A 144,179-nucleotide genomic window follows, 5' to 3' on the forward strand; every position below is an offset into this window, starting at 1 on the left:
TCCGCCGGTGAAATATAGATGTTATACCCCAACGTTAAATCCGATTGTAAACTCCGAATGTAAATTCCACCTGAAATCTCCGACTTAAAGCCCGTCTGCAAATTACAAAGTTGAAAGTAAGATCTGTAAAAAGGTTTATGTTTTATATTTCCACCTGACAAAAATACACTTTCATTCCATTTGTCCAAACGCTGAATGTATAATGTTTCATACAGCGACGGAAATATATATGTAATTTGGTAATTGTCACCAGGTTCGTAAGACAAGTAATTATGTGCTCATATTGCAGCTGGCTACAAACTTGCTGTATGAAACATCACGCAAAGAGGCCTGAGTATCGAACAGACCTTCTCAAACTGTGGGCGATTTCCTGTATCCAACCTTTCATCTATTTGGAGATTCTCTTTCATTCAGAGATCGCGTGCTGGCGCAATAGTCACGACAGCACTTGGCGTTACAAGCATAGAGAATATACTTATCATTATAATCTCGTCAGCGAATGAAACTTACCTCGTCTTATTTATGACACCCCGTCACCCCTCACCGATAACGAGATACTGTTATCAAGCCTCCCACTTTCAAAGACACCCGTTCTCGGATATCAAATGCACCATAGAAAAGCTCGGGGATATCCAGGTACATGCCGTTATGATCGCTCAGTGACGATCGTCCTTTGCTCTTACATTCATTAATCACACCCCCTGCGAATTTATATTTGTGACTCTGTTTACAGAGGGAAGCCATTCGACGGGTGTAATGTGATTATTGAACAATTGACAAATGAATGAAGCTATAAAAAGGTCCGTAAGCTACAATCAATAATACAGCACCCAAAAGTCGGAGGTTTATTGTGTTAATCCTCTATTATAGTAGCACATTTGTGTTCATTTAAAGTTCGTTGGTTTGTTGTCATACGTCCGTGAAGGTTCGGAATAAAATAGGCCTTCAGCAACCCATGCGTGCCAAAACCCATGTGCTTGTCGTAAGATGCTACAAACGGGATCGGGTGGTCAGGCTCGCCGTCCTGGTTGACCATGTCATCAGTTCCAAATTGCGCATATGGATGCTCATGCTGTTGATCACTGAATATAGCTGAAATATTGCTGAATGCGGCGTAAAACTCAACTCAACTCACTCACTCACTCAGAGACTAAGCGTCGGCTCGTCACGCTGAAGTTTTATTCCCAATATGGGCACTATATGCTTGTACCCACTGCTAATGTGATATTGCTGAAATATTGTTACAAGACGCGTAAACACCACTCACTCAGCTTACCTACAGTTACCTATATGATGGCAATACCCTTAATCACACACCATTTACACACACAACACTTCCAAAATCCGTGCAACCTGTTGCTTAGTATGGTACAACATACCCCGCCGAAACTGCTAACATCTCAAATTTTATGTAATCGGCATTATTTTAGCCTGCTGTAACGCTTCCATCAGTTTTCCAGCTTTACGACGAAAAATGAAACGAAAATGAATGAACTCCAATAAGCTTACCAAAGACTACATTTGCTATATTTATAGAGCTAAATGATCAAACAACGTCTAAAAGCAAAGTAAATTTCATGTTGATTTTATGTCCGGTCGAATTTACATAGATAAACATTGCAGAAGTTCTTATCTTCCTAGTGAAATAACTATGACCCGGGTGCACTGAAAAACGCCGACAAAGTACAAAACCATGTTTTCAACCGGAAATATATTTGAAGCAGTAACTGCCTTTTCCGACGATTCAGGGATAGCATTGTGCCTGATATGGTTTTATGCCGCAATATTCCAGGAACGCGGTAGGGGACAAGAGAGTATGAAGTGTGCTCTGTGTTCGTTTTTCTTTTATTGGTGTTTTGTGTCCATTAGTATGTGTCTTCAAACTGGTTAAATAGGTGAAATACTGCTCAAGGCTGTGCATAAATTTCACTCACTCACTCACTCATTCACTCACCGACCCACACTAGTAAATACTGTTCATAGCTATATAAATTATCACTCACTCACTCACTCTAAAACTGATAACCAAAATATAAATAAAAGTGCACTCAGTCACACACACATTCTCAAACTGGTTGAAATACTGCTTAAAGCAGTGTACAATTTCACTCATCCACCTCTCAAACTGGGTGAAACACTGCACAAAGCTGTGTACAAATTCACTTTCACTCTCACTCACTCACTCACTCACTCAAACTGGGTGAAATACTGCTTAAAGCAGTGTAGAATTTCACTCTCTCACTCACTCACTCAAACTGGGTGAAATACTGCTTAAAGCTGTGTAGAATTTCACTCATCCACCCATCCACTGCCTCTCAAACTGGGTGAAATACAACACAAAGCTGTGTAAGATTTCACACACGCAGGCTCGCACTCACTCACTCACGCAGCCACATGCTGACAACACCCTTTACAAGATAACAACTTGTATGCATGTTTACTAAGGCATTGTTACCTTGTTCCAAGAACCGTCCTTTGTCTAAATGCAAAACCCAGGAAGCATCGGTTCCCAAAACAAAAGCCTGTATTGCAGAATAAAGTGTGATCAATATGTCTGAACCAAAGCAGTCGGCAGTGTTTAAATATACATATAACCTCAAACGTCGAAGTTTAAAACCAACTTCCTTGTCAACACTCCTGTTTGTACACATCATAAACTGCTCTATAAAAACAACTCTAGCTGTATGTGTCAGTTATTGATTGTTTAAACCAATGCTTAGTCTCTGAATATATATAATTTTGAGAGTAAAATAAAATAAAATAAATCCATTTATATTGAGAAAGAGCCCTAGTAAGCTGAAAAAGTGAACTTGAGGAAATCTAGACTTGCTTCATTTTGGGCCTTAGCACTGCAGGGAGGGCAAGGCAGCTGGGGAATACTCCTAATGTGGTTCCGGACTGTGTGACGGTCTATTCATTGTGTGACTATGTTCAAAGTGTATAATACTTTACAGAAGAAAGGCAGTGGTATGCTACATTTTAACAGAGTTCTAGAAGGTACTACAGGATACCTCCCTATGCGTTTCTCCTCTACAGTCTTACCCAGACAATGGAAAATTGAGTAATTGTTTATACAAGGGGAACAAACTCATCATTCACTTACACTCCTAAAGTATGCTTCCAATAAGGGCTGTTTGTTTTTCAACATCACACTCAGCAATATTCCAGCCATATGGTGGCAGTCTGTACATAATCAAGTCTTGACCAGACAATCCAGATATCAACAGCATGAGTATTGATCTTCACAACTGGGATGCGATGTCATGAGTTATCCAAGTCTGAGAGTCTGATTGTCTCAACCGTTTGTAACTTCTAACAAGCAGGGATAGCAAGAATGGCCGTACGCCACTCTGCCAATGGCTGAACATTACGGGAACTTCTGATACCAAGCAGTAACTTTGCAAGCATACTCAGCTCTGACAGTTCTGGATCTAGCTTTTCAGCAGACGCTCCGCCCACAATGCCCTGGTATCGGTTGCTAGTGTGAATGTGAAAAGGTGTCTGTGGCCATGTTTGAATAGCTTCTCAGACAGATCTTGGAATGTCTGCTTCAGGAACAAGAAATTCCCAAATGACAACAATCTCATTAAATTCAGATCATAGTGCTTTTTCACAACAGTAGCAAAAACCAAATTCTGATTTTAGATAGAAAGTGATGCTAATAATTAATTCTAATATAAAATCAGCACATTTTGTGAGTATCAGCCACAAAACTGGGTTGTGTAGAAAACTGGTGTTACGATCATCTTAGCTCTGTGATCATCTTATGAAACTGGATCCTTCACGGCTAATTTCGGCACCACGGACGACAAAGCCAACCAGTGTTTGCAATAGTTTCATTTGCCAGCCAGCCATCAGGCCCTGCTGCTAAATGCAGGCTTCAGAATCTGCAGGCCCTGAATGAAATCTGCAGGCCCTGAATGACATCTACAGGCCCTGAATGAAATCTGCAGGCCCATTAGGTTAAAGTCAAACCCCACCAAAAAACAACCAAAGAACAAAACAGACTACAATCTACAAAGTTTCATGATGTTTCGACAAAATCAAGTGAAGCCTATGGCACACAGAGGAGTTAATATAAGTTAGAAAGGTCTTGACATTCCAACGCCAAAGCTGAAATACCAAGAAGTGAAACTGTAAATTATCGTAACAAGATGGATCATGGATGATTCTCGAACGTTAGTAAAGGCCAATTTTGGAAACATTCCAGTTAAAAAATAATTGACAGATAATTTACATGTATTTGAAACTGCCTGCCCCAGAGGCCCAACACCGGTTATTTCCGATGCTGATGCCAACTGTTTCCCAGGTAATGAAAAGAATACAAACAACACAATTCAGGTAAGTAGTTTATTGTCTATTGCATATGACAATATATCAGATCCCACACCTTGCCTGTTCATATAGAACAATATTGCACATAACATGATTACACAGTGATAATAGTCAATAACACGTATCAGTCAATTCTGGCTGTACCATGTCATGATTATTCATCCTATCATTCGTTCTACACTGCCCTAAAGATTAAATCTAATCTATGAGGAATGACACAAGCATTATCATTTCATTTGCTATCCAGTCTGAAAAGCAGTAATTTATATTACGAGAAAATCCTATCTGTACAATATATCAATAAAAAGGTTATCATGACCTAAAAAATGGTAAGCCAATCCAGAAAATTGGAAAGCCAACCTGGAAAAATCATGAAACATCACTAGAAAGCTGGCAAGCCAAATCTAGAAAACATTTAAACCCCATCCAGAATACCTACAAGCTAAGTCATTCTGAACAACGGCAAAACCACACTCAGGAAGCTAGTAACCCGTACCTAGGAAACTGGTAAACAAAATTATAGAAAACCATGGAAACGTGGTAAGTCAAATGCACTGTACTGGAAATCCAGGTCCAGTATGGTAAGCCTTGACTTGAATGATAAACCAGTCTAATAACCTGTCTAGAAATTGTGATAAACATTCCATAAAGTTCCATGAACTGATGTGGAGAATAAAGCTGAAGTTGGGAAAAATAATTTCTATTTGGTTTGGTGAAGTAACATGGCATCATTCTAGGCTCTGGATCAAGCTGAAACATTCTGTAAGATGACATGCAGGAAAATCTCTTTTGATGAGTAAAATCTTACACGAAAGAAGCCACATAATCATCACGACCTGGGAAAAGCAGATGGAGGTGCCTCTATGACAACTATCGCCCCTTGCTACAACCATACAGTAATCCTACGTAATCCGTAATCCTGGTTGCCAAGCAACAGCATCAGCAGATGGGTTAGCTCAACCAATGGAAACAGTTTCTCAAAAACATCAGCCCTTTCATCTGAAGGATAGTGAATAACCAATATGAGTCAAATTGCATTAATATCAGATACTTTACTGATACAATACCTCTCACTTTGAAAACCTCTACTTGATGCTCATGATGTTAATCACTGGATTGCCTGGTCAAAACTCAGTTCCAACACCTGTTTCAAACTCACTTTGCATGAGAAGAAATTCTGGAGTGATTGCATCATTTATTTAATTTCACCTACGAACCTTTTCGAAAACATGCCAGACAAGACTCTCAGATGAAATTTGGACATCGACCTTAACATTCTGATCTTTGACTGACACGTACATAAATGATATCATGTGTACATTCTGATCCTTGACTGACACGTACATAAATGATCTCATGTGTACATTCTGATCATGATTATGCTAGTTCGAGATGGACAAACTGTATCGGAATTGGACATATTTACAGTTAAAACTGGTAGTCATACAGATGCAAAATTAACCCAGAAGTAATTACATACTTGAATATGGTCAATGATAATTTTGAATGGCTTTTTTAAGTACTTCATAAAAAGGGAGTGAGGAGGGGGTAATGTGTGTCATCTTCTTCATTATAGGGAACACAACATTCTTATCCTAAGTGTATTCATGAGATTAGACTCTTGAACGTCCAGGTTAGAACTGATGCTTACTAACCCATGCATGTTGGAAGAGGCAACTAACAAGATAGGGTTGTCAGACTCGCTGGCTTGGTTGAGGTTAACATGTCATTGACTCCCAGATGTGCAAATCGAAGCTCATGCTGTTGATCACTGGATTGTCTGGCCCAGTCATGATTATTTATTTTATTATTATTTACAGATTGCCTCCATATAGCTGGAATATCGCTGAGTGCGACATACAACTAAACTCACTCATTCACTCATGTGATGAAGGATAAATACTCAAAAATGTTGTGTTCCCATAATAAAGAAGCTGATATCCACAAACTCCCCACTTAATGTGGCGAAAAGGAAGAAATCTCAGTTGAATCATACAAACCTCAAATGACACAACAATAAAAAGAATAATTCCTCTTTCTTAACAAATAGCACAGGATATAACGTGACAGGTTACCAAGAATGTAACTCTGAACATTCCTTGATGATGTAATCTTGAAATCTTCATCCCAACACTTAGGAAAGACTTAAAATGTACAATACATGGGTATGGAATGAAAAAAAGATAACAAAGCAAAATACTAGCTTTGACTAACTATTTCATATTCTGGGGTTAGAAGACACATGATCGTTCCCTTAAAGCAATCTATTACACAGCAAGGAATGTTGGAAACAAGCAATCTGATGCATCAAGCATTTGATGATACCTACCACAAGCATAAACTATGATGAAAAATAATTACAGCATTAAAAAATAAAACTTGTTTTTATTTTTTCTCAGCAGGAATGATCAGGTTTAAAGAAGCACTTACCATCACATGTTGAATAAATTAACTTTTTAGATGAGTTCGGTATCAAAAACCTCTGTCATTGGTACAGACCCTTAATATATAATGTATACTGACAGAAACAAATAAGGGAACACATCTTCATCGTAGTGTATCTTTACATTTTCCCAAACCCACAATGCAATGAAAGACTTGCTGAGAAACATGGAAAAGAATATGTTTCCTTTTTTATTTCCCTCAGTATATACATCGAAGTCAAACCCATTCCCTGTCAAAGTGACCAACACAATACCTAGGTCATTGTTCACTGATGACTTTCTTAAATCTATAAATATATACTTAATTCATTTAGAAGTCTTGATAAATGAATATCCAAACATTACCACATAAAGTAGCCAAATTTAAAGTTCAAACATAACAGATACGTTCTGTCAATAGTAATTGAAAATAAATCTAAAAGTTAGAATTTGGTAAAATCTTTAATGAGCACTGAGAATTTAGTTCTTATCATGATAGCAACTTCCAAGCATGCATGGATCCTTCATAAAGCACAAATGTATTACTAAAATCTACGTTGTCTTGTATATATGCTTCACAGATACATCTGGCTGCATAAAAAAAATCAAATGTTTCTCGGCACATTTTCTTCAATAGTGACGAGGACAGTAGAACTTTCCTTAAAAATATTTGATACCAAAAATAGTGATGAGGGATGAAAACATTTTTATTTTCTTCTTTAAGAAATACAGTCTAGGAAGTTGAACATGTGTTAATGAGTTGTAGAATCAGTCACACTCATTCTTACTGACAAATGGATGATTGGGACGCGGCCAAGTCAAATGTTTTTATTTTAAATGGCAATAAAATAAATAAAAATAAATAAAAATGGAACGCCGATGTCCGAGAAACATTTCACTTTTTAAATTTAGCCTAAGTGTCACATACACTAGTCAAACAATGGCTACAATATCTACAAGTCTACAGCTGATATGATAACTGACCTGGAGAGTCTCATGACTTTAATACTGAAGTTACAAGGGAGGTAATGCGTAGACCATACACTGAGTTACATCATTGAATATTGTACATACAATGCCCAAATAAAACAAATCGGGTCAATCAAAGTATCTGTTCCAGTAATCATCACACTACTTTTGTTAGATCAACCTTTGTCTTGTTTCCATCATATATCTATATATATATTTTTAAAGGTTGATGAAATCAAGAATAAATTTTGAACATTTTTTCCACAGCCATTTATATATACTCATGGAGACAAGTAAGGGAACACATGAAAGTACAAGTGTTTCTTATTTATTTCCAAAGTTTCATGCAGGTGCAATACATACCTTGTGAAGAAATCTGGAAAGAATAAAGTAACACTTGTACTTCATGTGTGTCCTTATTTGTTTCCATGAGTATATTTTTAACCCAATTGTTCTTTGCAACCTCGGAACACAGGGTTGATTTCTTTTTGTAATCCTTTTCCAATAATTTCCAATTTCAATTTTCTGCTACAGGGTCCCAGCTAAATAAATATAAGATTAAAACAAAAAGTTGTGTAAATATTTTCAACTGATATAATTTTTATGCTAACAGCAGTAAATAAATACAGAACTTGAGTATATTTATTTACATACATTCAACTCAATATACAGATGTAGTAAATGTGTATTTTTTAACAAAAAGGATGAAAATCAAAGCTTTTCAAAATTTAAAATGTTCATAATATACAGTTGTCACATAGGACATCACTTACCCTCAAATCTAATACATCTTTGGAATACTTTTAAGAAAACTCCAGAATTCAACAGAAATTTACAACTTCCAGTAAACTACTATTGTAATGATTAACAATATATACATAATGGTGGATATGAATAAAAACAAACAGACATTACAAATCTCAGCAAATTTAAACTGTTAGCCAAATGTTTATATAACGAGAGGAAAATAATTCTGAAAATGTATTGACAGCTTTGTCTTATATTTTATTTTTAAACCCATAAAAGTATTTATTTATAATTCAAGATTCTTTCATGTTAATACTCTAAACATATTTTCCAACTCAAGCGTATTCAGATATACAAAATTCATTTGAAACTGTGAACTTTAGCAGTTGTAAACAATCAATATGCAGAGAAGACATTAAAAAAACGCACGGATTAGCAGTATCTAGAAAGGGAAGCTGATGTACTGTCTTAAGTGTACATGCAACAGTGCCGACAGCTATGTAAAGCTTGTGAACTCCTCAACAGAATTTAACAGGAATGTAAATGGTAGGTACAATGGTGTCTTGTAAAATGTATGTTACTATGCTGATAAATGACAAATATTTTCAGTGATCAACGTGGAGAATGTTCTGTTGACAGTCTAACACCACAAAGAATATCTGTGAAGTCAGGAACCTGGAATAATGTGGCAAAGGAACTTTGATGGAAGCCTCATCACACAAAGAATTCACTATCAACTATGGAAGCATGTACTTTCAAATGATCTACTAGCCAGCATAACATTACAAAACCATGAAACCCCTACAGTAGCAATGCCATGATACATCAATATTTTTTTTAAGATTAAAAATTGTATCGGCATTTTGTTTTGAAAGTAATCACTTCAAATGTGTTTATGCATCCTTTACATTTTGCAAATGTTTTTTGACACTATGTGACTCATAAATGACTAGTTTTCATGCACAAAGATGGGAAATTAGACTTTTTTAATCTCTAAGAATAAAAAACGTTGATCTTTTCATAGGTAATTATAAACTATGAACTATTAATGTTTATAAAGTTACACAATAATGCAACAAAAGTAAGTGAACCATATCAAATTGTGACACAATATCATGAAACATATCAATTCCAGAAATTTATGTATATCGTGACATCCCTACCTTAAGGATGTAGTGCTGATATTTGCCAACCCGTTACCATCGAATTTCAACCTGATACAGAATAAATATTATTTTGGGTAGATTCACAATATTGAAAAATACATTAATGCTTGTTTTAATCTCTTTCATGGAAGGAACTCTTATCTTACATGATATTAAGTACATGCATATTATGCAACTTTTGTACGAGAGTGTATTAGACTTCACGCCATTTTGAACAGGATATGTAAAATAAAATGGCTTCACTGTTGTCGAGTTGCTGAAGGAAAGTCCAAACAAAAGCATGCATACAGAGATGCCAACCCCAAAGTGTTGCAAATAGTAGTTGAAAGGATCAAAATTAGTTTTGATAATAAAATTAGTCAACTAAATTCTTAAAATCATGATTGACTCTGAGAAAGATAACGTGACACTGATCAACACTGAAGCTTTAATTTCACATACCTCCTACAGCAGACTTCCAAATTATCAGCATTACATTTCTTCATGTCTCTTTTTTACGAAAACGTATTTAATCAATAAAAACTGAAAATTAAAAATGTTTTTGTCTATATATCTGAATTTTAATGAATTTTCTCAAAATTTTGTAGAATTTCTAGTGTAATTGTACTGGACTGGTTTGAGGATAAAATTTTTGATGACTATGATAAAATCATAGAGGTTGACATCTCTGGGAATACACATCTTTGATAAAACCAAGCAGCATGGATATGATACTAACAAGTGATGTGACATATTATCTTTATCAGGTATCACTACATAGCAATAATTGAGCCACAAGATGATATCTATGGCAATAATAAATTGGCACTAATTTTTGTAGTCCACCTATCAAACTATTTGAGTATCTACCTGGTTCATAAACAGCTCCTTCTAATTTTATTATGCAGGTTTAACATGTTTGTGGTAGTGGATAAAGACATGAAATGCTAGGTAGGTACTGCAAAATATAGGAAATTCTACCTCTGGAAAATTGACACTTCATGTTTATACACTGGTGCAGACATTGACATGTGTATTGTTCTTAATCATATCATCAATAGGGAGGCAATGATTTCACACAGATCTTGATACAGTTTCTGAAATTAGATCCTTGATCATTTTTGTTTCAATTCTTCACACAAGTAAAAACATCAGTCTCAGAGTTGGTTTTTGTATCATGAATCAACTTGGTGATGTCTGCAAACAATTGTCATTACATACTTAGCCCGGCGCCATCCAATCACGTTTCGCCATATTTCAAAAATGGTAAGTTGGAGTCAACATCATGTTCAGGCTGTGGGGAAATAATGTAAATAGGTATTCAATTATTGAATCGAAATAGTGATAATGGTTATCCAAAATTGAACGTGTTACTCTCCTAGGTCAATGACTGGTCGGTCAACAAGTCAATGAACTGTTACCTGATAAAGTCACGAAAAACAACTGTCAAAGTCGAGCACCTTTGTTTCCAGCAGATTTTATCAAAACAAATGATGCTAACTTCAATAAAGAGATATAAGATACAAACTGAGATGAAATAATATGCAAAAAATAAAAAATGAATGATTTCCTTATTATCCGATCCATATTTACAAGGAGAAAATATTTTTACAAATGAAAAAATGAAATGGGTTAGTTTGCACTTCATACAACACTGATATGTCAACTGTTTACATTAACTAATACAAAAAATGATCTATGATAGTTTATGTCTAAGCCTTCAAACCTAAAACCTACTCAAGTCATCATCCATTTTCTGTCAAATTTCAATGCCGTAAATCTCTCATTAGAGAAACCTTGGATAAAACATCATAACAGAACTCTCTTGGTGCCGTCAGAATCTAAGATTTTGGAATTGCAGACAAAAGTCAGAAAAAAAGTGAAGAATATTATTTGGCAGTGTTTTGACTCAGAATGACATAAGTGTACATAGCAACAACCAGAACTTGTTACTCATAAAGTTGTACATTTGCTTGTCAAGCCCTTAAGACACTTTCACAGGTAATGCTTGCTGAATGCTTTGAAAACACACTTAAAAATACATGAAAACTGAGGAATGGAATGTAAAGTTTCAAAATGTTAGGGACAGCTCTGAGCAAGAAACACAATCAGTTTCTGTACAGTGGGTTCCACAAAACAAATCAACAAAATGTAGGAAATTCTATCAAGCCTACCTAAAAGCATGGGTTTGTATTATACATAGCAATGTAACAGTCAAGGTAACTAACTTGAGCCTCTCATAAAAAGATGTACCGTTTTCAAAACGGCTGATACCTGTGTTATTTTCCTCAAACGGTAACTCCTTCTGACACAGGTTCTGTACCTTCGAACATTATTCATCTCAGCGCAGTCACCCTGTTTCAACTCTGAACAATTCCTGTACTTCGACATAATTCTTTAGATTCTGATTATGATCAGAATAAATACCAGATTTACTAATCCTGTCTGAGAACTTCTTCAGCCATCCTGTCCTAGACGCCGAGTGAAGTTTTCCGGAAACACTCCCTTTGTGCGATCACACTGTTTGATGCCCATCAGCCAGCCGTCATCCTAGAGATAAAAAACAAAATGTAGACAACCAGCATTCCAATTAAACACCAGCATTCAAATTATGCAAAAAGCATATTATTCTCAAAACCCTTCTAGTGGTTTTTGTAAAGGTGAGTATATGTGAGTGAGTTTAGTTTATGGTGTTCTCAGCAATATCCCAGGTATATCCCAGCTATATAGTGGCATACTGTAAATAATCGAGCTTGGAAAAGACAATCCAGTGATCAACAGCATGAACATTCATCTGAGCAGTTGGGAACTGATGACGTGTCAACGAAGTTAGCGAGCCCAACAACCTGATCTTTATGACAAGCATGGGTTAATATTCTAACCCAAATCTTCACGGTTCTTTTATAAACAGAAATGTGAGTGAGTGAGTGAGTGAGTGGGCTAGCAACTCCTATTCGAGCACTATTTCCGATTTATTGTGACATTTCATAAAACATGCCCAGTGAGTGAGTGAGTGAGTGGGGCTCAACTCCTATTCGAGCACTATTTCTGGTTTATAGAGACATTTCATAAAAAATGCCCACAGTGATGTCATCGCCACTTGAAAACCATTCCTACTTCAAAACCATGTGAAGATTTCTCGCTCACAAACCTAGAAACAATTGGGGTGAATCAAGGATTCACAGCCAAGATTGTTAGTATTTCACATGCTCAAAAGGACACACAACCACACACACATTGCCTTATCAATGCCACACCTTGTATGCTGACACCAAAAAAATTCCTACAAAACAAAGCTGGTTGTAGACAATGAAATCCACTTTGACCCTATACTTTACTTGTATATGAGGAATAAAATTGGAACAAAAATCAAAATATAATGATTGCCTAAAATTACACACAACATACATTAAGATAGTATGCAGACTGTAATTAATGCCTCCTTCAACAAAGTTATCAACACATTAAATATACTTCACAAAATGTCAAGGCCAAAAATACATGTCAAGAGCACTATGTCAGTTTGAACGTAGGAAGTCAAAGGAGTCTTTGACTGGCATTCAAGAGACAGTGAAGGATTAAGAATGCATTTATTTCAGGGATTAACCATAAAAAATAAAATTAAGAATGTTTCCAATCTGATAACAAAAAAAAACAACCAAAAGTAATCAAAGTTTCCCATGCTATTATATTCAGTGAACAGATTAAATATGTCCTGAATCTTTTAATTCAGTTGTTTATTAAGAGAACGAAGTCAAAATATTGCATATGTTACAAAACAACCAAATTCCACAACCACCCATCACACTATACTTTTATTTCCTTTGCCAAAGTCATTGAGGTAGGTGAGAGTAGGGGAACATAAATGAAAAGGGTTCCTCAACATATGCAATCACTGGATTGACAGGCTGTAAGAATATAAATTTTTCAAATTGTTATAATTACATCCAATTACAGACGCAATAATCTGTGAGTGCCATATTGGAAATGAAACTAAATATCAACTGAGACAAATTTAAATGCATTTGTAACAAGCACACAGAATACAAAATAACTAAATAATCAAATCAAATCCTCCAAGGAAGTATCTACACTACATTGGAATTACTGATAATGAAACAAGGTAGCCATACCTCCTTATGCTGAAGAAAAACAAAACATCTTATGTACACCTTTTTCACAAAGCACAACATTTTGGGATAATAGGTAATATGTACAAGTGGGTACCCGGTAAGCAAAATATGGCACAATGCTAAAAGTAATCACATGAACCCCTACCCCCACACAACCTCCTCCATTTTAAGTTACTAGTACATTGGTACATGAGTAATGTGAATTAATGAGAATATTTATCAATACATTACTTGTTTGTATCTGACTGTACAAATTCAGTTGAATATAACCCATCTGAGATCACATCCACAAAACATTCGATGTTAACCTACTTGCACCAGGCCCAACCGAAAAAATAATCTAGTTGTCCCAGACAAATTCCGTTTGCACTGTTTCTATTGTCATATGTAATGAAAGAAATATGTTATTGAATTATTAGAAAAATAACTAGGTTGCACTTTGGGTTGCACCAGTGCAAGTAACAAAGCACTAAATCAAGCCCTGCTATGCCATTCATAAGCCTTTGGTAAAGTGCAGAGTTATGATGGACGATAATATTATGAATGCTTTGTGGATCACAACCCAGACACACATTTCAGTCACTGTAGTGTTTAGAGTGAAAGTCCCAACACTTAATACTTACTGGACGACAAATCAATTAGTAAAAGGTTAAGCTCTTTCAGTGACATATTTACCTGTTCATCTGGGTTTTCATACTGAATCACATAGATCATTTCTCCAGATTCGAAACTGAGTTCATCCTGGTCTTCACTCTGATAGGGATGTGTGGACTGGACCTGCAGGAAGCAGAGGTATCTCTTGGACAAAGTGTGGTGTTGACATACATTGTGTTCATGCATCTCATGCCCAAATGTTCATATGTTTCTTTTCTGAATGCCTACAGCTCATTCCTTAAATTTAATAAGTTTCATAATTAAAGTCCATGTCACACATGTCCAGATGTCTCTTTTTCCAAAAGTCAGCATCTCATAACTTAATGGTGGTAAGTCTCATTCCTTAAAGCTTGTGTCTCCTACTTTAAAGTCCATATGTCTTCAACTAAAATGTCCATGTCTCATACTCAAATGTCCATTTTTCATACTTATATGTCCACATGTCTCATACTTAAAAGTCCATGTCTCATACTTAAATGTCCATGTCTCATACTTAAAAATCCATGTCTCATATTTAAATGCCCACACGTCTCTTACTTACATGTCCACATGTCTCATACTTTTTAAGTGTCCAAATGGATTACACTTACATGTCCACATGTCTCATACTTTTTAAGTGTCCAAATGGATTACACTTACAGGTCCACATCTCATACTTGCATTTCCATGTGTCTCATACTTAAAAGTACAAATGGATTATACTTAAATGTCCATGTCTTACACTTAAACGTCTGAATCTCATATCTAAATGATTATGTCTGACACCTAAACAGCAACATGTGTCACACCAAGTGTCCATAAATCTCGCATAAATGACTCGATCTATCACACTGATGAAGAACAAGCAAATGCTTTAATTATGAAGCTACGCCAGAGACCACGATGATGTCAAAAGTCAGACATACCACATAAAGGACATCAGGAGGAGGTTCCTTCAAAGGCTTGTTTGAGGGCGGCACTTGATATACTGCGTTTTTCTGCTCTTCCTCTTTCTCCTTCTCCTTGACTGGCTTTGGCTCATCGTACATGCTATCCTCTGTAATGTCCTTCACTTCGGAGCTGTCCACATTGTCCTTCTTGGCCTCTTCATCCTTGTTTTCCTTTGCAGTTTCCGCTGTTGGCGGTTGTGGAGGGGTGTAATCTGGAACGTCTACAGACTTGGGTTCGCCATGTCTATCTTCATCAGACTGCTCTGACTGAATGTCTCCATTGACCTTGACCTCACCATTGACTGTGACCTCATCACTGACCTTGACCTCTCCTTCAGCCTGGAAATCAAGCAATATAGAATCTGTCATATGATGTAAAGGTAATTTTCGCTGACGCGTAGGCCTGTGTGTGATTCATTTTGATCGTGCATAAATCTATCATATTTGTTATTGATCCCTGACGTTTAAATAAAACCAAAACCTGTCAGCAGAGAGTGTGGTATTTTATTTTAAAAAAAAAATCAAATATGCATTTAATCTAGAGAATTCAAAAAGTTTTTAACAAAAAATCTCCACAATGCATTATGTATGAGACTGTCTACCTACATATGCCACAGATAGACAAATGGTACACTGATATTGGCTGCAACGATTCGGTTCGATTCATCTAAAATCGAATCTGACACACTTGGTTGACACTTGTCATTGTATCCTGATTGTGCAGATCGGTGATCATGCTTCAGATCACTGGACTGTCTGGTTCAGCCTCGGTATTTACAGGTGTCCATCAAATAGCTGGAATATTGCTGTGTGTTGAATAAAACTAAACTCACTAACTCACTCACTCGTGGTAGTGCTAGCTCACCAACACACTACGCCACAGATTGACATAGATGTCCAACTCAACAACACAAGCTGACCACTCTGACACAAGCTGACCACTCTGACACAAGCTGACCACTCTGACACAAGCTGACCACTCTGACACAAGCTGACCACTCTGACACAAGCTGACCACTCTGTCAGGTATATTCCATGGATGCTGAATGTGAGTGTGAGGAAGGGCAACAAGAAGTGCCATGTCTGAACTTCTTTTCGCATGATGTGGCCCAGCAGACTAAAGACTAAGAACAAATTCGGCCAACTTGTACCTGAGAAACCCCTGTCTTCTCTTCCTTCTTCTCCTCTTCTTTCTTCTCCTCCTGTTTCATCTCCTGCTGTTTCTCCTCCTGTAGCTGCTCGATGGCCTCCTGATTGCTGTAAATGTTGCCTGCAGAAAGAGAGTAAGTGGATCTTGTTTTATGCCTTTTTAGCAACATTCAAGTAATGTCAGTACGACATGCTAACAGTAATCACTTTCATTCTCACAAAATCCCTTTTGTGTTTCATTAGACTCCAATCAGGGTTCATACAGATTATCAGCAATTCAATTAAAGGCCACTTTTGGACTTCTCAAGATTCACTCAACAATCTTAAGGAACTATAGAAACACACATAACACATGAATAGTTAAATACACACAAGGTTTGTCAAAAGTAAGTTCTACTGGGCAAAAGAATTGTCCACACAAATGTATTGTTCATCACTGTTTATTCATTGTACTAATTGTACTGTTTACCAGACAGGACCAAGATTTTCAAAGCTTTCTTAGCGCTAAGATAGTCGTAAATGGCATACATTAGCATTAACTTACGACCATAAGAGTGCACTAAGAGAGCTTCGAAAATTTAGGCCCAGGTTATTAGGTTTCAGTTTGTGTATTTGTGAATGGTTCGCAAAAACACATCTGACAACACCTTACTTCATGTAATGCTTGAGTACGTAAAAAGTATGTGTTTGCGCCATATGCACGGAACGAAGTAATTTTAGCTAGTTTGTTTCGATATGTTGATTAGGCAGCATGCCTAGAGATTGTCAGATAGTGTTAGTATCATTTGGGTGTTAGATTGTTTGACAGAGGATTAGTGTAACAGAAAGTTAGGAAGTGAGAATATTGTAAATGTAATAGAAACCAATATTAGATTCTGATTTAGTGGTTTTGTTAGATCACAACTAGGACAGTTCCTTCTGACCACCTACCGTCAGAGGGATATAACCTTTAGCTACAATGCTGCACTAGGAAAGTGTGTTTTTGCCATGGAGATTATTTAACACCCTCTGTTTTGGCAATGTATTTTCAATATGTATTAGTTTCGTGTAAAATTATAACTTGACCAGTTTTGCTAAATATTGGGCCTTCTTAGGGCAAGTCACAGGCTATTAGGGGCTTTTCAATGCTAAAATGAATTTACGTCTTTTATGGTAAAATGTAACATTTTTCAAACATATTTAGCTTGTGCAAACTCTGCAAATTGTCCACCAATTTGACTACTTTTGCAACATGAAGAAGCAGAGCAGTCAAGGGGAGATAATTCCCAAGTTGTCTCCCTTTACCCACATTTCATGCATACCACATCACAAAATTCCTTCAGAGTGATAAACTTTCTCCAACCATTATCACATCAACATGGAAATATCATTTCTTTGTAATTTACAAGTAGCTTACCCTGATTAGTTTCATCATCATCCTCAGCATGATCTCCATTCTGCTTGGCAGGTGTGTTGGTTGCACTGAGGGGGAAACCCTGCGACAGATTCATTCCTGTCAGCTCGTCTGGGTGGTGCTGTCCGTTCTCCACTGGGGCATCCTCAAAACTGGACAAACAACAAAAATACTGATTCCTTGGCCGGCAGATTTAATGTAATAGGCAAGGGCTTTGTTCCATAAAGTGATCTTGGCACAAAGATTTAGTTAGCTTATGTTGCGCTATGGGGAGGCTTGGCAGTAAGTTAACTCTATGCAACAATTGCCATGCTTCACAAAGTGGCCAACTCTCTACAACCATCATAATTCCTAACCTATGATAACCCCTTGGCCTCATATTTTTGTGAGTGAGTTTAGTTTTACACCGCAATCAGCCACTTTCCAGAGATATGGTGGCAGTCTGTAAATAATCGAGTCTGGGCCAGTGATCAACAACATGAGCATCACTCTGCGCAGCTGGGAACTAGTGAGATGTGTCAACCAAGTCAGTGAGCCTGACCACCAAATCCCGTTAGTCATCTCTTACGACAAGCACAGTCACCTTTTATGGCAAGTCTGGGTTTCTGAGGGCCTATTCTAACCTGGGACCTTCACAGGTCCCTTATATTTATGGAAATCGACAGAATCGTACTACATCGGAGTGAGTGAGTGAATGAGTTTAGTGTTATGCTGCTTTGGCAAAATTCCAGCAATAGTACAGTGCTGTGACACCAGAAATGGACTTCACACATTGTGCCCATGTAGGGAATTGAATCCAGGTCTTCGAACTCTTTCACCGCTAGACTACCCCACTGCCACTTCTACACAGGAAGGAGGCTTTCTACAGAAGAAAACCACTTTGGTCCTCTGTTACAATTCATATAAGATAATTGTGTTCACATAAATATATACAACAATATCAACATTTTAGATGCTAAGATCTGAGAATGTATTTCAGATCTGGTTGTATTAATTATGCCTCAGTTTGTGTTTATAAGAGTAAATAATAAATGTATAATAATAAACTATGAACAACTCAGGCCAACTCAGAACCACAACTGATTCAAAAATTCAACTTGCAGGTCAAATCTATCAGTAACATACCTCTACTCTGAAAACATAAAGTGTTTATCACCTAAACGATAATACTCAACCTTGACTAGACAGATCTTAAGGCAATAATGTAATCAAACATTTACCTCACTGACGACAAACCAAGAAGAGGTTCAATTCTAATTCTATGTTTTCCTTGAATGAAATATTAAAATATAAGAAAAAGGACTTTAAAGACAATCCAAATTCAGATAAAAGTTAAATCCTCCAAAGTTAAATGCAATTTTCGAAAAAATGAAATCTCATAAAAGGAAGCATTCATGCTTATGTCTTCTATTTAAATTTTTATTTTAATTATTTAATTTTAATTTAATTCTATTTTAATTTTTAAATTAATTTTTCTTTTGCTGTTCAGTATATGTTTCACCTCATGCAGTGCACATTATCAAAGAGAAGCCTCGTGGTTAAAGCATACACTGTCATGCCAAACACATGGATTTGATTCCCCCTCATGGGTACAATGTGTGAAGTCCATTTCTGGTGTCCCCTTCTGTGACATTGCTGAAATATTGCTAAAAATGGCAAAACTCCATTCTCACTCATATCAACAAACTGTCCCAAATGTGAAAGTTTGTGTGTTAATTGTTTGTCCCCAAATATTACAGGTATGTGATGATTGTCAGGACCAGACAATCCAGTGACTGATTCATAGAGTATAAATAACGGCTGCTGTTGTACACTGACATGCCATGAAACAAGTCTATAAGGATCACCAATTTAGTCAGTTCCCGTTTCTAGATATCACCATGGGTTTGCCGCAAAGTTAAGAAACAGTGAACATGTCTCACCCATCTGACAGGGACTTGCTGAGTGGCCTTTTCGGTTTATATACAAACTGTGCAAAATCTTTGGACAACTGTGCGTTTATGTCACAAGCGTCTTCAGAAACCTGAAACAAATAAAAGACATAAGTAAACTTCAAATTTGAAGTTGATATATAAAAAAAAAATCAGACTTTGTTTCATGTTTTGTGACATTTTCATCATTACCAATGAAACCACACTAACATTACCATCAAGCACACATTTTTTCGAATAGACCTTAAAAACTAATCCTTAAAACATTACTAGAATTATCACAATCACAGTACTCTGGCAATACTACTCATAACAAGTTAAGAAATATCCCCAGTTGAAAGGCTAGGTGATGTTATACCCTATAGGCAGTAGGTATGATGGAGAAACCTTTAGATCATTGAGTCCCTACATTACAAATAAGTTGTCAGTAAAGTTGGGCATAACAACATGATGTCAAGTCGCCATGTGTCATCCCACAATCCAACTTGTCGCCTTTAACAACAAACAATGGAGCGGATAGGACCTCTTATAACAGAAGATCTCAATATGAGTCACTTAATATAAATATATGAATTACGTATATAATAAATTTATGGAATATGAGTTAACAAGTTCTAAGAACAACGAAAGAAACAATCACACTCATAATCAATTGAAAAAAAATTCATGGCAAAATACAGAAAAACTTATCAAATAAATATGTTTAAAAAAGAAAAATACATGACCAAAGAGTCATGACATGACAAATAAGTAAAGTATAGTGAGTGCGATTTTTTGCTTCAGCCATTTATGACAAGGGTAATGTATATCAGAACCATGGTGACTGAAATGTGTACCAATCAGAAGACAAAATGCAAATGAAGTCATGTAACCATGGCTACTGATACAAACACAAAATTAATGGCAAAAGCATACAATTTGTGTTTGACATTTTAGAAGTGCACACTACATCTTGGACAGACATATTATTAACTGTGCATAGAACTATATGGTTAACCAGCATCTACAATTTAATTCATCATTGTATATATCCATGAAAAATCTCAATAATACAATAATACAAGAGAAAAACTCAATTTAAGAATGAATTTCGAAATTCATGAATAAAGAGGAATTCAGAAAAATAAGTACAATTATGATATACAGTAAACTTATTCAATAACAGCTTATGTCTCTGAATATTAAAAACATTATAAAAAGACAGAAAGAGTAGACTAGTGTAAAATAAAGAAAGAGAAAGAGAAGTAGCAAAAACTTCTTTGATTTACTGTTTTACAGCAAACATAAGACCTTTACTAAAACAACACCATATTTGTTCAACCTTCCGTTACAACATTAATTACATATTCTTACATGTGTCTGCTCTTCTGACAGAAAAGTGGTAGATAGCTTGTTTTCCTTAACATCCCTTTGTATGAAGTTCCTATAATTCATTTTCTAATCTTAACCAGAATCTTAAGCATGCAAAGAAATACTGTTGGTATTACATTAGGTAAAAGATAAAGCCTATATTTCCCTTCTAGTGACCAATATTTTTTTTATTAATCTTGTTCCAATTGTCAATTATTATTTCTATTCTCTTGCTCAATTAAAAAAAAAAAAAAAAAAAATAATCAATAAAAGCGTCCATAAAATTCAAATCAGATACCTCTCTGCATGAAGATGCAATAACTAATCACTACCCTGAGAAAACTTCATTCAATCTTCCTCAAGAACGATGTATGGGTGCTTTTGCCAGTGTTATGTAACAGTCTGGTCCCCATTTGAAAAATCCTCATTTCAAGAAAAGAAAGCCCAAAAGGTACACAAATATCCTTTGCATAGTTTTCTCTTTTGACTGTACATGCCATGGCGCTAAGCGGCAAGAGAGTATGAACAATACCTGCAATATAATGATGCAGCCGTTTTTCATTTACATTCAGAACTTGCTGTTTGAGTTTGTTTTCCAATACATGCTTCCATAAATATTTAACTGATAACAATAATTAGAGAATTTGATGCCATTTTGCTAATTAGAAATTCACATATGGAGTGAAGGTCAGATCTTCATGCAACGGAGATATCAACTGAAGCAAAAGATTTACGTTCAAGAAATTGTAAAAATCCAAGTAAAAAATGATTTCACTTTCGTATTATCAGTCAGTGGCTTGATTTTCAAAGCTCTCTTGGCACTAAGATAGTCAAAAGTGCGATACACTAACATTAACTTACGACTTCTCATTGCTAAGAGAGTTTCGAAAATCTAAGCCCAGTTCAGCAAAATGAGCAGTACGTCAAATACAAAAGCAGAGAAAATAGATGATCAAAAGGAAAGTGAAGTCATATGAATAAAAAAATGACTAAATGAAACTGAAAATGTCAAAAATACATACAAAATATTGCTTCAAAAACAACACAAAGCACAGTATCTAATTTACTACAAGATGCACACCACAAAGAAATATTTCAACTTACAATTAATTCTACTAGAAAAAGGAAAAACTGTAGATGCGTCCGATCCAAGAGTGATGAAAAGAAAAATGGAGTGTTCACGTGATAATGTCTCAAATATTGGCACAATGTAGTATTTGGTATTCATCATCCAAGTATTATAGAATGTAGCCCACAAGATGACACACAAACCAGTCAAAATTCATCCAACATCCATCAGTTAACAGACGAATGTGCTCATCTTTCCATCAACACCGAAAAGATCCATCTTCGTTTTGTGTTAAGGCTTAATACAAATCCATGCAGGTGGAAGTCCAGAAATAGAATTGTGACAAGTCTTTGTGAAAAAGGAATAGGTGCATAAAATATCAGCAATATGTCATCGATGTGTATCGATATCAGTTATGTCATATGTGCAACTGATAAATATGTAGTGAATTGTATGTGATCGATCATAAATTTTGCAACACCTGAACACACTTATTTCCAAAAGCATTACAACATGGATTCTTTAAGGTACTTTAAATTAAACGTAAATTATGACTAATGAAAAGAGAAAAGTACTTTCAAAAATATCTACAGGCATTATCATCCATCCATTGTCTCAGTAATCCACATACTGTGATATCATTTTATTACCTATTAATTTAAATGTAGAATGGGTCAAATATGTCTAAATGCCAATCATTACGCTCCTTACTTGGAATATCTGACACTCATCAAATTAAAAAAAAAAGTTGAACTATCAATAAATGAAAAGTCAAAAACCAAAAAAGACAAACTCGACATGATTTTACTTTTAAATGATTATCAGAAGTACCTATAGAATGAATGACTACTACTCAACAAAATGTCAACAATTTTATTCCTCCAGGAAACCAGTCTGCATGGATGTGTCCCTTGTTAGATGAAAGGAAGGATCTGGTACTAGAGTAGTCCGGAGTTCGTAGATGGTTCCATCAGGAAGAATGGCTCGCTCTAGCTTCTGAACAGCAGCAACACCTTGTGGGACGTTTTGGACCTCACGGCTCGACCCCTTGGCCCTCTGACTGATCTGGTGCAGGGTTTTCAGATGTTCTGAAAGCAGGAACTCTGATGGTGCCCCGAGAAAACGGATGCGTGGATCACTGGAAAGCCTAGCGTCTCCCCCTTCAGCAAACAGTGGCTGATCTTCACCATCAATTTCATGGATGCTTGCATGTCTCGGTCCAAACATGCTTCCATATTCCTGTTCAGAACCAGCTTGCCGTCTGCTATAATGGGCATGCTGTATATCCTGGCACTGTGAGCATTCTATAATGGGGCTGTTTTCTATTGTAATAGAAGGTACCGTGATCTTCAGCTCTATAGTGTTGACTTCATTTCTTAGGATCTCTCTTCTCATTCGTTTGTCATATTCCGAACGTTCTTTCTTCTGTCCATATTCTGCTTTGTCTTCCACGATCCTTTCATCATTTGGTCTTCCTGTCTCCCACTCCTCTTCATCAAAATCTTCAGGACTTGTCTGCAGCTGTAAAGTTGATTCCGTATCATTCATTCTAGATCCATAGTAGTCTGACCCTGCATCCGACATGCCGGAATCAAGAGTCAAGTTCCGGGCTGAGCTGGCTTTCCTGTGCTCCATTATTTTCGATCTTGTATCCAAGGATCCTGTTCCACGTCTGTGACCAACTGGAGTGTTGGGAAGAGTTATGCGCCCTGGCAACTTCCTCCGAGCAGGTCGTACGGGATGTTGGGAAAACGAATCTTTGAATACATTGTATTTCAGTCTGATTCTATCATCTGCTTTAAGCATATTTCCAATCTGGCAAGCATTACATAACAATATTGGCATAACCTGCGGAGGAAAAATGTAATTACATAAAAAGAAGATCTAGATAAGAAACACTGTCAATATGTCATGGGTTTGTATACACCATGGTCTACCATCATTCATGAATATATACCGGTGGAAATAAATAAGGGAAGACACGAGTACAAGTGTTCCTTTATTCTTTTCCTGGTTTGTTCACAGGGCATGATTTGCGATGAGGGTGAAATTCTGTAAATAAATATAGGAATACTTGTAGTTTCATTTGTTTCCTTATTCGTTTCCATAAGTAAGTTTCCATAAAGTGGTTCAGGGATTGTGAAATAAAGTGAAACCAACTAGAGAGTTCCACTTAATTGTCAAACGATGAAGCAAGCTAGGAAATAATGTCTAATGTTTTAGAATACATTATGCTAAAAATATCACAAGTATGCTGTCAGACACTGCCAGTGTAAAATGCACAATCACTGGCTTCTTTGAAAATAACAATAACAACTAAATGTAATTCAAACACGAATGATGGACATGGTGTATAAAAATCTGTCAAGAATTGACGATGCAGAAGAAAAACATTATCTTGAGAATGCCAAGAACTTTATAACATGTATATCACTGGTATTAAGAGTATTTCTTCTATATGTGACCCATGAAGATCACGGGGTAGAATAGACCTTGATCAACCCATGCTTGCCATAAAAGGCGACTATGCTTGTCGTAAGAGGAGACTAACGGGATCAGGTGGTCAGACTCGCTGACTTGGTTGACACATGTCACTGGTTCCCAATTGCGCAGATCGATGCTGATGTTGTTGATGACTGGATTGTCTGGGCCAGACTCGATTATTTACAGACCGCTGCCATATTGGAATATTGCTGAGTGCGGCGTAAAACTAAACTCACTCACACTCACTCACTATCTGTTATTTACGATCTATTTCCAAATTCTGCAATGATTCTGAAATGTCATCAAAGTGATGGACTAGCAACAAACAGCATAACATCCCGCCCTTGTGACCCAAATAAATTAATGAACCTTGTCAAACTTTCTTTATCTGCTTCCGAGATGTGACACCGACAAGGTGTGAAGATGATTTTGTCCTTCTTTCAGCTATATTCCAACAACATCACTGTGGGATATTTCAGATACACAGTTCTAGTCACCCCAGCTAGAAATGATACAAATGCATACTCACTCACTCCAGAGATCTCTAAACAGCAGTATTTAGCAGGAAAATGAACTTCCCAAAGAATAGATGCCTGATACAAAGGGAAACAGTTCTACCATAGGCTCAATACGTTGCCTTGACAACAAAAAGAAGCCACTTGTAGCACTGGTTTTCCTCTGTCCCATTCTGGTCGTGAATGTCAGGTGTTTACTGGTATGTGATGGGTTTTTAAAATACTAGACGAATTTAGTCGCTGTATGTATCATGTTCATACACAAAGCTTTGTTAGTGAATCAACACCCTGAGCTCATGGTGGACAGACCTTAAGTGAACAGGTATGTCTGATCTGAGCTCAGGATGGACAGACCTTAAGTGAACAGATATGTCTGATCTGAACTTGATAGTGAACACACATTTTTAACAGAACACACATCCAACATCAACAATGGTGTAGAAAAAAATACCTTACCTTGGCGATTTCATGATGAAAAATATTTTCAGCTCCAAACAGATTTTGGTACATATCACCATAGAAAGTGACTCGGCTGAAGCAGAAAACGGGAAAATGATCATCCTTTGATTATGAATGTAATTATTTATTTATTAATTAATAATACATTATATAGAAACTGTATATCACTTACGAAAGTTAACAAATCTTTAAATAATCCTGAGAAATGGAGATTCAGTACAGATATGTTCCCTTCAGCCTGCCAGGACAGTTTAGATTCATTTCCAAGATTAGGAGGGATTCATCAAAACGGAAAGTTTGGGACAAATGTCTAGCTTCAGTTCCCAGTCATGTATATATGATCTACTGTGGCAATATTCTCTTGAAGAGCAGGAATGAGATTAGTCTTCAGTAATGTGTGTTTGTCACAAACTGGGGATCAGGCCACAAACAGGAGGATCATGTGGTCAGGCTTGATGGCTTGGTTGTACATGCAATCATATCCCATTTGTGTTGACAATAATAACATCAATCACCGGATTGTCTGGACATTACTTACAAAATTCCAATATTTCAGTTTACATATATATAACTCACCTTGTAATTACTACAAAAAACAGTTTACAAACATTATAATGATCTTTTTGTTTGTAGCTTAAAGTATTAATCTGAAATATTTCACCTATCCCAGCTAACATCCAGTAACCTTCGTCAATACTGGCCCAGTGAAGTCAGAGCATCAGGCCTGTACTATTTTGTACACTGGCGTTGAACTAGCCCAATATAGGCAGAGAACTCTGGCCAGTACACAGCCGTAACGGTTGCTGAATTGGCCCTTTACAGTTTGACCGGTACTGACCCGGATATAAGTTTAATACTGTTTCTACAGCTTAAAACAAGCTGACAACCAAACAAAAATAATCTGAAGAAGAAACACAAAACAAAACAAAACGAAACACAGGTTTATCCATATGGGTTTAATTCCTCCTGAACTGAACTTATGTTTTTGGATTAGATATGCAAACAGGTTTTGCGTCACCTAAAACGCATGGCATATACGATGAATGACTGAATGTTTAAAATTTTCCAAATGCTCGTCTTAGCAAAATTTACACAGCTTGTTATTATAAATTCAGATCAACACTCAACTTGAGTAGCAAAAGTAGTCTCTACAAATGATTCAAAACAAATATTGTTACTATTTAGAGTCACATTACGTCAGTTTACACTTAGAAATATGGAAAGTCTCAACCTCTGTCTTTTGGCCACCTCTATAGAGCAGACGACATGGTCCTGAGATAATCTCCCACAATTCCCCAGAAAGGAAATGCAATGTATGTACTCGGCCAGTACAGCATTGTGGTGTTGTGTTTTCGGTAACCATCCATATCTGGCCCGGTACAGTTTTGCCTGTAACGGGCCACTAAAAGAAAATAAGCAATGGTCCAATACGTTATGCCAGTACCAATGGTACAGGTAATATGATGCCAGCACTGGCCCCCTAATGTGATGTTAGTTGGGATATTATGGCTGACTGTAAATAATGATGTCTGGATCAGGCAATCCAGTGACTAATATCAAATGCTTCAATCTAGGCAAATGGGATACAAAGACAAATGCCAACTGAGTCAACCAGCCTGCCAATCAAGTCCCATTAATCGCCTCTCACGACAAGCAAGGTTGCAGATCTTCATGGGTACACTACAATTACCTGTTGTAGAAATCTGGCAGTTCTGAGTGTAGGTCATTGTTGAGATCTTCATAGATCTTCTTGGCTTCATTCAGCTCCTCTTGGGCCTGAAGATCATAAGAAAATAGATAGAACACACTTCCACAATTCCATATCTGCCTCAAATACCCATCTGATTAATAACAATACTGACGGGACCAGTACTGCAGTTACTGTCAGACGTGTCCTTACTCTAAAAAATATTGTTATGTAAAGTTTCTATGTTAAACAGGAGATTATAAGGATTACTTGCAGACTGGTGTAGAAGTGTGTACTCAGGTGTACAATACATGTCATTTTGTGCAATACATGTAATAAATTTACAGTTACTGTGAAAAGAACAGAGGGTAAACATACCTCAGACAGTAAAGAATTATATCTTTCCATTAGAACTGATAACAACATACAGATGTATTTCTAAGATTACAATCTGTTCTAAGATAAATCTGTCATCTCCAAAATGTAGAAAATCCTACCTATTCCCATTAAAAGCACATTAATATATTAGCAAAATAAAACCAAGGACATCTTCTTGACCAACTACTGTCTTGAGTTTAGGGGGAAAATCAAGTCTTCTTGTAGTATATTACAACTCTGCTTTGGGTGGAACTGATGTTTGAAGAGTTGTCTGACCTACCTTAAGTATCTTGGCATCATCTCTCTTCTTGGCATTCTGTAAGACCTCCAGGTTATGTCTGGCATTGTCGTAGTCAACCTGCTTCCTTCCACGCTTCGACACACGGGCCTGATGACAGAAGAGATGCAATCATTATGAGAATACAGTGGAAGCTGTGTAAACCAGCATTCACTGGGACTGAAGAAACTATCCGGTTTAGACAATGTGCTCGATTGTTGAGTTGATGCTTTATGCACAAGCCACGGTTGGGACTGATATTTTGTGCCGGTGTTGACAACTTGCCGGATTGGACAGATGCCGGTTTTGAGAGCATCCACTGTATATCTGCTGATGTGAGAGAGCGAGTTGCTTTGATAGTCTATTTCTCCTCTGAGCAGTTTTTCAGGTGTGGAATGTAAGATATGAGTGATGCATGACCTTTCAACCTTGTTGATATCTAAGAACATAGAGTGAGTGAGTTTAGTCTTACACAGCTTTCAAACAATCCAGTGATCAACAACATGAGCATCGACCTGTGCAATTCAGAACCAGTGACATATGTCAACAAGGTCAGCGAGTCTGACCACCCAATTCCGTTCGCAGCACCTTACAACAAACATAGTCACCTTTTATGGCAAGCATGGGTTGTTGAAGGCCTATTCTACCCCGGGATCTGTACGGGTCAGCATAGGAAAGATATTGACTGAACCAGATACATAAGTATTTTATTAGTGGTGCACCAGCTTATTATATCAATTTTGGCTAAATTCTACGTTGGACAATATATGTCAGCTTAATGTTGGAATAAAGTCATGCAGATCATGTATGTTTTCCACTTCAATGAAACCTAAAGATAATGTTAGTGCTAACAAAAATATTATCAGATCCCTGGCCAACCTGGATTTGACCAATTAACCAGAGGTTTCGGACCTGCCCTAGAGATACACATCTCTGCAGTGTATTTTGCTGCCTCAACAGAGCTAATGTCCATGAGATTTTTTCGAACTAGTTCCAGAACATGCAAGTGAGGATACAGTTAGAAAGAGGATTAGACCCACCTTGAGAGTTGGGAAGGAGAGGAGATATGTGTTCATCGGCTCTAGGGACCGCTCATGTAGCTTCTGTAGGTAGTCCGTCCATAGCAGATCTAAAGACTGGAATCACAGATGTTCAGTGATAGATACAAGGTTGAATGTTTAAGATTTATCAATAAAACATACCAGATGCCAGATAGCAAACACTTTCACCATCAGCGTATCAGGTGTTATAAGTATCAATACCACATGAATATGTCTGAGTTCACAGTAGGAAACAATTCTTTGCGTTATTAAAATGCCTAGCCCTCAAAATTTTGCCAGAGCCAGAATGCACTGACAGGGGTGACCCCTATAAAATTTTGAAATTTAGACATCATTTCTGAGCATGTTGTCATCATTCGCAAATCAAATTTATTTTTGTTGTTTTCATGAGGAAAATATGGTGTATCGTGGTGACGTTGGATGATTCAATTCAGATGACAGAGTATCAGATATAATTTTATATTATCTTCATTGTGTAAAGCTAATTGCTTCAGTCACTCAAAGCTGATACTACAGTCTGTAAATTTGGCATTTAAATTAAAGACTTTTACTATGAGAATTGTGATCATGTGCCGATTTATCATGATTCTTGCAACACTTCATGCCAACATTCTTTCAATTGTCCTTGAATATCAGAAGTGTGAACCAGTGTAACAGTTAGATTAACATGCTTTTGTAATTAAAAGAATTCATAGTTTCTGTCGCATTCTGGCAAGCTATTTTTGTGTAATATTTTATCGGAATTTCGAGGTTAGATGTAAATATGATAAGGCATATTACAGATGACTTCTTTACCCTCCCTAAAACAATGTTTATGTGTTACTTCTTGACTCTTCACTTGCTGAATTAACACGGCAAGCGGGAAAAAGTAATTGAGTGAGTTTAGTTTTATGCTGCGTTCAGCAATACTCTAGCAATATCATGGAGGAAGATACCCATGTAGGGAAGTGAATCTGTGTCTTCAGAGCAACAAGCAAAAGCTAATCCAGAAGGCAACTCCATCATCCCCAAGGGACAAGAAGTAGCTCTAAAAAAGAATAATTTCTAATAATTTTCTGTCCTTCCTATACATGGTATGCTCTTTCTACATGTAACGTCAGTTTGAAAAGGAAGGAAAATGTGACATGCAACTTTGTTGCCTCACAAGACAGATTACAACAGAGTGAAACCATTAAGTCTGTCGAAATGAGTGGTTTAGATGTTTCTAGGCTTCTAAATATAAACCTGAAGTGTGCTTCTCATTATATATTAGGCCGTCTCTTTGTTTTTTTTGTTTGAGGTTTTTGTTTTGTAATTAAGACCTCTTTTCCAGCTTTAACTTTTCATTAGCAAGACCTCTTCCCAGGTTTTACTTTTTCTAATTATCTTTTCCTAACTCTGTGTGAACATCAACATTCAAATGATATATGAGTGTTTGAAATCAATTGAAAAATATCATTCAAGATTAAGTTCAAAGTGCACATGCATTACCATAGCAGATCTAAAGACTGGAATCACAGATGTTCAGTGATAGATACAAGGTTGAATGTTTAAGATTTATCAATAAAACATACCAGATGCCAGATAGCAAACACTTTCACCATCAGCGTATCAGGTGTTATAAGTATCAATACCACATGAATATGTCTGAGTTCACAGTAGGAAACAATTCTTTGCGTTATTAAAATGCCTAGCCCTCAAAATTTTGCCAAAGCCAGAATGCACTGACAGGGGTGACCCCTATAAAATTTTGAAATTTAGACATCACTTCTGAGCATGTTGTCATCATTCGCAAATCAAATTTATTTTTGTTGTTTTCATGAGGAAAATATGGTGTATCGTGGTGACGTTGGATGATTCAACAAGATTGAAATTGCAACTCTCAGATATATAAGATTTGTAGGCATATGCTCTACCACATGGCCATCGGCCAAGGAAGGAAGCGGGGTTGAATTATCTATTTATAGTTTCATAGTTTTTATAATGTAATTATATTGATTTTATTTTGACTTCAGTTATTGTTATGTAGCTTCATTAAATGATTATCTACTTTGTAATTACCCATCATTGACAGCATATATGTTAGAGAAAACACTTCTCGGTTTTGGTAGACAATGTAAAACAATCAGGGTCAGGAAATCCCTCCCCCTCCAGTTTTACATTGTCTACCATAACCTTGGAGGCGTGTTTTCTCCTACACATACAGTGCCTCAAGCAAGCAATTATTTTGAATAATCACTATTTGGCTAAAAACTGGGATTCCTGAAAAGCAGTTATTTTCTGTAATTCAGGGCATCCTAAATCTGCAGAAAGATAAAACAAAGGATGTTTCAATGCTACTTCTACGAAGCAGTAACATTCGTTCGGCATTCGTATATTTACATGACTGGCTTGCCCATGGCACTATTATAACACATGCTTCGTGAGTCCTATATCACACAGTGAAATGAGGGCTATAACTGATTCCTGCAAAATCTGATCACATTCTGTCAAGGTCTGTCAAGATCTGTCGTATCACAAACAACCATAAGCTGTAGAGGCCTAAATTTATTATCTCCACACCAGTGAATTTCAGGGTTCAGACAAGGGAGTGAGTGAGTGAGTTTAGTTTTACGGTGCACTCAGCAATATTCCAGCTATATGGCTGCGGTCTGTAAATAATCGAGTCTGGACCAGACAATCCAGTCATAAACAACGTGAGCATCGATCTGCGCAATTGGGTACCAATATCATGTGTCAACCAAGTCAGCGAGCCTGACCACCCGATCCTGTTAGTCGCCTCTTACGACAAGCATAGTCGCCTTTTATGGCAAGCATGGGTTGCTGAAGGCCTATTCTACCCTGGGACCTTCACAGGATTCAGACAAGGGAGACAACTGAACTCAGGACTTAGTTACTACTCAGTTCGTTCAGGTAAACTCAACTACATCTACACATCTGAATACATATATATGTTTTTTAGTTTTTTAACACTTCACTCAAAAGTATTCCAGCCAAATGATGTTGTTTTGTAAATAATCAAGTCTGGCTGAGTCATTCTAGTGATTAATTTCATGAGCAACAATCTATGCAACTGGGATACTAAGAGATGCATCACATAGTGAACCAACCTACCCAATAACTAATAACTTAAGTTATTTCTTACAACATGAATGTGATGTTGCAGATCAGATCTTGCCCAGATCTTCATAAGACTCTTGAATATATACTAATCAAAATTTGATAGGGATACCCTCTGTGCCTAGGTAGGAACTGACAGTGACTGTATGACTGAAGGTATACAAGTAATATTGAATATTACCTCAGATCAGAATAATTTTCACCATCAGAAGTATGAAGCGACTACACTTTTCATGCGTCTGTCCTTAGTTTTGTAACAGTTTGAAATATCTCTCTATTCGTAAGAAAGTCAGAGTAGTATATCATCACCATTTCATTTTTCTGAGATATTCACAAGTAATCTTACCTGTACTTTCTGCTTAAACTCTGATTCTCTTGTCCAACCAGGTTCATAACTCTCAGACACTGAAGCGTAGAAGGATCTGCTTGCTAGAGATAACGCTGAAACAGATAATACATACTTGAAAACTGAAAAACGTGTATGAAAAGGAACATTCTATGTTCCTAAAATCCTTGATGAATCTAGGCTTTCTAGGCTTGGAAGCAGAAACATGGCACTCTAATTACAGATCCCAGAAAACACATGGAAGTACAAAGGTCCCTTTACCATCTATTTGACTGATTTAGTTTGTTGTTTAATACTGCATTCAGCAATATTCCAGCAGTCTGTAAATGGTCGAGTCTAGACAAAACATTCCAGTGATCAACAGCATGAGAAATGTTTGCACAAATGGGATACGATGATATGATGTGTTACTCATTAAGCCAGTCTGACCACATCATCCCGTCTTGTCTCTTATGACGTGCATGGGTTGCTAAAGACCAAATTCTAACCTGAATCTTCACATCTATCTCTAGATATACACCAACTGACTTTAAAAATCTTGTGTTGGACATTGGTCTATTACTGGCTGATTGTCATATTTTAGAGTCACACAATCAGCTACTGTTGGACTCTTCCAGATTATTGAGATTGGCATGTGCTAACTGTATCACTGTTGAAGGCACTGGAACTGTGAAGGTCCGGGGTAGAATAGGCCTTCAGCAACCTATGCTTGCCATAAAAGGCGATTATGCTTGTCGTAAGAAGCAACTAGCAGGATCAGGCTAGCTATTCTCGAAACGTTCGTAGTTTTACGAAGATCTTAAGGCTATTCTTAACACATTGGCCGCGACCAAATTTAAGAATTCTTAGGGCTATGAACGTTTCGAGAATAAGGGCCCAGGTGTTCAGGCTTGCTGACCTTGTTGACACGTCATCGGTTCCCAATTGCACAGATCGATGCTCATGTTGTTGATCACTGGACTGTCTGGAATACTGTGGAGTGCAGAGTAAATCTCAACTCACTCACTCACGCTGAAGGCATAAAACAACATTCACACAGTGAAGTTGTATGTCAACTCTCTTGACATCTTTCACAGAGCTGTGCTGCTGACAGATGAGAATGTGTTAACTGTCAGGTATTAAAGAGATGTACAGTAGTTCCCTAATTCAAATCCTGTTGGCCATGGAGATCTTGTTGACAAGGGACAGCAAAGGCCATCTGTTGTGAGCTTAACTGTCTCCATAGTTTCTGATTTAGTAAGTTGTTTATTTCACCCCAACATGATACACCAGGAAGTGTAGCTTGGTTCGTGCAAACAACAAAGGTTTCAGACCTTCATACATATATAACAACACCCAAACATTGTGTTTAGTGAGGAATCACACAACTGTTTGTGTCATGCTTAAACAAACTTCACTCATACCTGATGTTAAATTCAAAATGATGACATGATAATCAACAAAAACATTATCATGCACTTAGAACCTTTATCATATCCTTAGATCCTTTATAATATTGCCCCTAGACCATTCATTGTCATGCACTCTATATCATTATGCATTTAGACCCTACAACATCATGCACTGACAATTCCTTATCATGTCCATAAACCCTTTATTATCATATCCTTAGATCCTTTATAATATTGCCCCTAGACCATTCACTGTCCTGCACTCTATATCATTATGCATTTAGACCCTACAGCATCATGCACTGACAATTCCTTATCATGTCCATAAACCCTTTATTATCATATCCTTAGATCCTTTATAATATTGCCCCTAGACCATTCACTGTCCTGCACTCTATATCATTATGCATTTAGACCCTACAGCATCATGCACAGACAATTCCTTATCATGCCCTTAAACCCTTTATTATCATATCCCTTCATTATCATGCACTTCGATCCTTCATTATCAAGCCACTTATCAGTTCATTATCATGTCCTTAGAAACTTCATTATCAAGCCCTTAAAAACATCACCATCATGCCCTTAGACCCTTCATCATCATGCCCTTAGACCCTTCATCATCATGCCCTTAGACCCTTCATCATCATGCCCTTAGACCCTTCATCATCATGCCCTCAGAAGCTTTATTATCATGTCCTAAGTATAACCTTCATTATCATACAGTTAGATCCTTCATTATAATGCCTTTATTTCCTTCATTATCATGCTCTTATATCTGTCATTATCGTGTCCCTAGATCCTTCATAAAACTTTGAACCTTCATTATGCCCTTACACCCTTCATTATCACACCCTTAGATCAGTCATTATCATGCCTTTAGATCCTTCATTATCATACCCTTAGATCCTTTATCATATCCAGGCCCTGAGGGTCCCAAGTATCATGCCTGAGATAGACACACAGACACACAGACACACTTTCCCTACACCAAATCATTGTTTCTATGATCAAACACACCAGCCATCATTCTCATTTCCATTTATGTTCCCACATCTGACTAAAATCATCACAATGAGTCCACTAGACTTAAAAAGACCAAGGAAAATCTGTGTTAAACTGGCTTCCATACACAGTATTTACACTGACCAGGATAAAGTGAGCCATCCTTTTCACAAATTAAACTGAAACCAGAAAAATCCATTAAAGAGGAACAAATGTTATCTTCCACACCAAAGATGATAATGCTTTTCCAAAACAGGCCATTATAATCGTCAATCAATATTAATTTTGTGTCCATAATCACGGAGGTATTTCTGGTTCTTGACTGCTGCAAGTGATTACACATACCTTTGTTCAAGTACCATTAATTCACACATAATGATTTCTATAACCTAAATATTTATCTTCTAATAAATGAACCAAGAAGAAAGGGAAGTGAAGTCTTTCAGGACGAAATTAGTTGATCCATTTCGTGATGAATTTCACGTGACTGAATTGATTTATAGCCTGAATCAACAACTGACTTCTCTTCATAATCAAAAATCAATATAACGTACATGAGGCTTGGAGATAAAATGTTGGGTTTTGTACTCCCATTGTCTGTTTTGATAATTAGAGCAAACTTGAGTTTGCAGACAACTTGTATTCTACCTTGTGACTCACTAGTGTTGATTCTGTTTGACCTAATTTAGAGTCCATACAGCCAATGTAATGATATTCAAGTGAAGGATGTATATTTCACACTTCACCACACTTTGAAAAAGATGTGCAATTGTATATTGTTTTGTTCAGTGCTTTTCCTTGTTACTGAGAAAAAATTGATTTCAAACATGATGAAAATAGCAGTCAAGGAAGGAATATATATTTAACATAACAAAATTTTAGCCTTAAACTAAAACGCTAATTTTGATAAATGGATAATTAGAGCTAATATGACTAATAAATGAAACACAAACACATTCTACATGGATGTCACACTGTTATTGACTGTTTGTGAGTTAGGGTAAATATTTCGTAACACAGTATGACCTTTCTTATATGAAAAACAGTCTGACAAAGTTTAGTAAAAGACTATTGCTTTTAATTTTAGATCCAACAAAAACTAGTTATATGGCTTTACAGCGCCAGAGAATTGAGGACTGGTGACAAAATGCCATAATTCTTTATTTCATTCAATCAAATCGTAAAACAGCCTGACAAGTTTTATCAAAGGCTTTTCCTTTTAATTCAGCTCATATAATCCAACAAAAACAAGATATTAAGCTTTACTGCACCAAAGGAATAAGGGGAAAATCCACGCTTCAAAACACATTGTCTAAACTACAGTGTTCCAACTAAGTGGTCTATTGGTAGGTGGAATACCAGGTTCTCAAGTAAATCACATTCAACATGTGGCATACCTTTCTGGTTGAGTGACTGTGACACATAAACTAGACAAGCTCGCAAGAATAGCCTTAGGGACTCGTATAACTACAGGAGTCTACAAATCATTTTCGTTTTTAATGCAAGGACACGTCATATCTTTGTGTTGAAAATAGGCTGAGAGATTGAAAACATTTGTGACATATAATAGCTACTATTAAACTCATTTAATAATCTCTTTCGTTTGGATCAGCGTCAAAAGAAGACGTTCATAAAATCAACATTTCCTCAACTGCGAGTCTTCAGCTCATGCCTGGCTGAATCTGTGAGAAATTTCGAGCATCCTTGGGAAAAAATATATCTATATTTACACATCCTATATACCTATCCTCTTTGGGGTAGTTGGAGACATATTGACATATTGCTTTGTTGTTTTGACTACCCAGCTTTTATATGTACATAAAATACTGTTAGACTGTGTTGGACAAAATAAATTAATCCTTAGACTATCAGTCCCATCTGATTCTATCTGAGTCCTCTGGTATTGATCCATGAGTCTATACTAAAAACCTTGGGCAAGTAAACTGGCAAAACAATCATTTTCATTCAAGTTCTAATTTTTCTAAATTCTGAGATATCTTAAAGCATTACATCCTCTAACTCCTCTCATCAGTGACAACCAAGCTCTTTGTACAAGGTTTATTATTTTGCACAGTTTTAATTAAATTAAGTGGGAAATTGTTAATTCAAATTTGGGAATTTGCACTGAGATTTGCAGCAGAGTTGAACATCAGCTTCAGACCAGGTTGACATTTCATCATGCTGATGTCATTACATCAATAGGGTGGTGGGGTAGCCAAGTGGTTAAAGCACTCGCTTGTCACGCCGAAGACCCGGGTTCATTCCCCACATGGGTACAATGTGTGATGCCCATTTTCTGGTGTGCCCTGCTGTGATATTGCTGGAATATTGCTAAAAGCAGCGTAAAACTAAACTCACTCACTTTTCCATTACATCAATACATGTGATTTGGATTGAAATAATTCTGCAAATGTCTGTTATATGGAAAGCTGGTATGTTTTAGGTCCTCCATCTAATTTATTACAGTTGAATATTTAGAGATGCCTGTCATTGTTACCATCTATAAATAGACAGGCTTGGTTAACTTCCAAAAGTTCTGACAATTCAGATTATTCAAGGATATATTTATTTTCTGAAACATTAACTTCAGATTGGCATTTTTAAGAAACATGATGGCCTTTACATGGCAGGATATAAAAAGGAGGATTTTCAGTATGTCTCCAAGGAGCTATAAATTTCTGGCCTTTTCATTCCTTCCTCATGCAGGGCAATGGGGTAGCTTAGTGGTTGCAGCGTTAGCACATCACACCACAGTCCTATGTTCTATTCCCCACATGGGCGTAATGTGTAAGGCCCAATTCTGGAGTTCCCCATTGTGATGTTGCTGGAATATTGCTAAAAAAATACCACAAAATCACATTCATAATCTAAAGCATAGGCTGAACTTACTTGTATAGTTCCAAGTAAAATGCAAGAATTAAATATAGCCACTTTATACACTTTTTATAAAATAAATGTTCACTTCAAACATCCATTTTACATGAGATGAATTTAGTTGAGGAAATAAAAATTACCTTGAGTCAAAAGGAAGCTGGATGTATGTTAAGTGAATGTAAACAGCATGAAATTAGATTAATTAGATTTCACACCGCGCATATGAACATTTATGCTCTGGAACTGACATATATATGACTTAACAAGGACCTAGGCACGTCTTCCTGTTTATGTCAGTAATGAGACAACAACATTGGTTGTCAAGGTGTGAAAGGAAAATACAACCATGACATGTTGGCAAGTGGATTCAAATATTAGGCAACTTAAATGTTTATTTATATGTGTCCACGAAACATTTCGAAAAACTTTAGACCCCTGTTCAACATGTTCAACAAATATGTACAAAGATGGAATAAATTGTTAAACTCGTCTCCCCATTCTGTGAAATATTTATTAAAACAAAATTTTTGGTATACGTTTTTTCACTTTTGTGGACTGATTTTGTTTTATAATCAAGACTTGGGAATTGGTACCTGCAGATTTTGTAGGGATAATTAATGAGTCACTCACTTACAGGAAAACATACCTGTGCCCTCTTAAAATGCTTATAAAACAGAATTTTAAATATGTTATGATGCTTATGCTATTTCCTGTGCAACTGGTTATGGATAGTTGACAGTGAAGAAGACGTCTGTTGAAAATCTGTTTCCAAATGAGATGACTTCTAAAAATCAACTGCCTAGATTTTCGAAGCTCTCTTACCGCTAAGATAGTCGTAAGTGCCACACGTTAACATTAACATACAACTATCTTAGTGCTAAGAGAGCTTCCAAAATGTAGGCTCAGTACTTATGGCAGAGATGTAATAGGAACAGAGATATAGGATTTCACAGGAATCACTGAGATTCTAAACAGATCTATTGATAGATAGAAAAATATCTCAACCAAGATAATGTTTTCATCAAACTGACACATTTCATATGTGTCAATCATGTGTCATGGAGATGTTGAACAGCTTGACAATGACAAATGATTGAATGTCTATTTGTTTTGATAGACAAACATGGGTGATGATGTGTAAAAAGCGAAGATCAACTTTAAGAACTTCCTTGAATATACTGATAGGTGTTAAATGTGTGCTAGAAATGTTTCTTCATTATGTTTTCAGTTGTATTTGCAGTTTTCATGACACTTATGTTGGACTGTGGACGCTAAACACAGTAATATTGCTGCTAAGGATATCATGTAAGTTTCATGAATCTATACACATCGGGGTAACCAAGTCAGGATTTGATATGTAACACGATAGCAATTATCACAACATTATTGCATAAATTTAGTTACATTTTAGATATTAATAGTTCATATTTTATGATTGAACATTTTTTTTATTCTAAGAGATTAAAAGTTCTAATTTCTCATCTTTCAGCATGAAAAATATCATTTATAACTTTCCTAACATCAACATGATACAATAGCAAAATGTAAACATGTTTATACTGATAATATCAAAACTAAATACTGATACAGTTTTTGAATGTATTGATAATTGTTTCATCTTAGAAAAAGTATCAATGCATTGATAATATCAGAACTAAATATTGATTCAGTTTCTAATGTACTGATAATTGTATCATGTATCAATGTGTCAATGCATCGACGTATCATGGTATCCCAATTTACAGCAGAATGAATTTATCTACAGCAACAGATAATCACATTCAGACCAAAAGCTGATACTGCACACAGTGATCGACACCATCAGATTATTGGCAGATTGAAATGGACCTCAACTCTGCTTTCAATACAGACAGAGTCACAGCGATGCCTGCATGTGCTTGAAACCGCTTCTAATCACCAAGACCTCTACTTGTTTTATGGACGAGACCGCTTCCAATCACCGAGACCTCTACTTGTTTTATGGACGTAGCCTACTGGGATACCCTGCTGCAATCTAACATGTATACCCTACTCAAACTCAGTACACTGGTCTGGCAAATACTTATATTTTAAGGGGCGAGTGGGTAGCCTCATGGATAATGCGTTTGCTCATAACTCTGAAGACATGGGTTTGATTCCCACCATGGGTACAGTGCGTGAAGACCATTTTTGGTGTTCCCCACCATGATATTACTGGAATACTGCTAAAAGTCACATAAATCCATACTCACTCACTCACTAGATTTAACTCAAATTGACAGCACCATACGTTAAAAATAACAATTACTGATTTCATTATCTTTGCAGATAACGAGTACTGGTGTACTTAAATAGTGAGGCCATGATATGATGTTTAGCCTCATTCAGTAGCTTTATGTCATAAATTCATATTCTCTACTTCATGTGAGAACAAAAACAGTGAACCATTTGTTTTCAAATATCAGACAGTGGATACTATAAGGGAGAAAGGGAGAAGTATGTAACAGGGGTTAAAAAAACAGTGGCATTCAGTGTCATGTAAAGTTACTTAGCTTTTCAAAATATTTTTGAACCCTTGTATGAGATTCAGCCAACTAGTAAATACAAGCATGTCCAGTGAGCAACAGCATGAGCATCAACCTACATAATAAGGATACAATGACATGTTAGTACCTGTTTACATGAAGACTACATTTAATGCTGCACTCAGCAATACTCCACTTCCATTACAGCAGTCTGTAAACGATCAAGTCTGGACCAGACAATCCAGTGATCAACATCATGAGCATCAATCTACCAAATGTGTCAATCAAGTCAGCAAGCCTGACCACTTGATCCTGTTAGTCGCTTTTCATAAGAAGCATGAGTTGCTGAAAATCAATTCTAACCTGGATCTTCAAGGTGTTTACAATAACTTAGTGATTGAGTGAGTGAGTGAGTGGGTGAGTGAGTGAAAGAGTATGGTTTAACACCACTTTCAGCAATATTCCTGCAATATCACAATAGGGGGCACCAGAAATAGGCTTTACACATTGTAGCCATGTGGGGATTCGTAACTGTGTGTTCGTCAGGACGAGCTAAAGCTTTAATTACTAGGCTATCCCACCACTCAATTTTTGCTACAAATGAAGACTGCCAAGACTGACACTGATTTACAAGCAAAAATATTTTTTGTCTCATGTTTTGATAGAATAATGCATCACTTCATCTTTTCTCTGTTAATTCTGTCTCTGTTGTATGAAAACATGAGGCCAGACCAGTTCTATTTGTTGTTTTATGGATTTTCGAGCTCAGACACTTAAAGGCAGGAGGGAAAAAAAAATAATAAAATCACCAAAGTAATATTCCTTCTATATAATAAAAGTAATTTAGCTTTGGCAACTTAAAAAGTGTGGATGGGGCAAATACAACCTAAAAGAAATTTACATTTTTGGCCAATAAAACATTAGAACATTATTTTTATTGCACAGAAAATAAGTTTTTATATTTTGTCTTACTCTTGAAAATATACGACCAGCAGATACATAAAACAAGAAATAAAACTAGTCTGGCCAGATAAAATATTTTTCAACTCACCTCTCACACAATGTAAATAATTTTTTAGTTCCTTTTGTATCCTATGGGCAACTTCCTGAAACAAATATATTATTAACTCAGTAACCATATCCTCAAGTTTAAATAACGTAGACATGAAAATGGCCAAACATGAAAAAGGCTGAAAACGAAGCCAGGGGTTTGTGGAGTCTTTTACAGCTAATTCACATTGCTCTAAAAACATTCAAAACGTAACCCAGACATCAATGGAAAATTCTCATGTTCCCTGAACTCTGCCTTACACATTTACAAGAATATTACTTTCATGATTTGTTTGATATTTGCCAACTCACTGAATATTATTAGAAATAGAAGTTTTAAGTGTGAGGGGACAAGCAGTAAACATTGTCACAATTCCTACAGAACTTAACCAATAATCTTGAATGATTCAAATTCATTTTCAGACACATACAGCAGAAAATCTCTGCCACACAGAATACAGGAAATGAAAAGACAGTAGATAGTCCTTGCTGTCAACAGTACAAGGATCTATAATGAAATGTAATATATGAATAATAAGGAAATTGTGTAGACTGTGTCTACTTTGTCACGACATAATGATAAAAATGATAATATTTCTGCATAAGTTTGTAAAGATTACTGTGTTGAGATATACAAGGAAAACGTTGTTAGTTAACTGATTGGCTAATAAAAATTTGACTTCGATGAATACATACAAAAAGTATTAATTCCTTGCAGATCAAACAACTAAACTTTCAAAATTGCCAGTGGAAGAGATCTTACCTGTTGCCTCTCGACTTTGGTGACATACTCATCAAAAGTCTCATCGTGTGTTCGTTCAGCACGACCCAAATTCTGTAATACCTGAAAATAAAATGAAATGTTGGTAATCGATGTTTCTAATATGTTGCAAAGCAAATATTACCATAGATCAGTCTGTTTAATAAATGGAGATTCTGATCATCTTGTAACATCGGTAATTGAAGATGGAATTGATCTTGATCTGCTGACACAGATAAAATTGACTTGAAGAAAGTGGACAGTGCAAAATTTTTTATTTCAAATTCATGTAAAAATGGAGACTGTCAAACTTCATAATTACACGTGCAGATATGGCCAAGTTTTTAGTAAAACGACATTTTCAGCATTGTTGCCAGGCTTGAAATCAGATTTTCAATCTGTGATCACATTTTAGAGACACAGTGACTCATTCATACAAATTCTCAGCTCAAAGTATTGCAAGTTCAACAGATGTTGCAAAAAATAAAGTTCATAACAATCACACTATATCATGATATATGGTTCAATGGCATTCATAGTCAGGTGAGCTAAAATATCACAGTATGTTGCTATGCAAAAAATCACTGAATAAATATGATAAGAGGATTTCAAAAGAAGTCACAACAACTTCACTTTGATGCTAAATGTGTTTTAACACATAAATCACTTATTGAAGTTGTGACGGTAAATACATCATGAACATGATCACTGAAACACTGGGTCAGGTGAAGTGAGTGGGTCTGACACCACAAGAACACATAAGCAGATGATCTTTAATATCAAGTTTCAAAAGAGTTCTTGGCATTGTTTTGTGCCTGCTTGACCAGTGCCTGGCTTGAAAAAGACAACTTAATTGAATAAAATGGTTTGCAATGGCTGTCAAAGAGGTTCACAACACATAAGCCGACGATCTTTAACATGAAGTTTCAAAAGAGTTACTGACATAGTTCAGTGCCTGCTTGACCATGAAAAGGGCTATTTAACCGGTCTTCAGCACTCCATGCTTGTCAACTGGAACCAACAGTACAACACTCCACTCAGCAATATTCCGGCTTAAACTCAGCCTGGACTAGACAATCTAGTGATTGATCTTATGAGCATCAATCTACAAAACTGGAATACAATGAAATGCATCAACTGAGTCACAGCATTTGGCCATCCAATCCCATTAATCACATCTGGAAAATGCAACAAGCATGGCTTTGGTTGCTGAGGACCAAATTGAATTTTTTTATAAAAAATTAAACCTCCTTTGTCACATTATTGGAACATAATGACAACAATATGTATTATAATACAGTGATGTCATACCATACTGACTACTATTAAACCAAATTCTTTTGAGATCTCCATGTATTATCTGGAAAAGTGAGACTTTTAGAAAAAGAGAAAATGGGCACTGGGGTAGCCTAGTGGTTAAAGCATTCACTCATAATGCCAAGACCTGGGTTCGATTCCCCACATGTGCACATTGTGTGAAGCCAATTTCTGGTTTCCCCCACCATGATATTGCTGGAATATTGCTAATGGCAGCATAAAGCTTAACTCACTTATTAAAAAATGAAGCAATAATTTTGAAACAGACTGAAAATTTGGACTGGGTATTATAGACTATTATAGACAAAGCTATTTCCACACTATACAGAGTTCAAATCTACAGGAGAAAATGAAAATAACTTAACAAGTTTAAATAACATAGGTTTCAGTAGAGAAAATTTAAGCCATCATGTACTACATCAGACTTAACACTTTATGAATATGGGGTATGGTTTTAGGCTGCTTTTAGCAATATTCCGACAATAATGCAACAGGTGTCACCAGAAATGGGCTTCACATGTTGTACCTATGTAAGAATCGAACATGGGTCTTTGGTGTGAAGAGCCAATGCTTTAACCACTAGACGACCCCACTGTCCGTTATTATTTCATGAACAAATGACAACATGATTTGACCTTGAGGAACAACAACAGTTGAGATGACTTTCCATTCACTGAGTGCCAGCCATGGAACATTTCACGTATTAGACATGAAAGTTTGAAATGGACATTAACCAGCCAGTTTCCCAATAAACTTGACAATAACCAGTAATCCAGCTACTAACGTGGCTGCCTTTAATGCCATTTTCTGCCTATAGGAACTGTCCGAGGTACCAGATGTTACTGGATAAACCATTCACATCAAATCTTGTTCTATCGATCAGCTTCAAAACAGCTTCCTATTTTCAGATGCAGTTTCAGATAGTCTGTGGCATACATAAAACTGTGTCGGAAGTCAAAGTGTTTTAGGCCTTATTGTAATAGAAGAATTTTGACATGTAGCCACTAAATAGGATTCAATGATCTGACAATATTAGACCAATGTTAATTCAATTAGATATCCTGCTTCAGATGGATGATGATGATGATGATGATGATGATGATGATGATGGCGATGATGATGATGATGATGATGATGATGATGATGATGGCGACGACGGCAATGATGATGATAATGATGTTGGGCAGTGTTTTACATGACATCCAAGCATGCTTCCAGTAGGCATAAATGTAGAGAATGGATGCACAATAACAATTCACTGCGTTCAGACAAATGCAAGATATTATTCATGGTACCTATATGAAATTTATGACTTAGCTAAGTGTTTGGGCTGTTTCTTTAAGCACAGTTCAGTGCATCATTTCATCAATCAGAAATCAAAACATACAGTTCTCAATACTTTACTTCACAGAACACTCATATGAACCTTTATGACTATTAACTGGAGGCAAGGGTCCATGTTTTTGAGCTGAAGTAAAACTGTGTAAGGTGTAGTGACACAGGGTTTAATGTTGACATAACTGCACTACTATGTTGACAAGTAAACATGTGAGTTTATGATTGCTGGCAAATGTTTACTTCGGTCTTATGGTGCTAGCCCAATGAGATACCTCTCATAGTTTATGGTGAGTGAGCTTAATTTCACGCTGCACTCAGCACTAATGATGCATGCTCTACTCAGACTAGAATAATGATGCCACACAGACTAGAGGTCTGGTTAAAATAACTGATCATCAGAAATAAGGTCAATAGCGAAAATCATAAATGATTATCGATATGAAAATTGCATCATCAATAACATCGTAATTCAACTTTTCTGACAGAAGAAAGTTTTAATTTCTCAAACAATATACAAATTTAGGATTCTATTCATGGCCTGATTGTAAGGTATGTTCAGGATGGTGTTTTGTTAATAGTCCATGCAAAACATGTCACCATTCACCTGTGCTGTGAAATATATTCATTTCTTTCAGACATTTTTTGCATTTCTGCTCGACATTACATCTCTGATATATGTTGATAATCAATCAATATTGATATTATATATATCGCTACCTATAGCCTGTTTGCAGTGAAAACAAACTGATGAATTTCACTTTTTAGAAAAAGTGAAATTAAGAATTTTACCTTGCCCACTGAAACTTCTTCTTCTTTTTTCTCTTTACTTGATTTACCTTTTGGTTTAAAGTGAAATTCATTGGTACGTTTTCGCTGCAAACAGACTATAGCCCTACTGACCAGTCCATGTTTTATTCCTTCAAAGGCATGGTAGAGTACCATTTTAATATTTTTACTGGCAAACAAGGATAAGCTGAGCAAAGACCTGACAAGTGACCTGTAATAGCATGTATAAGTGCCGCCCTTGGCACTTGCCATCAACAGTGATCACGTGAGAGTCCCATGAGCAAGACGTGTGCAGCTACACGTGAAGTCAATTTCACCATCTTGCACTGCACATGCACTCGATTACATCTGTTCTACCATTCACAAAAACCATTGAGATGGTCAATAATGAAAGAAAAAGTTGATTTACTTCAAACTTTCCATCATGAATTGTAAATTTTACCATTGTACGAAATTGTCACATAAATATATAGTACATATGTTAATCATTTACTAATACCAAACAGCTGTCTTATATTTGAACACTTTTTTGACTCCACCAAAAAAGTTGTTTAAGAAACTATCATCATTGAAAATGCAAAAGTTGTTATCTGTTGAGGTGGGGTCAAACTGCAGAAACGGAACAAACACTACCTCGTTGTGCACGGGATACACATGCTTGATAAAAAATGAAGTTGAATGCTGATGTGAACCAGTTGATGATTCAAGTGTATGATTTTCATCATTCATTTCTGACTCAAACGGAGTGTAGACACAATACACCATGTTTGAAGGGACCACAGTTCTGGGGTATACTGACAGATCATGTTATCCATGCTTTGTGACAGTTTATTGCTGGATGTCACTGACTAAGCAGGATGAGACCTCATTATTGCATACAACTGACTGCTTGAGAAATATTGACTTGTTTACGTGACTGCCATCTTCGATATCTCCTGGGTATACATTCTGATAAATCTCCACTATATCCTGGATGCATCTATAATATATGTCTTGATGTGTGTCTAAACATGTCTTACTTCTTAAACATGTCTTACAAAATAAAATTTTTCAGTAAATGATACCATAATAGATAATGTTTTGTTGTTATCTAATCTTGAAACATTGATTTATAGTCAATACGTGTAGTTAATACCTTTGTTAAATTTCAGTCTGAATTAATCTCTATTGAGTTGCAATGTGCCAAATAAAACTGATCTGATTCTAGGGAATATGAAAGGATTTCCCAGAAATTAGGTCACTTGTGTTTGCAGTCACTTGTGTTTGTATTCTCCAGTGGAAACTCCAGTTGGTTTAACATCTCACACCAAGTTTAAAAAGGACACTTTTCCAAAAATCATTTATACTACCATAAGTGTAATAGAAATTTGAATATTAGGGTCCAGATGTCAGACATATTTGACATCTATAAAACAACTCAAGGATATATTCTGTCCTTCACAATGAGCTTCTAAAAAAAAAAACAAGCCTGACAAAGTAAAAGATATATTGCCTACAAAGTAAAATTATTCTTTAAAAACATGATTGTTTTGACATCATGATGATAATGATGAGAACTGATAAAGTTGATTGAAAAATTCCACATCCTCCAGGAGTGTCAAACAATGCATACTGAAGTTTGTTTATAATGTCAAACTTTATGTATATATTACCTTTGTGCCTCTAGTACCCATCCCTTGGAGTAGACTTTAGCAAAAACTATCTATTAACCAGCCCACAAAATCACAGAAAGGCCACATATGTGTCAGCATGACCATGAAACACATAGTTCACAAAATGTAACAAGAGCAGCACTCATCTATTCACCTGGAAATAAGATAAACAAGTTGCTTACATTTCTTCTGGCACACGTGAACCATTAGCATGTGGATTTTGAAATTTGGCACTTTCTGATGGTCAGTTCATGTTAGTTTGTCTTATGTTTTGGCATTCTGAGAGGAAGCAGTAGTTGCAAAACGTCTGGTTAGTGAAAGGTTGACCGTTATAAGTGAAGTGAAGAGTTGTGTTTTTCATCACTTTTAGCAAGATTCTAGCAATATCACGACAGGGAACAACTCATGTGGGAATCAAACCCTGCACAGCCATGATCAGCGATCATATCAGCCTCTATGCTGTCACCTCAGTCTGGTTTAGAATTCTTGCTTGGGTCTGTTATTGAATCTCAATAGTGGAGACTGAACTCAGGTCTTTGGTGAATATGTTTTTAAGGCTAGGTTACCACCCGTCTGGATTAGAAATTTCACTAGAGGCTATTAATGAGACCTTGTGGTCCAGCTTGCATAATTGATGCAAGTCGTCACATCCTTGGTAAAATAGGCCTTCAGCATCCCATGCTTGCCAAAAAAGGTAACTCTGCTTGTCGTACGAGGCAACTAACAGCATCAGGTGGTCAGGCTCACTGACTTGGTTGACACATGTCATCGGTTCTTCATTGCGCAGATCGATACTCATGCTGTTGATCACTGGATTGTCTGGTCCAGACTCGACAATTTACAGACCGCTGCTATATAGCTGGAATATTGATGATTACGATGTAAAACTATATCATTACTGTAATGTTTGGTCCAGACTGGATTTATCACAGACCTCTGTCACATATAAACACACTGCAGCATTAAACAACAGCACCAAACAAAATATATGTCCCTTTATGTTATCTGTATTCAGGCTACAAAATGTCCCAAATTTATTTCAATCTTGAACTGGACTGAATCATGAAATTTCTACTTCTAAAAGGGCCATCATGGAGGAAGTAGATGCACCTCCGTCATTCACATGACAATCAGGAAACAGAAAACAAAGCTGGAACTCTGTTACAGAAGATATCCGGAAATGGACACATTTTTCTCAGAAGTTGTTGAAATTTATATCACAGACTAGTTTCATAAGCTTCTAAGGTTTCAACAGCTACTAAGTGCAAAGAAATATGACACTTGACATATCTCCAATTCAAATCAGGCAACTCCAACTGCAAACACCCAAATCACTTCAGTAAATGCAATATAAATATTATCACAATCATGTTTATGTGAGTAAACAGATAAACAGGAGTAGCACAAGGAGCTGCCGATAATACCGAATGTCAATACCTGGTAACAATTTCTAGTCGGGTCATCCAAAGAGTATCGTCACACCTGATGCAGAGCCAGATTGGAGTGTTTGGACACAGAAGTGTAATGTCAAAGTTTACACACTGACTTGAAATTCTTTACATTTTGACAATGTGCCTTCAGACTGAATGATCACAAATCTTGATTCTCAGGAATCTGAGTCCCAGCCCTCTCCAATGCCTGTAGTTTTATTGCCTGTCTGTGGTTTGTCAACCATGTTGAGGTCATATATACGTGACCTGAACACAATAGAACCGACCAGTCTCTGGCCATTCAGTTCTACCACTTGAGTTGCTCATTCTACCGACTGAGTTACGTGGAAATAAAGCTGGTTTTAAAAATAATAATAATAATATGTGCATTTATATTGCCCCAAACTCCACTCATGCTCTTGGTCAAAGCAGGCATATCATTACCCTGGATAACCTAAGCTCTTAGGTGCTACAATGTCATAGTCACATGACTTTATCTCACCGGGTACCCATTATCTGCTGGGTGAACAGATAGAGTCAATTTTGAACAAACTCACTTGCCTAAGGTGAGACCACACTCTCAGGAGTCAAGCTGCAGGTCACCCATCCAAGCACTGTCCGACCCAATTGTTGCTTAACCTAGTTCCATGTGTAGAATATACTGCAAATGTTGTTATCCATGAAATGAGTTTACTTAATCATCGATCAATTTCTTAAAAAATGACCATTGAAAACTGACCATGAAACACTGTAAGAAATCTTATTGTCAGTGGCTCTCAAAAATTACACATACAATGACTGTGTCACCATCACCATGTCCTGTAATCTGATTGGTTGAAAAATATGATCAAATGGGATTTGATTCCTGGAAATTGCAAGACTATTCGCTGCCCATTGACATGTAGAAACATCGCAAACAATTGTGTCATATCCAGTGGTGACGTAACTCAAATCATATTGTGATGTAATGTCAGAATGAGGTCACAAACAAGCAGCTCCAGATGCTATCATGGGAACCAGCTGAAACAGCCAGCTGATGACACTTCACTGCTGTACCCATACTCGATGTAAATGAGTGCAGTCATTTTTTGGTTTCCTTCTTTGTTTACAATGTTGATAAACATCACATACTGGCCAATTTCCGGGCATTATTGAGTATCTGAAGCATGGGAATATTTCATTTGAAACCTCCAGCTGACATTAAAGGTTCCAAATGTATTCCTGTGCTTCAAATACTCAATAACACCCGGAAATTGACCAGCATATGATGTTTATCTCCATTTATCACCTAAATGTAAACAACCATTCTGATAGGGGAACTTTGATTATGTTTTTACCAATTTCTTACTAAAAAAATCATTTGCCTTCTAGATTTCACAAGTTACTGTTTTCCTTACCTTTCAGTCATATAGTTGATGAATTGAACCATATCCACTGATGAATTCAGTTTATTATTTGCTGTCAGTTGTTAATATATTCCTTTTTTTTTCTAAATGAATGAATGTAGTCGTATCTGTTTCACAGAATGCAACATACCATTATGTATAAAAGTCTGAATTATGCTGAAGGAGCTTTGGAGGAGTCAGTCAAGACAAGAGACACATGAAGACACTTTTTTCTGTCGAAGTCCTTCTTTCATTGATAATATTTCAACTACATATGGATTTTCCATATTCATTATGGCCAAGAAAGTGGAAAGTTTAGACCTTCACAAAGTTCCAGCTGTAAAAAAACAAAGAAGAGTTCAGTCCGTACTTCCTTTATCCAAAGTACCATGTCTCTCTCAAAGAAATGTCAGGAAGGCAATTAAGTAATATACTATTTTAAGTATGACTTTTGTTTTGAAGAAAATATATATATTACAAGTAGTATTACCTTAGATCACATTGAAAAATCAAGATGCACAACACTTTGTCAAGAACTGTCAACATTATACATTACATAAAAACAAAAGGGATCTGTCAGTTCTTGGTAGAGGAGAAACAGCCTAGGGCATGGATGTACTCAAGAGCTAACACTGCAGGAGGGTTTGAGCTCATTCCCAACGCCCATAAATATAAGAAACACATGAATACATCAGCTGAAACCTACACATCATCTTTAACCTAGACAAACAAACTGTTTTCTTGCACATATTCATTTAGGTGTCCTAGTTAGGTATTAGAGGACAGAGAAACTAGCCAACGACACAGAGACAAGAAATATGAAACGGAAAGTGGACAGGAATGTGGAGGAGGTCGGATGCTCTCCTTCCGCGCACACTGTTCTCACACTCTTACCCCAAACAGATGATAACAATAATACATACACTACTGACATGTACCACAATATATAACATCTCTATTGTATGCATTCCAAACCATCACATGAGCACACACTAATTAATTCTTTTTTTTCCGATAATATAAAGATATTCCAATAACATTACCTTAGGTTGTCATAAAATGTTAAAATAATTTTTATAATTCATAAAACCATTAGTTGCTGACTGGATGCTGTTATCAAAATCTAGTTATCATTACCCCTGATAACCCAAGCTGCCTTTTAGGCACCAGAAGATTATTATCACCTGACGTTATCTCACCAGGTACCCATTTTCTGCTAAGTGAACAGAAGCAATTTTTAACACTCACCTGCTTAATTTATAAGGTGAGACCACATGTACCACATGTGCTTTGTTGAGGGGCTTGACTGAAGTCCTACAAACTCTCAGGAGTCCAGTTGCCAAGCACAGTCCCCAATCAAAGGATTGTCTGAGCTGGATGTTACTTAAATTCAACCGATTCATGATATGCGCTCTACGCAAAGGACCAAACACCACCACAATCAAGAGAAACCTACATGAATATCACACTTAACTTTTCAATTTTAGTATGAAACTCATGTCAAACATATGTTACACAAATAGTTTCAAATATATTTCGTCTCTCCTGGAAGAAACATCAACAAAACGTCTGAAATAACATTGCTTTGCCAGCAAGTCAAGTTTTCCAATTCGTAGACAATAACCCAGGAATAGCCAAGCCTGTGACATAATCTGACCTAGGAAGTGAAAATTATCACTAACATTTCACTCAATCCTACTTCCTGTTATTATTACTCAGAAGCAGGATATAAACATTTTAACTTCTGACAAACACATCTCTCACTTCTAACAGCTTTCTATCTGAGCACACTTGCTCAGAGCTGATTATGGCAAGCTTGGCAGAAAGCTATGAGCTGCCATTTTGCTAGTAATGTCAGACTTTTAGGTCATAACATATTAATTATTAGATTTTCATACATGACTGCCTTAATTTCCCTCATGTCATTCCGTTCCGTAAACAGCAGAGAACAAAACAAATCACTGACTGGAGAACAAAACAAATCACTGAGCAGAGAAATTTGTACACCTTTGCTTGTCCAAAGTTATCTACCCCTTATTGAAGGTAACCTTAATGTGAGCAGGTATGTCCAGTTTGTGCCAGTGTACTCACAGATAATTACTATTTGAGCCAGTGAGAACAAAATATTACTTTGATCCAAATTGTTACGAAAGCAGATTGTGCTTAGATCTTCAACTTTGGAGATGATTTAACTAGACAATTCAGTCTTGTTGCAGGAAGAACCTTTGTGGTGTTTTACATTAAGCTAGGACTTGTGAAACTACCCCCTACTGTACTTAGATTGGATTTGAGATTGACACCACAAGGACTGTCCCCCAGTCAAATGACATATGGTGACCATTCTACCTTGAAATGCATTGTCAAGACGCTGATGGAATGAGGCCATGTAATGAAGCCCTGGTCAACAGGTTTCAATAGACTCTATTCTTCTTCCAACAAAGACTAAACTGGTCAGGCCTCAAGTCTGGTGTTAGAGAAACTACAATGGTATCCTTTTGTACCAATCATACAACTCTTAATGGAGTTCATCTGGCTGAATGCTCCTGTCCAGCGTACATAAGTCCATTACTCTTTGTATTTAACAACAATGTGTTTTATGCCAATAGCAAAACTGACGAGCAGTGTCATTGTTGCTAGAAAGTTTGAAGCTACTGCTTCTTAAATTCCGATTTACATTTCTGTCTGTATTTATGTTTTGATGATAATCAGTTACTCTTAAAACAGATGGATTGGTTCTCATCAATGTTTATCCTTTTACAAGGCCATGTTCAATTCACTTTAGACCTCTCATGAAAAACTTCCGAGGGCAAGCAAAACTTATTTTCATTCTTGGAGGCCTGCTATCACATATCAGACTGTTCAGTGTCTGCTTAAAGTTAACAAAACCTATTTACTGTGAAAGACTTGTGAGTAGCATATTGAAGGCAAATCCAGATCAGCAGATCCTGGCAGCTATGGGGCATAACTCCACACATGGGACAAATGAACCACTTATCCCTCCGATATCAAAGTCATGAAAAGGGCCGTGGATTATTTCGAAACTCTCTCACCGCTAGGATCATGATAAGTGCAATATTTTAACATTGACATGACTTTCTCCAGTGCTAAGAGGGCTTTGGAACTTTAGGTCCAGGAATTATAAGCATTATCTTAATCAATGAGACTCATCCTCCTGACATTCTCTCTCGAACTGCAACTCCATCGATGAATAGGAGGCCTGAATCTTTAGGCCAACTTTGAATATTTGTGTACCTAAGGATTTTCTGCCTCACTTGTTAAGGTATCCCAAGGGTCCTCATCATATTTCACACTGGCTAAATATAAGGGGCCACCAAACCTTGACATTCCTGGGCTGCAACAATAGCATGCAACACATTGGAGTCCTATCACAAGCCGGTAGGATCATGTTTCTTGACACGCATCAGCTTTCCTGTCAGGTCGCCACCTATTGTAATATTAGGTTCATGAAGTTTAAGAATGAATGACCAATAAAACAAGAATTTATTTTTCGTGTTTTTCAAATTATCAGTTAACTTATGCACTGGATCACTAGTTTTTCTATGGCAAGTGTCTGTAGACACACCCTCTGTTGGCTAGATGGTTTGGTTTGTTGTTTACAGCTGCATTCAGCAATATTCCAGCTACATGGCGCTAGTCTAATCATATTGCATCCATTAGTTGAATGACAGAATAATCATGTTGTGTTGTATCTGCATAGGGCATTAGGAACTACAAACGTCTTTTTATTCTTGTAGACAGGATACAGAATCTTCTTTAGATCGTACATAGCTGTATGTCTTACATTACATGAAAACAGAAAAAAGTAAGATGTCAATCGTTAAAAACACAACAAAAAACAATGAATAAATGAATAAATAAATTTAAACAGTGTGTTATTCCAATGTCTTATTTTATCTATCAAATGATAATTTTTCAGTTCCTTTTTAAAGTGACATTAAGTGGGTGACAATTTCTTCAGCATACATAAATATATAATATTAAGTAGCAGAATTAGGTCCAGAGTATTGTCAGTTCAACATGTGGAAGAACAACCAAAAGGGATCAAATCAGGCAGAAGGTTTATAATACACGAACTACAAACATCAGATGCTTAGCCGGCATTTTAGAAGATGTTATTTAATGGACATAAAGAACTATGTGGATTTCATCTTGTTTTTATTGTACTTTGTTTATTGTACTAGTTTTACCTGATACTGAAGAAGCCATGAAACAGAGTATCAAAGAATACAAAGGAGATGAATTCCAGAAATGTTCAACTATAAACCTGTCAAGAGAAAATGTCCTGTTTTGTTTTGAAACATCCTCAACATGTGCTAAAACCATAAATTTGTTACCTTTCTGTGTAACATTAGGGCTATGAAAAAAAAAACATTTGAAAAAAAAATCAAGCTCCTGTAAATGTCCATAATCCAGTATAATAACCTTAATTCGAAGCAAACATGCCATTTTTGCAACATGTTCACAAAAATGACACAAATGTAAAGTTTGCTGTGGTTATCTCCAACAGTTTAACCTCCTCTGTTAAATACCTATCACGAGTACCTCTGTTCTTCTTGATCATGAAATACACTTCTGTATATTTGTTAATATCTGTTGGATATGATCCTCTCATGCTCTGTATTTTTAATTTCACACAGGGTGCATTTGAAAGCAAAGTCACCGTTGCTTGCACTGTAACGATGTGGGTGCATGATGCTGCACTTCTAACTGTAATGTAACGCTGATATAAGCATCTATATAATCAGTTATCCTAGTGTGATAAACTATTACACAAGCGTTGTATAACAGCAGGAAATATAACCAGCTGAGGGTGTTGATATAGACATGATATTAACATCTCATTCACATGATACATAGGTATACTACAGTGAGATGTACATCTTAATTGACACAATATTAACATGAAACAAACATAAAACTGACAGTTAAACACCTTAATTAACAAGATATTAGCATGATACTTACATGAAACAGACATGATGCTGACAGTTATAAACCTCAATTGACATATTAACATAGACTAACAACTTGTCTCTGAAATGAACATATTTTACTGAAAAAAAAACGTTCATAGTAAAAAAATGAAATGGAGCCCTGAGACTGTCTTCATTTTCCTGAAGCTAAGGAAATCTAGACATGCCACATTTTCTAGACTTGCCACATTTTCTAGACTTGTGTGGTCTTTCTTGGATATATATACTTCAGGGTCTGTACGATCTAACTAATATTAACACGACACATATATATAACACTGAGAGTTCAACACCTTAAATGACATGGCATTAGCATGATATTATCATGATATATCTGGTTATACACCTAAACTGACATGATACGAACTTATTTGCATGATACATTAACATAATACTGACAGTTATAAACCTCATGAAATTAACGTGATATTAACATGTAACATAGACATAATACTGACAGTTAAACACATTTATTGACATGATATTGACGTGTTATCAACACGATAATAAACATATTACTGACTGTTCTAAACCCCTACTGGCATGCTATTGGCATGATATTAACATGACACATGACATATTACAGACGACTATACATCCCAGTGGACATGATATTGACATGACATAGATGTAATGTCTACAGCAATACACACCAAATGAGTAACTGAGTGAGATGGCAAAGTTTCTTTGAGCAATGTGTCAGTTATATCACACTGTCAGTTTGATATGACAGGAATGCCAGCAGTAATGCAGATCTGAGTCATACATCACTTAAATAGACCTCTGAGCAGAGCTACGGTACCAACAAATCTGGAAACATGATTGGGTTGGGGGGGGGGGGGGGGGGGGGGGGAGAGACCTGGAACTGCAACCTAGGATCATCAGTTTCAGTTACTAAGGAACCAAGGATGCAAATTGCAGAGCCTTGGACAACAGGATGGTCACTGTCCCAATGCATCAATGGACATGATAGTAACATGTAATATATGCAAAGCCTGCTGTGACACCTACAGGTATGTGGAGCTATAATGACTCCAGACGAGAAAGTCATCAATGTTCTTGATACAGACCGACACTGAGAAATACTCACTGATGGACATGGCATGACACGGCACGGCATCCATGCACAGTTAAGGGAACAATATGCACCGATGGGCATGACATCCATCAATCCATTCTACAGGCAACAATATGCACCATTATCCATCCATCCATCCATCCATTCACTAATGATCAAGACATCAATCAAACCATCCATCCATCCATACATACATACTACTGGCAACAGTATACACCAATTAATATGACATATATACAATACCTACTGACACAGATAGCAATACACATCAGTCATGACTCATTAGAAGGCTAACTTGTGTATCATGACTATATACATTACATGTTATCAACAGATCTGATGATTCAGGTACTTCATAAACATGCATCTTCAAATAGCATTAAATTTGAATTCTGGGGTGGTGGGGTAGCCTAGTGGTTAAAGTGTTCGCTTGTCACGCCGAAGGCCCGGGGTCGATTCGCCACACGGGTACAACGTGTGAAGCCCATTTTCTGGTCTCCCCTGCCGTGATATTGCTGGAATATTGCTAAAAGCGTGTAAAACTAAACTCACTCACCAGTATATTCTTATCCTGACATGTTACTTTTGTGTTATAAACCGGTTATAAAGGATAAAGAAATGTTGAGTAAGCACAACAAACATTCATAATATGCCGTTCCTTGAAACACTTCATTATCAGATTATCCTCACTCCACGCTAACACAGTCCTACATGACAATGACCTCTGAAAGTCAAATGGTTAATTGATAATTTGAACCCAAGCAAGTTCATTATGACTGCTATGTTAATGTCCCATGACTCACATTTTCTATGTAGGTCAGCCTCACATTAGATATACAGACATATGTATGTCAATACACAGTCATAGAATTCAGATCAGTATTTACATATGTACAGTCTTTAATGGTGCTGGGGGAGAGGGGACAGAAAAAGGGGTGAGGGGAGAGACAGTGAAACAGATAGGTGGGTTGGGAGTGGGTAGGGTAGGGTAGGGTATGAGGATACTGGACTCTTCATGGAGTGACTTGTACTTTTCTAAATCATATATTTTAATGTTACAAGATGTATATAAGGAATAACAAACCCTTCAAAGCAAAGATGGGTGAGTGAGTGAGTGAGTGAGTGAGTGAATGAGTGAAGTTTTATGCCACTTTTAGCAATACCCTAGCAATATCATAGCAGGGGACACTTGACACTTCACTCATTGTACCCATAAGCAGAATAGAACCCGGGTCTTCAGTAAACTTGTCTAGGCTACCCATTCACCCTAAGTAGTGAGTGAGTGAGGTTTTTTTTATGTCGCACCCAGCAATATTCCAGCTATATGGCGGCGGTCTTTAAATAATCGAGTCTGGACCAGACAATCCAGTGACCAACAACATGAGCCAATCCCATTAGTCACCTCCTACGACAAGCATAGCCGCCTTATATGGCAAGCATGGGAAGAGATGCATTTGAAGAGAAAGATGGTAAAAAAGATAAGACAGGGGGGAAAGGTTGGGATAGGGTGTCAGGAGACTGGAATTGATAGAGTGACTTGATATTTTAAAATCAGGCATTAATATTATGTACAAACTGTATGAATATCAACAAAAAGTAAAGGTAAGACCTGCATTAGCCTCCATGGAACTGTTTTCAGTGGCTGACATGCCTACATACACAGAATGTGTAAACATTATTACCAAATTCAAAATTAAGCATGACAGAGTTAAAATGACCACGTCATAACCATAAATGTTTGGTCAAAAGTTTAAAATGCCACAAAAGTTTAAGCTTCCAGGCTTTTTTAAACGAAAAAATGAAATCTGTATACTCACAAAACAAGGATAATATTTTGCAACTACATATATTTCCTACTTCTTGTTTTCTACCAATTTATTCAGGACAAATCAGTATATTTACTGTTTCTCTGACCTGAATAACTGAAACAACAAAAAATATCTGAATGCAAAAATATTTCATATTTTATTTTCATTAGTTAAGTTTCATTTTCAGCACAACCATGTATGTGAAACATGTTTTACAATTGACCACTTTTAAAATGGCACAGTGTATTTCAATTATTTTCATTAGAATAAAATATATGCAAAAGATGTTTCAACATAGGAAATCAATCTGTCAATGTCATAAAACATCAATATTACATTGAAATCTGTCACATCCAAAACCTCACAAGTACAACAAAAGTTCCACACTTACAATATTGCAATCACATAATGCAACTCTGTCATAAAAAGTCTTGAAATTCTAGAAGAACCTGCAGATAATGACCCCAACAGAGCCACAAGAGAGGCGGCAGTCAAGGGCAGCGTAAACTGACCCCCTATGTAAGAGTCTGCACGCTAATTACATGGTATTGCTGAGAGAATTGTTTGAGATACACACGCGTCCATTTCCTAATTGAAATGAGTAACAGCTGAGATATTCGCCAGATTATCGCCCATGCAGAGACAACCAAAATAAACCATGCTACATGATGCACCGAATCCATTGATCCTCTGTCCTCCGTAGGGATTCTCCAAAGCAAGAATACATCAAAATTTCTATGATACTTCAAAACTGTTTTAAAACAGATTGTATTGAAGTGGATCAACAAGTAATGTGAAAACAAAAATTATGTCTATGTTTGAAGCGACATTACGAAGCGTAAGTGTGTCAATACCGAACTGTTCATAATCTCTTAAGAAAGTACTTAAAGGGCAGAATAGCATGAAATAGCAATTTAGATGGAAATTTCATGAGCGATTCTGCCCATTATAAATGAAATTGTAAGTGCACCTATTCTGATGACATGATGGGAAGGGGTTGTTCAACCTGCGTAACAGCGGACAGTTGTTGACTCTGATGATTGACAACAGCTGTTTGAACCGTTTGAAAAATACACACCATCGAGGATTTTCATAAGGTGACAGCATTATGCTGGAATGTTAAGTTGTTTACAGAGTATTTCTCAACCACATCACAGACAGACCTTTAAATTCTGTTAAAGAAATTAAAAAAACCACTAAACATGGCTTTGAAAATAGCAACAGTGATGAATGTTTACAGAACAGGAAACTTCAAGAATGTAAACTAGAGCCTTGCTTTAATCTAACGTTCAGGTGCTTGTTGATTACGTCCTTAAGTCAAAGAAACAAATGTAAACAAAGAGTCCAAATGTAAACAAAGAGTCCAAATGTAAACAAAGAGTCCAAATGTAAACAAAGAGTCCAAATGTAAACTTTACTCATTAGCCTCATGTGCCTATCTATTCTGACACGACTAGAACTTTATGTATATTTTCATTTCTGAAAGTATATTTATTGTACAGTTTTCAGCTTATTAAGGATGCAGTAGGGTAGTCTAGTGGTTAAAGCGTTGGCTTGTCACGCCACAGACCCGAGTTCGATTCTCATTAAGGTACTATGTATGATGCACATTACTGATGTCCTTCTTTCTGATATTGCTTAATTCAGACACTAGAAGGGGTATAAAACTCAACTCACTCAAACAAGAACATTCTGTTCCTCTTAATAGTTTCCATTCTTTGTGTATTCATCTAAACTGGCATTCAAAAACTATTCACTCACATTTTGTATGTATACTTAAACATGAAATTAACTTTATCAATGACCTCCAACCAGAAAAGAGTTATGTTTCTCCTGTATCAGCGTGCAGCCATGGATCTTGGTGATAGTTGATGTTTTCAGCCAGAAATTATCACGAAACGTTATCCTCACAGGTTCATTCTCAGTATGACACAAACCTTCACAAATGGTAGTGACTTGTATTTCAGAGACAGCAATGCAAAAAAACTAGATTATAGTACAATGGTAGGGCAAATACTGGAACGCGAACCTAAAACAGTGAGTGAGTGAGTGAGTGAGTGGGTTTGGTCTTGGCAATATTCAAGCTGTCAGTAATCTAATGTAGACAATCCAATGATCAAAAGCATGACCATCAATCTATGCAAATGACATGAGTGATTCAAGTCAGCAAGTATGACCACCTCATCACGTTTGTTATCTCTCACAACAAGCATTGGCTACTGAAAATCAAATTTAACCCGGATCTTCACAGGATCTGGACTAAAGAGAATTTCATGAAGACTTATGAAGTTATTTGTCACAGTGTCAAGTAATTATAGAGCCTCCAAATGAAATTAGAAGAAGTTCTAGCAGCCATGTGACTCACAATTGACTGAAACCTCTAGGCAATAACTAATTCAGTAACTGAAATATCAATGTCTGGGGCTCTATGAGGCATTTCATTAAGCCAGCAGAATTTTTATGAGTATTTTCATTGAAATTGCCCAGCTGTTCACAGTCCCCATGTTCTAGCATGGGAAAGCTGATCATTCTTGAACTTTATAGTCTTTAGCTGCATTGCTCAGTATTTAAAATGAACTGGAGAAAATCCAGGTAAAAAGTGGCCTTCAGCAAGCCATGCTTATCTATTGTGAGTGAGTATGGTTTTACGCCATATTTTTTCGCAATATTCCAGCAATATCATTGCAGGGGATGAAACAACCAGGCTTCACACATTGTACCCATGTCGGGAATCAAACCTGGACTTCCGTCATGATGAGCCAACACTTTAACCACTAGGCTACCCCACTGCCCTGCTTGTCTTAGGAGGCAACATTGATGCTATTGATTGATGCTCATGATTTTAATCACTGGATTGTCTAGTCGGGGCTTGACGCTTTTTACAGACAGTTGTCATGTAGCTGGAATATTGCAGAGTGTGGCACAAAAGCAACTGTACTCCAGCTGCTCTGAATTTGGTAATGCTTATTATTCTTGAAAATGATATTTTCTGGAGTTCCCTTTGTGACAACCATAAAATTTAACACATATTTACCACTGACAATTAGAGATGTCATGATAAATAGTTTCATAAATCAAAAAGTATCACAATAACCATGTCACAATTCAACATGCTTCACAATGACTAAATAGCATCATCATTCATGTTGCATAATTTAGTTACTTTTTGAATACTAATATTTCGTAAGTTATAATTGTCCATGAAATTGAAAAGAACATTTTTTATTTTCTGAAATTAAAAAGTTCCAATTCTCATCTTTAAGCATGAAAAATAAGCATTTATAACTCCAATAACATAAAAACACTTCATACTATTCCAAAATGTAAATGACACATATATGTATTTAATCCAATACTTTCAAAACTAAATATCGATACAGAATCGATAATTGCATCATCTTAGAAAAAGTATCAATGCAACAATGTATAGATGTATCATGGCATCCGTACTGACAACACTGATAATACAATCGAGACAGGTTACTGAAATGTAATGATTAATGATAAATGTAATTATTAACATTCTCTGTTAATAACTGCTGTCCTAGAATATTGCTGACTGTAGTATTAAGACACAAGTTGAAAGAAGAAAACATGATATAAAGAAGTTACCGTTATTTAAAAATTTATTAAATTGAAATATATCCTCAATGTGATTTTGCTCAATCCATCAGTTAAACTTCATAGTCATGTTTAACAAACAAAGGTTGCATAAAGAGAACAGATACAGTTTAAATATATACATCAAGGATATCAAATATTTATATATTCATCATCTCAGATTACAAAATGGCTACAATGTCCACACAAGTGTAATCTCACCCGTCATATTGTCATATTAAAGGGCATGGATTTATTACCAGGGTCTTATCCAAAGGGTTCTTTGTTAGCACAGTTTTCATTCATGCAATAAGAGAAACGTCATTCACTGGTGTATCATTTTGACATACTACCCCCTTAAAGATATCGCACAAATGTAGCCCTTGAGAAATATACAAGAGTGCTAAATCTAACATGGAAGTAAACACTAAGGATCATAAACATGAAAGCATGACACTATCTCATGTTGGAGAGTCATAATTGTCTTAAAGTCATAATTTTCCACAATTAGAGTCATAACTGGTTGCTGTACGAATTATAATCATCCACAGCTGTAGAATCAGAATTGTCCGCAGTGTAAGTTATAATCGTCACATTTTGTAATATTTCATGCATAATAACAAAGTGGGGTGACCAGAAACCATGTCAACCACTAGACTTCCCCGCCATTACCATCTGCATTAAGAGTGATAATTACTCACAATAGTACAGGTGTAATTGTCCTCAGCAACAGTCTGATAATAATTACCCTCAGTGAGTCATAATTGTCCACAGTGGGAAAGTGAATCATAAGTGCCTGCAAAGAGGGAGTTATATTTGACCTCAGTAGCAATGATAATTGTCCTCAGAAAGAGTCATAACTGTCTACAGTAAGAGTGTCATAATTGTCCTCTGTAAAAACCAAAATTGTTTCAAGTTGAGTTCCACATGTCCACAGTAAAAAGCATAATTGTCTACAACAGGAGTTTCATAATTCTCCTCAGCCAAAAATCATACCATGCCGACATATGACTCTGTGGTACTTACATTTCCATGGTATTTTCCAATAACATAATTTCTGATGAGCCACTCACCAAATTGCGCCAACTATCAATTGTTTATGTTCATCAGTTTATCATCACGGCTGTGAGCAAAATATGTTCAGACTTTCATCAATTTGCTTATGTACAATCATCCACTAACAACAACTAATGCAACTTTAAGTTGAGCACGTAATGCCACTTTTTGTGTGATCTTTTCAAACATTTTCCATAAAATTACTCAGCTTCAAAGTTTTCCACACATCGCTTGTCTGCTAGCTGATGTAGTCAATAAAAATAATTGCGTGACCTAAAGTGGAATCCCTGCTAAAAAAAAAAAAAAAAAAATTTTTTAAACTATGAAAGCATGATAGGATCATCTGTTAAATTGTTTTTTTCATGCTCCTTTTCACATATTCCGTTGATCAACTCTACATATTTTGTGAACTGAAAATTTATGAAAAAGAAATGTGACCATTCTAAAATCATTGACTGTTTTCCAATTTATCAACTTCGTTATTACTGTAAACCAACATTGACACTTCTGGAATGGCTGTTCATAATGTGTGAGATTGTGACATGTGCTGTGCACCCATAACTTGACCTGTAAGGAATACCACGGAAACATATGACATCACCAGAGTTTGTGCACAATTGCCACCTGTTGACCGATACGGACAACAATGAACTTCAGAATGACAAAAGTGATTTATTGACACTAAATGATACAAAAGTATGTCTCCTAACTCTAGGTTATGTTTATATGACATGACAATATCAGCGATCATATTCGTAGTTGTCAATTTCTTAATACTATGGAAAACCATTATGAGACAGTAAATGTCTTTAGTAGGAGTATCATAATAATTATTGTTCTCAGTAAAAGTTAAAATTGTCTTCAGAAGGAGCATCGTAATTGCCCTCTGTAACAGTCATAATTGTTTAAAGTAGGAGAGTCATAATTGTCCTCAGCAAAAATAATAATTGTCTACAGCAGGGGTGTCATAATTCTCCTCAGTAAAAATCATAATTGTCTAGAGCAGGGGTGTCATAATTGTCCTCAGTAAAAATCATAACTGTCTACAGTATGAGTGAGTGAGTTGGGTTTCATGCCACTTTCAGCAATATTCCAGCGATATCATAGCAGGGACCACTAGAAATGGGGTTCATATATCATTCCCGTGTGGGTCATTGTCAGAGATGTATCCTCTTCGTCATGTTTTCCTATCAACCGCTATTAATAAACATATTTCATGCAGTAGTGTTACTATAACCTTTCATGACCAATGAAGATAATTCAAAATCCACAATAATATTGAGAAAGACAGGTTTTTGCGGACAGTTTCAATCAGAATTCGTTCTGGCGATTTACATCTTCCAACTGACCAATTAAAAACAAATATTTTCCAAAGGCAAATGAAATAACATGACAATGTTATCTATCCTGTATCTCAACCACAGATGACTCAAGTGTTTACACTGAGGAAATTATCAAGTGCTTGTGACGAAGTACATATAAGCAAATATTCTTGTTGCCAGTTGTCAGTCTCATTGACAGAACAAGACTGTCAATGCCCTGGGGTATACATCTATGTATACACTAGGTCATGAAACTGACATGTAATATACATGCAGCAGTTAAACCAACAATCCACTGTGACAGATAAATGTACATGATATTGACATTATTGATCAACACCAAGGATATTATATCTCTGGGTTACAGGTTCATCGATGCTAAATAAAATACATGCATTTGGATTATTGATTCATGTTCATTTAAACTACTTCTCAATCAATTGAAAAGGGTTAAAAACTTAAAATGCACTTTTCAAAAATGTTCAAAGTAATTCACAATAAACCTAGATCTTGTTTAATTTACTGGGCAGTGAGGATTAGTAGTGATTCCAAGTGATACAGGTGAGCTACACTTCACTTCTCAAAAGAACTTCATAAGTGCAAGAATTTAATATCATATGATAGTACATGTTTAGACACCAATCATGGATCATGGGAAGGGTCCACTCAATGTAAAATGAAAGATAATCAACTTTGCCCAAACACCTGACTACTAGCCTGAACATGACCCTTTACATCATTTTTAATATATTCAATATTATTACATTTACCATTAGTTTCAGAGCTTATAGACAAAAAGAATAATACAAGATGGAGCTTCAATGGTTTGGGGAAAAAGAACATGCAAGTCCACTTAAATAAATATGGATACCTTTTAATATGCATTTGTAAAATTTCATAAAAACAGAAGGAAGGACTGAGCAAGATTCACAAGAAACAAAATGCCTGCAGTTTTGCTAATTAGCCAACAAATCGATAATTCCTCATCATGGAGAATTATGTCAGTGACACAGAAGCACACCTGTTGCCGAGTTGGAACTACCCACAATGCACTATTGATGCACAGGTGTGGGACATATTCAGGTTCATTCCCTACTCAGTGAAGCAACAAACTGAACACATGAACTGTTTGACATACCGTTGTGTTAACTGTACACCATGAAATGATCTTCATTTTGCATAATACCCATCACAAGTTGTTATCTGTTGTTAACTGTACACATGAAATGATCTTCATAGAGTTGTTAACTGTACACATGAAATGATCTTCGTACAGTTGGGCTTACCACACATCAAAAGCAATTATCCTCATGCAGCAATGTAAACTGTACCCCATGAAAAGATCTTCATAGAGTTATTAATGATCTTCATAGAGTTGTTAACTGTACACCTGAAATGATCTTCATACAGTTAGGCTTACCACACACATGAAAAGAAATTATCCTCATGCAGCAATGTAAACTGTACCCGATGAAATGATCTTCATACAGCTGGGTTACCCGCACACATCAAATGATCTCCATACAGATGTATTAGCTGTGCACATGAAATGAACTTCAAACAGCAATGTTTACTGTACGCATGAGATGGTCAACTTGCAGTAATGTTAACTTAGATCATGAAGTGTTCAGCATACAGTTAAGTTAACTGTACGTAGTATTGGTTGAAAAATATTTTTGTTTTTCAAAACACCATCACAGAAAATGCTTCCTCATATGAGCTTATAATACAAACAGTATCACCCACAAAATTTCTATCACCAAGCCAAGCATGAAGTCTTAAACTTTAAGGGGGTCTGTCGAGTCAAATTTGACACCAAAACTCCACAACCTATGGACCCCTTAATTTCTTATATAGTAAACCAACAGCTCATATAGTTTAATCAATATCTTTATCACCATCGGACCTATTAGTACCAAGGCCTCTTGAGTCTCGGATATTGATCTGTTTCAATCGTATGGAGTTTTAGTTTTCAGATATGTTGTAGCAAGTTTCCGTAGGTTCTCTTTTACATTTCATCACTATCCGTGCACATGCATGTAAAGCATTTCAACTTTTACCTCTAAATTAACAGTGACATGAATAGTATTTGAGTCATTAGATGCAGCTCAAGTACAAGGTTACCCACAAGCAATGCTACTCAGCAACATTGCTAGTCAGGAAACTGTCTCAGGAAAAATTAAACATGCTCACTCACATAATTAATCAAAATTATCTGGGAATTTTTAAGGGAAGATGTTAAATAGGTCATACAGTTTTATCTTGGATTTAGTCCTTTGACAAGAAATTGGAAAATTTCTATTTGGGGATTTTATTAAAAAATATGATTCAGAATACTCTGTACTTTAACATGGTACTCAATCAGTAATTTACAATCAAGCCTTAAATGCTCTTCATAATTGATTCTGTCATCAATAAAATACAAGGGACTTTACAACATTACTTTTTATCAGAACATGAACTTGAAAATTTCAACCAGGAAACTTTTACTGATATTTTGATATAGATATATCCTGCATATTGGCCACTAAGCCTGTGAAGACAAAGCTCTGTAGACTGGCACCTAAATTAATGTGGACAAATCAAATATCAAAGAAAAGGGAGAACAGAAATAGGCTTCACTAACACTACCTCAATGGGATTCAAACCCAGGCCTTCCCAGAGACTTGGCACTTAATACAAAGTTACCCCAACTGTCATTGTACAAAGCGGTCTTAGCGCTCAGGTGAATGTAACTCCCATATCTTAACAGACACTAGCTTTGTAGCAGTAAATTGTACAACAGTACCCAGGGTTAAAGATAACTTTTAAGCCATTTTACTCACATTATTATTCACACTGGTAACTAACAGTTTTCTCTTCCTGTCCAATCAACGTTGTTAAAAAGAATGTTTAGCTGAACATGTGATGGACAGGTAGCAGGCAGCATCAAAATAGTTGTGCCTTTCAGTGTTCCTTTAATATAAAATTTTAAACAGGATGAAATGAGTTAATGAAATACTGACATGACAGAAAGACAAGGAAATGATACTGACAGGATTGTCACTTCCTTCTTCATAACAATCAGTATGACACAACAGAAATCAAAACTGATCTAAAATATATAAATACATTCATCTAAAGGAAACAGAATAATTCCTGTGAGCATAAGTTTTAAAAACTTGCATTTATCTATTTCCATTAGAGTTATGGATATTATACTGAAAATAAACTATAGCTATCCATGAATGTGCTGGTTTATCAAAGAACGATGTCTCCATTATTCTGGATGAAAATTACTTCTAACTATGATGTTTTAAAATCTTAAAAGATCACAATAGTTAAAACATATTAAAACACTTTTAAAGAATCAATTATTACAAAAAGACTGAAAATTATGAAAATTTCATATTGCACTGTTTTTATGAAATAATTTGATTTAAAATCTTTACTTATTCTAATTTGAGTAACATCATACAACAAAAACTTTCTTTTATTTCTTTTAATAACTAATGGAAATTATCTGTCTGGCTTCTTATCCATTTGTTCAAAGATAAATTATCCAGCATAATACAAGTAAGTTACATCACCTTATAACGAATGAACGGAAATGAGCATTGAAATATTAATAAACTGAGACAAAGTTGAAAGGTCTGCAAGCACAATGACCATTCTCTGGTGACAGTTGTTCTGAGCGCAACTTAACCATTACAACTTGACTTACTGTGTGCCTAAATCATATAACAAGTAAAGTTCAGTTATCTTATTGTAAAGTTTGTGCACTCAACCATTCACTGCACTAAATCCACAACTATCCTGGAAAGAAAAGAAAACAAAACGAGAGGAAAGATGAAAGCGCCATAAGATAATCCCAATGGCAGTTTGACGGGCTCTCACCAGTCACTTCAAGTTGACCACGCTGCGCTAAGACACGCCCCTTTCCGAGTAAATGACCCGTCTCCAAACTGTCCTGCTTTCTCAAGCGAAAATTCCCACCCGTCCCCATTATCGACTGATGCGACTACGATCAAACACGATAAACTTGGGATAGCATACACTAAATGGAGAGTCAAAACTATAAAACCTACAACAGCTTTCTCAAACGCCACATGGTTCGTTTGTTTACGAATGTTCAGCGCGGTCCCGCTGCAAAGTTGGGAACTTTCGTTCGCCACCTGTCAAATTCATGTTGAATTTGCACAAAAATCGAACCAGTTTCTAAACATGAAACTCGTCATACTTACTCATCTAAACAGTCTACATCGGTTATGCATTCTGAAAGTTAAAATCTTACCTTTGTTTTAGTTCTAGTAAGTCGTTTTTGTGCCTTGGCTAGTATTCCGCCTTTACTGTTTTCAGCCATGTTGCTTATTGACTCTGACACTTGTGTCGTGGCTTCTCATTGGCTGAAAATCGAGATGCTGTCAAATTGCGTTTGAGGATGAGACCAAGGTAATCGCTATCACAATCCACACATGCCAAAGGGTACGTATATGTCATGGCTTGTCATTGGACCTCACCTTTTACACGTATGACTTCTCATATGTACATTTCATTGATGCGCTTGTCAAGCATACCGTCTTGTCATCTAAATTATTCGGTGACACGGAGAGACAATAGGATATATATTTGTAGCTCTTTCGTCACCTTGTCATGGATGTGACGCGTATACCTAATATCCTGTAAATCATATCGGAAAGTGTTTATGATACCATGTTCCAACCCTTGTATATTTTATATGAATTATTTGTGTGTTTATTTTATGTTCGCCGTTTAACCTTGCACTTCATCGAGTCCATGCATTTCATCACTTGCACGAAGTGTTCTTAGTACTACGACGTGTTAAGGTGCATGTAGCTTTATGGAAAGGGACAATCCAGTTGTTGATATAATGAGCATTATTACCACTGATTGTCTTTTATGACCCACATAGATTGCCGAAGACAGTTTAAGGGGATGGCTGTATCTGAAAACAAGTCGACTGATACTATGGAAAATAATGACGTGAAAAATGCTAGTTATTAAAAATAGAATAAACTTGAACCAAACAATGTATAATCTTTTTTTATCCAGGTAAAGAATTTTCACGCAATGGAAACAACTTATTTTGCATCAGCGGGTCGTTGCTTGAATTTTCAGGCACGGATTTGCCTGAACCATAGAATTCTTCTCGAGCTAGAATATCGCTGTCTTCTTGGACAAGGCTGTTAGTTTAATTTTGCGCCACTTTTTTGCAATATTTCAGCAAATGTTCTAGCATTTTTGGAAAACCGTCTCGAAAGCAGTATAATTTATAGTGTTCACATGTCAACAACGTCACTTTGACGTCATCATATATTATGACGTCATTGCGCATCACGTCAACAGTGACGTCTGTAAATCACCATGAAATGATGTCAGTAATAAATCCCTTATGCTGTAGGCTGAAATCATTATTATTACATACTTGCTTGAAGGGTTTATGAAGTTTATCTGATAACCCGCTTGTCCCGAATGAGTGAGTAAGTTGAGTTTTACGCCGCACTCAGCAATATTCCAGCTATATGGTGGCGGTCTGTAAATAATCGAGTCTGGACCAGACAATCCACTGATTAACAACATGAGCATCGATCTGCACACCAGGGAACCGATGACATGTGCCAGCCAAGTCAGCGGGCCTGACCAAACGATCCCGTTAGTCGCCTCTTACGACCAGCATAGTCGCCTTTTATGGCCAGCATGGGTTGCTGAAGGCCTGTTCTACCGCGGACCTTCACGGGTCCGCTTGTCCCCAAACACGCGGATATTTAACCTACAAACTCCGTAACTGCGAAAAATTACTAATTCTTTTTTGAACTTTTATCTTTTTCATTTCCAAGACAAAAACGTACGAAGAATAAGTACGTTTGCTAGACCAACTGACGGACAAGCGAAAGCATGTACTTCAATAGTACATGACAAAACATTTTTAGATGTTAACATCCACAACAACCCTAAGACCCAAACATGACATTGATATCCGTTAGAAATACACAACCATCGACAAAAATATTTTTGTGTATGTTATTTGTTGCCATTATCGATCGAACTTGAGTATACTTTCTTTTGAACAACAGTACATAACAAAAGCATTTTCCAGCAACACCCGCTAAACGTAAAATGTTCCCAAGGTAAAGAGATACAACATGCAAGCACGTAGGCGTATATTAGCGCTCGAAGGGCCCCTTTAACGTTCCTATACATCAAGAATTCGCCAATATTGTGTCCGCATATAAGGTTCCATAATGGACCCTCAATTACAACCTACACCGCTGCCCATATGGCAGCTTGCGTCATCGGCGTCCATCCTATTCTGTGATACACTACGGCACATGTTTATTACCAATGACAATTTCCGGAGGCACACGTTCTTAATATTCAAGCAATGAACATGGACATATCGTATTACTAATTTACAAGATACGAAACACAGGGGAGATATCCAAGTCCTATCACCTGAAAATATTGTACCTAGCAGCGTTGGTGCTATTAATGTCATCACCTACTCTCTACTCGATTGCTGCTTAATCACATTTCCCTGGCTATATTGATTACTCCGACAATAGCTGCAGCGTTATCATGATAGTTTTAGCATTACAGGCATGGTCGGCCTCAACGTGTGTGGGTATTTTTATGCATGATAATTCGCAGGCTTTAAGTATGAATACCGTAAATTATATTGTAATTTGAATAACCGTGACCAGTACTTCTTGCCATGTTTCATTGGTTACATTATGCGAAAGAACCACTGGCCCGCTAGTAAAAATTCATTCGGGCCAGTAAATCACCACGGACACTGGCCCGAATTGTCGTGGGGTCATTTTGTAAATATATCACTCTTTTAGACCTGTCACAATTCAATTTTAAATCATAAAAGAATATGGCATCATAAACATGTTCATTACATTGGCAGCTTAATGATGACACACATGTCATGCTGGCAATGTCTTATGCTCGTCTTTTTGTGATCTGTTGCTTAGTTCTACATTCATTCTACATTTTGGCTAGTGAATAATTATTCTGTGGGCTAGTAACTTTCAGGCACAACTAGTCCTGTCCTAGATCTTCGACTTGTATTCAGTAATAATCTCTGCAATGGCCGGTGTTATTAGCTGTAAGAATGATTGTGCGGCTTAAAATGATTTGAACTCATGATTTCGTTCTATACATTTTTTAATACAAAATGTTCATTCATAGATGACAAGCTGATCAATGTAAGGGATGCCTTTGATACATATTTGTATTTGCCTTTGTATGGCTCTGTTGAAAGATGCCTTCATTGAGCTTACTTACAGTATACTTTCATACACAATTTAATAAAGGCATGCAGCTGGAAGCGTATTTCCATGTGTATATGCTGCCTACTTATTATTTTTATATCATGCATCTTTCAAATGATGATATATAAATATATTATTACATGTAGTATACGGTCTTCTGATCGACGCCAGAGTGGCGGGGTAGCCTTGTGGTTAGAGCGTTTACTCGACACGACCAAATTCTCATGTTCGATTCCCCACATGGGTACAATATGTGATGGCCATTTCTGACGTGCCCCGTCGTGATATTGCTGGAGTATTGCTAAATCTAACTCACTCACTCTCGCTGCAAGACCTTCGTAAGTCTATATAAATTTACGGGCAACACTGAAGAAATGGGTGGCACAATAACGAAAAACACTGCTCTACGAGATCCGTTGCCCATATCCAACGTAAGGAACGGGCAACCGAGGTTAAGAAGACAAATGTGCCACAACGGACATTACAACTGAAGGAAGATGCGATAATAAACAGACTGCGTTCAACAGTGACGAGTATGTGGGAGTCTCGACCCATTTAACGCTGGGTCCACACTTGGCGACACGCCAAGCCAGGAGTCACGACTCGTATATGTATAAGCTAAAGAATGTAGACAATGTTTACTCACATAATATGTACATATTCAGCGATATATGGTGTCCGTTTACTGTAGTTACGCTCGGCTGAGTTTTATTGTCGCTGTGATACTGCTCAGAAATGTTACCTTTGTTTTAAGTGATTATCATAATGTTTATGTTACCTGCCATTGCAAAAGACATGCTTATATTAGTGTGTCTTTATGGTGAGTGGTTTCAATTAAACATCGCTTTAACCTTTGTGCAACTTTAGTGTTATTTATAGTGACCGGGTTATTAGGGATTGTAAGTAACTGTCGTACAAGTACTTTTGAGAGGCATTATGCGTTACGTCATTTCAGTGTTGGGCATATGGTCCTTCACTGTGCCGATAGATGATCAGTCACTTGTTCATCTGGTCCAGATTCAATGTTTTAGGGATCACCGGGATACAGATAGAATAGTGTTGGGTGCGCCGTAAAAACAATATTCTCTTCCTCAAGTATTATACCCTGCAGCAGGGGACGTTTTGTTTCTAGTGAGTTTAGCTTTGCGCCGTTTTAGCAATGCATGTATTCCAGCAATATCACGCCCTGGGATCCTGGAAATGGGCTTTTCACATTGTACCCATGTGGGGAATCGAACCCGGGTATACCCCAACCGCCCATTGTTGCTAGTGTACGTTATGTTAGTGGTGGCGAAAAGTACTTGCTCTTGTTTCAAAAGTACCCTTGAAGATCCAGGTTAGAATTACTCAACCCATGTTAATCAGAAGAAGCGACTAATGGGATCGGGAGACTCACTGATCTGGTTCACACATGTCATCGTATCTCAGTTTTGTAGAACAAAGCTTATGTTGTTGATCACTGGATTGTGTGGTCCAGACTCGATTATTAACACTTTTTAGCTGGAATATTGCTGAGTGCGGCGTAAAACTAAATTCACTGACTCACTCGCTTGTTTCAAAAGTCTAAATGGTTTTGTTGGTTTGTAAGGGGGCTGGGTATTATGCCGTTTTTAACAATATGCAAACAACCGGGACAGAAATGGGTTTTGTCTACAGTACACATTGGGAATCGAACTCTCTAACCGATTGAACGCTTTCACTATCTTGCTATGAGAGGTGAGACTATGTCACTGCAGTCACCCAAACTTATGATGGGACTACGACCTCTGACCTGTGAGCCAGACCATGAGTGATGATTTCCTGAAATTGGGGAAATACAAGTTAGAAACACACCCTTCTGGAATGTTTTCTAAGGCACGGAATACAAAACCTTTCGAATTGTTATGAGTACATTCCGAGTATGTAAGTACGAGTGAAGCCCATTTCTGGTGTTCCCCGAAGTTGTATTGCAGAAATATTGTTAAGTTAAGAATTGAATCATACTCACTCACGCACAGACGTCTACCCCTCCCATGGTCAACTTTCGAGCTAAGTATTTCAAGACAGCATTGCTACTTACATTTGACGATCATATAAATTTTACAACACCCACACCTACAAAAAGTGTTAGACGTAGGCATTTAAATCCTAAACAGTAATTAAGTGGATTCTGTGGACTATGACATAGGGCTGCGCTTAGCACAGTTCGGATAGAGCTATGTCAGATTTAAGCAAACCTTAATTTAACCTGATTTTAAGTTGAACTTAATTAACGTTGCTTTGTGAAATGACTATTACAATGAATACATCCACATTCACTGGTAACTGTAGTATCGAATAACACAGCTTTGTTCGCACTCAAACGCGCAATTGAAATCATACACCCAGGGCCGGGTAACACAAAGTGCTCTTAGCTCTAAGACGAGCTTAATTAACCCCAGTAACATGACCTTAGTTTTATATTGTTTTGTATTGAAGGAAAGCATGAATAATGTTGGTCTTTGAGATGTCTGCCACATTGATGAAATCAACGAGACGAGGGTTTCAGAGCTGATAAACATAACTAGACGTAATCTCGGACTCGAACCCACAATATCTCGTATGTGACAAACAAACGATTTAACCTCTAGGCTACCTCGTCGTCCACCTGTTTAAAGTGAATATTTGTTTCGAGCCCATGGCTCGCTGTCAAAGATAGCTGATGTCCACTCGATAGATGTTATGGTAATGATGGTATGGCTATGATATTCATTTAATATTCATTTAAACATCAGATTCTGTTCACCGACGGTCCTATCATTCTGCTACATTATTGTGGCACTGGCCTACAGATCAGGTTAATATTCTGCCTGAGATATAAACAATCCAAACTGCCTGTCAGTCACTCTCAAGTTTACGGTCTGGTTCTACCGGGTACCCATTAACCACTGATTGAAAACAGAGGCATGTTGCGAACAAAGTCAGTCATTAGTGGTGGGATAGCCAAGTAGTTACAGCGTTCGCTTGTCACGCCGTAGTCCGGGTTCGATTCATCACATGGGTACAATGTGTGAAGCCCATTCGTGGCGTCTCCACGCCATGATGCTGCTGGAATTTTGCAAAAAGAGGCGTAAAACTAAACTCACTCACTCTTAGTCAGAGGAGACACAACATGTGCTGGAAGACTGGTTCTTGAAGCTCTCGCGAATCTGCCCAGAGCTCACATTCATCCATGTACTCTCCGCCACCAGAACAGCTGCATTCGTGACCTGTCGGCTCTAAATAGGAACGTGACCTTAACTGGAGCTTGAAGAAAGGCATGCTCGTATGACACAACCACGTCATTCTGATACTGTCAGTTCCCATCAACAATGAAACGTCGAAAAATATTTCAATCAAGTTTCATTATTCGCTGCGTACTGTTGAGTTCCTCGTCTTTCTAATTCGTTTTCAGATTTCGTTTGAAATGCTGCCAGAATGAGTGTATATGGTTCAGAACCCCCTGTAATGCCTCTTGTTGAAAGCGTGCGGGCATCACTTAATTCAATGATTATATACACGCGCACTTCGCCTGGTACACGATCAATAAATTTTGTGCGTGCTAGTGGAAAAGACACGGGACTAGCAACAATTATTGTGATGAAGTCTTTCCAGATGTTTTGTAGACTTGCTGTGGTTGTCAAGTTTATTAAATAAACATTTTGAAAAACAACATAATCCTGAATGTAGGTCAGTAACAATTCACGCAAGAATTAATAGGAAACATGCAACTGGTTTGGGGAAACTGTGTGTTTTATTGTGTGAAATGTGTTTTATGCCGTTTCAACATTTCAGCAATATGACAGCTAGTCAGCCTTTGGTGAGATGAAGGCCGAAATAAAGAGAGGTTGATGATGTTTACAGTTTTAGTAGTACCCAGTAGGAAAGGGTTGAAAATGTCATCACAGGTGACATGGGTTGAACAAGCCACATCAGACGCGGTGGAGGAGCTCAGGTGGACCTGGCGCATCGAGCTATTTTACTAGCTTTAGCTGGAAAAGTATACGGGGGTATTATTTTTCAATGCAATATAGCAAATACTTTCTGTTGACAGGGAACGTGTGTTCGTGAATGTGTACTTTCTCCGGACTTTCTCATTGTTACTGCTGCAAAGACATACAGTCACATTTTTTCTTCAAAAACTGAAACACAAAGGCGTTTTCGGCAGTTCATTTTGACAGCGATCGTCATTAAGATCAAATCCTATGTTTGAATCCCGTTAATCATGTCGTGGTTGTTGTGTATTGCGCTCAAATGCATCCCAAAATGTGTTTGTAAACGTTTGGCATAAAAAAGGAAAACGGTACATGAAAAGTGCATGCAAAAAACGTTTCCCAAAATGTAACGCACGTGTAATGTGTCGTAAACATGAGTACAGACATCGATTATAAAAATGCCAAACCAGATTCATCATTCTATTACGAAATGTACGATGTCAAGGAAGATAAAAAATGTCAAGATTGAGTGCTGCTGACCGAAATTAGACGTTTGGAAGCATCGGCGTTCCAGTCAACGTCTACCACAGCACCTGTTTTCAATATGGCATCGATTAAGCAACTTCAGTTCGACACAGAGATCGTTCTAGATATGGAAGACCAAGAGTGACCACTCCTGCTCAGGACGGATTCATCCGGGTGTTTTACCAACGTCACCGCTTTGCCACAGCAACGGCCACTGCAGGACATATGCTGGTCTTCGACGAATTTTTGACCAAACCATCAAAAATCGTATGAGAGAAGTGTCGGCAATTGAGCATATTGACACGCCATGTATTAGGTGCCTCTCACAACAATGCCTGTTGTCTCACGACAGTGTCCTTGCCTGACATCGCCTGATCTGAACCCAGTCGAGCATGGGACGAATTTTCCCTGACTATTAACATCGCTATCATCATTTGCAACGCGTTGCGGGAGGAAAGCAAAGAATTCCCGACTAAAATTCTGAACGCCCCCTTGTGTTACAATTGCACATGTACAACAATACACGCACTGAACAAAAATAGGGATATATGCATGGATTTTGAAATTTTGATCTGTGCGTTTCTTTTTCGTTTTTTTTTTTTTTCGTTTTTTTTTGGTTTTTTTTTTTTTTTTTTTTTTGGTTTGCTTTTTTTTAAAGAGTATATAAAAAGAAGGGTATATATACTAATATAACGGCGGCCTGTAAATAATCGAGTCTGGACCAGACATTTCACTGAAATAAATGAAATAAAAGAAGGGAGAGTTATGTGGTATTATGAATGCGACACTATAGCCTCTACATTCCTTTTTACCATTCTCAACCAGCTCCGCGCTTTATCATTCCGTTCCGTAATCCATCACTTACGCGTATTTCGGCTTGAAGTTATTGTCCACTCTGTAGGCTAACGCGTTCATAATTTCATCGAAAACAGTTCGTAATAAAACTACTAACAATAATCCCGTTGTTCATCAACGTGCAAAATGGAAATGTATGTCACCTCGATTAAAATTAAGGTGTATCTTCCAGGTGTTATATTTAATCATGCATGGATGAGATGTGATGAGAGTTTACCCATTTGGTGAGCACTGACATGGTTCTAACTGGCCAAAGATTATATCCAGGCATAATCTGAGAGTTACCATGACCACCAAATCCTGACACGACTGAGGGAGATAACTCTGAAGAGTGACATGTGGGGCCCTACCCCGTAGGACAATCCTAACCATCCACCAGCGGGCGTGTTTGTTCTCAGAAAAAAATACTGAATTCAAACACACAGCTTTGAAGCTTGTGACGATCCGGGTTAGAATTGGTCTTCAGTAACCCATGCTTGTCGTAAGAGGCGACTGACCGGATCAGGTGGTCAGACTCGCTGAAATGGTTGACATGTGTCATCGCATCCCAATTGCTTAGATCGGTTTTCATGCTGTTTTGTCAATCAGAGGATTGTCTGGCGCGGACTCGAGTGTTGATAGACCGCCATATTGCTGGCGTATTCCTGAGTGCGACATTAAAAAAGAAACAAAAACCAACCAAACAAAGAAAAAATAGACACCTGGTACATGTGTTAATGTTTCTACATGCTGATTTAGCAAATATCTTGTATGCAAATGTAACGAAAATCAACCCTGTCATATACATGCATATACATGCGAAAACACTAGGTCTCAGCTGTGGGATTTACGGTGTTATATAACTATCTATAGGATAAAGTCAACGTCCGCCAACAACATCGATTTCTGGTATAGTTTCAATCCCTCACAAACAGGAAACTGCTTTTTAGCGGTCTTCAGACTAACGACCTCAGATAACGAATCTCTCATTACACTTTCCTAAGTAATATTCATATAAAAAAGAAAACGTGTTTATTTATGATTCTGCGAAACCGTTGGGATAGACTGGACGCGTTTTGGTGAAAAAGCAATCGCGGGGAGGCTTGGCCTGTATACTTCGAGATTTACACTTCGGTCTGGTTTCATTATAAGCAATAGGGTGTAATCCGATTCTCTTATTTGAGATGCATGCATAGCGTCTATTCAAGCAGACTCAGTATCCCGTACCCTATGTTTGTATAGTCTGGTTTAAAGAATAGACTGGTTCTGTTGCTGTGAGAAGCAGACCCGAGCAATAGATTCAGCTATACCTGCACACGGATCATTTTAGGATCTGTTTATCTAACGGATGGCAGGTAATTGGGCCTTCCCCTGAAACGACGTGCGCCGATAGGAAAGAGGTGTATAGAAAAAGTGCCAATAAAAGTTTGCGTTTTCAAGTCGATATTGACCGGTTGTTGGTCGATCATTGAAATATATTTGAAACCGGAAATGTTTCGTTGAAACCAGAAAACGATTTGTTGAGACTAGAACTGATCTATTAAAACAAGATATGATCTGTGTATAATAGATATAATCAAGTGAAATATGAAATCTTATCTTTTGATATTAGGAAGCGGTCGATGTTAATAGGAAGGAAAAAGATTTCATGAAACGAATAAAGGATCTGATAAAAATACCTAGGGTCTGTTTAACGGAGAAAAGACCTGTCTGTTGACACTTGGTCTTTTAATGCCATGACCTCTTGAAACATGAAAGAAATACTACATCCTAGCTTCAGTAACTCACAGATAAAATAGTTTGATACTGCGAATGCATGCGTAATGTACTTATTTGTGTGCCTCAAAGCATCGTCTTGATAATAAATGATTATTTACCTACACCTATTTCAAATCTTTGACCTATGTCAATGTTACCCTCAGCGAGGTCACTTCGGGGTCAATAATTATATATCGTCCAGACCCTTGAACGTCAGGGGTAGAATAGGCCTTCAGCAACCCATTCTTGCCATAAAGGCGACTGTGCATATCGCAAGAGGCTACTAACGGGATCGGGTGGTCAGGCCCGCTGACTTGGTTGACACACGTCATCGGTTCCCAATTGCGCAGATCGATGCTCATGCTTTTGATCAGTGGACTGTCTGGTCCAGACTCGATTATTTACAGACCGCCGCCATATAGCTGGAATATCGCTGAGTACGGCGTAAAACTAAACTAACTTACTCATATATCGTCCATCTTAAAATGAGGATCCATTCTGCATATCAGTAAGGCTGTAGTTCCGATCCGGGGTTCATAGAGACTAGGACATTATAACGGAAACAGCTGGCCATAAACGCATTGTCGAACGTTTGGCATTCTTGTGGATCCGGTGCTTCAGTCATCCCGAGATCATGATCAAATACGTAATCGTACAGGATCTGAAGATAGCGTGCTCAAAAGCTAATTTCAAAAGCCATTATGTATGTTTATGTGAACGGATATCCCTTGGCAGTGGATGGCAAATCGAGACGACCGGTATGAACGTGTGATAAACATTTGGTCTTGGAGAGAAAGTTCCGGACATTGTTACTGATGTTTCGATTTCAATCTCTTGTATAATTTTCATAATCATTTTTGTTAATTTCTCCTTTCAATGCATCAAAGGTAAAGCGATGATTTCATCTTTTACTACCTAGTTGTTCGAGGTGTTTTCCTTTGATGTCCGTCTATGGTGTTTGTTGGGCGAGTTCACTGGCCGATGTTTAAAAACAGGTGCAATCGAATATTGCGATGGTCTGCTTCAGATATAGTATGTACGTATTGACGAATGGACCAAAGGTTTGTCTTTAAACACCCCGTCTCAGCAGTGGTTCCAGTTATCTGAGAGAGTGAGTGATACAAGCCGATAGTCTTCTTAGATGGGACCTGTGTCTTGCCAGTGGTAATACAAGCCGTTAAACTTCTGTTAAAGCTGTTAGTCTTCTTGTACTGGACCTGTGGCTTGCCATTGGTACAAGCCGTTAGTCTTCATGGTCTTGGACTGTGGCTGGCCTGCGATACAAGACGTTAGTCTTCATGTACTGGGACTGCGGCTTGCAGTGATACAAGGGCAACTGGCACTGTGGCTTGCCAGTGTTACAAGCCGTTGCTCTTCTTAAATGGGACCTATGTCTTGCCAGAGGTGATACAAGCCGTTAGACTTCATGTACTGGGACTGTGGCTTACCAATGATACAAGCCGTTAGTCCTCATGTTCTGGGACTGAGGCTTGGCAGTGAAGTCGTTAGTCTTTTTACAATGGACTGAAGTTTGTCACTCTGTTAATATTGTAAGAACTATATGCCCATCTGCCTCCTCATTTTGGCGCTGACACTTGGAATCATCTTGTTATTGCTGACGTTTTGATACACACCCTAACAGGTTTCAGACATTTGGCTCACAACACCAACCATTAAGTCGGAACCATTACGACTGCAATTATTGACACGCGTCTGTAGTATCCAGCCCATTGCTTTACTTGCGTAACCTATACATTTCAAGGTGCACAAATGTTAATATCGCCCAACACTGAAACACTCTTAATCGATTCACTTAAGCAACATGTAGTTCAGCTACTTGTAATGGAGACCACAATACCTGGTCGCGACAGATGTTTGCTGATGGCGAGATGTGTTTAAGATTCCAGTCGTCAATAGGTCAATACTGAAGGGAGACTACTCTCGGTCGAGCTGGAGTTGTGACCTAACCAAGTAGACAACTCGTTAGATCGTCTCGATGAAAGCACGGGTTTGATTCCCATCATGGGTAAATATTTTATGTCGCCTGTCGATGTAATGGATGAGTAAAACTGTGTCGCTTTTGAACAAATTATCAGCAAATAACCATGCATTGAACAAACTGTACACGTGCATATATAATGGAACCACTGCCAAAAGCGGCATAAACCAACATCCACTTAAGGTCGAACAATGGACAAGTAGATAACGGCTAGGAACTGCTGCCCCAAGCTAATGGTCCTGGACTTAGATTTTCGAAGATATCTTAACGCTAAGATTGTCGTATGATAATGTTAAGGTATGACACTTACGACTATCTTAGCACTAAGATAGTCGTAAATTAATGTAAATGTATGACACTTGTGACTATCTTAGCGCTAAGAGAGCTTCGAGAATCTAGGCGATGGCCTCCAACGCGCGATGTTTGACACACCTCGGATAATCTACATGCTCACAGTAGAAATATTGCTCCAAGTGTCGTCAAGGTCAGAACAATTTGCGAGCGACTGACTAGGGTACAATATATGCCTATGATCAACTTGCAACATCAGGGCAAAAGTATGATTTTATGCCGCAGCATTCCAGCAATATCATAGCAGGGGGCACCAGAAATTGGCTTCAGACATTGTGCGCATGTGAGGAATCGAACACGGGTCTTTGGCTTAATGTGCGAACGCTTAAGCCACTAGGCTACCCCATCGCCCTCAGATCAAAGGAAACTTGACTCTTGAAAAATGGATTTGACTACTACATTAAACTTTTAACCTACTGACCTGATGGCGGTGGCCGAACACCGAAAACTTTGGATGTAAAACACAAACCCGGTTTGCCTGTTTGATATAGTTTCAAACATGAGTGTCACTTTCTTTTGTCCTGTGGGCTACATTTGATATGCGAATGATGTCACACTGAGTTTCAGTCAACCAGCCATACACAACACGGAGTATGCTAGCTGTGCTCATGTAGTGCTTAGTGGTATGACGTACATGATCTCATCTGGCGCCGTGGTCTTAGTCGCGAGATTTACTCCATAATGCATTGTACACGTGACAAGAATGTAACTGAAAACATCTGTTTTGGGGAATAGGTCTCCTATTTAGTCTCGCGCCATTCTGGGACAAACCTCTTATTACTGAAACTGAAAAAGAATGGTCTCATTTGCGTTCGTCACCACTCGTTTCATTCCGTAGCCAACAAAAGGCTCATTTGTAACTACTCGTCTCTTTCCGTGACCTACATCCGGATTGCCGGAATGACACGAGTAGTTACGAATGCAAAAAGTGTTTTCCCGGAATGGCACGATTTGGGCACGAATGGACATTCGTTACCACACCTCTTTCCGTGTCCTGCAAGAAATCGCACTGTTTTGTCCGCGAATTTGACCCATGAATGCTTGTATTCGTCTCCACTCGCCACTCTACGCTATTCGGCTTGTCACGGAACATCACGATTGGGCCGCGAACTGAATATCTGGAACCGACGGTGTTCATCCGAGGAAAGCCGAATCATTCCGTGAGTTTTCACGCTCTTTGAAAAGCACATTCAGTGGGTTGCGTCTTAGCGCATGCAAGATTTAACAAAACTTGTTCAATATTAAGTGTAATTTCATGAATAATTCAACACCAAAACTGATGAATGGCACTTGTGTGTTATCTGAATTTAAGTGTACATCTGGAAGTGTATATCTGGAATTTTAGCACCTGAGATCGAATCATCGACATTGCTTGGGAGAAGACTACTTGTGGTATTAACAGCAATGGCGGACGCTGTTCTTACAGTTACACAGCTCACCTCTCCTCGTGGTACACCACTCTACTAATTGACGACCAACCACAGGAATGCCAAGTTACAACAAACCACGTTAGAGGATTTGCATGTCAAGCCCTTGTAAAATTTAGCTAACAAGCATTTCTGTACTGTCACCACCGTGTCAAAACAAAACAGATTCCCCGGTATCCCAAAAAGGAACGAAGGCACGAAAAGTCAACAAGTAATTTAACTCGGTGGAGACCACGGCGATATTTGCCTCGACAGGTTTCACCCAGCCCAGCTGGATTGGTTCACAGGCCCAACTTAGAATCTTCATTGGCCCTCGGAGATGCGAAAGGAGCGGACAAAGGGATTATATTCGTTTATGGAGTGTGAATGAGGTTAGTTTTACGCCGCACTCAGCAATATTCCAGCTATATGGCGGCGGTCTGTAAATGATCGAGTCTGGACAGACAATCCACTGATCAACAACATGAGCATCGATCTGCGCAATTGGGAACCAATGACATGTGCCAGCCAAGTCAGCGGGCCTGATCACTCGATCCCGTTAGTCACCTCATACGACAAGCATAGTCGCCTTTTGTGGCAAGCATGGGTTGCTGAAGGCCTGTTCTACCCCGGTAACTGTTCTGTGGTAAACGTCAGAGACTATATACTTTCACATGAGTGTGTGAGTTCTATGGCTGCCGTCTTTAAAAAATCGAGTCCGGTGGAGACAACCCAGTGATCAACAGCATGAGCATCGATCTACGCAACTGATACGATGGCATATGTCAACCAAGCAAGCGAGTCTGACCACCTGATCCCGTCAGTATCCTATTACGACAAACATGGGTTACTGAACATCAATACTAAACCGAATCTCCACGGGTCACTTATACACGAAATTTATCTGACATTAATCTAAACATATTCTGAATGAGGACCTTGGACTGTTTTGTAGAATATCTTTTAGACCGAGGCTCCGAGCGAACATCTTTGAAACACCCAACGCGAAACGAGTATATCCAACAGGGAATTAGTCTCTGTGGAACGTGCCTGTTATTGCGTAGCATGGTTCCATATGAGACAAAAGCCGTAGCAATGCCAAACATTGTTGACATGACCTTTAGGTGTATATGGTATTTAACACCGTGGATCACATGGCCACTTACCCCAAGGATATCCCCTCCAGCGTAAGGCCTGATACCAGCATGGGTGCGCAATCGACCTTTCACTGACGCACTAATTACGACTAATTTATCTCATTACGACGGTAATTATAAAATTCCTATCAATGTAAACACCGTTTTTGGGTTTCTTAGATTGTTTAATCGGAGCTGATACGAACAGATGGCCTTGTGTTTTTTTCACCGCCATCGTCTACTATGCAGTTGCTTCCCTTTGTTCTGTGAGGAAACAGTGATGGAGGGTTTGAATGCAGGTTGTGCTTGATCATACTGAACGTTTCGATCCTCAGGCACAAAGTGTCACAACTTCTTGGTCTTATGAACGTGTTACATCGAGGTCACCGTGCATTGCAATGGTATCAGTTGATGTTTGAGTATGGTTTTACGACGCAGCGCAAACATCTCTTTAGTCCTGATAGTTTGAAACTCTCCGCTGCGACTTGCGGCGTGTAAGATGACGATCTACCCATGAAACAGCTGAGTGGTTCAGGTCATACCCTGTCGGGCAAGAGGAAATGGAAGTACAAGCGTATTGGAAACTGAAAGTCCTGTACCGGGTGTCAACGCCTTTTAAGTCCACTGTAGGTTGCATATTCATGGGTTGACTATTTATGTTTCCGGGTGTATGTAATTTCACTATTTAATGAACAAATCACTGTGCAGGGAGCCTCACTTAAGTGAGTATGGTTTTACAAAGCTTTCAGCAATACTTTAGTAATGTCATACCGTTGTACCCATGATGGAAATAGAGATCTTGTCCTCGGATCTTCGGAGTGACCACAAGGCTACCTCACCGTCTGGCTTCGTCATAAACTTTGCTAACAGACACAAGGCATCTTAACAATAGCAAACGCAGGGCGACAAACGCCATGCGGGCGCGAAACCAACGTGAATGTAATGCGAAAGGGGGTTAACTCTAATAAAACGGGCGTGAACATGGAAAGGGGGGTGACTCGCGACTAATATCGAAATATATTTTCCTGAGGTAAAGCAATACCATGCTGTACAGTTAAAATGTGTTTCTCATTCACTCACTCTAGATTAAAATTTATAACATTACCTGCAGTTACTAATATTTTATCACAGGCTTAAGAAATGTCTTGTCGTAGGGCTACGAACGGACCAGACGCCTGATCCTATATAAAGATATTTGGCTTAATGATCATTACACCTGATTCCTTGACTCATATGTGTGAAACTCCGAGTCATATGAATGAAACTCCGTCGTATTCTCGAAAACACGCGTATATGGGTGCGTGCGTGTGGGCGAGTACGCGTTTGTGCGGATGCGTGTACCAGTTCAGACTTTCGTCGTTTCTGGCAGATCCTCCAGCTCCTTGTCATTTGCTGTGTGGCGACCACAGGTCAAACCACTCTCCACCACACCACTGACCTTCCGCTCTCCGGACAAACGATCAGTCTACGTGACCTTTAGTATGACTTTAATTCAGGTTCGTTTATTTTTGACAAACTGTCCTGATATTTCTCAACTTTGACAGGCCATATTGAACCACGTTTATCCACACAAATATGTCTTCTACTACAACATCTTCCGATAGAGGAGAATGCCAACACATTCGTTATCAACGAAAATCGGAACTTGGTCATGTGGTTTACGCATAGACGCGTTACTCCCTGATGTTTCTGGGGATTAAGGAACAGTTCCCAACACCCCGAGGTGTCACTGTTGGGGGAGCCATTAACCTGTTTCCAGGTGTGCGTCTGTGTGTGTGAGGGTTTCATCCTGTCCGGCGGCACTCGTAAGTCACCGAAAGCCAAACTCCAGTGTAAAGTACTTTTACACCGCATCTGACCAGCGACTGAAATGATATATATGCTCAGAAATCTACACTGTCACCAACAGTAAATGTACACCCCCAAAACACTGACCGATATGTTTTATATGTCCATCTAGGAGATGCTGTGGTAGATGAAGTCTGTGGTAACAAGATGGCTATCCAACCCCTCGTGATAACTCATTGTCAGTACCTAAATTTCCTTTATCAAAAATATCTAAATGGATCTCTGAAAATCATTGATGACACCACGGTCGCTGTGCACAGCCTCAACCGTATTCACGTAGAGAGGGTTAAACACAAACGCGTACTGGCTGGTTTCATGAATAGAGCAGGGGCAATTCATTTCGGCCCACCCCATGGTGTTTCTCACGGGTTTATGCCCTCCATAAATCCCACGTCATTCGGAATGGGGGAGGGGGTTGTTAGTAGCTGAGAGTCAGGGCTTCAGTGAAGTAACACGCCATTCACATATTGGAGGGGGTCTCACCGACACAGACATAAAACAGGACAATAAAGTTTAATTGAATTTCTTACCACAACGCCACAAAAGGATTATTGTGTACATGTAACGATAACACATTTTGCAGTACATTCGATTACAGAACATATGCAATTGAAACACAGCTACACTTTTCATTTATAAAAACATGATATGTTTATTGACGACTTAATCTCACACCTTCATTGCTTTACATTGTACCTTTCTTGCTTTACATTGTACCTTTCTTTGTTTGAGGTCATACCGTTGTTGCTTTCCATCACACCTTCCTTGCTTTACATTGTTGCTTTCCATTACACCTTCCTGGCTTTACAATGTACCTTTCTTTTCTTTACACCACACGTTTCTTCTTCACATAATACCTTTCTGGCTTTACATTGTACCTTTCTTGCTTTACACCATACTTCTTTTTTTACATCACACCTTTCTTGCTTTACATCAATTCCAAAACAAGAATGTATTATTCAAACACATAGTGTAAACATGTAACACAATAAATAGAATCGGCAACAACTCTGTGAACCTTACCCTATACGCCCTTTATAAAGAAATACATTGACGACTATATTGGCACGTTTTTGATATAGGGTTCCCGTTAACTCAATCATTCTGTCCTAATATCTGCTATAAAACGCCAGTCCCTCTTCGCTCTTGCTATCAGCTGCAGGAATTCCAACCGCCTATGATTGATTCTTTTGAACATATATAGAAGAGGACTCGGCAAGTCTAAATTCAATTTGCTCGTTATCTTCTTCCTAATGACAATTGAGCACGATGCGTAGCGCCTCCGATTACAGCCCGTGAGGTGAAATACATTACACTAGTGGGGCGGTATGTACTGGGGCGGTCAGTGGGGGACACATGCCGGTCACTCTCCACAGAAAGAAGAAGACCTCATGTACGGACCGACTTTCTGGAGTTAAAGCTATGGGGCTGTTGTCAGTCCACGTCCGATACACTATCGACTGTGATGGTGGAGATATCTGATACTAAGGTCGCCGCGTCTTGTTTGTCAAGTCAACTGAACTTCAGATGGAGGTTATATCTCCTCAGATACCCACAGACACAAAGTGATGAGAAGGCTAATAATGTGTTCTGTCAGGTCATAAACTCGGTCTATCCACAAATATGTGAATTTAGAAGTTTAGTGAATTTAAGCATTGAGAAGTAGGGAAAATATAATAACTATGGCTATTTATACCACATCTTTTCCACACTCTGGTGCATGCTCAAAGCGCTAACACATTATTAACCCGGATAAGCCAAGATAGAAGTGGGGCACTACATTATTAGTGTCACAACCTATTCCACCGGGTACCCATTTTCTGCTGGGTGAACAAAGGCATTTTTAACAATCTCACTTGCCTATGGTGAGACCACAAGCAAGTGCTTAGTTGTGACCCTTGTGGGGCAAGACCGAAGCCCTAGAAACCCCCAGAAGTCAAATTGCCAAACCAGGTCACCCATCCAAGGACTGCCCGCTCTCAACGTTGCTTAACTTCAACTGAGTTGTGACCTGAGCTCAAAGCACAGGTCCACGCGCAGCCATAATATGATTTGTCTGGTTGTTTGAAGTATGGACCAGATAATTCAGTGACTAAGAACGTGATCATCGATCTTCATAACGGGGATACGATGGCATGTGTCAGTCAAGTCAGAGGGGCTGACAACCCGATCCACTTAGTCGGCTCTTACAAGCGTGGGTTGTTGGAGCCAATTGACTTTAAACTCTAAATGTTTCGGAGTGCCAGGGCATTGGTTAAATTTGGTTTGTGTCAACCAAGTCAGAGAGCCGCCCGACCACCGTTAGCCGTCCCTAATGACAAGCATAGGTTAAGGAAGAGCACTTCTAACGTGGATCTTCACGGGTATGTCAATGGATTGAGGTACCATGCCACAGTGAAAACGAGACCACGTATACGGCGTCAGACTGAATTCATGATAAATTTCTTCATGCGGCACACGCACTATGTATACACTATGTATGCCGTTTAGAGAGTGGTCCAATGTTTCATGTAAGTGATCTGAACTACCAGAGATCCATCGTCCATTTAAGTACGAAAGCACTGTAGGAGTTCGTACGATCGTCGACTCTGTGTGTTGGCGATTAAGAGCCTGACTCTTGATAGTGCGGTTTCGGATCCCGGATGAACTCTACCTTACAAAAGTACTACTTTCTATTTCACTAACAATGTGTAACGATAAATATAACACATGTGACACATACATAACCTCTCATTTCGTGAAAGGCTCAAGTTTTCCCAAGCCAAAAGCCCAGTATGATTTCCAACACAGGAACTGTGTGTGAACCTCATTTCTGTTGTCCCTTGCGCTGATGGTTTTTTTAACTTTTGCTAAAAGCGGCGTAAAAGCAAACTCACTCACATACTTTCCCCAACTGCCCATCGTACGTAAAAATACCCCCTTTGTCAGCAAACCTCAGATGAAATGTCATTTGGCAAGATAAGTCAAATGCCCACCATTTTTCTTCACGTTCGAGTTGACATATTTCTGTAGACAGACTCGCGGTATTCGAGGAATGAGACAGGCAGTGAGAGAGTATTGCCCTGAATAAGTCCACCAAGCAATGTTGTGACAACACATAAATAGCCATTTAGTGTGTCTTGAACGCTGACCTCAATGCATACTCACTTGTTAAGAGCTTAGCATAGATGTTACACGGCCGATTGCACGGTCATGAACTATAGCCATTACTAAATGGTGTACACAATGAGCGAGCGAGAATCACTGTGTCGCATCGCAGTTAGCTCGCTATTTGTAAAGTATATTTGCAATCCAACGGATTGAAATCCATTCCTTCGATTGGTTGGAATCTATGAGGAATCAAGTTCAATATTGACCAGGCTTTTATCTCCATAATGACAAATTTAAGACGTGAGAAAACATATCCGAAACGCCAATGGGAACCGCTGAACCTTTTTCTTTTCTTGTGGTTTGCTATTCAACCCTATCAGTGAAAAATATCAGCCGAAAGTGCATAAAAACTGATGCCTGAAATGGTCTTCCCATTATAGATTTTATCTGGACTTTCGAAGATTCCATCGCTTCACTACCAAGAAGTATTCACTGACACTGAATAAAACAGTTACGGACCATGACTATCTCTGGGGATATTTCCATAATGTGCAAGTGAGTTAGGTCTTACCCTGCTTATAGCAATGTTCCATTACTATCACGGGGAGGGACACCAAAATGGGCTTCACACATAGTATCCATGTGGGGAATCGAACCCGGGCCCTCGGCGTGACGAACGAACACTTTAACCACTAGACTACGTTACCGTACCCTTTCAGCAATGAAGACGTAGCACAGTTTCTTAAACACATCCCTCATACTTTACCATCCCCATCTTTCTTGCTCTTGCTACATGAGGAAACAGAGCAGTACACAGTTCTTGTAATTTCAGCTACAGCTTGGTTGTCTCATAATGCACCCATTAGTAAGTCTGGAGTCCAGGCCAGGCAACCCTGTGGATGACATCATGAACATCATCCACAATATAGAGTGTCAACCAAGACAGCATGCCTTGGAACTGTCAACCCAAACAAGTACCAATTCCAACCTGAATTTTCGTCTTAAGTTTAGGTAGCTCTTACACTCATCAAAACAGGGAGGGTTAGACTGAAAATACAGCTTCACAGCATATCAACAATTGTGCACCTCTTTGAAGCCACACAACAACCATCCAGTTCAAGGAATTAACTCACGAATGTTTATTATGCAATTGTCAGTGAGTATATCTATGTACTCATCCAGGATTGATTTACTGTTGTTACAATGACACACAAGCTCCTTTACCTGGTCACCTCATTTCAGAAGTGTCAGTTGCTTGGAATACACCCTAACCTGGAACTTAACCAGAACCAGTGACTGAAAAAAGCCAAAACATCAGGGCATTAAAATGCTACCAGCCCCAAATGGATTTAACCAGACCAGAAACCCAAGATATGGTGAAAATACCCAAACGTCGGGAACATCTAAAACTTTTAGGAGACCATCAGGCTAGCTTAAAATTTAGAATCAGGATTTATTTCATACACTGCCAGAACTTTATAATAATATGGCATGTTTATGATATAGAATGTCAATATGCCTTGCGGATGAACAACTTCTGAGGTCCCAACAACCTAGGTTGGTCATTAGGGGCGATTAAACGGATAATGTTGCTACACTCAGAAATTTGGTTCACTGGATGTATAAGTGTGATAAGTGGACTCTTGCCTAAACTGTCAAACATTGGATTGTCTAGTCCAAACCTACATACAAGGCACTGTTATACAGCTGATTGGTGCTGCATTAAACAAACATGGCATGAGTTATGGCATTACACATCCGTCTGGCTTCGTGCTAACCTTGACAAGTGTTGTAAGTTAATGATTAGTTGGTTAGTTTGTTGTTTAAAGCACACTCAGTAAGTTTCCACTTATATGGTGGTGACTTTAAAATAATCAAGTCTGGACCTGACAATCCAGTGATCAACATCATGAGCTGCACAAGTGGAACTTGAGGACGTGTTAATAAAGTCAGCGAGCTTGACTACCTTATCCCTCTTATGCAGGCCCCCCTAAGTAATTGAAGGAATTACAGCAAATTTGAAGGAATTGCATCTCAAATGTAAACAAACGCAGCCCACTCGCGAAACAATTGCAGCGATATCGGTAGTTTAGCGGTAATAACAGAAACACATCGGCCCTATCGGAAGCAATGTCGGTAATACTGGAAACACGATCGGCCATCTTCGGAGATTTTTCGGTCGCGAGCGGAAACTCACGCAGCAAAACATGGCGTCGTTGGAAGAAGCGCCCGTCTCGTTGAGATTTGTTTTTAGTTTCTACTATTACATTTTCATACTTATCCATCTTTGACCACCCGCGTTGAATGCGTTTAGGTATGAGGTGTTGTCGGGGCAATAGCTTATGTTTTTAGGAAAAGATTGTCACTGCAGAAGAGTGTCACAAGTCATGCCCCTGGAGATTGTTTACATCTGAACATCGAAGTCGTGCCGATGATTACGAACATCATGAACGTGCGCCATGAAGAAGTTTATGAGCCATAATTTTTCTTGCTACGAAGTGCAATTGACAAATTTAAACACATTTTACAAAAAAATGATGTTATATCTGGCGCACGTTCGTAATCATCGGCACGACTTCGATGTTCAGATGTAAACAAACTACAGGGGCATGACTTGTGACACTCTCCTAGAGTGACTATCTTTTCCTAAAAACATAAGCTTTTGCCCCGACAACACCTCATACCTAAACGCATTCAACACGGGTGGTCAAAGATGGATAAGTATAAAAATGTAATAGTAGAAACTAAAAACAAATCTCAACGAGACGGGCGCTTCTTCCAACGACGCCATGTTTTGCTGCGTGAGTTTCCGCTCGCGACCGAAAAATCTCCGAAGATGGCCGATCGTGTTTCCAGTATTACCGACATTGCTTCCGATAGGGCCGATGTGTTTCTGTTATTACCGCTAAACTACCGATATCGCTGCAATTGTTTCGCGAGTGGGCTGCGTTTGTTTACATTTGAGATGCAATTCCTTCAAATTTGCTGTAATTCCTTCAATTACTTAGGGGGGCCTGTTATGGCAAGAATGGAATGCTGAAGACCAATTCTAGTGCCCCGGATCTATCTGAGTTCACTTAATGATAAACTAATATATGTAACATTCTCTACGGTGACAAGCAATTCACCCTTCTAATGAGTACACATAATCCCAAAGCAAAACTGAAGAAAAAATTCATCAATATTGTATTTTATTTTTTTATAAGAAGACAGAATTAGAAATGTCCGCACTGAGCACCATACAAGCTACAATAAATGGAGAAAGTCACATGGTATTTACAATGAAATGACCACAATATCTGATGATGTCCAGTGACAATGTCAGCAATGATGTCCACTAAACAGTGTAGGTCAAAATGTGCTTAGAGTAAAATGTCAATCACAAATTTATGAAAAGTATTTCTTTGCAAACTATGGTTAAGAGTATTCTACTCACGAAAAAGTTTATTTTTAAATGAATATGAAGTTTTGATTTCCAAATGAAAAGAAACTGACGCTGGTATACATGTTGAATCTGGTGAAAACGAATCAAGATGATTCATACATAAATAAGACAAATTCTCTCATCACTCTGAAGATTTCTACCATGAGACTATAAGTATTCAAAATCTCAACAACTCCAATGGGCAAGAATGTGACATTAAAACCCATTTAGTCTAAACATTCATTGCCATGATCACATACATCAAATGATTCAATGATTCGTGTAACATTTTGGCTGCACCATCGTTAATGAAGCACTTCAAGAGGAGTATTGTGCATCCATATCAAACCACAATACAGCAGGACAACACTTTCAGCTGCGTGAAGGATTAAAATGGAAAAGGAAAACACAAATTTGGCTAAAGTGTTTCACAAACATTCATTTACTGTAAAATGACTTTCAAGAAATATCCTTAGTTTAAAAGGGCACTAAGGTTGCAACACTGCGTGAAAATCAGATCAATTGTAAGTTTGCTAACCTGTAGTTCAACCTACTGCAGGCAAATTAAATTATTACGTTACGTTTTACTAAATTATCATTTGATTCAAAGACAAGTTTAACACTGACAGACCTAAACTTGAACTGAGTTGTGCCAATCAAAAAACCATACAACATTGCACAAGAACTACGTTCTCAGTATCCAGGACGTGATGGTCAGAGAAAGTGGATATTGGCAGTAACCCATCCTTGGTTATGTAATGTATTGTACCTCGATAAGTACTATGGACCCAGATGCTACTTCAGCATCAGGTTGATCCTGGATCAACCAGCATAACCCAAAACAGCCGTCTGCTCCATACTCAAGAGCATGAGACATTTTGTTCAGGACAGGAAAGACTGAGATGGTTGATGTCCTTTTTGACATGTTGTTTTGGTCGCAAACTTGTCCATGGTATTAATTGTAGTATGGTATCATAATACCCTTGATGGCTGGGGATGGATTAAACTATAACTGTTACACTATACACATCAAAGAAAGTTGATCAGACACCACAATGGTTTCCACCTTCTAATGAGCAACAACACTAATATATGAAAATAGGAAAATGACTATTTTACATAACAATGTTACAGAGAGTATATACATGTGACAACAAAACCTTCATTCATGAGAAATTATTTCCTTTCCTCTGCTATATCTTTGAAAATCCTCTTAAGGACAAACATTAATGCTTTATTTTTCATAATAGCAGCAACGTCTTCAAAAAGGAGGTCTCCAGTGAAATACTGCACGAAAAGGGTGGAAATAATGCAGATGATTGTGTAAACAATTAACTAGAATGTTTCAAAATACATTTAATTATCCTGAATAACTGCAAGTTGATACCAACAGTTGGAGGAAATATTCCAATGAAACAAATGAAAATGAACAATCGTTTCCTTCATAAATGTCACCCTAATTTTACACACGTGTTTAAATATGATCAAGGCTGCAACAAGCTGAGTATTTGTTCCTCAGAGTTGCTTATTTCTTCCTTTCTAAAAACAAAATGTATACTACCCATCAAAAGTTTAGACTCATGTAAAGCATTCACAATATGTTGTGTACATATTTGGTTACATGAAGATGAATTACTCCACTGGCTTGGGGGAATCAACTGAAAACTTCATGCAGATGAAAAGCATGAGGATCACATATCAAACTGCTGAAAAGCATGTGCAAATATCATGCATGTGAACAGCTGCGCTTTGGTGCAAATGTTTGTTCACAGTTTCACAATTTACTGAACTCAAAACAATCTTTTCAACATTACGAATTTTCATGTGAAAACAGTAACTTTAACGGTATGGAATATTATGCAAAATCTAGTTTACAACAGTTGACTAAAAAAAGTGGCCACATTTACACGAGTGAGCTATAATTTTTGATGGGTAGTATATTTAATGTATGATATTGATTAAATTTAAGCTAAATACCAAAGAAAAATACCGTGTCGCGTATCAAGTTAAAAGGACTAGTCATGTGTGGTCAAAATTATTTCCTTGTATCCTCATGGATAAATAGTTACCGTCTTTCTAATCCTAAAAAATATGTTTCGATTGAATTTATTTATAGACATGGACCAGAGTTAAAACATAATACTCTGTATCCTGACTTTGGTGAATGTATGAAAAGAAAATACAGAAAAATTTGGAGTTGTCAGCTGTGACATGGAAATGTGTCAAGTTTGATGTAGAAACATTGAAGTGTACACATTCAGACAAAAAGATTTGACGGATGTTGAGATTCATCATTTGGAGGGTGGTGGCACCTGAGGTTGTTGTTCCGACCCGCTTTCTGAAAAAAAAAAAGAAGAAAAACACATAAATTACAATCAAAGTCTACTAAATTTCTGAAAACAAAAATACCATCACCATGACAACTGTAACACCAATGCAAACATCAGATGGAAAACAAACACTCGTAAAGTTGTGAGGTAAAACATGTGACTCCGAAATCATATATGCCAGTTGCAAACATGCTCTGTAACTTTTTCCAGAAATCAAATCAGACAATGACAGTTCAGTTGATCACCAAAACAATAAAATGAAACAAGTGCCATCTGCAAATGTGCTCAGGTACATTGTAAATTAAGTGAAATATTTACAAAACGTCTATCCTTAAATACATGGTGTACATGTGATTGTATGTCTTTGATGGATGAAATTATGTAGTACGATCTGATCCAAAACAGATGAACAGTGAAACATGGGTAAATCAGAAACCCCATAATGGTGGTTATTACATAACAAATAAACAAATACAAGCAACGTTACTACCCATCCATGACACTTCAACTGAGATCTTGTTAACCCATACAAAATCCACGAAGAAATGAAAATCTGGGTTTTCTCACTGTAGCTCAAACACAGAATGTCAGCTCACAAAGAAGCGCCACTCCACCATACAATCATAGCACAAAGATGATCGTAACGCTGGCACTTTAACATGGACTTACGAACGTCGTACAGCTACGATGGCTCTGTGGAACAGCCACTCTTCACTAACAACACAAGGGGGTGTTAAAGGATTGATTTATCACATCAACATTCTTGAAAGACGATCCTATATTTAAAGGCCTATCCAGGAAATCTCAAACACTTCTGATATAAGTATCATCAAATCACCTCTGTGAAGTGATGGAAATGAATGTATTCAGTACGAATGATTGGTTACCACAGCATGGGTCCACCACTGTCATATTCCTCACTGACAGTGTCATTGCAGCAGTCATGAAAATATGAGCAAAAGCTGTCTTGTGATATCTTTTATCCAGACCAATATGTTTCACCTACAAAATGAGATAACCACCAGAAAGGGGCTCACACAATGACAGGTTTAGGTTTAGAAACACCAGCAAAACAAGGTGTAGATTGAAACCAATGTAGTGTAGTGTAGATGGGTATATGACAAGCGAAGTACACGAAACAGAGTCATCAGAAGATGACATATTCCTCCCCTCCCATCCCCTCCCACCTCTACATATTTGAAAGAACAAATCATCTGACAGTTAAAGTCCAGCTTGATGTTGTTTTAGACTAAGTCCAAATCATTTCCATGGAAATTGAGAAACACATAAATGCCAAAAATCTGTAAATAGCAAAAGGAACTACATCATGATCTGCCTCATATATAAGTTCTGTTGAAAGATATTGAATGGTTTTCGAGTTGTGCTCTGGCAACAAAGCCCACCCTTCCCTTTTGGGTTTGAATCATCTCCATGGAAACTAGAAAAAATAAAAATGACAAATATCTGCAAATAACAATAGGCACCACTTCAAAATCTGCCCCATGTATCTGCTCCGGAAACAAAGCTCACTCCTCCCTTTCGAGACTAAGTTTGTATTGTTTCTATGGAAACCGAGAAAAATAAAAATGATGAAAAATCTTTTTGTCAAACCTTTTATGAAAGTAGGCCCCTGGTGTCTTGAACATAATCTCAGATGTCTCTTAGGATAGCAGATTACACAAATTTTGGCATTATGCCAATCTTTTCACTGATTGTGACACTAGCATAATGAACAGACCTATCAAATGTGCTGATCAAACCCAAAAAATGTATTGATCAAACCAATCAAATGCGCTGATCAAACCCATAAAATGTTTTGATCAAACCAATCAAATGTGCTGATCAAACCCATAAAATGTATTGATCAAACCAATCAAATGTGCTGATCAAAGCCATAAAATGTGCTGATCAAAGCCATAAAATGTATTGATCAAAGCCATAAAATGTATTGATCAAACCTCTGAAATGTGCTGATCAAACCCATAAAATGTATTGATCAAACCAATCAAATGCAATGACCAAAGCTATCGAATGTGATGATCACACACTTAAACCACAAGGCCACACAACCACCGTTCTGAATATCAGCATGAAGAAATACCAACCAACCAACCAAATCTGTCAATTTGCAAAGAACAAAACTACACCAAATTCAACACAAAAAGCAATTAGATTAACAACACTGCCGTCAACAAACACTGGTCATCAACCTTTGGACAAAGATATGGACAGTAAATACAATTAACGATAAATACAATGAATGGTAAATACAATGAACAGTAAATACAATGCATATAAAACAATGTGAAGTGACAAATACCACTGTGTGTAGCGTGCAGTCCAACAGTGCTGAAGGAAATGTTTGACCGGATTCACACACATCTCGATGGTCTTGTACAGTGTTATTACTCATGATTGTTTTTATTCCAATAACAGATGTAGAATTCAGCCATATGCTGTTTCAACAATTCATGTAAATTAAAGCCTATTCTCTTAACAATTCTTGAAAAACTTGCATTACAAAAGTTGCATTCCATCAAGATACTCTCAGTGGTTAAATGAATCATATTCCTCTATTAGTTATCCTAGATTTCACTATTTACTACATTTGTTATAAATCTTTTAAACACATTTTCATGTTGAACATCCAATCATCATGATTTGCCAAGATATATCCCAGAAGCTCAACTTGGAAAAATGTCATTTTGTTCAAAATTTGGACTTTCAAAAGTTCATGTTTCAGATGTATATTGAAATTAAATCTTTCAATTGGAACTAAAACACTAATCTGTAAAGTTCAAATTGGTCCTGCTTTCATAGAAATATATAATACCTTACCAAGCCAAAACATTAGTTAAGACTGTAACAGCTTAAATTTGGAAATGTTTTATCCAAACACTGGAATCTTTACTGACACTTCCTACAGATATATATGAATATAAGCCTCTAAATAGGTCCTGATAAATCCCTGTATACATGCAGAGAAGATGGAAATAGAAACAGAATGTTCTTTAAATTATTAAATTACGGTCAAACTTTCCCAACAGCATCCATCACCATCAACAAAAAAAGTAGCCAGGACTTGAATGATGGACAACATGAAGAAGTGCAAGGTTAACAACTCACCGCCATTTAGAGACTATTGTCTCAATTGAGTTTGAACGATGTTAGTTCACCTAAAAATGTATAATAGATAATGAATTCAACTTTGACAGAACTGTTCTAGTGTTCACAGGATCATTTTGAAAAGAACATGTTGAAGTAAGAAAATGAAAATCTGCTTAAGAGTTACTTCCCTTTGGTTTGAGTTGTGAAAGGGGAGTAAAAGGGTAACTTTCACTTATCAGCAGCACTGTGAGAACTTTTATTACAAGATTAATGAAGTTACTGATTCCCATTGCTGGCTGACAAATACAGTGATACTATGACATTGAGTACTACTGAAATACCACAACTTTGGTCAACTCTGTTTCAAGCCTCAGTCAGTCACAATTTGGTTGTGGCAGACGGCAAGTATTTGAGTCCGGTTCAGACAAGTTAGTGGCCCCTTAGGGTATGTTGACACAAAATCAGCATGTCACACATTGCAACCCCACTTTCTCACCTGGATAAGACAACTTAATTGTGTTGTGGTCATGTAAAAACTCAAAACGTTTTCCTCATTGATAATGTCTGATACCCATAATTTGAAATCAGCTCTTCATGCTTCATGGGCTTATTTGGGAGTAGGAACTAAACAGAACAGACGATGCATTGTGTTTTAAATTTTTTCTTGTCCTGCCAACTCAGAGGACGATAAAAACAGGTCTCCACTTGTCCACAGGGCTGGTCTTAAAATAAGTCCAATTTCTAAAGTTGCCAGTAACTAAACTAAAAGGTGGTATGGGTTCTTGAGTAAAAATCAGCTGTGACTTGTCTCAACACATATTCATTTATTTAACACTTTAATTTGGAAGTCTGATTTGTACAAACCCACAGAGACCATATATCTTTGTAAGACGTAGATAGTACAGCGCTAAGAAATTATGGTGTGAAGGCAATATGTCCAAAACTATTACCCTTTCCACTGTTGGTTTTTGAAATACAGAAACCAGATACACAGGCTTTGCTCATTCACACCACAAATCTAGAGGTACCCATGACAAAATGCTGGTAGAAAGTCACAGACCCTGACGCACTGAGTCACCCTTAGTTTGTCTAAAAGGCCTGCTGGGGACCAGATTGAATTCAGAATCCCAAACACGGTAACATCATTTTAACACCCTCATCAATATCACAGATGTGAAATCTGCATAGCAATGTTTCCTAGTAAATTTTTTCATAAAAATCTGAATAAAAAATAACTTTTGGAACTGAAACTAAAGTAATGCATCCCATCAAGATTCATGGCCATCCTGAAACAGGGAACACGCATGATGGCTAAGCAAATGCACAGCGTTAAAAATGTATGCCAGTCTGCTAGTGTGAGACTACCACACAATGTACTGACAAGGAAAAATTAAATGACTTTAGTCATCGACTAGTAGCACTCGATGGCTCGAATTCTGAACTGGTGCTTCCACTTTGCAACAAATTGGAACAGAATACAACCGACAGAAAATTTAAATACAAAACACACTTCATTCTAGCAGGACTAGCAACATACTCTGAAGAATAGTGAAATAAGGTTTCCACTAATCCCTTGGACTAGTATCAGAAACTTATTTCTAAGGATGAATTCAACCCTGCATAGCATCTAACAGCATAAATAATTTGTCTTGAAACACTAAAACAAGATGATGTCCATTCACATCCATCATTATATCACCACAAAGACTAGAATGATAAATAGAGATAAATATGATTAAATAATGCATTAATATACTCCACAAGCAAGGTTTACAAGATCCAGTGTTTTCAGGAATGTGCAATGGCTATGAAATCTCAAGATCTTGAAGTGCTGCATGAAACACTTCATGTCATAGGATGGGATGGGGAGAATATGGGATGAAGATAACAGGCAAAAGGAGAAGTGTTTTGTTGCTTGTAGAGCAGAATCAATCCCACCAAACTTCTAAACATAAATGCATGGACAAAAGCAGAGTGGCTTCAGCCAGTTAATGAGGAAAACTGGGATGATTCTAGTTTAAGTTCAATTCAATACTGACCTTAACTGCAAGAAGTTTTAATTTAGCATTCTAATCTTCATATGGCATAGGTGAAATAATGACTTCACAGTGTATTACAAGCATACCATGCAGAGCAAGAATAATTCGTTTTAAAGTCAATGAAGAAGAAATCAAGATTCTTAAAACAACTTGAAAAAGGCAAAGCAAAGAAGCAAAATGAATACATCTGGACTTGAGACAATTTTTTGAATGACAAATGGAAAAAGATCTGACTGTATTCCTGAAAAAAAAAAGACTTGAAAATTTCAAAAGATTGTTTGAGATGATTTTGAAAAGACATTCCAACTTGTAAATAACTCACAAAGAAGCAACATGTATAGTGATGAAAAGGATGCCTTTGATCAGTTCAAGGAAGAAATCACAGAAATGTCTGATTGGCTAATCCAGATGTATTTTGAAACAAGACAACGAAAGATTGAGAAGCTTCCTACTTACCAGGTGCGCTACCTGGCTGATTCATAGCTCGGCCGGAAGCGGGAAGCGGAGTGCTCTGGGGTGGCATGCCATGACCCGGGGTAGGGTACTGACTAGCTTGAGGTGGAGGGTAAGGCTGGCCGGCCTGAGGGGGGTAAGGCCCAGCTTGGTTGAAGTTCGGGTAGGGTCCCTGGGGGTGGGGTGGATACTGTTGCGACTGCTGTGGCTGCTGAGGGTAAGGTGCTTGGTTTTGTGAGTGAGGAGGCGGATATGATGGCTGACCTTGCGAATGTGGCTGGAAAGACCCCGGTTGTTGTTGCTGTTGTTGTGGCGGAGGCTGTTGCTGTCCTTGGTGGTAAGGTGCCATCTGACCGGGGTTGGGCTGCTGGTAGGGTTGAGGTGGCGGGCCCTGGGGGCCGGGCTGGGGGTAGCTCTGCTGGGGCTGTCCCTGGGGTCCTGGTGACTGGGTGGAGAACTGCTGTGGAGCGGGAGAAGGGGTGGAATAGGGTTGCTGCTGAGCCGGCCCTGTCATCTGCTGGTAGGGGGACTGTCCTGGGGGCTGACTCGGGGGTTGATGCACTGGCGCTGCTGAAGCTTGAGGTCCCTGGGGGTGGGGTGATTGAGTCTGTGGGGGTGTCGGGGTTAACTGTTGAGGCGTAGCAGGCTGGGAGGAGGACTGGGGAGGAGCAGGCGAGCCCGAGGACACCTGATGAGCCTGTTGTACCTGTGGACCCTGGGGAGGCATAGGTGACCCATGCATGGGGTAGTTGCCCTGACCCACAGCAGCTGCCAGAGTGGGGTTCTGCACTGCGGCATTAGCTCCACCGGCGGAACCAGCACCTGCAAATAACCATCCAATTTGTACCGACATGGCATCGCCTTTTCATCAGAAACACTGAAATTATGTAAAACATGAAACACTGAAGAGGGGTCCAACTGTATCTCTGTAAGCTGGCTTAAATATAATACTGCAGCAAGTGAAGAAAGATTTCTTTGAAAAGAATGTAATCACTCTTATAACAATGTGAGTGAAAGCAGGTGAGAGAACTTCTACTCTTGCTGTGAATGGCACTTTACACTTTTATCAATGTTAGACAATACTGAACAGAATTGTAAGGGATTGTGAGCATTTTGGGATGTATTTTTTAAAACTGAGTACACTGTTTCATAAAAAAAAACCCAAATAAAGATATTAACGAAGCAGAGTCTACACAAAGCAAATCAGTGTATATGCATAAATATCTCTCTGTACATGTTGGGAACCTTGAGTTTCCAATTTTTTTCACTGTTACGAATGAATCTCAGGAAAAAGACAAGCAATCAGCAATATCGCAGTCTGATCGCAACATTCTCATTTAGTTGATTTTTCAAACAGACATGAGGTACACAGCACTCATTATGATTAAAAATGATTTAACACATTGACTGCCACAAGTTCATTTGTAGTATCAGCCCAGTTTGTCACTAGGAGCAACATCAGAGGTATTTCAGAACAAGTTTCATGTTGGCAAAATAGGCACTAGAAACAAACGTCTCCTGGAGATCTTCGTTACCACCAGGAGACAATTGCTTCTTGTGCCAGTTTTGCCAACTTGTGAAACTTTTTTCTAAAACACCACTGACATAGCTATGAGGTAACTCCAAGTGGTAAATTGGACAAGACAATGATGCTACAAGTATACTTGTGGTGGCAGTCAGCGTGTTCTCTGTGTAATTTCTCAGTAAATTCTCTGTGTCTTCAGATGTTAGCCCGGCCAACAGACAGTGTGAAAGTTCATGCATAACATTGCAAACAGTAAACATTTGTGACTTCACAACGCAAATCAGTGCATGAAAGTATTGTTACCTGTCTAAACAACTGGGTAAGATGAACTACCCAACTACCTAATCCAAGATATGGTGAGCACTCACAAACAAAGTACTAAGGACCTATTCAGACTTTGTATGCAAATCAGTGACAGGAAGTAGCACCTACTTTTCACAAAAACAAGTCAGGTAAAATCAATCATACTGACCTCTATGAGTGACACATGGGCCAATTCTGACCCTGTAACCCTTTAGAAGTAAACACAGTTTTAAGAGAGCTGTGAGAGAACTAGGATGTCTGAAAACCAACAAAGAGTGAGCTTGGCCACCCAAACCCCGACATACAGACCTCTGTGAGAGGCATGTTAGGCCAATTCTGACCCTGTACCCTGTAGAGGTAAACAGAGTCAAGGAGCTGTGACAGAATTAGGATGTCTGCCCCACCAACAAAGAGTTAGCTTGGCCACCCAAACCCAGACATACAGGGCTCTGTGAGAAGCATGTTGGGCCAATTCTGACCCTGTAACCCTTTAGAAGTAAACACAGTTAAGGGGAGTGAACAAAGACGTCAGCCCTACCGGCATCCCCTCCCTGCTGTTGAGCCTGCTGCTGCCTCTGTTCTGATGCTAGCTGCTGCATGGCAATCTGCCTGGCCCTGTACTCTGCTGCCCGGATCTGCTCCATGTGGAACTGCTGCCTCTCCTGCAGGAGCTGCTGTCTCTGATACTCTAGCTGTCAACAGGATCCAAAGGTGTTCTTCTCAATACTAGAGCATAATCAGTGTTTAAAAATCCCCAAATTCCAACTCTGACAGCCAGACTAGTAAGTTTATAAAGTCTGGATACAAACTTGCCTGTCACAATACATAGAGTGAGTTTAGTTTTATGCCGCACTCAGCAATGTTCCAGCCATATGGCGGTGGTCTGTTAATAATCAAGTCTGGACCAGTCAATCCAGTAACCAACAACATGAGCATCTGCGCAATTGGGAACCGATGATGTGTCAACCAAGTCAGCGAGCCTGACCACTCTATCCCGTTAGTCGCCTCTTACGACAAGGTTTCTGAAAACTTAACTGTTTCTAGGCATTGCAATCAAATACATAGCACTAACAGATAATGCACAGAGGTGAGTGAGTTTAGTTTTACGCCGCACTCAGCAATATTCCAGCTATATGACGGCGGTCTGTAAATAATCGAGTCTGGACCAGACAATCCAGTGATCAACAACATAAGCATCAATCTGCGCAATTGGGAACCGATGACATGTGTCAACCAAGTCAGCGAGTCTGACCACCCGATCCCGTTAGTCGCCTCTTATGACAAGCTGAGTCGCCTTTTATAGCAAGCATGGGTTGCTGAAGGCCTATTCTACCCCGGGACCTTCACGGGTCTGCACAGAGGTTATGTAAACTGAAAGTACATGTGCTTGGTATGCTATCGTGAGATGAACTGTCCAATCATACAGTTTAACATAATTATCCTAATACCTAAAACACCTGAAACTGATGACAAGAGAACCTGTCTGACATTATGAAATATTTACAGGTAAAAGTATTTACCACACAACATGACATGCTACTTTTAAAATTTAACCATCTGAGACGAAAATAGACTGTTCCAGATGGTTAGACAGGCAGGAAATTTAAACGCTGGCATAATGTTGCAAAAGTTTTAGTTCTAATTCTAGAGAGAGCTGAATGTTGGAGCAAAGTTAGTCCTAGAAGACATAGTTGAAAATAACAACAAGCACTGTCCCTAACGCAACATAATCTCCATCGCAAATTATCAGAACAGACTCAAAAGGAATAAAAGTGAAGGTCACAATTTAAGATATCAACATGACCTAGAAAAAAATGACACAAAGGTCACCAAAATCGACTGGACCTTGTGCCTTCCCTAGAAGAAGCTTAACGTCAAATATAAATAAAATCCAGTGACTGATTCTTGAGGTATCTTGCTGACAAGGTGAACATGCTGAAATCTTCAAAGTATTGCAGTGACCTGGAAAATTATGAGATGGTCACCAAAATCAACTGGGAATTCCCTAGATAAAGCTTGGTGTTGAATTTGGACAAAATCCAGTGAATGGTTCTTGAGATATCTTGCTGACAGGGGTGAAACGTTAACGTCCCATTGTGAACTAGAATTGAAGGTCAAGGTTACCAAACCTGACTGGCACCTCACACTGCGATGAACCTAGGTACCATATATGAAAAGAATGTAGGTGACTGTTTTCAACATATTCCAATTCGTACATACGAACAGACGGCGGCTAATACTACATCCCCCGCTTCGCACTTAACATATAGCTGGGGATAAGAAGATTAACATTCCAAATACAAGGTAAAGTTGAGAGTTGATCCCAATTGTGAACTAACATATGGCAGTTACTGCTGTAGTACATGCAAGATAAGAGTTGCAACAGTTGGGTTACTTAGATTCGTCTAGTTCGGCTACACCTACCGCTTCTCTCTCCCTGTCCATGATAGTCTCAAGTTCCTCGAAGTGTCTCAGTTTGATCTCCAGCTTCTTCATCTGTGTCTCCACTAGCAGCGCCACCAGGCTCTTGATCTTCCTCTCCTCCACAGCAGCCAGGTGCTGAAGCAAGAAACACATGGAATTTCAAGTGTGTACCAATCACACCTACACAACTAAATAACATATAACAGGCTCAGCAGCAAACTACAAGTGCTCACACCAAACTGCTCTGCATTGATTCCATTTGAGATCTTTTGTTTGGTTGTTGGCCTACTCAGCAATATTCTAGCTATCAGTGAGTTAGTGAGTGAGTTAGTTTAGTTTTATGCCGCTTTTAGCAATATTCTGGCAATATCATAGTAAGGTAAACCAGAAATGGTCTTCACATCCAGCCATAAGACTGCAGCCTGTAAACAAGTGAGTCGGGACAACATGAACCAGTCATTGGTGTTATGACCAACAGGGCTGTGTACTAGCAAATATAATGGACAGCAATATATAGCTATTCTAGTACCCATGTTGCAACATGTATTGTGATATATTCACAGCAAACATGTTTGACAGTCAGTGACAATGACTGTACATGTAGAACCTACATTCTACATACAAAAGACACCCAAACATTGACATAGATCTGATGACAGCAACTTCAAAATTAGTTATTTTTTTTGTACAATTTACAGCTAGCAAAGCATATAATTTTCTTAGTAAATTACAATACTTCACACATTTTTCAATTCAGGATCCACACAAAACACCTGACAATAAAAAATCATTTGAAACAAGTATTGCACTAATATTGTGCTGTCCTCAAGCCCAACATCCCAAACCTTCAGGCAAAGACAGAAAACCAACAAGTCATCTAATCAACTTAATTGTCTTGTGTGACAAGCAGACGCCTGGACACACCGAACCTCTAAACATATCTGAGGTTGATTCTGAACGTGTCTGGATGACTGTCTCACCTTTGCCTTGACTGCAGCTGCTGCAAGAGCAGAGGCAGCAGCGGTGGCGATGTTGCCGTCCTTGCCATCCTTCACTTTATCAACCTTCTCCAATTCCTTCCCTTCTTCCTCCTTCTCTCCTTCCTTCTTATCCGTGGCTTCCTTGTCTTCAGACTTATCACTCTCATCTTCTGGTTTGGACTGAACAAAATGAAACTAGCGTTAATAACAAAGAACCTGGACAAAATAAAAAAGGATGAAAGCATTTGGGGTCAGTGAGATATATTTACACACTGTACACTTTGTAACAAAACCAAGTCTTCACTATAAAATAATAGCATCCAAACTATACTGAACAGCTAAAGTATTGCAAAGTTTGAAAAAATGAAATCTCATAAACGTAAGCATTCTTGTATATGTCTTCTTTTTAAACACTTGACAAAAACCCTCCATCTCTTTTGCTGTTCAGCACATCAAAGATCTTCAACTGTGTAAATCAGTCAAGTTTCCATATGGCAAGATCATCAAAACAACTAGCTATGGCTTTTGTTCCTTCGTTCCACTCTAGATTGGCTAGTCCACATTAAACAATATTTTCCAAGCATATCATCATCAGATAGCAGCATAAGCTTCCAAATGGTTGCATCTGAAGCCGTGTAAGTAGCACCACTGGTGGCACAAATCAAATGGTGATGCTTTCTGCCTGTTCACATTTCCTTTTCTTGTGCCACAATAACTTTTCATATAAATCCTCTCACCTTTTCCTTTTCTTCATCATCTCTCTTCTCAGCAGTTTCAGACTTCTCTTCTGAATCTTTAGATTCCTTCTCTGATACTTTCTCCTTGTCCTCCTCTTTTTCTTTCTCCTCCTTGTCCTTCTTTTCCTCTGTCTCTTCTTTATCCTCTTTCTCCTTCTTCGTCACAACATCAGTGCTGTCTGTTTCCATGGCCTCCTCACTCTGAGAGACAAAATATTAACGTAAACTGGACATCTACTACACATTTATGAAGCAACGTATCTGCATTATGGTATTAGTTTTACATATGGTCGTGATCGTAGGAGTATCTACCACAGGCTTTAACTACCCAAAACAACTGCTGTTATCTTCTACCTGATAACCTCTGCTGTAAACAAGATGTACCTAAATCTAACAACCGTTTTACTGCATCAGTATCATAGAAAATGAACCAGAATAAAAATATTTGCATGAGATCGTGCGCTATTCAACAGGTTTACAAAGCAATTTATTTGTGCTGCAGTTTAGTAAAGCAACTAAAAGTGAAATAAGAGACATTGCTTTACTTTTTCTTAGTTGACAAAATCCTCTGAACGAGAGAGCGTTGGAGTTTGGTTTTACGTACTTTTTGCAATATTCCAGCAATATCACAGCGGGGACACAGAAATGGAGTTCACACACTGGACAGTACCCATGTGGAGAAACTAACCCCAAAACACCTCATCTCCAGGTGAATGAATGATGTCAGTGAGTTTAACTTTTGTCTACTTTCCTTGTTTATTCAGGACCACATTTAGCAAGAGTCATCTCAAGATGACACACCCCTCACCACTCATTTTGGAGACTCAGTCCAAAACATTTCCATGGAAACCAGGAAACAAAAACTGACAAAAATTTTTAAACAGCAAAAGGCACCACTTTCTTTGATATATCTATCAATTTGTATTGAAAAATATTAAACGGTTTTGAGTTACGTTCTGGAAGCAAAGTAAATATGGACAGACAAGACGTCAACAATATGCCAAAATTGACAATTTTTTTTGTGTTTATGGGACACACTACCCTTCCAAGGTCTGCAAATCAGTTTTCCCACACATAAACACAAAAAATGGAGTCAGTTAAAAAAGGTCCAATTTTTCAAAACAGATTTTAATATGTACAGAATTGCCACTTACAGACTCATCCTTCTTTTCTTCTTTGATTTCCTTCTTTGTCTCCTCTGTTTCACCAGGTTTGGCTTCTTCCCCATTTGGAGTCTCTGCAGGATCTGAACACAAGGCAACAACAGTCCTCCTCACATAAATGACACCATTGGGAATAACAGTCTGTGATGTAGGCCAAAAGTGCGAAAAGAGAGGGAAGTAATCATGTGCCCATCTAGTTAACTTGAATAATAATCCTCCCCCTCCCTCGCTACCCCAAAAAAGTCTTTTGAGAAGGAAGGTAAAAGCAAAGTTCCAGCAATGTGGACGTAAACATAAGATAGTTAACTGTTAGTGCTACGCTATCTGTTTAGCAGATGTTGCAATCCAGGTCCTGTCAATGTTGAGCTTAGCTTTACACTACGTCTGCATCTCAGAGGAGGATAAAAGAAACAAGGTCTGCCAATCCAGGTCTTGGGCATGACAAGTTAACGCTGTAACCACTAGCTAGCTCACCTCCCCTGTCACTCACAACACATCCACGCGATTTGTCAAAGAGATGGGTGTATCAGCAAGGCATTTAGCTGCTTATGAAAAGCATGAGTATTGCTTAATGTGGGCAGGAATGTCATAGCAACATGGGATAAAGGTGTTGAAGGATATGGCCACTCTGTCTCTCAAAGCCATTTTATCATGGATACTGTCAGAGCTATGATTTAGTGTTGATTTCCACAGCACCATCGTTGAGGAGAGAACTGATACTCAAGGGTGCATCTTACATTCATCTGGGATCAATCCTACAATCATCAACTCCTTACACACCTACTTTAACTGAGAGTGAGTGAGTGAGTATAAAATTTAACGTCACATCGGCAATACCTCAGGAATATCGTTTACTGAGAGAGTGAAAATTTATTTCCTAACACTGAATTAGTAATCTTTCAGATCAACAGGCCCAAATTGACAGGAAAATTTGATACAAAATATTTTTTAAACCAATACTTTGATATTAGTTCAAACTCAGCTACATGACAATGATATCAAAAGGACCACTATAAGCTTTTTGAAAAGTGCTTATAAAACTGAAAACCTATCAGAAACAACAAACAGTGGTTACTGAAACCTGTCTGGTACATCCACATTGCTACAGAAGACACTGTCTCTTCAACTGACTTCCTGAATTCAAAAGAACATGGAAGGCATTAGCACCCTTGATACCTTCTTCCTTCTCCGGGGCAGTTCCTGCAATTCCACTTTTCTCCAGACAGAAGGAGGCATCTACTGCCTTGCCTTCCTTTGTTGCCTCCTCAATCATCTTAGACTGAGCATCGATCAGTGTTGGCGGGACTTCATCCTTCATCTTAGAGAACTCCTCTACAACACAAGGTGAGGAAAATGTGTTTGTAAGTAAATGCAAAAAGATTAAACATTAATATGTTCTGTCATAGTGAAAGCTTGTGAATGAGAACCCTGTTGTTGGATGTCAACTTCATACGAATACACTGATTGCTCAAGGCCGTTTCTGACCCAGACCTCTCTGAAGAATTGAAGTTGCGTATACCATACCTAAGGCAGACTTGGCTGCTGCACTTGCGACTCTGGGGTCTACGATGGAAGCCAGGAAAGCCACGGTAGACATAATGGGATTCCCACTCTGGGAGAAGGGGATGGGCTGGTACGTCAGTGGACCTGAAACATCCAAACGACAACTGTTAACTCGGATCACATGGCAACAAACTCAGATTACATTATGGAGACGGAAGAAATTACTCATTCAAAAATTTCCCCATGCACCATCAAAAGATGTTCAATCTGACCAGAAACACATAAAATTGTAAAACATAAGATATAAAAGATGTCTATCTCTACTGCTAGATGGCCACACATAATTCTATTGAAAAATTTCCCCTTGTGTCACAGCTGAAGTAGTTATATCTAAACATAAATTCATGGGAGAAGTGAAGAAGACCTTTGAAGTTTACCGCTTTTCAGCACCACATGGAGGACAAGTTGATGGCTGACAAACAAACATACTGAAAGTCTTGCAATTGATTATCATTAAGCTAACATATTCTCTGAAGCTAACCATGAGATACTAGACATCCCGTATAATGCCCCTTTCTGTGGGTGCCAGGGATGGGGGTTGTTGAACTCACCTAGCTGCTGATAATCTTCCTCCAAGTAGGGGTCCTCGATGGGAAGACGCAGGAAGTGGAGGATGCACTCGTCCTGGGTACGGCTGCCAACATGCTCACACACCTTGTTCCAGTCATCCTTGTACATCTCCAGGGCTTCCAGCAACAGCAGAGTCTCCTGGTCCGTCCACTCACGCATCCGCGATGCAGCACTCTTATCCTGGACACAACCATAGTGAGATCTGATTAACTGCTCCTACTGACAGGCAGTCTACTTCCATTCAACCTTCACGTTGACACTCATCTGTCAAACATTTAAACTAAAACATCGCCTCCCATCTCTTCAAATCAGCAAAATGACAGTTAAATGTCCAAGGACACTTGTTGTGGTTCAAACAAATATTACTCTTGGTACAAAACCAAGTCAGGTAGATAATGGGAGTGTGCCAAAAAGATTCAACCTAAATCACCTGAATCTGTCAACTGACATACTGTTCTGCACATCTGTAGATTTATCAACAGACACTTATCTGCAAAGTTCATGAGACTGAAAGGAATGTCCTACAGATATATGGCTAAAGTACCAGACAGCAATTCAGCCACAGATAATTTTAAAAAATAAACAAGACATTCACATGCTGTTATCACAGGTTTTAGCTTAAACCTAACCTTCAGAGCCTTCTTGGCATAGATGTCCATTCGGAGACCAAACTTGCTCATATCTCTCTTGTCGTCCTCCTTGTCCTCAGACTTCTCGCTGAAGTCCATGATCTGCTGGGCTGCTGGTGGCTGTTGGGACAAGTTCTTGTATTAGTTTGAAATATTTGCTTGTAGTGTAATGGTGCCGCAGAAATAGGTCGGGATTAATCAAGGTCGCCTCTGAGAAATGTGGACTATAAATTCGAACTACAGAACCCATCTATTCATGACCCTGGGCAAAGTCATCGAAGCGGACATAAAAGGACCGTCAAGACCCTGTGTACTGTTGCCAACAGTCTGTATGCTGTGGACTTCCGCAGCCTGTAAATGTTTAACACTGGACCAGACAAACCACTGACTGATATAATGAGCAACAAACTATGAAATCAAGAATACTACAAGGAGACTTAAAGAGGATTTTCTATATGCCACAACATTTATTACCAGATGAAAAAAAATCCTGAAGAAGGTAACAGCTGATATGCAAATAATTAAAGAAAGATTTGTCCAGCAAGAGCTCAGTACAAAGGCACTTCAAAGTGATGTTACCTGATTGGTCTTGGGTGGGTTGATGGGCTGCAGACCAGAGGGGGTGTCAGCTAGGATGTGGAAGTGCGACGTGGGTGGGGGTCCCATGGGGGTGGGGCGAGTGTCCGCATCCACCTGATAGTTGACTAGACCCCACTGTTCCAGGAAGGCATGAACTCTGTAAACAGATTCCCGACACAAATCATTCACATCACCTCTAACGATATTCCTGTTTTTCCTGCATACCAAATTTGAAGCACCTTCCTCAAGAACACTTTCTGCCACAGACAGGAAGATATCAAATACATCACTAGACCATTCAAGTCACTAGATAATGGAGAAGAATGCTAGTTGTCTTTACCCCAGTCTCTGCCTAACAGGATAGATGTCATGGAAAAACCTGCAGGACTTTCTCAGTAGATTTTGATGTTTGTGGATATTTTCAGGTGAGTTGAAATGAGGTTTAACGCATGTATGCGTGTGCATGGGTGGCGGCTTGTACTAGCCCAGACCAGCCCATGTTTTATAGTGCTAGTTCAAAGAAATACCATGCCTCAGGTAAGCATGAGTACCCCATTCAGACACATTACACTGACTTACAGACGACCAGTCCTTCTTGTACCCACTAATGCTGAGTGCCAGGAAGGGACAAACAAGTGCCATATTTTGACATCTTTTGGTATGATAAGGACAGGGATAAAACATGCAACCTTCCACTCTCAGGGCGGATGCTTTGACCACTAAACTACGGAGACAAACCTGGATATTTTCAGTTCAGTTAGAAACTTACCTCATTATTGCACAGACATCTCCAGCCAAATTCCTCCTACAGGCTGTGCTGGTCACATATTCCGTCGGGTTGAGGCGATATGTGTCAATCATAAAGTTACGATATGCCATGTAACTGCAAGAATCAATATACATGAAGCTTTCAGAAATTGATTTTACAAATATTCATCAGGTATGAAAATGGAAAATGTGCTTACTACTGATTGTCAGTTGGAATTAATGCTGCTTTTTTAAGTATATGATGAAAAAATTCGATCTCTGAAAGAACATTACATTGAACATTACACATTAATAAAAACAGCCATGTAAAATATAAAACTATTATCTTGTTGTTTAATGGAAACTCAGCAATATTAATCATAAAGGCTTCACAGTTTATAGAGAATTCTGTTTTTAATGCGGATTTTCATTTGTTGAGACTGAGAGATCAGTGTATGCGACCAGGAAAGAGAAAGGTTTTAAAAACTCCAGCCGAACCCCACGTAGTAGACATCTTGGGTTTGATTGGTCAGTCAGAGGTCCCTCAAATGTTAGCTGACAAAACCTCCTGCTAGGGTTTGCTAAACTCAGTATGGCAATGAACATATAATACTGAGGCTAAGTTTACTTAGACTGAGCTTAGATCAGACAAACAAATGATTGAACCTTCTCTAGTGATATGATCTCCCCATCTCTACAGTGTCGCTTCCACAACAAGCTCTGGTTGAAGAGTAACATCCTGTGCTGGAATAGCTACAGGAATTGACATCAGTATCACTTACATTTCTGGAGTTTTTGATTTGTTCTTTCCATTGAAGAATTCCGGCAGCGCTCGTCGCTCGATGGCGTGGATGCTGTTGTAGTCGAACCAGGCAGAGTAGCTAGGAATGACTATGTGGTGAGTCTGTTCAGTCAGGTTATCTTCCTGGTCCTCCTTGTCCTTCTTGGACCCCTCGTCTGTTGTAGATCCAGTCTCCGCCCGCTCTGGCTCAACCTGGAAGTGTGGGAGTTCAGTTTTCACCTTCTATTTCAGTGAGTGAGTGAGTTTAGTTTTACGCCGCACTCAGCAATATTCCAGCTATATGGCGGCGGTCTGTAAATAATCAAGTCTGCACCAGACAATCCAGTGATCAACAACATGAGCATCGAACTGCGCAAGAGGGAACCGATGACAAGTGTCAACCAAGTTGTTGCCTCTTACGACAAGCATAGTCGCCTTTTATGGCAAGCGTGGGTTGCTGAGGGCCTATTCTACCCCGGGACCTTCATGGGTCACCTTCTATTTTATGTTCAATGTAATGACATAAAGTCGACCTATTACTTATGATTGAAAGCAGCACGTAGATTCATCCGTGTTATTTATCATGTAAACAGTGAGGTTCACTGGTGTTCTTTTCCCCCTATGTTCCTAATGGTGGGGAAGCACATGGCTAAAGCCTTCGTTCATCGGAATAAAGACCTGGGTTTGATTCCTCACATGGGTACAATCTTTATACCCCATTTCTGGTGTCCTCCTCCATGATATTGCTGGAATACTGCATAAAAAATACACACAACCATACTCACTCACTCACTCACTCACTCACTCACACCCAACTAAGTGCGTATTCATGCATGTTCATTTCACACAGCACTCAGCAACATTCCAGCCTTAGGAAAGCAGCCTTTGAACAATCATATCAGTCCGAGACAATCCAGTTGTTGACATAGTGAGCACAAAACCACATGGACAACCCCATAGGGGAGCTTCCTCTTAAGAGAGACAAATTGTGTGAGTGAGTGAGTGAGTGAGTGAGTGAGTGAGTGAGTGAGTGAGTGAGTGAGTGAGTGAGTGAGTGAGTGAGTTAGTTTAGTTTTATGCTGCTTTTATCATTATTCCAGCAATATCATGGTCTTGGACACTACACATGGGCTTCACGCAGTACCAACATGGGTAATCAAATCCAGGTCTTCGGAATGATGAGTGAACGCTTTAACCACTAGGCTACCCCACCGCCCAAACAGGGCCAATTCATGACTGAGGACTGACCTTGTCCCCTTGGTCCTCTTCTATGTCCATAAGTGTCCCTCCCTTGATAGGCTGCAGTTCACTGTCCTTCTGACTCCTCGATCCAGATGCTGAAAGCAACAGAAACAATATTTTCATAATTTGAACCCTGTGAAGGACTCTGTAAGGAACTTAGAACCCTTTTCTCCCAGTTGCAAGTGGCCAGCTTTTGATTTAACTTCTCAATATGATAGGGATTTCAGACTATTGGGCTCCTTAAACATTTCTGACTATGATCAAATCACATATCAACAAAATACACATAAAAATAAAGCAAATAAATCACAAAAAACATTCAATTCTGATCAGCGAACATGTACACCAAGATGACATAAGGCATTCTTCGTAGTCAAAATGATTCTATCATAAATATTTCACTTCCAAATCACATTCAACCTGCCATTCTAGCAAACAGTAGGAACACATGGTCAAGCAATACTCTGCTGGTGTAGTAAACTCAGCTATTAATGGGTCACAAGATTACAGTAAAACATACTGAACTGACGATGCTAAAAGCCATGTTCGAGCCTTTCATCAGTTTGCCAAGTCTGCAGACCAGACAAATTCGGAAGACAAGAAAGTCAACCAGCCAAGCTGAATGTGATTTTGTTCACATAAAGTCATGATTCCCTTTACGTAAGGCCATGACTACCTTCATATAAGGCCACAACTACCTTTGATTAAGGCCGTTCCTACACACAAGGACAAGACTATCTCATGACCGCCATCTCAAATTGCTATTACCACCTCCACAAATGGTCACAACTACGTCCATATAAGGCCACAACCCATCATGACTACTTTTACATAAGGCACATGACTACCTTCACATATGACCACAGCAACCTTCACATATGGCCACAGCAACCTTCACATGTGACCACAGCAACCTTCACATATGGCCACAGCAACCTTCACATATGACCACAGCAACCTTCACTTAAGGCCACGATCTGGCCATGACTGACCTTGTTTAGCAATGGCGACCTCCTGAATGTTGGGTTCTGGTGTAGGTTCCTCCATGTCTTTGGTCAAATCTTCTTCTTCTTCATCTCGAGCTGACCTCTTCTTAGTTGAACTGAGGCCTGGAGTCCGCCCACTGGATGAGTCAACACAGCACAGATTAGTTAGTGAACCACTTCTACGGCCATGATTAGTTAAAATTTCGGTTTTCAAATTAGCCAGGAAGCACTCTTTTAACATACTGAGGTGTTGGAAATAACTGACACGTAAGTGAATACTTCTGGTCTATGTTCATCTCACTATGAGCCAAATATAAAAGTAGGTGTAATCAGATATTTGTTTTTGTTCTGTTTCTGTTGTCTGAATCACACTGTTTATCAATACATCAAGTCACAACTGGCACCCACCTCTTCCTCTTCTTCTTCTCCGGCACTGGTGATGGTGATCGTTTCCTCTTCCCTTTTTTGTCTTTCTTATCTCTTCGGTCAGGGTCAGGATTGTTCAACTGAAATGTCAACAAATTTATGAAGACACAACATATAAAATGACCTTAAAAGTATTATGGTTCATAAAACCATGACAATATTCTTTTTTCTTGGAACATGCGTCTACCAAGTCACCAAGTCGGGAGTTTTCAATCCTGCTAATCAACTCTTATGACAAGCTGACGCATGGCTTGATTTAAAGCTGTGTTACATGTGCAACTCAATATTAAAAATGCATCCCAGTTATTAGTCTACTTTGCACCAGACGCAAGTCATTTTCATGACCAGAATGGGTAAACTTTTGAATAAAACATTGATATAATTCAAAAGCATATTTCTTTAATTACACATTGCAATAAAAGAAGTGCATCTGGAATTTCTCCGGCATAACTAGGTTTTTATCTCATCTTGCACCTGCGGCAAGTAGGATAACATGTTTTAAATCATGCAATGTTACTATCAATGATGCCGTAAACCCTTATTTAAGACTGACTTATCTACGGTCACTATATAGAACCTTCTATTTTAAAAATGTCAACTTCAAGAATGCATACAAGGACAAATACTTACATCTTCGATTGTCAACTTCAATCTGTTTGATTTCTTGTACTTCTTATTACTGCCATCAGCCTGAAAGTCAGCAAAGATTTCACTAAGAATAGGCATTATGGAGAACAGTGCTACATTTTGCCTGATATCAATTGTTTAACAATGCTAAAAAAGGCACTTCCCATGTCACAGTGAATTAGTATGTTGGTGGGAAAGTCAAATAGAAGCACATTGCAGACATAACCAGACATCCAGTGATCAGTAGCATGAGCATCCATTTGCACAAATGGGAACTGATGACATGAGTCAACCAAGTCAGCAAGACTGACCACCCAATCCTGTTAGTCGCCTCTTAAAAGCCTAGTCACCTTTTAGCATTGGTTGCTGAAAGCCTATTCTACCTCGGACTTCCATGGGTAACACAGAATTGTAAATGAGAATACATCCAAAGGTCTTCATCAGGCAAAATATATCAAGCTGCATGAATGTACACCTTGACACCCTCACACTAGTCACAGACAGTAATTTTGTATCTACCATATTCATAAGCATCCTTTTAAGGTGGGCGCTTATTAAAAGACACTGAAATTACTTTAATATTTGAAGAAGTGAGCAGAAGTGATCTAAGTTCAGAAAGTAAATTTTCTGTTGTGCATTTCCAGTCTACATTGATGGTACTAAGAAGAAAGACATTATGTTGATCAATAGGCTTGTCACCAAGCACTTATCGTGCAGACTAGGTTTGGTTTCGTTTGGTTTTGTTACACCACAGCACACAATATTCCAGCCATATGGCAGTGGTCTGTAAGTAATCTAGTGTGGACCAGGCAGTCAAGTGATCAACAGCATGAGCACTGATCTACGCAACTGGGATACGTTGATACGTCAACCAAGTCGGTTAGACTGACCACCCGGGCCATTAGTTGGCTCTTATGAGCGAGTGTGAGTTTTATGCAACAACAACATAAAACATCGCACTTTCAGTATACTCAAGATATGAATTCTCAAAGTTGAAACAAAAAACAAGTCAAGAAACACTTCATGTTTGGCTACCCTACATTCACATCATATCTTCTACAAGAAGTCTATACATACATTGAATTCATCTTCAACCAGATAGTCCTCTTCATTCATCCATTCGTTGAATTCCTCCAAGTCCAGCAGCCATCTTGCACTCACCTGAAGTGTATAGTAGGAATTTTGATATTACTATCAAGGAACAGTCAGAAACGTACCACAGTACATGTTCTCTTACATCCCAAAATATATTTAGGGGTTAGACAAGAGACTGGTTAAAAAACCCAGAATGATCATGGCTGGGAAGGGAGATAACTCAAATGTGAATTACCTCCCTTACCTATATCTTTACGGAAGAACAAAATCTGAACATTTTGCAAATAGGTATGTTTTGTCCCGAAATGAATCTACACTACACATATGTTCTGGGTTATTTGCTATTGGAAATGTCATGATTTATTTTTTAACTTATTACCAACCTCGAAGGCACCCTGGTGAGAGTATGGGGAGTCAGGCTCGTAGTCAATGTTGGTATCAGTCACCCAGGTATCATAGCTGAAAAAAAATCACACCTGGGGTATTTTAAGTGTGTGAACACGAAACTGTCCCATCTGATATTACTCCATCATAAATATCTAAATGTGAATTACTTATGAATATGAAAAATTAAGCTGTGGCAAAAACAGCATACATGAAAGTAAGGCAGATGGCCAACACAAGAACCATGGCCTAGATTTTCGAAGCTCTCTTAGCACTATGATGGTCGTAAGTGCAATACATTAACATTAACTCACCACTATCGACTATCAAAGCTCTAAGAGAGCTTCGAAAATCTATGCCCAAGTCACAATGTTACTGGTATGAAGGCATTTTACCCCATCCTTCCACAATCCAAAGATGATGTAAAAGCTAAATGCAAGGCTAAATCACATTATAGGGCACAAGTACAATGAGTACAAAGAGGGAATACAAACATAAACATATTTTTTCTGCTCAGTTTGAAATTCAAACCACAGTTTTTAAATGAAATGTTGCTTTGCGCTGCTTTTTTGGCAGAAGCAACCAAACAAGGAAAGATGCCTGGAAAATACAGGCATAGCATTCTTCTGTTACCTGTCTGGGTAGTACCACCAATGTACCAAGCAATGACGATCCCTCTTCAGCACCGGTCGGAAATATTCATCTGAAACAGGAAAGGAGACACTCACCATTGAAGTCCATCTTTAATGTTTTCTCAAAGTTAAAAACAAGTGGTTCTATGAATTCATTTTAACATTAATATGACATATTTGGCTAAATAAAAAATGTGAAATGAATAACCATAAAATACAACTAATTAAAATAAAAAGTTTTTCAGTGGTATGCTGGAATTCTGTGGTTACTTATTCTTAAACTTTCCCATTTTCAGAATCAGTGACTGTCACATGCTAAAAACATTGATTCTTACCATAAATGGTTGCTTTATTACAGCAAACAAACACTAATTAATCTATTGCAAAAAAATGTACCCTAGTATATATATTTGCTAACACTCAACTCAAATGTATATTGAATCATATCAATACAGGTGTATAGTTACCTGTCCTCAAGTGACTCAACTCGTCGCAATATGGCTGAAAAAATGCTGATGCGACATAAAACTCAACTAATTCAACAAAGCGTTAGTTCCATTCATTTAATTCTTTAAGTGGTAAAGTGGTTTCCAAACATGACACTGATTATTTGTGAGCTTGAAGTACAGAAGGGCTTGAAAGATCTGCATACTATAAACTGTCAGTTCGTCCAAATCACCAAAGATTAGATGGTACTCTAATATGGCAATGTATCATGATACATGTGATACAGTTGGTGTATCATCACAACCCTACTACATGAAAACATTCAAAGTTTCATAACTATGGGCTTGTTTAAGAAATCATTAATCAGTTATGCAAAGTGAAATGTGTTAATGTGTTAAATACCATATGAAAACAGTTCATCGACATTATGGAATAGCAGTAATTAAGTATATAGAAATGAGTAAATGGCATCAAAATACTAAATAAAATCACTCGAACTAAGCTGCTTCATCTGATGACGGTTTTACTGTTTACCGTTAGGTGGAGGATGGGATGGCAACGTGTGTACAATGTGTGTGGCGTCGTCAGCATTGTCACACATCGTGCCCTGGTGTCTCTTGATGATGTCCTTGAGTTTGGGGATGAGGATCTTGTCAACGTCAGGGCGGATGAAGATGGAGGGTTGTGGCAAGCACTTGCTGGAGACGAGAGCCTTCTCGATCTGCATAAACATTTCCACATTCCTGTCCATTCGGGATGGAGACTGGAAGTCGAATCTTCTCCTGCAAATAATCCATGATGAAAGGTGACTGGTCATGATAACAAATGCTTTTTTAACTTTGGTGCCTTTCAACTCTAGTGTATCTTTTGATACCTATGATTACATAATATCAGAACATCACATTGAAACTTGATTTGTTGGCTTGTCTAAAACCACATACAGCTCTGAATGAATTTCAAAGTCTACTTTTTGATAGCGTTGTTGGCTGTTATTTGTTGTTTAACAAGGCTCTCAGCAATAATTCTGCTATATGATGTCAGTCTGTAAATAATCGAGTCTGAACCTGACAATCCAATGATCAACATCATGTTTGAGATCGATGTTGACATGTGTCAATCAAGCCAGTGAGTCTGAACACCTCATTCCGTTAGTCGCTTCTCATGAAAAGCATGGACAACCTAAGACCAATTCCAACCCAATCCAATATGCAATACAATGGCATGCAATCAACAAGTGACTGGTTTGACAACCAAACTATTTTGCTGCTTCTAAAGACCAGGGTGGGGGGCTCAGAAGCTACCCTGACCTGGACTCCTAACAGGGTTTGATTGTAAGACATTTGCTACATAAATACCTCTATCACGTTCCATTTACTGATATACAGTAGTATACTTACCATCCTTGGTCACTTTTGAATTTGAAAACAGCAGCAAATATCTGACAAAGTCCACCTCCTGCCTTGAAGTCGAGGAAACACTTCATCTACAAAAATACATTTCTGACAATCAGGGCCCTTATTCCAGAAATGTTCGCAGCCCTAACAATTCTTAACTTTGATTGTAGCCAATGTGTTAAGAATGGGCTTAAGAAGTTCATAGGGCTATGAACGTTTCGAGAATAGCTATCCAGCTCAGTGACACTAGTCTAGATTCCATACAATATGCTTCTAATGACTCTCACAAACGACTGATTAATCTGAATATGACAATGAGGACTTCTGATAGCTTCATAAATCTCTGAACAATTTTGCTTGTAATTAATGAACTGCCAATTAGTAATGAGATAGACCAGTTCAAAATATTGATGGAGGTTCGACTTATATAGCAACGTTCAGTATCAAACACAGAAGAAAAAACAAAACAAATCCATGAATACTAATCCTGACAAGGTCAACACACATATGGTGAAGACCCAATGTCCTAGGTCCCAATTCACAAAGTGTTCAAAACACTGTGACCTGTCGTAACACCATAATTTACCATAGTCATATGAATGTTGCAGTGCTATGAACATTTTGTAGATCGGGATCCTGATCACGGTGAATGAATTTCAAATACTCTTTTCTTCAACTTTTATGAGGCATAAACATTTCACAACAAACACATGACACGACATGTGAAACGTCAGTTCAGTAAGGATAACAGTTTTCCCTGCTATCCAACAATGCCTCAAACATTTTTCACATTAAATGATACTGTTTGTAATGTTACACTTACAGGTAACTTAGTAAGTGCTGGATTTGTCTGGGATTTTCCGAAGGCATCTTCTTGAAACTGCAATAGTTGAATGACGAGACTTGACAGGCCTTTGTTGGTTGGGGGATCAGCTTGTGTGTACTGAAAGATGAAACATTGCGGCAGTCTGTAGAGAATCAAGTCTTGACCAGACAATCCATTAATTAACAGCATGAAGATCATTCTTTGTAATTTGGATACAATGACGTGTAAACCGAATCAGTTAACCTGACCCCCTGATCATGTTAGTCGCCTTTCACAGCAAGTATGGGTTGCTGAAGACTAATTCTAACCAGATCTTCATGGGTTCACAAGAACAATGCTTCACTTATATTAAACAAGAACCAACTTTTAGGTCTGTCCGTACAGATGGTCAGTGACTTAAACCAATGACACTAAACGCCTTAAAACTAAAAGACGGTGCATAATGTTACTATGCCTGGTGTCTACAAAACAAGGAGAGGTTGGCGTATAGTCAGCATACAGTGTTTAAATGGAGTATTTATGTTAAAACTGCAGCAATGCTAACTCAGTGGGGTAGGATTATAAAAACACACGCTCTTCACAACATAAAAGTAGCAGTGTGACTTGAGCCCAGATTTTTTCTATCAACTTTTTGTTAAAATCGCAGTGAAGTTTGTGTCTTAGAAACAGAGAATTATCCAGTATTCTTGGACAGTCCTAAAATTGTACATACATGTGACATGCATTTGCATCTCTTGATCACTAAATCTAGAATGAATACAAGTCAAGTGTATATTGCTCACAATATGCAGATTTATAAACAAAGCCCAGTCAGAAACCGATGCTGAGGGTTGCTGTAATGATTACTTAGAAAAGCATAACAACCATCATGAAATCTGTGCTTTAGTAAAATATCATCCTTGTTACTTCCCCCACAGCAATCCTGGTGATATATTCGAAATGTTATTTACAGAGTCATTGTAACAGTATTTATGCCTAACTTCACACATGAATATTCAGAGATAACATGCCTTTGTCCTTGAATTGTCAAGGCAAGCACTTTAAGTAATATATTGCAAAAAAACTGTCACTTGTGATACAAATTTTATTACTGAAACACGATAAAGGGGAAAGCCTCATCTGGCAATACAGGTCTTGACACTTCAACAGCATCCACCTTTGAGTCTGACACATTAACAAATGGTCTTTAATAAGCTCAATTAAAATGAGTCCATTCATCTGGAACAAATATTACCATACTAAATAATTACAGATGCTTCTATGAAGGACTTACAATGCCATTTAAACATGGTTCCCAAAGCCATAAAATGCTAGCTTAGTTGTGAACATTAAATGTTTTTTACCGATGCTTCCTTTCCCTGGTCTTGACTGAATGATTCGATCATGTTCTACCTGTAAATTTTCAAACTTACACTCAACAGTTAGCTTTCTATAACAAGTTCAGAATGATTAACTGCCTTGGCGTCCATTCTTCTGACAAGAGTTATCTGCCGTTTTCGCAAGAAAAAATGGATCGACTCTAATTCTCAAAAACGAGTACTGATAGGCATTAAATCTGAATTCTTTGACTGAAACATAACTGATCACTACACATCACATTAAAAAGAAATTCGTGTTTGTTTGTAAAATTACTCAAGGCACGCGTGAGCAAGCATGACCCGGCTCGGAAAACAAAGAGCAAAAAAATCCGAAATGTCTCTAAAGGAAATCGTGTCAAAATGACAATCAGTTGGTTAAGCTACTACATGAGAGATGCCATACCCTTTTGCAGTTCTTGTGCAGCCATGTTCTTGCACTATCAAATTGGGCGATAGTCTCTACGGCTTCAAAAAACTTGGCATTAGGAGCACCGTCTTTCTTTCTTTGGAGCACCGCCATTTTCCCCGGCGTGGGTAACTCCGCAGCAAATAGGTTTTAATGCTATTCTCCTAAGACACATCTCTAATGTGTAAATAGATTTTCTACCAGTAGACATACAATTTGCTATCGCTTGTAAATTTAGCCACAAATGGCAATACTTGCAACTGTTAATATTAATAAAATCATTTCAGGAGTGAAAGGGAAAGAAAAAATAAGATGTTGAACAGACAGCTACAATATTTAGCTCGAAATATTTCAAGGGTACAAGCACTGATGTGGCCTTCTGTCAGATCCTTGTGAATATAGTTCAATATATTTTCTTATGATTATCAATATTAATGCAACGTTGATGACATGTAACATGTAAAGTAATATGTTGGGGTTTTATAAATAGAGAGAGGAGAGAAAAATGAAAACAATTCTGTCAAAACTGTAAAACACAACCCCTTCGTCTCGGAAAATATAACAAACGTTATTTTCTTTCTTTCTGAACTATATTTGACTTTTTGGTTCTTTGCTCATATTTTTCTGTCATAATACTTCCTAAAATGGACGACTGGATGAATGTTGGAAATTATAATGAATGAATGCTGGAAAGGTAATAGTGAGAATAAATTGCCATCAAAGTGCACAAATAAGTGATGAATATATTAAAATTAGAACACACAAAAAAACAGAAAAAACCCACCAAAACCCAACCAAACAAAGAAAAAAAACCAGAAAAAAAACAAAGCGAAACAATAGAAAACTACTAGAATTTGTACTTTCCTAAGAAAGAGTAATCCCAAATATGACTTATATTACATTTGAACATTTTCTAAATGGCGTTGTGTAATCATAGCTTTCGACCGTGGGAGAGAGAGAAGGGTGAAATATTTCGGTTTAGGGACTGTGAGACCAACAACCATTCCACCTTCGTATTTTTAGCCACCATGAATAGATGTAAACTTTCCTGTGCCTGCCTGTTTAACATTATCGCCTGTAGAATTTACAACCTTACGTATATTTCTACCAATCGACACTTTAATCAAGAAATATTAATCTCTGGCTTCCGTCACTAATCCTCTATTAACTGGTCTCCTCAACGCTGTAAGTATATACACCTATATCTCCAGAAAAGCTCTTTTTATTTTTGTGTGCTTATATCAGTGTCATTTTTGGCCATTGGGTCGCAAAATGATGATAAAGTAAAATGTGTTGCACAGGATTCAAAAGAAAATTTTCCAGATTGGCTTTGGATCGGTTGGTCACTAATTATTGACTTTCTAACTGAAAGAAAGTTATTTTTTTCATGTCAAAGTGTTCTTTATTAACGGATCGACAGAGGTAGTTTGATTAGACATTTGATGTGATACAGGCCCTCTGATTTAATTCTGTTGTAACAATTGTAGCTGGAATATTGCTGGGTGCGGCGTAAAACTAATCTCATTCACTCCTAAGACGGAGCGTTTTCTTTCCTTAGCCTGTCCCTATTCATCTGATTAGCCAATAGCTAGCCAATAACTCTCATATACGGTTTTCGTTAATAAGGTTCAATTCTTCTGACGGCCGATCAAGTCGTATACTTATACCAAGAGTTGTCCAGAAGATAGTATGTTTGTTAATTAAATCGCGAGAGGAGGTGATTAAAATTGAGAGAAATGTATACAAGCATGAACATTTATCACTCACACAAAAATGATATTTTTGCCTCTAAACAAATTTTTATGTTTTCACTCATCAACGCGGAAACGGAAATTCAGTGCGGAATCTGCATTTCCACGTCAGGAAAGACAACATGGAAGGAGGAATACTGGTATGTCAAAATTATCTGCATTATTTTAGTTAAATAAGTGTGTTTTACTCCTGCCTTCGCTACGCATAGTCACATAAGATGATGTTAAATGATGTTCCTTCGATGAACCGAACGTATGGTAATCATCCATGGCATCGTTTGTGTATATCACGATCATGTCATATGTTCAACAAGAAACGTTCCAAATTCTACCCTATACAATTTCTATATGTCTGCTATATTTGAACCAAGTTTACAGCATCGTGAACGTTTGCTTTATTTGAATATTCTGAGATCATTATGCCGTGAACCTTTCAGTAGTCAATGCCTCCACTTTCTTCACAGTGGATATCTTTACAGACACGTTAATTTATGAAATCTCAGCAAAAACTTTCTTTTGCAAATGACACACGCTATAGGAAAGTCAATGAACTCATATATACGCTATTCTGGAATATATTTTAATTCACTTTTCATCATCATGGGAACATGCTTTTGAGTAGTGCACTTTACCGGGCGCACTTTTTCCAATTTTTTTTCGGATGGTTATACTCGCACCAGAGGTAACCCAACCCTAACCTTTACTCACTAACCCTAAGAATCTAGAAGGGGGGTGCCCAAGGGCTATGGATCTAGAAGGGTGGTGCCCAAGGGCTAAGGATACAGCAGCTCGCTCATTCGCAAACGCTCAGAATTCCCCAGGTAGCGCCCGGTAAAATGCACTCTAACCTTATGCTTGAAGCATACAAAGATGGCCCGGGAAAAGTTTGCACGCTTTTAGTTTTAGGATGACCCCAGTAAGTTTAGGACACTCAAAAAACATGGCATAAACAGTATTATGTTCAGCTTGTTGTGAACCATCTTCTGATAGACTGAAATATTGTACTAATAAATACTAATAAATACAAACTCTATAACTGACCAAGATATTTTGACACATTCCAATATTTTGTTTCAGGAACCCTCACTGTACACAGTGAAAGCCATCACAGTCCTTGACAATGATGGCAACAGACTGGTGGCAAAGGTAGAAAATAGCCATAGAATTACAATCATATTCATAATGATAACCATATTCATAAACATGCCCTGGGCCTCATTCCACAAAGTGCTCATAGCATTACAAGGAGCATTGTGCGGTTGTAAGAGGTCTTAGCACTAAGGTGACTGCAAGTCCTGTACATTATCATAGACTTCGTCTTGGCATTTGTTTTTGTGCAATGGCTCCCTGAAACCTGTATAAGTTAGTGAGTTTAGTTTTATGCCACACTCAGCAATATTCCAGCTATATGGCGGTGGTCTGTAAATAATTGAATCTGGACCAGACAATCCAGTGATCAACAGCATGAACACCAACCTACGCAATTGGGATACGATGACATGGTCAAGCCCAGTCAGCGAGCATGACCACTTGAGTCACCTCTTATGACAAATATGGGTTCCTGAAGATCAATTCTAACCTGCACCTTGACGGATGAATCCTGTATGGGAGTATGAGAGTTACGACCACCTCAGCGCTAAGATCCCTTTGTGAAATGTGGAAAATATACAAATGGTAGGATTGCAAATGGTCATGATAATTTTTGAGTCATTGTCAATTAGTGAAATTCAAAGGTTCACATTTGCGTTGTATTTTTCAATTCACTATTTTATAGGTTATTAACATATGCCCTAGAAAATGTTAACCTGATTCAGTTCTTACACTGTAATTATAAATACACAATTGTTTGTATGAAATTCCTAAAATTGGTAAATTGTTTTGAATTTGAATTTGGAATTAAGGTGTAGTGTAGCAAAGCGACTCTGTGCATAATGTACCTATAGCACTAGCTGATGTTCTGATCCTCCTCTGGATATCTTTGTAATAGACATTTTTCGTTTCAGTATTTTGATGAAACCTTTCCCACAGCAAAAGAACAGAAACAGTTTGAAAAAAATCTGTTCAACAAGACGCATCGAGCCAATGGTGAGTATTGAAAGAAAAAAAGAGACACTACAAGCTAGCTGTTCTCATCACATGGGTTCATTTTGTCAAGAAACCTGAGTTTTATAAAAAATGTGATATGCTGTAATATGATCAGCTGATGATATTCTTTCCCTTTGCATGCAGTATTTGGTGAATTTATTAGGAGAATAATGGAAGACGGTCTAGGTTCCTTTCACCACATAGGTATAATGTGGGAAGCCAGTTTCGGGTGTCCCAACTGTGATGTTTCTGGAATATGATCAGCTGATGATATTCTTTCCCTTTGCATGCAGTATTTGGTGAATTTATTAGGAGAATAATGGAAGACGGTCTAGGTTCCTTTCACCACATAGGTATAATGTGGGAAGCCAGTTTCGGGTGTCCCAACTGTGATGTTTCTGGAATATTGCTAAAAATGGCTTAAAACAATACACCCTCACTCATTAAGGTTCATCCACAATGCATCATGTTAACAAACATTATCCTTCATGATACATTAGGAGACTCACTAACAGGGGTCATTGTAACAGTCCAGTCTAAGTAAACTTAGCTCCAGTGTTATTTGTTACACTCCTACACTGTGTTTAAACAAAACCTACCAGGGTTCTAGGAGGTCGTGTTTGGTAACCTTTGAGATTTACGAATCAGAGCACAGCTTACCAAATCGCAAAAGTGGACATTCGCACATAAATTTTGAACTTTTACCCATGCAAAGGTTTGTCCTCGAATGAATCCAAATGATATTTTCCCTGTGATCGCTTCCAGGTGATGCACATGGAGCGCACCACAACAGTGAATGAACAGTTACTGAAAATAGCGTTTTTGGCAATATTCAATATTAACTAATGGTAACCATGTGAGCAGAAACCAAAAAGCGTATATACTGCAGGTCAAGTATCAGTGTTAAATGCGGATTTTCGTTTGTTTAGAGATCATTGCCAGTGATCGGTGTATTTTTGTAAGTCCCGCCAAACCCTAAACAGTAGCCTTTGTCTGATTGGTTAAATCCGTTTATCTGTCTCGCATTTGATTGGATGGTCAGAGTTCGCTCAAAGGTTACCTGACACAACTTCCTAGTAGGTTTTGTTAGACCCAGTGAAGGGATGTAAGGAATAACCCTGGGGCTAAGTTTACTTAGACAGTGTAGCAGTGCTTGTTGTTTTAAGTGGTTGAGTGAGTTTAGATTTACTCTTCTTAAAGTAAAATTACAGCAGTATCAGGTCGTCGGACATCATAAATGGGCTTCACACATTGGATCCATGTTGTGTTGAAAACTAAGGGTAAGATTACAGAATATCGGGTACGTTCTGCCATCTTTGAAAGCAGGCAAGTTTACTTTGATAAGGGTTAGGGTAAGGTTTAGGGTAAGGATAAGGGTTAGGGTTAATGTTCAGGCTTTGGTGCTGTGACACCAAGCAGTACGGCAGGTAGATATCTGGTATTCATGCCCATCCAGTTGTTGGTAGTTCGGTAATACATGCATTGCTGTAAAGTGACATAATATTGTACACACTTCACATGAAGAAAAATACATGAATGTCATCAGGTTCAGTGCTTCTTTTTGTCTCTTTAAGACAAAAATTTGTTCAAAATTTTTCCCAACATTTAGGAGAGTAAACATATATAGAGATTAAAAGATTCAGATTCTGTTCCAAAGTTAGGGAGGTTAAATGTAAAATGAATGCGGCAGTAGTTTTTAATTCTTAATCAACAGCAATATTCTGAGTTTGTTGTATTTCAATATAACTGATCATTGATCACTTTCATGTAAAAATGTTCTCCACCATTAAGAAGTTCTGATGATTTTTGGTGAAATCTTTGGAACAGTGTTAGGATCCACCTCAAAATGTCCCTTATATTGTAATAAAGAAGTTGTATATCCCTATCCACTTTGTACAGTGGAAATTACGTAACTATGTATAATGGGAAAAGGATTTCCATTTAAGGAGATGGCTTGTTGTATCTCTTAATATTTGTGTCTTTTTCTTTGTTGCAGCGGAAATTATAATGTTTGAAGGTCTCACATGTGTATATAAGTCCAATGTTGATTTATTTTTCTACGTCATTGGGTCAACACAAGAAAATGAAGTAAGTACATGTGATGTTATATGCAGCGTATGAAATATCAATCAGTTGCTTCCTACTGTGGCTAATTGAAACAAAGTCAGAAAAACGAATGGTTAATTTATACTTTGGTATGTTTAATAAATAAATACGTTTCCCAGATATTGACAATCAGTCGTGAAAAATGAAAAATAATCATCGTTTAAACAAGGGGTCTTTCACCTTGTATGCAAGTCCAAAAAAATCATCATTATGCTCTTGATCACTGTAATTGTTTGGTTCGATTTGATTGTTCACAGACCGTTATAGAGTTGGAATATTGCTGAGTGCAGTGTAAAACTAAACTTTCTCACTCTATCCTTCAACAGAACAAGATATGATTATTTGCCTTTCCTACCCTTTCTCTGACTGTCTGTTTCAGCTCATATTAGCAAGTGTTCTAAATGCCCTGTACGATGCCGTGAGCCAGATTCTCCGGAAGAACGTAGAGAAGCGAGCCCTGTTAGAGAACCTGGATGCAGTGTATTTGGCTGTGGATGAAATCTGTGATGGAGGGTAAGCTGAATTCAGTGTCAGTGTTGCCATGGCTATGCTGCGCTTTCATATTTCAATACTGAACAACCTATGAAGATCCAGGTTGGAATTGGTCTTCAGGAACCTATGCTTATCATATGTGACTACTGGCGAGATTGGGTGGTCAGCCTTGCTGACTTGGTTGACATGTTTTTTGTATCCCAGTTATGTAGGTTGATGCTCATGCAGTTGATCACAGGATTGTTTGGTCTGCACTCTATTAATTATAGGACACTGCCATGAAGCTGGAATATGCTGAGTGTGGCGATACAAAACTAACCAATGAACAACCAACAATGATACTTAGCAACAAACAAAAATTCATGCTAGACCATGACTACTGTCTTGTGCTGAGAACTATGAAGTTTGTCCTCATAACTAGCACTTTAGCGGTAAAATTCAGTTTTGATTGAAATTGTAACCAAATAATGCCACCAATCTTTCAAGCACTTGTGTCTTTGTCAGTGAGTGAGTGAGTGAGTGAGTTTAGTTTTACGTCGCACTTAGCAATATTCCAGCTATATGGCGACGGTCTGTAAATAATCGAGTCTGAACCAGACAATCCAGTGATCAACAACATGAGCATCGATCTGCGCAATGGGGAACCGATGACATGTGTCAACCAAGTCAGCTAGTCTGACCACCCGATCCCGTTAGTCGCCTCTTACGACAAGCCTAGCCACCTTTTATGGCAAGCATGGGTTGCTGAAGGCCTATTCTACCCCGGGACCTTCACGGGTCTCTTATCAGTGTATATCAGTGTATGAATTGCTGTTGAACATTGGTTACAGTGTTTTTTGTTGTTAATAGTATTATTAAATAAAGATGAAATTCTAATGCCAAACTCTCACCTAACTAGCATCTAAGAGAATAGATAATTGTTTTGACAGTTCATATCCATCATTACACATATATGCCCTGAAGGATGGGTATAATGAACAATTTTACTGGCAAACAAGGATAAGTTGAGCACTGACCTGACAACTGATCAGTATTAGCATGTATGAAAGCCGCTCACTGGTGCTTGCCATTGCAAGTGAAGGGACTCTAGGTTGTCTGTGATCAAGTGTAGTGTGATGGTTGGAGTGCTTGTCCTGTCTCAGTTTGGAGTCAATTTCATCGTCATGCACTGCATGTTCAGTAGCCTACATATGCTGTCCTTTTCACAAACCAAATGGGGTTTGCTCACTGCTGTGCACCGCCTACTTCTCGGAAACACATTCCACACTTTGGTCCAACTTATCCTCGATTGCCAGTAAGTGAGGTTAAATAATGCTTTGATATTCTTAGTAAGCAAATATTCAGTGAGATACTTATAAGATGTTAGCGAGGCAGCACAGGAGAAGAATTTAGTTCAAAACAGTCCTCATTAGTCAACAGTACCCATTAGATGCAACCCAAATGAGTAAGAGTATACTAAGTAGCCAAACAATTATACCAATAACCAGTAATCTAGATCAAACTGAGAGAAAATACATGTGATAGCAGATGGAACGTATGAGTATCTTATGAAATGAAAAAAAAATGAAGTTATATTGAATACCAAGAAAGAAAGAGAATGGTAGTGCTAAATTTAATTAATAGCAAGATCCTGGATTTAGCTGTATGGAGTTGCTTCCCTTTGCTAGAATTATGGCTGGTTTGTCAGCCTCATCTTGGTATGAGTTGATTTCAAGTGGTAAATGTCTTTTATATCTATTTCCTTTTAGTTTATTCCTGACACATTATGCTTATATGCCTGCTATTGGTCTAAATGTTTTTATTTTCAAAATGAAAGCTTTATTGGTCAATGGGCAAAAAGCCCATGTGAAAAATGCTTTAATTACAACTCTCTGTTGGTATGATTAAATATGTACGTGTTCAAAAAAGGTGTCAGTGCTTGCAAAGGTTCCATAAATGTTCCAAGGTTATGGGTTCAAGATTGTTGTTTAATACTGCACTCAGCAATAGTCCAGATGTATGGCAGCGATCTGTAAATAATCAAGTCTGGACCAGTCAGTCTAGTGATTATCATCTTGCGCATTGTTCCATGCAATTGGGATATGAAGACATTTGTCAACTAAGTCTGAGAGCCTGACCTTGTCAATCCTGTGACCATACTTAGGACTGACCTAGATTTTCACAGGTCTAAGTATGCCAAGGGTCACTAAAAGTAAAACAGTTTGTAAAAGAGAAATACTGTGCAGAACCATTTATTCTTTAGCTAAAACTGAAATACTTAAGGTGTTTGATTGATATTCAATTTTTGTGTGTTTTGATGGAATCCCTGTGTGAACAAGGCTGCCTTGTGAAGGTGGAAATCCAGAGTTATCCCCCTTTGTTGAACAATCCGCAATCTCTGTATTTAACGATTGTGCTTTATTAGAGAAACAGATTGTGCAAGTTACTTTCTGTTGCCTGCAGAAAGATGGTGATCTAATGTAAACGTATCATATATCGTTCCAGTATTATTTTCACACTTACCATCATGATAGCTCACTGCCTATTACTTAACACTTCCATAAACATGTAACTATATATATATTGCAAAGGTGGGGATTTACTGTGAGTAAGCAATACACTCCGCCTGACAGGTTAAGCCTCTGTGGCTGTTTTCATTGCTATTAATGACAGCCTAATGACTGTGTGATCTAGCCCAAACTGTCAATTCTGCAAAATTTGTGACAAGGGAAAAAATGTCAGTTTACAGTATTTGTTTTTGTGATCACTGCTAGTCAAAGACCTGGATTATTGTTAGTCGAAGACCTGGACTACTGTTAGTCGAAGACCTGGATTACTGTTAGTCAAAGACCTGGATTACTGTTAGTTGAGGACCTGGATTACTGTTAGTGGAAGACCTGGATTAAGTGTGAAGCCATTTCAGGAGTCCCCTGCTGTGGTGATTTCTGAAAGTGATGTAAAACTGAACTCACTCAATCACTCTTACGATCACAACTATTTATTTTGTGTTTGGAATGTAAATAATCAATCACATTTGAAAATTAACTCGCTAATATACATGGTTTCAGCATTGTATTGGAAGCTGATTCTAGCGCCATTGTGCAGAAAGTCGCGATCAGGACAGATGACATTCCTCTGGGAGAACAGACAGTAGCTCAGGTGAGTGGAATACTTTAGCTTCTGTGAGTTCCTACGTGAAGCAATTACTGTTATTATTGTTGTCAATTTTTCAAATGTTTCACATGGTATATAGAGTAAAAATATGATAGTGACACTTCTTTTTAATGAAGAAGTAATGCTGTAAAATGCTTGAATGAAATGTGCACTATTTTGCATTTTCGTAGAAGTTTCTGTTTTTGGTAGATACTTTTTTATGGATTCCCTGGTTGTCTACTGGTTTGCAATAGGTTCTTCACTTTTTTTACCATGCATGGGGCAATATTAAATTTATGACTTGTTATTGTGTTAGGGTTTCTCTACCTGGATTGTGCTATGGTTTTTGAAGGAGAGACATTCATGGTTCTAGGTTTATGGAAACACACAGGTAGCAGTTATTTGATCACCTGGAAAACACTTAGTTTGAAAGAACCACTGTCGTTAGAAGTTTGCACATAATGCTGGATAAGTAGGTTTGATTGCTTTGAATTTGAAGTGTGAAGCCAGTGTTTGTGTTCACAGCTGTAACTTTGCAGGAATGTCATCATAGTCCTTTTGGTTCCAAAGCAGGAGAAATGTGGCAGAAATTATTAACTTTGTCATCACTTGAGCATATGCCTCGCATACACCTGACTGTTCCTCTCTTTGCACTTCTTCCTCCTAACAAATGGTGAACTGTGTAAAATTTTTAATGATAGTTGTTAGACAACGTTTCTATTTTTTAGACATAACTTCTCCAAAAATATCACAAAGATGGTTTGATGTTTTGATTATGATTAGCATTTCATTGAGCATGATATGTTTTTTAGTTTTTGAGTTTGATTACAATTCCTTCGTTCGCTTTTTAGCCAAACAGACTTTAAAAGCAGTTAAAAACAAAGTACATTCTTTATAGACAGTTGAACATGGTACACTATATGTCTGTACAGTGATGAAATATTTTGTAGGTCATTTAGCAATAAAATTTGTAACTTATTCCTTATTTCTTTTAGGTATATTTATGAAATTAGTGTAAGTAGTTAAGTGATATCTAGCATGGAAGACGTGTATCTTTGGTATTCCTTGGATTTTGAACCAGTGATTACGTACCATCTTCAGTTGTTACACCACTCTCCAGCAGGATTCCAGTAACCCACCCCAACACTCTCCTATGGACTTATCTGTGATTGTTGGGGTCAGAAATGGTCTTCAGTAACCTATGTTTGTTGTAAGGAGCGACTGTTTGGATCAGGTGGTCAAGCTTCCTGACCTAGTGGACTCATTTAATTGTATCCCAGTTGCCATGCTCATGCTGTTGATCACTGGATTGACAACTGCAGCGTCACTCGCTCACAACCACCCAACCAACCTAAGATACAGTTTGTTTAGTTCTGAGGCTTGATTGAAATTATGTCAAGTTGTACCTCTGATTTCTCATGGGGATGTACTTATCAGTGGCTGAGGGTTGCGAATATCCTGGGCGCTGTTCTATGAAACAATCTTAGTGCTACGTCGATCGTAAGTCTGTATTTAAAAATGGGAATTATGATCACCTCATGCTATGATTGACCAACAGGCCTTTTTCACATAGCAATTGTAGCACTATAGGTGGTTGAAACTCCCATGCTTTACCATTGACTTATGCTGTCATAACCTTACGATTGCTTCGGGAAGTGGGGCCCTGTTTCTCTACCATATGATACACAAATGCATTTTACTATTGACGTTAACCTGGAATCAGTGTGTAACAGGACCTGCTGTGAAACAACAAAGCAATGTGATATGATTATCAGTTGTATTCTAAACATATCTAAGTTAACATATTAGATATTCATTGTCACTGTAGAGTTATTATAACGGCAGCACCAAACAGAGAGGTAGTAAAATTTCAAAAGCTGTATGATACAAAGGCAGTGAATGTAGCAATACAGACAAACATGACGGTAGTCACCTCACAACAGGCAAAATAGTCAGGGTTAGACTGATCTTCACACATTGGTGGTCTTTTTATTACTTGAGATGTGATGTTGGAACAGAGATATTCCCCCTTATGTACCTAAGGAATTTATTAAACTCCAGAAGGTTCTCCAACTCAAAACGTCAGACTATACTAGTAAGGTCCATAAGGTGTAATTTCCTGTAGTACCTTCCAGAACTCTGTCTAATTATCGCACACATTGCCCCTCTATTGGAAGTATGTTGGTGATTGGCAAGATTGTCTGGATTTTGATATGATGATGTTTGAGTATATTTAGTCTTTGGTTTGTCTCTGCCTTGACAATGCAACCACTGTGGGATTAGACTTTGTTTTGAAAAGAACTGAATCCCATAATTCTGAATTCTCTTGGTTTTGCTGATTTTATTTTGTGGAGAAAGCCAAGCAGTTATTTTCATTCAAGGAAATATCCCATATTTAGTTGCTTCAAACCCCCAAAGATCACTTAATATTCATTTTTTGCTTTTGACTTTGATCACTGAATGAGTGAGTTTAGTTTTGTGCTGCATTCAGCAATATTCCAGCTGTATGGCGGGCTTTGGTTATTGAGGTTTAGTTTAGGATTATATATGCATATCTTTTCCAGTTTTGAATTATTTCATTATCATCTCTGTCTTGCTAGCATGAAAATAACCTCCGTTATGAATATTGTTGCTTAAATAGTCATAGCTGAAAGTGGATTCAAATGATTTAAACCAAATCATACAAACTGTTAGTTGATATGTATGGTGCTGATCAGTATATTCTGTTTGTTTTTGTAACTGAACATCAGGACTGTAAATTCAACATGGTAATATTCAGTATTGAGAATCCACGTTTTCTTGAGAAACAGTGTGATCTTAGCATCTTAGCACTGAGACTGTTGTTGCTACTCCATGGATGTAAACTTATAATAACATTCATGCTTTGATTCCTCTGTGGAGCAGGGCTAAGGTGTCTCGCAGTAAAGCCATGTGTAAACTTGTATCATCAAATGATGTTGCCATTGTATGGTTTTTCTAGCAAATAACCAGAAAGCTTGAGGTGAGTGTTTGTGGGAAAGGAACTCCATGGGTTTAGGTGAATGTGGAGCAGAATGTGGGTTTGTTCTGGTGCTATTTTTTGGTGGGCTTATTATGTTCTGTGAGTTTGCATCAGTAAAATGAATAATTACACCCACTGTAAAGGACCACATGAACAATTTTACATCCACAGTAGGGGATCATATCGCTATCATGTCCACAGTGGAAGATCACATGAACAGTTACATTCACAGTAGAGGATCATATGAACAATAACATCCACAGTGGAAGATCACACGAACAGTTACATTCACAGTAGAGGATCATATGCACAATTACATCCACAGTGGACGATCAGATAAACAATTACCGCCACAGTAGAGGATCACATGAACAATTAATGGACAGTAGGGGATCACATGGGCAATTACATCCACTGTAGAGGATCACATGAACACTTTTACATCCACAGGAGAGGAGCATATCACTATCATGTCCACAGTGGAAGATCACATAAACAGTTACATCCACAGTAGAGGATCACATGAACAATCACAGTTGCAGTAGAGGATCATATGAACAATTACATCCATAGTAGAAGATCACATGAACAATTACATCCACAGTAGAGGATCATATGAACAATTACATCCATAGTAGAAGATCACATGAACAATTACATCCACAGTAGAGGATCATATGAACAATTACATCCACAGTTGATGATCAGATAAACAATTACCGCCACAGTAGAGGATCACATGAACACTTTTACATCCACAGGAGAGGAGCATATCACTATCATGTCCACACAATGGATGATCACATAAACAGTTACATCCACAGTAGAGGATCTTATGAAGAATTACATCCACTGTAGAGGTTCATATGAACAATTACAACCACTGTAGAGGATCATATGAACAATTACATCCACTGTAGAGGATCATATGAACAATTACATCCACTGTAGAGGATCATATGAACAATTACATCCACTGTAGAGGATCTTATGAAGAATTACATCCACTGTAGAGGTTCATATGAACAATTACAACCACTGTAGAGGATCATATGAACAATTACATCCACTGTAGAGGATCATATGAACAATTACATCCACTGTAGAGGATCATATGAACAACTACATCCACTGTAGAGGATCTTATGAAGAATTACATCCACTGTAGAGGTTCATATGAACAATTACAACCACTGTAGAGGATCATATGAACAATTACATCCACTGTAGAGGATCATATGAACAGTTAAATCAACTGTAGAGGATCATATGAACAATTACATCCACTGTAGAGGATCATATGAACAATTACATCCACTGTAGAGGATCACATGAACACTTTTACATCCACAGGAGAGGAGCATATCACTATCATGTCCACACAATGGATGATCACATAAACAGTTACATCCACAGTAGAGGATCTTATGAACAATTACAACCACTGTAGAGGATCATATGAACAATTACATCCACTGTAGAGGATCATATGAACAGTTAAATCAACTGTAGAGGATCATATGAACAATTACATCCACTGTAGAGGATCATATGAACAATTACATCCACTGTAGAGGATCATATGAACAATTACATCCACTGTAGAGGATCTTATGAAGAATTACATCCACTGTAGAGGTTCATATGAACAATTACAACCACTGTAGAGGATCATATGAACAATTACATCCACTGTAGAGGATCATATGAACAGTTAAATCAACTGTAGAGGATCATATGAACAATTACATCCACTGTAGAGGATCATATGAACAATTACATCCACTGTAGAAGATCATATGAACAATTACATCCACTGTAGAGGATCTTATGAAGAATTACATCCACTGTAGAGGTTCATATGAACAATTACAACCACTGTAGAGGATCATATGAACAATTACATCCACTGTAGAGGATCATATGAACAGTTAAATCAACTGTAGAGGATCATATGAACAATTACATCCACTGTAGAGGATCATATGAACACTTGCATCAACTGTAGAGGTTCATATGAACAATTACATCCACTGTAGAGGATCATATGAACAGTTACATCCACTGTAGAGGATCATATGAACAATTACATCCACTGTAGAGGATCATATGAACAATTACATCCACTGTAGAGGATCATGTGAACAATTACATTGACAGTAGGGGATCACATCACAATCATGTCCACAGGACAGGATCACATGAACGACAGTGACACCAGAGGATCACATTAACAATCAAATCCGAAATAGTGGATCACTCAAAGAATTAGAGGATCTTATGAACAATCACAGCCGCACCAGATGATCACATTGACAGATACATCCTAAGTAGAGGATCACTTAAACAATTACATTCACAGCAGATGACATCACAGTCACAGCCATGGCAGTTTCATGAAGAATTACATCAACAGTCGACATCCACATACAATCCTATACCCAAGGAGGAAATGCTGCACATTATACTCAGTTGCACACAATACACACAAGAAAATGTAGCACATCTGTGTGGTATACAAGTACCTGGCAACTTATTCTTGTGCAGGTGTCCCGCTGTCGAGACAGATTTCATCCAACCTTCATTCATGTTTTTTTTAAAATATCATAAGTCTTTTCCCCCTCCCACCCATAACTGCAGGATAATGAAGCGATAAATCCAGGTGAATGTTAATCAGCTTTATCTGTCAGTCTGTCTGTCTGTGTTGCTTCTATCCAACTGTCCATCCATCTGCCTCTCCGTCCATCGTTTTGTCGATTGAGATGTCCACCAAAAATCGGCTTGTTTTTTGTTTTTTAATTACAATATTCGAATATTTTTTCTGACAGTATCAACATTTTCTGACAGTGTCTATACAAAAGAGGCAACCAAACACGTTTTATTGTTTTAGTTTGGATTCATGTATTTAAAATGGCTATGTTTCATGATCTATGAATATCAACCCATTCGTGAAGAGACCCTTTTGTCCCCTTTTAGTAGTTTTTATTCTATGTATTTATAGTTTCTCAAATGTGTAGACTTTTTGTTTCTTGAAGTCATTTTAAATGCTGTTAGTTTTATGTACCTCACCAAATGTTTTGTTGTTGAAGAAGTTTGTAGCTCATTTGACTGAATGTCATGCTGAGCTCCAGATAAGCTGTGCATTTGCATAAAATGCATTACAGAAAAGTTGAAATATGCAAAAAAAATAAATGCCAGCATATGAACACCCCACACTCACACCCACACCCACCCTACACACACACACTAAATTTACGCATTTACGCTATGTTATAATGCATATTTACCCAGTACATCAATGGTATGGTATCAGTTCAAGCTAATCAAACTTTAAGTTTTTCCACCTAAAAAATATTCACGAATGAAAAACAATAGACTTGAATAATTCTAAAAAAATTCACAAGTAAAATGTGCAACGGAGATAGAACACCAATCGTGGTTTATCAACCCTTCATTGATTGCCCCATTTGTAAATAGTGACCAATCAAATAGCTTTCTGTAAACAAATTGATAATGTTGAGAGGCCTGCTAGATGCATAAATAGACAGATATAAGTCTACATAAGTAGAGTAAGGCACATATTATTTCTTACAGCACATATTGCAGCACTGGACCGGTATCTGAAATGAGTACTCAGATTTTAAAAGGGAGGTGGTTATATAAAACTCTAGATACCCACTTGAAATGGAAAATACTCAGTTTATTTCAAAGTGTGTATGATACCCATATGACCGAAAGCTTATCTGGAGCTCTGGTCATGTGAGCTTATGTAATGGCCTGCTTGTCAGGCTTTCACTGACCAATGAAGCTAAAATTTTCCTATCTAGTTCCCTCAAATGATGCCAAAGTGGTGTGAATCTACTGTACTGAGAAATCTGTTAGTGGCCATTAGAGTTATCTTAGATTATACATGGACATAACATCCTTCTGATGATCTATGGCATGGTGGAGCAGCCATGTGGTTAAACCATTCGCTCATCACGCTAAAGACCTGGGATTGATTCCCCACAATAGATGAAGCTGATTTCTGGTGTCACCAACTGTGATATTGCTGGAATATGGATAGAAGCAACATATAACCATATTCACTCAATCTGATGATGCACCTGTAAGGATCTGGATTAGAACTGGATTTCAGCTACCCATGTTTGTAACAGGTTCACACTGATGATGCACCTGTATGGACAATGCAACCCACACTCGTCACTGGCGATTAACAGGATTAATGGTCCAACTTAGACTTGGTTGACTCATGTCATTGTATCTTTGTATCTCAGCTGTGTAGATCAGTGCTTATGTTGTTGGTAACTGGATTGTCTGGACCAGATGTGATGTTTGTCAGACCTGCTCCATAAGGCTGGATGGAGCGTTGCTGAGAGCAGTTTTAAACAGTTAACAAGCAAGGAAGTTGATGATGATTTTTCAAATAGTCAGATTTCAATTTTAGATTTTGGTTATGAGTGTTATCTGAATAGTAACTTGTTTGAGACATTAAACCTTTTCACCAGGTGAGCTATAGTGGTTTTGCTCTATATTCTTTTATTTTGGTATGTGATTTCATTAAGGTGTATATGGCTTAAGATGATATGTATGCAAGAATACAGTTTTGAAACTTTAAGTGCTTTGCTGACAAGTCGTAGATGTTTTCAATGCCATATTGCTTGAATATTGCTGAACAAAGCTCGCTCGCTCGCTCATTCACTCACTCACTCACTCACTGCAATTCTGTTTCATTACTTTTTTTAAGAAACCAATTTCAGTGTATATTCTTGAACTTATTTGGAAGAGAGTTCCTTCTGTCTTCACAAATCCTTTCATCATAGTATGTATAACTTCACTCACTTAAAGAGCCTTTGTTCTGGAACAGAAGAGAGGTGAACGTCCTGAAAACAATAGTTGACAGTCCTGATTTTTATGAGTCATTTTCACAGCCATATTGGTGCAGTTGGTGTGAAGAAACTAGTGATCTTCAGTAATCCATATTTTTTGCAAGAGGTGACTATTGGTATTTGATGGTCAGGTTGACTGACTTGGTTGATACATATTGTATCCTAATTGCCTATATAGATGCCCATGCTGTTGGTCACTGGATTGTCTGATTATTTACAGACCTCTGCCATAAAACTGGATTATTTCCATGTATGTGACAAGGATTAACAGGACACTAATTCCTGTGTCCTATATGCATGAAAATTAACAATGGATACAACAATATGTATTAATGCATCCACTGGGACACAAAAAAAATCGAAATACTGGAACCCCATTTTGTTTGTCCCTAAAATTAGGAGTATGAGTCCCAGGGACAGTCAGATATACCAGGGGATGTAAAAAAATTCTAATTTTCACGAAGACTTGTTCAGGGTAGAAACTTTGTTTTGTTTTTGTGTCCTTATGACTTCGCTACATAGCCACCATCCCAAGTTACACATTTCTCCCACCATTTCTTGACCTTGCACAGACTGGCTGAATAAAAGTCCCTGATTTCATAGAAAACCAACCCTCCATCTCTTGAATGACCCCATTTGTGTCATCAAAATGATGTCAGCGATGTGGGTTCTTCATCTCTGGATCATACAAATAGGTCCAACATTCGTCCATGGTTTCAAGACTTTGAAGGAATCCTCTTCATCCTGCTCCAGAAGCTCCAATGCCTGTCCTGACATGTTCCGTGGAGTCAGTAAGCGAGGAGTCCCAGCATACTGACATTTTGGTCATGTACATCAAGTTATGAATGATGTTCCTTAACTCAAGTCAGTCTCAGGCATAACCATTTGTCCATATCATCAGTTAGAGAGGTTTGGAAATTCCTTTTCCATCTCTCAACAGTGTCATATGATGGGCTATCATCACCATAACAAATTTCATCTTATCATGAATTTGTCGTTAGTGCAACCCTTTAAATACAAGAAACGTAATTACACTGCATGCCTCAATCGTGTCCATTCTTAGGGGTAAGGGTGTGTAGGAGCAAGTAACACTAGACTTGATATAGTGAAGTAGACAGTTGTTGGTCCACTAACTAGACAAGGATGTTATAGTCAAAATTTTATCATGATTGCTCAGTAACTTCTTGGTGATTATTGGAACTTTTTCATACCCCTTGGTAGGACTCCAGTTAAATTCCTGATGGCTCCGGTTCGATTCCCGACGAGGACACAGCACGAGGAGCCCATTTCTCTTGTTCCCCGCCTTTATATTGCAAAAGGGACACAGAACACCATACTTACTCACTCACTATAATTTTTGCTTGGTTGCCATTTGGCTATCTTTAATAGAAATATCTTGGCGACTGAAACATTTCCCATGTTGAAAGAAACTGGAATATAAAGTCACCTGTCTTTATTAATGGCGTGACTGTCTTGTGTCATGTCTTGTGTGACTCCTTGCAGTGAAAGTGAAGCCAGTCATGCAAGAAGTTTGTGTATTTCCTTTTCACACACACATCACTTTCCACGTCACAACTCATGAAGATCTGTGTTAGAATTAAGCAACAGCAACCCTTGCTTGTCCTGAAAGTTGATTAACAGTATCGGGTTGTCACATTCACTGACTAAGTTGAAACATATATTTTATTAAAGTTTAGGGTCAGTCGGTCAGTATGATCCCCTCCCCTACCACCCCAGATCTAAGCTGCACTGTGAACAAACCTTCATAGCCAAAACCATTATCTTTGTTGACACTGACAAGCTCAATTGTAACGGCGGCTTAGCTGATTGGCTACTGTGAGAATGTGGCATCAGCAAAGGGAGGTAATAAATATCATCAAGGAGCCGAAGATGCATCCAGGGTTTAGCGGAGATGGATCGCAACTCATAACCAGGAGATTATCGAGGATGGGGGTGATCAAATCTTAGAAGAACATTCCGAAAGTCAAGCGCAATCTTCAAGCCAAGCCATTATGACCTCACTGTTCATGATACAACCAAAAGTAATAAAAAGTGAGTGAGTGAGTGAGTGAGTTTAGTTTTACGTCGCACTTAGCAATATTCCAGCTATATGGCGACGGTCTGTAAATAATCGAGTCTGGACCAGACAATCCAGTGATCAACAACATGAGCATCGATCTGCGCAATGGGGAACCGATGACATGTGTCAACCAAGTCAGCTAGTCTGACCACCCGATTCCGTTAGTCGCCTCTTACGGCAAGCATAGCCACCTTTTATGGCAAGCATGGGTTGCTGAAGGCCTATTCTACCCCAGGACCTTCACGGGTCAGTAATAAAAAGACAAATAAATGCAGATGTAGATTCAGACAAATCAGCATTGTGATTAGATGCTGCTTTTACAATCATGATTGTGTCTGTCATACATGAATACAAGTGACATCATGAAACAAACTGATGGAACTTTGGAGCAGTAGTTCAGGTAATTAGCTAAGCAAGTGTGTTTTTTGATGGTTGTAGTTGCTTAATGACTTATATGAATTCCCACAAATTTTTCTCAAAGTTTATTGCCCACACAGAGAACAATTTAGATGTTTTCAATCTTGTCTTATTTTTCAATTTCCACATTTCAATTTATTTATTAGCCTCAATTAATATGGCTATTAAACTTTAATGTAGCTCTTAAAGTTTTAATGTCAGTTTGAATGGCTGTGAGAAGTGGCTCAGAAATGCAACTGAACATCGAGTCCTGTGTTCATCTTTGGGACTTCTTGCTCACAACCGTTAGCATTTGTAACTTAGCCATGACAGAAATCAGACATAAATACACAAAAACAGAAGAAATGCTTCAAAGAAGAATTGATAGTGAAAACAGTTATGGAAATTTAATAGCTTTGCACTTACACTTAATTGTCATAAATTTCAATATTTGAGCTACTTTCTAAGATTCATTTGCATTTAATTGCTTAAAGCCTATTCACTTAATGTCCTTTATGACCTAAAAGACCTTTTCTGTCTCAGCTGACAATTTAGACATATACATGATGAAGTGTGGGCGGGTAGTGTAGTGGTTAAAGTTTTTGCTGGTCACCCTGAAGACATGGGTTTGATTCCCCACATGGGTACAATGTGTGAAGCCCATTTCTGGTGTTCCACGTGACATTGCTGGAATATTGCTAAAAGTGGAGTAAAACTAAACTCAATCAAACATGATGAAACCATTGGTAAATGCTAGCATAGTTCTAGATAAGCCTTTCGCAATCAGGGTATTTCATCCATGGTGTCTGTTATAGGTGGGTACATCTGATCTTGAGTGTTTACTCAAATTTTCCGATACCCACTTTGTTTTTTAAGAATGTGGGTATTTTCTAATTTCTCTAATTTCTATTTTTGTGTAATTTGAAACATGTTTAGAGACGTATCTATAGCCAATTGTTTGCACTGCAGACATGCATATGGCTGTTGCTTAATATATTGGCTGCCACCACAAGTATACTCATTGTGTCAATTCTGATCGGATTTGCCATGAGTTACCTTGTAACTACATCGGTGGTACTTTTAAAGTTTCACATGTTGGCAATCAGGCACAAGAAGCAATCGTCCCCTGGCAGTAACATAGAACTAAGTGGCCCCTAGTTTGTGTTACTGTCCTGAAGATGGTGCTCTAGGGTGGCCTAGAGGTTAAAGCGTCCATTTATCATGCTGAAGACCTGGGTTTAATTCCCCACAGGGGTTCCAAGTGTAAGACCCGTGAAGGTCCATGGTAGAATTGGTCTTCAGCAACCTATGCTTGTCATGAGAGTCGAGCAGCGAGATTGGGTGGTCAGGCTTGCTGACTTGGTTGACACGTCATCGGTCCTCAATTGTGCAGATCAGTGCTCATGCTGTTGGCCACTTGATTGTCTGGTCGAGACTTGATAATTTACAGACTGTCGCCATATAGTTGGAATATTCCTGAGTGCAGTGTAAAATTAAACTGACTCATGGAGTGAAGTCCATTTCTGTTGTCCCTGGCTGTGATGTTGCTGTAATGTTGCTAACTGCAGCATAATCTCATTTAGAAATCACATTGTTCCGAAGAAGAATCAATTAAGTTTGTAAGTTCATAGGCAATTTAAGTTTCAAATTATTTGAAAGTGCCCAAATAGAGACTACTGAAGTTGTTTCTGAGTGATTGATGGCAACATTTTGTTTCTGTTTCTTTCATAACAAGAATATAAGCACTTATAATATGCATGAATCAATCATTCCTTTGGCGGTGCGAATTCACTTGTTTTGATTAAGTTAAAATCCATTCATCATCTTTCTTTGATGTAATTTTTGTGGTAAAATGACACAAACGAAGAAAACAGAAAGAAGAATATGGATTTGATTGACGTTATTTTCATTGGGCTGAAACATTTCATTAATGAAAATGAATTGTCAGTGTACCCTGTGTTTGCATCTTGTTTTAAAGGAAATGTGCAGAGAAATTGTTATACACGTTTTCACAGAGAGTTTTCATGACTTACTACATGCCGTTTCAAGCATCATTCCCTTCATTAAGATATCAGGGCAAGATGTGTTAAAGAAACAGGCAGACAGACACCAGCTTGTTCAGCTTAACCTGAACTATCCTGCATGAGCAGGGAGGTCAAATTGCACAAATGGCAGGTTGAGTTAACTTCAATAAATAGGGCAGCAGAGAATATTATTACTGTTGTGTTCATGGGAAGCATGGATACATCCATCAGAATTTATCATGGAAAACATTTCTTCTGAAAAACAATTATTTCATGTTTCGGTTGAATTGTTTATAGGGTCATATGCTGTCTATTTTGGTTTAATGACTTTTGCAACTTACAGATAGAAATTACTTTACAATCCAATGGGTGATCTTTTTGTTGCGAGGGGCAATAACTCTCTTTTTGAAATGATATAAGCGATGGTCCAACTTCTCGCTTCCGCGTATTTACAGAGATTTCTCACAACAAACAGCATATAATTCTGACCACCCAAGAGGATGTGAATCATAACATGATATTTCATATGTTTCTTGTTATGGTAACATTAAATTGACAAAATATTTCTCATGACAGACCATGTACGATCTAACTTTAGCTATCTAACTTTCTGAGTTCCATACAACAGTTCTGAAAGAAAACTTTAGGTTATGTCTGTTTGTTAGGAATAAACACAGAAAATGTATTTATTATCAAATATATGTTTTAGATGATATAAATAGGATTCTAACCCCACAATTATTATATGAAGATATGTTGATGCATTTATTTGTATTATAACAAATAACAGTACAACAATGAACGATGAATTAAGTCATGCATTTGTAATGTAATATTAAAGTATACATGCATCAGCATACAAAGAATCAGATAGATTAACAACTTTGTACAGTGCAAATAAAGTGTAAAGTGGGAAAAGATATTGACTTTATTGATATATTTGTGTTAGAATTTGAAAAATCAATACAATTCAACAAAACATAAAGAGTGAGGCCTAAAAAATAAA

The 144,179-nt window shown here is 38.0% G+C and overlaps 3 protein-coding genes across 6 annotated transcripts in view; 1 reads left to right on the top strand and 2 right to left on the bottom strand.

Annotated features, from left to right (window-relative positions):
* Positions 1-4,336: 4,336 nt before the first annotated feature.
* On the bottom strand, positions 4,337-68,527 carry LOC137298931 (myc box-dependent-interacting protein 1-like). Its single transcript, XM_067831315.1, has 14 exons — positions 68,157-68,527; positions 42,121-42,201; positions 41,359-41,413; positions 32,534-32,628; positions 29,068-29,163; positions 28,031-28,138; positions 27,376-27,461; positions 25,683-25,758; positions 19,800-19,900; positions 17,881-18,029; positions 16,487-16,605; positions 15,312-15,674; positions 14,428-14,529; positions 4,337-12,169 (listed from the first exon to the last, which is right to left on the bottom strand). Exons 1-14 carry the CDS (start codon positions 68,223-68,225, stop codon positions 12,077-12,079), a joined length of 1,593 nt encoding a protein of 530 aa, XP_067687416.1. The 5' UTR covers positions 68,226-68,527; the 3' UTR covers positions 4,337-12,076.
* Positions 68,528-91,213: 22,686 nt separating this feature from the next.
* LOC137299194 (SWI/SNF complex subunit SMARCC2-like) lies at positions 91,214-121,375 on the bottom strand. Of its 4 annotated transcripts, XM_067831769.1 has the most exons (26): positions 121,215-121,375; positions 119,451-119,570; positions 118,631-118,716; positions 117,768-118,015; positions 116,788-116,857; positions 116,154-116,229; positions 115,753-115,836; positions 114,679-114,738; positions 114,031-114,128; positions 113,629-113,759; positions 112,643-112,731; positions 111,396-111,607; positions 110,636-110,749; positions 109,867-110,023; positions 109,288-109,407; positions 108,640-108,838; positions 108,050-108,172; positions 107,702-107,857; positions 106,517-106,608; positions 105,363-105,563; positions 104,626-104,805; positions 103,646-103,780; positions 101,760-101,913; positions 99,397-100,215; positions 96,920-96,969; positions 91,214-93,801 (listed from the first exon to the last, which is right to left on the bottom strand). In XM_067831769.1, the coding sequence occupies exons 1-25, from the start codon at positions 121,329-121,331 to the stop codon at positions 96,941-96,943; spliced, it is 3,870 nt and encodes a 1,289-aa protein (XP_067687870.1). In that variant the 5' UTR covers positions 121,332-121,375; the 3' UTR covers positions 91,214-93,801; positions 96,920-96,940. The 4 variants fall into 4 exon arrangements, with proteins under 4 accessions (XP_067687870.1, XP_067687869.1, XP_067687871.1 ...); XM_067831768.1 differs by lacking the exon at positions 96,920-96,969; XM_067831770.1 differs by lacking the exon at positions 96,920-96,969 and having other exon boundaries at positions 99,658-100,215; positions 107,693-107,857; positions 121,215-121,346.
* A 1,687-nt stretch (positions 121,376-123,062) lies between these two features.
* Positions 123,063-144,179, top strand: part of LOC137297986 (coatomer subunit zeta-1-like) — a 26,021-nt gene continuing 4,904 nt past the window's right edge. Inside the window, exons 1-6 of the mRNA XM_067830001.1 lie at positions 123,063-123,108; positions 124,046-124,114; positions 124,972-125,053; positions 127,050-127,141; positions 127,539-127,672; positions 130,699-130,789. Of these exons, the coding sequence (XP_067686102.1) occupies positions 123,091-123,108; positions 124,046-124,114; positions 124,972-125,053; positions 127,050-127,141; positions 127,539-127,672; positions 130,699-130,789 (486 nt within the window). The 5' untranslated portion in view covers positions 123,063-123,090. The remainder of the gene's footprint in view (positions 123,109-124,045; positions 124,115-124,971; positions 125,054-127,049; positions 127,142-127,538; positions 127,673-130,698; positions 130,790-144,179) is intronic.

This window comes from Haliotis asinina, chromosome 10 (genome assembly GCF_037392515.1).
Source record: "Haliotis asinina isolate JCU_RB_2024 chromosome 10, JCU_Hal_asi_v2, whole genome shotgun sequence".
NCBI lineage: Eukaryota > Metazoa > Mollusca > Gastropoda > Lepetellida > Haliotidae > Haliotis > Haliotis asinina.

Coding starts and splice junctions, on each gene's coding strand:
- LOC137298931 (XM_067831315.1), bottom strand. CDS start 68,225: ATGGCTGAAAACAGTAAAGGCGGAATACTAGCCAAGGCACAAAAACGA. Junction 32,629..41,358: donor TTATTTACATTGTGTGAGAG/GTGAGTTGAAAA, acceptor TATCTGTTTCAG/CGTTATCTCTAGCAAGCAGA. Junction 19,901..25,682: donor TTCATCATGAAATCGCCAAG/GTAAGGTATTTT, acceptor TATTTGTTTCAG/GTTTCTGAAGACGCTTGTGA.
- LOC137299194 (XM_067831767.1), bottom strand. CDS start 121,331: ATGGCGGTGCTCCAAAGAAAGAAAGACGGTGCTCCTAATGCCAAGTTT. Junction 108,839..109,287: donor ATGCCAAGAAGGCTCTGAAG/GTTAGGTTTAAG, acceptor GGTTGTGTCCAG/GATAAGAGTGCTGCATCGCG. Junction 101,914..103,645: donor TGGACAGGGAGAGAGAAGCG/GTAGGTGTAGCC, acceptor TCCTGTTGACAG/CTAGAGTATCAGAGACAGCA.